Genomic DNA, 144,179 nt, shown 5'->3' on the forward strand with positions numbered 1-144,179 from the left:
TCACCTCTGTGGTTCTGGCCCCCCAGGCTGACATCATGATTGGGCTGGGGAAGTGGAAGAGACTGCTCCTGCTCTTTCTTGCTATGCTACAGATATATTAGGCAACCTTTGAAGAGTCTGTGTGATCACAAGTGGGTAGCAGCTAATATTAGCCACCTAACTGGGTTCTGAGGGTAGGCAGTGCGTCTCCCTATACCCTACAGAGTGAGTCAGTCCTGCTCTGCCCCTCAGTGTCACTCTCCTCACTCTCCTCTCAGGCCACAGACCATATCTGGTGTTGGGTTTCAAGGTTGCAAAGGGGCAGTCAGCACACTTCAGTGATGCAGTCAAATGGTAGCCCACAGAACCAGCATTATCCTGGCCTGGGGAAATGGCTAACCTCCCCCAGTATCTACATGGACACTACATCCAGTGTGAAGAAGAGGGCAGGAATCTGAATCCAGATGGAGATAAATGCACTGGGTTGCTTCTTTCAGTGGCAGTCTGCAGTAGATAAGGCTAGAGTGATGTGTGACAGCAAGTGCCCTCATTTTGGCTAGAAAAGACAGACTTTGGTCTTGTACATGACTAAAAAATGTCAGCCAGGAGCCGTAACACCCGGCTCAGTAGGCAGAGTCATCTTGTTTTGCTTTATATTCCAGTGAATGATGCCAATGCTTCGTTGTTTATTTGGATTGTTTTTATCTTATCCAATGTATTTTGCTTTGGGCAAAGATACAGGCATTAAGTCAACAGAAGGACCTAGGTGTTGCAACAGCGAGTGTTGGAGCCCTTAACTGTTAGGCACTGTGCCATGTAGTGGAATCCCAAGCCCAGTATGAAATACCAGGCTCCCTAAACAAAGCGTGGGGTTTAATACAATGATTTATCTCTAAGCATCACATGGGAATGTGTCTCTGCCACTCAACCATTTATTGTTTCCCAGCCAGGAAAGTTAGAGAGGAGGAAACAGTGTCTCATGTGACTTTGGAGAACCTTACACCCACTGAATAACAAGCAGCAAAGGGGGAAGGGGTGGAAGGAAGTGGAGCAGTTTGGAAACAGCCTAAAGGCACAAATTTGACACAGAAACTCTTTGGCATAAATTCCTCAAGAACAGTGAGGCTGATAGAGGAGAAGAGGGGTCCCTAAATGATTTGTGAGCAGCACACAGGGTGCTAAGCTATTCACGTAATTTATTCATAACAGTTTACTCAGCCAGTTCTACCAAGGACATGGGTATTGGACACTTTAAACGTTCCCTGAGGGAGGAGTGAATCTGACTTTTGGAGCTGAGTCAAAGGCTACCGATGTCTCTGGTGGCCTCTCTGTGTTCCGTCTCTGGTATTCCTCTGTGAGTTGTGGATCGAGCACTGGGGCTGATGCTGCTTGGTCCCATGCACTGGATATGAGTGCTCCCACATCCAAGCCAGTGCGGAATTTCTTAATCTTCTTTCATTTTTGTATTCACCCTCCATATTGGTGGTTAGTACCCCAAGCTCTCAGATAGGGCATGCTGTAGGAATACCCCATCAGCAAGTATCAATTATGAAATATCCTCAAATGGCTTTGACTGCCTGAGCCTATTCAGAGCAGTACTGTTCTGCATGCTCATGGAAAAGATAAAAATGCCCCACACAGCAAGTGAATCCCACACTGTGCTGGGAATAGGAAGGTCCCTCACAGCCCTGCCGCTATCTCCCACTTCTCTCTTTGCTATGCAAAGCCAGATGGAAATGAATTAGATGCTTGTACTGAGCATTTCAATGGGACAGAAATGCAGTAGTATTACCTGTCAGTGCTTCTCTGGGAAGCAAAAAAGGTCTCTGCCAAGTTCTCCTGGATCTTGAGCAATCTGTGCGCAGTGTCGGCATGGCAACCCACAGATACAAATTCCATGCATCATTTGTCTGGGGACTAGCCTCTCTCCAACCTTCAGCCTGGAGCTCGACACTGGCCAAGTGTCTAGTTAATCTGAGTCATTGAATTGCTGGAAGGGATTATAGGGTTAAACTGGGATAACCTAAATAGGCTGATAAAAGGCTATTCAGTAAGAGATGCAAGTGCCCAGCATCTCCAAGGTTTTAGCCCACATGCTCTCGAGTCCTGAGTTGAACTTAATCTAAAAGAATAAAGGGTAGGCACTGGAAATTCCCCAAAAAACTTGGAAAGACACCCAGTGTGATCTTAGTCTCTGTGAGAGCTGGAAAGATTTATTTTAGAAAGAGGTTTGGATGGTTAAATATTATTTGGAACTGTGGTTTCATTTTGTATGTACAGTGGTTTTACTCTTAGTTCCTTTCCTGTTCTATAATCTCCTCTGTTTCTTCAGTGTAATTAGCCTGTTGTTTTCAAAAGGCTTCTGATTGTGTGTGAATTGAACTCATTATGCACCGACTTCGCTCTCTGGGCTCAGTGTGTGTGTTATGTATGCTGCCTGTGCACTGCGATCCCTGACCTGCACCAGAAGCAGCTTTGCAGGCTGAGATATTTGCATGTGGCAATGGACTAAGGAAGAGGGTAACTCTGCAGGCTCTTGGCTTAGCAGCTTCAAGCCCGGGAGCCCCAGCTGATGGCTCTGGAGTCACAGCCTCCTCTCCTGGAAGTGTAAGAGCCTGCACTCCCTAAACAGGAACCGATTTAATCATAGGGGTCTTTTAGGGATGTATTTTGGGTACTGTCTGATGTCCAAGTGCTCAGCAGATGTACCCCAGTGTCTCTTGCAAGATCATCTAAAAGATAAACTCTTGCAGAGTGTTTCCAGGTTCTGCTCTGCACCAAGGCCTTACCATATAAACACTGGAAAAAAGTTTCTGGTGACAGTATGGCATAATTATCCTGGAGTAATGGTCTCTAAGAACCTGTTTAAGGGTTTTTGGGTTGTAGGTTCTGCTTGTGTGGATGGTTTGTGGGAACAAGCTAGAACTGGGCTTTTGAGAGTTTTTACAACTCCACAAGTCTTTAGAAAGCCTGGCATGATTGGTTGCCTCAGAGCCATAGGTTTTACAGTTGTGAGTTCCCAGACCTGGCATTGTTTGTCTGATGGAGCTCTGCCTTCTGGACATACTGGCTCCCAGGTGACCTCAGGTCTATCTTTGATCTTCTGAAACTTAGATCGTTTTGTTTCAGAAAATGGCTATGCCCCCAAACTTCTGACTAGCAGTAATGCAGTGTTCAAGGAAAATAAAAGTTTCCCACTTGGCTTCTCAGTATGCTTTGAGCTAAGTTCTGGTGGAGCTGCCTTAACAAAGTGGAATCTCCTTGTCCTTTCCAGTCCACACTGTGTGTGGCCTGCTACACCCTCGCAGCTCCCACTAACTCTGAAGTGCTGTCAACTCACATCTCCAACAGCATTAATTCACAAAAGTGTGTAGAAGATGCCATTCCTTCAAGTATCTTTCATATCATTAAGTTCTTGAAATGCAAAAGACTAGCAAGTATGGATACTGTATCCATATGTACAATATGAAAGTGTTGTAAAATACTTCCAAAAAGCTCACTAATTTCCCTTCTGTGAAGTGATCACCAGTGCAGTAATTTACAGTGACTAAACAAGTCTGAATCCAGATTATGGTCAGGAGAAGGAAGGAAAGCAATGAAAATTGCATCCCCTTTGTCTTCTACATACTCACAGAAATTCTGTTTACTGGGTGTCTGCTTAAGGTAATGTGAATTTTGTCCTTAAAGAATAGGTAGTCATTCATTTGGTGGAGAAAGTCAAAGTCAATGTTAATGAGATTGCTCCCCCCATGCAGGGAGGTGCTGTAGCTGAAATGAATGTTATCAAGCATAAATATCATCTATGCATGCCAGGCTCCTATTCCGTGTTGGCCTGACAACTTTCAAAGTGATACTTGTTTTAGCGGCTAAGCAATCAGCCAAAGTGACAATTTCTTTCTGAAGACGGCTTGACAATCTACCAACCTCTATTGCGGTGTTACTACTAAAATGCACAGTATGAATCATCACAGTCACTTTATATTTTCATAAGTGATAGTGATAAAGTATATCGCTATGTAAATACATGGTATAAATTCTTCTCAGTCCTGCAGTACTAAGAGGAGTAAAGTGATGGACAGCCACAAAGGGAAAATGTTCGTATCATAACTGTGCCTGTTTTTCTTTTATGGAGCTCATTCATAATGCCTACAGAAATTAACAGCATGGCAAGGGAAAGAGGTATGTGGACAGCAACTGCCATTCCTACTACTCTGTTGCCACATCAACCTTCAGTGTGGTAATTAAATAATCAGTGCCTATAAATCTGAATCACCCCTTTTTGAAGGGAAGGGCTCTCAGGTTCTTGCTGGACAAGAATGCAGTGTGATCTCTTGGCTAAGTGTTGACCTATGCTTGGCTTGCTACTAAAAGCCATATTTGAAAGCAAATATTTTTCTATGAGTAGGAAAAAGTAGTCAAAAGATTTAGATTTAGAATGACATTTTTCCTGGTAAATTCACCCTTAATCTCAGATTCTCAGTGTTTAAGAATTTGCTCAGTAGAGTCTGAGCCGATGAGAACTTAGTGCAATAGGTGAGATCAGGCCTATCTGTTACACCAGAGACTCACTCACTCTGCCTGACATCGTTCACACACTCACCACAATGCCATGTTCTCCCTCCTGAGCTGTGACATGGGTTGGTCTGATCTGCTGACCTCTTTCTTGGGTGGGAAGTCCCAAGGAAGAGAAGAAATATGACATTGCAATGACCACTAGGATAAAACTTGCAAGGTCCTTGCAGGGAAGGCACCATCTTCCAACATGGCCACTCCCTCATCTTATGAGTGCATGCATGTGAGGGCATGCCCGTGAATGCATATGAAGAAATGTTTCCATCACATGATCTGTTGTTCGTTCCCAGTCTCATGGTCCAATGTGAATCATCCAGAAAGCTAAGAGGCTTGGGAGGTGGCATAATCAACCTTTTGGAGAAGTCTGATCCAACCAAAAGAGCATCATTCTGGGACTTGGAATGACTGGCTACACATTTTTCTTTCTTGGCCATGATCACTGTAGGGTGATTCAGCTCCTTAAATGTAATGGCATTTGAAAGACTCCAGGGTACCCAAGCTACGCATGTGAAGCTGTCGTGTTTGAGTCCCATTGCAGACCCACAGCCTTCTTTCTGAACGTCCAGTGAATCTTTAGAAAAAATGCTGGGATTTGACACCTATGTATATTAACTGAATTGCATCCTTAATCAGGTCCCAATTTTTTCTGGAATGTAGATATTGCTCCCTACAGTAACAAAAAGACTGGAAATCTTAGTAGTTTAGGAATTCTAGAGTCCTTGGAATGTGTTCATAGCATTAGACACTGGTGAGTGGAGGGATGTAAGGCATACCATTACCAGTAACAGCCTTACAAATTTAGCTGTTCCACTTATGAGAGCACATCTAGTTTAGCTAGTTCTGCAGGGCCCTGCCTTGTGCTGCCAATGCTCAGAAAAGCTTGGCCTGGGTGGACACTGGCACAGTCTGCTCCTGCTGTGGAAAGCACAGGCCACAGCTGTTTGACCTGCACCAGCCCAAATAGTTTGGGGTCGAGATGCTGAGGTTAAATAATGAAGTCTGTAGGAGATTGGAAGAGTGTCAGCTTATGCCCAACATCTAGATAGAATGCTTGGACTATCTCTGGACTGATTAATTAGTCAACCTGATTAACTATACCATGTAGGCTTACATTGGGTACGTCTACTTGCTCCAGGGAAGCCTGGGCTTCCCAAAGTTCAGACATCTGTAGGCTTTTAAGGACCAGGCACATAACTCCATCTGGTTCGACAGTGAGACTTAGACAAAGTCAGGTAGGTCATGCAAAAACAATATGAGAAGCAATGTTTCATATATTTTGAAAATGCTGCGGCCTACACAGTCGTAGGAAAGTGTCATAAACGCAGTTGTTCTGCTGCCACTATGCTACCTTAGTTACGGTAATGAAAATGTTACAGCATAACCTAACGCCCAGGGAAATGTCCAATGGCTCTGGAAAGCCTGTTTCTAGATATTAAACCTGTAGAGAAACAGCCCTAGTTACCTGTCCTAGCCAGTTTAATACAATCACAAATCAAACACCTTGTTCATTTGGCTGTGTGGAACTCCCTGGTTTGTCTGAGCTTTTGTGTGATGGTGCAAATGAGGTATAAAAGTAGTTCTGTTATTCAGAGATATGAAACAAGAATATGAAAGGCCCTGACTTACTGAGAAACTGGAGTAATGAAGTTTGAAATTGAAACATAGGCTGAATACATGTGTCATGTTCAAAAGCTCACATCAGGACTTGAGATCATTTTCAGAAATGATTATGTTATATTCTTCCTGATGGGAGTTATATTATGCAGGACAGTGCTGTTATAGTTGTCTTTCAAATAGGAAAGAAAAGGATACAGTTTACTGTCGTGGTTTAACTCCAGCTGGCAATTAAGCACCATGCAGCCGCTCACTCACTCCTCCTCGGAGCGATGGAGAGAAAATTGAAAGGGTAAAAGTGAGAAAACTCATGTGTAGAGGTAAAGACAGTTTAATAGATAAAGCAAACAGCATGCACACAAGCAAAGCAAATCAGGAATTCATTCCACTCTTCCCGTGGGCAGACGGGTGTTCAGGCATCCCCAGGAAAGCAGGGATCCATCACGTTTAATGGTGAATTGAGAAGACAAACATCATCACTCTGAGTATCCCTCCCCTTCCTTCTTCCCTGAGCTTTATATGCTGAGCATGATGCCATATGTTATGCAATATCCCTTGGGTCAGCTGGAGTCAGCCGTCCTGGCTCTGTCCCCTCCCAATTGCTTCTGCACCCTCAGCCTCCTCGCTGGTGGGCTGAGGTGAGAGGCAACAAAGGCTGTGACTTGCGAGAACTGCTCAGTAATACTGAAAACATCTCTATATTATCAACATGATTTCCAGCACAAATCCAAAACACAACCCCATACCAACTACTGTGAAGAAAATCTACTCTACCCTAACCAAAACCAGCACAATTACAAATGGAGGCTTCTGAAGGTAACCCTCTAATGTGAGGAAGACCATGGAAATCTGGCCACCAGCAGAGGTCTCTCAGAACTGAGCATGCCAGGATTCCTCTTTTCAAAGAGTGTTGAGGATGTTTTGCATAAACTCGGAAACCTTTGTGAGATGAAGATCATCTCCCAGTGGGACTGGAGGAATTGGAATCTTCCTAACGAAGAAAATATTCAGTCAAATGAACATAAATCTTGGGCCTGAAATGATTCAGATTATAATCTGTGGAAGCTTGAAGGCTGGGACTATTATCAAAGAGAAGAACAAGGGATGAAAGACAGGATCTCTGTTGTGATGCAGCAAGCAAATACTTGCTCTGTCTTGTTAGCAATGACGTTCAGAAACTTAGCTAATAGTAGCCCAGCCTTGATACCAGAGAAATCAATCCTTATGGACTGAACTATCACCAGATCTGATTTATGTACATGATGTTCAGAACTGCAAGGAAAAATGTCATGAGGCAAATTAAATGTAAAATGTGACAAACTGTTGCACCTCTCTTTTCCTATTATCACACCCTGGTAAAGGAAAGGCAACAGTAAGCATCTGTTTCAGCCACTTAAGTACTGTCTCACATACACTTACTTGAAAAGATATTCCACCAGTGCAAAAAATCTTGAGTCAGAGAGCTAATAGTTGTTACAATATGATGTTATGTTGCTTAACACAGATGATGACAAGAGTTTTTGCTGAACTATCTGGCTCATACCTACATATGAGTAATCAGTTGTGGAAATGTCAGAGAGGATAGAGGAATGCAGTAAGGAAGAAAAAGTTGAGTATCAATCACATTCAAAAGTCTGAGCCAAAACAAGTGAACAAACTAACCAAAAACCCACAAGTGAGCTTTGAACATGTGCTGAAACAAGAACATGACTAACAATGCCATTCAAGTGATATCTTCTGTACAGTGAATCTAAATTCTCTTCAGAGAATGATCAGGAATGTTGGGGGAAACATAAACAGAAGAGGACTAGCTCCTTTGTGAACCTTCATGGGCACACTGGCAAAATTTTGGGAGTCTAATTCTGAAACGGTAAGTCTGGAAACACTGTTGCTTGACACTGAAGGGCTGAAGCACTAGGATTGCCTTGATTTTCAACTTTATAGCTCCCCAGATGGTAAGAACTGCTCTAATCTTGACAGAGCTGAGCAGCTTGGCACTGTGCTTGCATTAATCGTGCTCAATGTGATCATCAAACAGTCATTGGATAAAATAGAGGCAGAGACTGCAGAGTGGTGACCAGCGTTATGGTCCCCTGCTCTCCACACCACCACAGCTCTGTCCAGCTTGCTGTTTACCTCTCCTCACTCACTCACAAACTTCTACCTTTCAGTTTTGACCCCCATGTAACCTCTATACCAGTGCATATGGCAAGGAGATAAAGGGCTTAAATCACTTCATCAGGCAAGAAGCTGAACACACCTGGCCATTGCATTGGGCTCTGTCTCCAGTTCTTGCATGCTTGAAAGGGGTACAGTGATTTGGCTGCCCGTGCTTAGTATGATGGACTGGTGTCAGCTGGCAAGCGAGGATCAGAGACCATGGATTCTTTGCTCCTTACAGATGTTTGTCTCAGTTTCAGTTGCACACCTGAATTAGAGAGAAAAGTGACATTTCAATTAGCATCTTGTGTTGGGACTGCCTGGCAAGGTTTTGGCAGTAGGGGAGCTACAGAGGTTTCACTGAGAAGCAACTAGAAGCTTCCTCCATGCCTGACAGAGACAATGCCAGCTGGCTTCAAGACAGATCCGACAATGGCCAAGGCCAAGGCCAACCCATCAACCACAGTGATAGCCTCTGGGATAAGGTGTTTGAGAAGGGGAAAACTGCTGTGCAGGAGCAACTGCAGTGAAAGAAAGAAGTGAGAATATATGAGAGAAACAGCCCTGCAGACACCAAGGTCAGTGAGGAAGGAGTGGTAGGAAGTGCTTCAGGTGCTGGAGCAGAGATTCCCCTGCAGTCTGTGGTGCAGCCCATGGTGAGGCAGCTGCACCCCTGCAGCCCTTGGAGGTCCATGGTAGAGCAGAGGTCTATCTGTAGCCCCTGGAGGACCCTATGCTCAAGTAGGTGGACACCCAGAGGAGGCTGTGATTCCATGGGAAACCTGTGCTAGAGCAGGCTTCTGTCAGGACCTGTGACCCTGTAGACAGAGGAACCCACACTGGAACTGCTTTGATGGTAGGACTTGTGACCCTGTGGGGGACCCACTCTGGAGTAGCCTGCTCCTGAAGGAGTGTGCCCTGTGCAAAAGACCCACACTGGAGCAGTTCATGAAAAACTACAGCCCATGAGAAGACTTATGTTCGAGAAGTTCATGGAGAACTGTCTCTTGTCAGAGGCACCCCACACTGGAGCAGGGGAGGAGTGTGAGGAGTCCTCCACCTGAGGATGAAGGAGCAGAAGAGACAAAGTGTGATGAGCTGACCACAGTTGCTATTCTCTGCCCTGTTGATAGAGAAATTGGGAAGGAACTTGAGCCTGGGAAGAAGAGAGGGGTGAGGAGAATGTGTTTTAAGATTTAGTTTTTATTTCTTATTACCCCACTCTGATTTGTTTGTCATTAAATTAATTTTCCCAAGTCGGATGTGTTTTGCCCATAATGGTAACTGGTGAGTGATCTCTTCCCTTATCTCAGCCTATGAGCCTTTCATTATATTCTATTACAGAACAGGCATCTCTAAGAGTGACCCTTCCCATCATCCTAAATATGCTGCATTCAAAAGGAGTTATTAAGAAATTAAATTCCCAGGAGCCCAGACACCAAGCTCAGGCTGTGAGCTTCCTGGTACATTTTCCCATTTATTTCTTTGTTTGTTTGTTTCTTAAATAAACAAATAAAACCCCCAAACCAACACACAGACTTATTTTGATGTCATTCATTAGGGAAACTCTTCTGAGCTTGTTCTAAACTTGAAAACACTCTGACCTCAGTCTCCTACTACAGATTTGTCTAGACTAGAATTTGCTCTCCTGTTGTAACTTGTGTTTATTAGTTGTTTGCCAATCAGCTAGTAGAGTTGGTGAAGACATTTGCAATTGTAAAAGCTAATCTAAACATTCCAAGAAGATGTGTTGCAGCAGTCAGACATTTGTGGTTCACCTTCACTTGTGCACTAAGATAACTCACAACTGTTTGCCTCATGGAATGAGCATTCATAGAGAACTCTCATTTATAAGTATGCTAACCAACTTGAAGTAACTGACAATCATTTAAGTTGGGTCACACATCAAAACCCCTGTAATACCTGCATATTCTGTTTTTAAATTGAATTAAAAACATTGGTTAGCACAGGCTTGGCTAAGGGGTCACAGTGCTGAAGAATGTGAGATACATGAAACACTTTGCCCAGAAAAATATGTTTGAGGAATCCGTGGGCAGAGGTAGAACAGCCTGGATGACCTCTCAGACACCAAGTGGGAAGCCGACTGCTCACTGGAAAACTGAGGAGAGGAATAGGATGCAATTCTTCCCACAATGGGTAATAAATGCCTCCTATAACAAAGTGGTTTGAAGAAGTGGATTCAAAAATTGAATCATTTTTTCACAGAAAGAAAGTAACTGGCCCCAGCAGTCTGGAAAAAGTCAGAAAAGTAACTGATGTCTTAAAGTAAAGGGGTCCATAAAAATCACTTATTTTTTTCTTTCGACAAAGAGTGTTGTAAACCATGAGGTTGGATATTGGATTGGATATTGCGGGTAGTTTGTGATGGTAGTGCATGATCAACATATCTTGGGAGAGTACAGCTTGATTACAAAATGAGATCTACTTTACCTCACTGACATCAAGCAAATATTTCAGAGTAAAACTAACAGCCAAACATAGCTGGTACTGATAGTATTGAAATAAAATGGATCATCATGTACATACTACTTACATAAATGCTTATATTACAACAAATTGAACATCCTCAGCCATTTGTTTTCATTCTATAGAGAACGATTAGAGGATAAGATATTAAGAAGGATATACAAGGCAATAAATGGCTTTCACAGATGCTTAAACACCAAAGGGAAGTGAAAATATTTGGTAACTACAGCTATAATTTATGGAATCAAACAGTCCCATCCACTGTAGGCACTCTCATTATTATATAACAAATCACAGGGTCACTTATAAGATTAAAAAAGAGGGAAAAAAGATTAAAAAGAGATGAAAAAAACGTTTTGTTTTTCTTTCTTTTTTTCTTTTTTACCCAATGAAATATTGCAAGTTCCATGCCAAAGCCAGCTCAAAGACAAAACTGAATTTTGTGCCTCAGGAACATAAATTCCGGGAGACCAAATGAGTGTTGTGGGAGATGAAGCATTCAGTGGACTCCTGAGGAAATGAGAAAGGCCAGTGGGATTAGGGGTGATGTTAAATTATGAAATGCAAATTAGGGTAATCTCTTCCCACACTGATGACCTGACCTCCCTGTACCCAAAGTAATGTGGTTCTGTTTGCAGAGGTAGAGACTGTAACATGTCCCATAGGGTCTTGTGCCTTACAGCAGTGGGGTGATGGCTCCAACCCAATGGAAGATTATGGCCAAAGAGGAAACCTGGATTGCAGGTGCCTTCTCCTAGCTTTGCTTTGACCCTGGCTTGTCCACTGCCCCATGAGCTACAACTTCTCCCTTTTATTTTCACTCTGATAGCAGCTGGAGGAAACAAAGCGATTTTTATGTCTTGGGAAAGTGAGGAACATCACCATCTGGGAGGAGATGAAGAGGGAAGCAGCCAGCCTTTCTTCTCTCTCTGCAGGACGGAGACTATGCAGGTAGCACCAAGGGGTAGTTTGACAGAGGGGCACAGCCACTGGGCCAGCAGCGGCCCTAGGCATCTGCCTCCTCAGCTGTTTGCATTCTGATCCTGCCCTATATCCCTGCTTTCTCAGAAATAGTTACCTAAGGACAGAACTAAAATCAATTAGTTGATCAAGGGAGTGACCTGTGTGGAAACTCAGTGATGTATCTGAACTTAGACTATGTCAATAAAAGCTTCAGTCATAGCGCAAGTTGAGCCAAGAGTGAGCTACATTTTCCCATAACTTCATGCATAGCCAATTCCTTAAAATTGAACAACCATCTTCAGCCCACTTTAGGGCGTAGTCTTTTCCACCCTGACTACATATTTCTATGGTAACTGCTCTTACCAGACATATCTGTGTATATATGTGTATATGTAAATAAATAATAGATAAGGTACCAGTAAATGGTGCTAAAACTGTGTCAGTTCCTCCGTTCTGTTGCAGACGTCTCCCGTTGTGTGCTGCCAGCCCTGTTCTCCATGCAGGTCTGTACAGTCTGCATTTAGCAAAGACTCAGAGCAAAGGGTTGGGTTTTTTACTTGAAACCTGTGTTGTGGTTTACCAGTAACAGAGCGTTGCTGCACCAGACTGGCAGGGAGCAATCTGCTCTCTGTTGCGATACCAACAGGGAAAAGTGGAGCTTCTCTGATGCCTAATGCACAAACCAGGCAGCGGCTGCAGTTTTGGACAGAGAAAGTAAGTCAGTCAACGTGGTCACTCTGTGTAATGCAATAAGGAAGAACCACTTCCTAATTTGTCAGCTTTTTGGACCTAATACATGAATTAAGGCAGCTTTTCCATCTCTAACAATTAAAAAAAATCATCAGGAAAAAATTACATTTTCTCCTGTATTTCCATATCACTTGATTCCATGAATCCCCCTTCTCCTGACGAGGTGGGAGCTGAGTGGTGTAGCCAGGACATGTTTGACTGTATGGAATTTTTTCATTTCTTGAATTTTTTTTTTTACTTTCTTTGCTTTTCTTGCTTCACACTTTCCAAAGCATAATGATCTGAGAAGTAACAGGCTCTGTCATGCCTTTAAGATGCTAGAAACTTTCCACTCGCCTCAGAAGTCTGTATCTTAAGGAACAGGCCTTAGACAACAAGATCCAAAAAGCACAGAGTTTTATAATGTTAAATCAGGAAGAGTTTGGTATTGATGTAGGGGCTTACACCTCACTGTGTTTGCAATCCCATCCATGGCAGCCTACCTAACCTCTTCACCTTTCTGAGAAACAGAAAACACTTTAAGTTGCAGCAGAAAACTTCTTTAGCTTCCTTAATTTCTGTTGCAGTTTTTTCCCGGAGGTTCCTTCCTCTTGGCTGAGCTAAACACGCAGGTAACTGCTTTCCTGCCTGGGGCCATTTATAATTCATAAAGTAGGTGCTCCTCTGCCACACTTCCTGAGGGGCATCCTATGAGCTGTGCTTCAAGACCAAGCTGCTCTGCAGAATTCAGGAAAAAGGCATTGCAGTTTTGGTCACTTTAATAAAAACACTCCAAACTGCTGATAAAGAGTAGAAGCAGTTCTCTGATATGTATATGGTTACAGTAAGAAAGGAGAGAAGATGTGGAATATCTGAGTTGGGTTTTTATTTCTTTTTTGTGACACACTTCTCTGGAACTAAGAGCACAGGCAGTGTTAGAGACAGAGATGTGAAAGTCTCCCCTTTTCAGCTGATTAACTCTGCCAATATGCAGCAGGATTAGTCTCTCTTCTCGCTTTCTCCCAGACCCATGTCTGAAACGTGAAGTTTCTGGTGGACCCAGGCTACTGCAGGAACCCCCTCTCCATCTCCTCCCTAACTTGGCTGCTCCTGGGTCTGGGATGTTGGGATGTGAGCCAGGCTTCCCTCCAGTCAGGCAGGAACCACCACCACAGTCCCACTGTGACGGGACTGTCACACAGCAGGTGGATCCCAGCACCATGAGGTATGGCAGTGAGGCCGCGGCAGCAGGGACTGAGCTTTGGCTGGAGGTGGCCATAGAATGTCACCAGCAGCCAAAGGACACCCAGGCTGTGACTGCCCATGGCTTTCAGGCAGCTCAGCCAAGGCGACACTGCCTCTGGATACACGGTAACAGAGGTTAGAGATTTAAAGCAAATCTTCAATGCCTACAGCCTCTCAGGTGCCTAAACAAGTCAGGTGAAGTTTTTTTTGGCTCTCTGTCCTATATGTAGGCATCTAAATTCTGCATGAGTTGCACTTTAGGTGCCTTGCTGTTTTCTTTGGATTTTGCCCTCAGCTGTGAGCAGGAGCACAGATTTGCTCTGGCACGTGCAGCAGTAGGACAATGTCACCCATTGACTACATCCCAGAAATCCACTCCCTGTTGCCTCCTTTTCCCTCCCAGCTCTTAAACCTTGTGACAGTGATTACATAGCTTTACCTACTATTCTGTTACTGCTCCCTTGCAACCAAGCCTGTGAGCTCAACTTCCCAGTTGTGTGATCCAGTTTAAATCCTTATCTGCCAAAATCATTCTCTCACTGGTAAAAACTCCACTTTCTGCTCAGCTTTTCCACCCTTCCCATATATATACATTCTTCAGTCTGGATTATTTGTTTACTTTAATAATAAACCAGATAAAAGTGCTGCTCTTCTCTTTGAGGTGTCACCATCCACCCCAGGCTGCTACAGAGCTGAGGAGTATCCAGGATAGACAGCTGAAGGGATCTCTGTGCTTCAGGATGTGGGTCTGGCATGACACAAGCTACAAAACCTGGGCTTGTATGATAACAGTCTGCACTTGTTTAATGATGTCTCCTTCTCCCTACAGTGGAGGATCTCTGAAAGCTTTATTTTACCCTAGTTAATTTTCATTCCTCTCTGCTTTCATGGTTGACCTTTTCCATCCAGTCTTACAGAACAGATGAATTGTCTGTGAAACTGAGGTTGTTCAGCTGTTATCCCCTATAGCTGTGCTCCTTTCCTCTCCTCCAGGGAAGCAAACCCATTGAAGCAAGCTGTTTAAGATATTTGCAAGGCAAACTGTGAAGTATTTGGCCTTGTTTTTCAAATTAAATACTCTGCTGCACAACATAGGCCAATTAAAACCCCATTTTTGTGGATATTTTATATTCAACCCTTGTATAGATGTACATACAATGTAAGTCACTGCTTGTTTTATATATAAGTGCTATACTATAATAAACACTTATCATTGCTAGTCAAAAATAATTGTAAGCAGACTCAGACTTTGCTGTGAGAAAGATTACTTATGGAGGGAAGAGTGAATAGAGGGGTCTGCCACTTGAAAATTGGCAAATCGAGGTATTCAATTCAAGTAGAAGTTGTTTTTATTGTTATTGTTATTTCTGCACAAGTCTTAGAATTTATGCGATTAATTGGAAATAATAGAAGGTCAAGAGGATTTTTAATGGACTTAAAATGAAGACAACTATTGACTGCCATTGACACATAACTGCAGCAAAATGATACAGCAGTGCTCACCCTGGAAACAATATTTGGCGTGGGAACCTTCAGCAGGGATGCTAAAGAGTCAGAGAAGTTGTGGAAGAAATGACTACAGAAAATGGCAGAACTGTCACAGAGTGGTACAGAAAGCACTGGAGACTCAGCCCCCAACCGTCCTCACCTCTGGGTGTGCTGTTTACTTACGAATTTATTTTATTCCTAAGTGTCCTTCTCTGGGACTAGCTTTTAAAATTTGGTAGAACCAAAGCATGGAAGCCTTTGAGTGGTTTTTTTTGCAGTTTATATTGCCCTTGTGCCTTGCTGGTAAATACAGTAATTGCTTGTTATGATTTCTGTTTGTTCTTTGGGAATATAATGACATGTTTTTACAGATTGCTACAGATTTATATATAGTCTAAATGACTTAATTAAGAAAAGTAACTTCCTCTGCCTCAAATATCTCAGTACTGAAAGATTTATTCATGGAGGCAAAATAAAATCATATTAGTAGACCATACCTGAGAGATTCAAAATTATATGTGTATTTTTTTCATTGTGAAGAATGATTGGAGATGTGAAATTATATACAGGTATGACTCCATCATCATTAGGGGGAAACCAGCCTCATTTAACAGTGGGCAGGAGGGGATGAACATTTTATTCAGCCAAAAGAAGATGGTAGATAAATTACTTCTCCCTGAATTTGATCAGGACAAGGAGCATGTTTCATCTTGTGAAAGGCTGTGTAATATCTTTAATAACCACAGCAATGAAGGCTTTGCTCATATATTTCATTCAAAGCTTCACCTCCATCAGGGAAGGAGCATTCAAAACCAGCCCAGAGGGAAGAGGAATATCCTGATTAGTGTCGCTGCTGCGTTTCCCTCCGAGGCCATGGCTATGTGAGCAGCACCGGGATGCAAAACCAACAAAGAACTCAGTGTCTCTCGGCAAAATCTCTATCATTATAGAAAAATTACTCCTTTCAGGAGAAATAAGGTTTGCCAATAAAAGTGCTATTTTGTCGGGGCTGCTGCTGGCACGTAGTGCCAGACAGGGATCCCGGCTCTTCACACCCACAACCAGCGCCGCCGCAGTGCTGGCACGGGGCTACAGTGCCGCTCTGGCCTCAGATGCTGAACAAGACCAAGAATAGCACTGGGTGGTTCGTTGTGTGCAAGGCTGGAAAAAAAAAAGTCATATTTAAATCCTAGTGTTTTCCAAAAGTAGCTAAACCCAGGAGGTTATAAATTATTAACCTGTAAAGCAGAAGGTTTAGGAGACTGCCACTTGTGTGTTCTGGAATAGTTTCTGCTGCCTTTTTGGGATGGAGCAGAACCTTTCATTTAGTTATTGCTTTCCAGCTGAATTTTCAGCAGCTGCAGTTTATCTAATCCTTGCAGCACATTTTCCCTGTAGAAAAAAACCCAAACAACAAACAACAGAAAACAGCTGGGTTTTGCCTCATTATTTAACTTTTTGTTGTGTTACCAAGATTTTCATTACTATTAGGTTGAACCCATTAATTCTCTACCTACTGTGTCCTACCACTCTTTTGCAAGACCCCTTCTCATCAGAGAAGAGGAAGAATATGAGAAAGATGCAACCTGTGGTTAGAAACAGCCAAGACTAAGAAGCAGAGACTGCTAATGATATTATTAGTTCTTCTTTTTCCACTCTGAAATAAATTATGTCCTTTATGCTTAAAAAAATGTGTATTTGCTGGAGAAATGTATCTGTTCACTAAATTTACCTGTTAATGCCTGGTATAAATTTGTTTTGCTTTAAAAATGTAAATTTTTAATTCCACAGTTGATTTGTGTGCTACTAGTTTATGAAGAGGAATAAGCAGAAAAAAAGCACATACTGGTGGTGGGCAAAGCCAGGATGAAATTATGAAAACAAAACCAACTTGCATATATTGAACAAAAACTCATGTTTGCAATGTGGGCAATTTGAGGAGTAGAAATTGCAGGACCCTGACAAGGTGAGGTTATAGCTCTGTATCTGTAATGCTGTCCTTAGAAATGTGTGTGTGTGTAGGTATATTTACAAATAGCAACGAATGAAGGAAGGAAATCATGTGTGTAAGCTTTATGACAAGTACCATGTGACTTACTTTTATTTGTGTATATCATGTATTAGAATGATCAGATTAGAAAAAATAGATGATGTCAATGACTTTTGGAACTGCACAACTGAAATTGTGGCAGCTACAGAAGAACAAAAAATGAGAAATTTATTGCATTAAATGTGGAATGAAGTAGTGCAGTCAAATATTCTGTTTTCAGTTTAGTATTTCTATTTACTTATATTTGCCTTTGCTTTCTAAGTTTTTAATGGCTAATTTTTAAATTCAGGATGAACTAAACCCCTGATGTTTCAAACTATTTTCTGAAGCTTAGAAGAGAAAGCATAAAATGTAAGAAATATTGCTACAGAGAATATTTGAGGAAATACAGATTGAGGTCCAATTATTGGTATACACAGGTATATCAGCCCTTATCAACATATCCTGTTTGGGCTATCTTCCCACAAACAGCTTAGGTGTTAGTCTCACAGAAGCAGTGTATCATTCCCTTCCTCTGTTTATTTTTGGCAACTACAAATACCATAGAGGATATTTGTTTTTGCAGCACTGTAATTATGAAATAGATTTACTGGCTGCAGTCACAAGAATGTTAAGCAGATATTCAGTTGTTTAATCTCTGCAGCTTTGTTGAAAAATTTATAACTGTCTCGGACAAATTGTTAGAAAAAAGTGGGATATTTGGGCTTATGGTTATGGGATATTTTTATAGCACTCAGAAAGGTGTGGGAGATAGTGTGGGTACTCACAGTTACAGAACAACCAGTAGAGAAAAAGATACTAGTGCCACAGGCTTCTTGGCACAAACAGGGAACCCACAGCATTGTGCCCTCAGGGGCAGTAGGACAGGCTGGTGTCACACTCTGGGAGATATTTGCCATCTAGGTCTTCAGTGGGGATGTACACGTGTTAGACAAGGTACCTACCAGCCAGAAGAAAGACATTATAGAGCAGTTTTTTACTTTTCCTCACCTAAGATGCAACTATTAGCCCAGATCTGGGGGTATATGATGCCTTTCTTCTGTCAGGATGTTTTTTTTGGTGTTTCCTTCCATAATGGAAAGAAACATCTTTGATGTGGCAAAAACAAAGAAAAGCCACAGTTCCAGATCACCACTGATAACCAATATTTCTTCAACTTTGAGCCCAGACTCACCTTATGAAACTTTAGGTACTTCAGGAAAGTGATTTCAGTTCTGTACAGAAAGTAAATACCCTTTTGTAGAGAGACCTACAGCAACAGGGCTTCTCATCTGAACTCCTTAAGTAAAGCTCTTAAGTGGAGGGGGCTGAAAGTGGGTTGGTGTCAAAAGGTAGCCCTGAGTAGCAGGTCAGACCTGCAGTGCTTCTGAGAGGTCTGCTTTATTCCTGCCTCCCTGAGCAGAGCAGGATGCAATCAACCCAAAGCTGAAGACGGGGAGAAATACAAGAAAAGAACAGTATGCTCCTCCATCTGCTTTGCTTGCAGTGCTACCACACTTTTTTTTTTTTCACTTCTTGGAGTCTAACAAGCCCGAGAGCTACTGGGTACTGCTCAAACTCAGACAAGCTGTTTTGATCGGTCACCTTCTGCTTGTCTGCAGCTCCAGTGCTAAGTTTCTACTACTGCTTTGCCTGTAGTAGTTAGAGAAACCAGCTCCTGCTTCTGCAAACGAGTTGTCAACATCATCCACCTTGTTTTCCTCCAAAGAAACAAAACCAAGGTAAACAAGACAACTCTACAAATAAAGCCTGGCATAAAAGATAGGACTTATCTGCCTTTTTTATTTCATCACTACTGTTTTTATCCCAGTCTCCATACCATGTGATATTTCTGGCATCATATTACAGAGGACCCTGTTGTACCTGTGATACCTATGGATTTAGACCACATTGAATAAGAAATTTTTTGTTTGTTGATTTCCACTCCTTCACTGAACATTTTCATTGCTGTTTTTTATTTTCTTTAACCTTGCTACTATACACAGTATTGGTGAAGGAGAAACAGGCAAACATCTCCAGCTGCTCTAGCCATGAAATAAGCTTAATTTTCCAATTTATTAACTCTGACCTGAAGGGCACTTGTTGCAGTTACCTCTTTGAAGGTAATATGCTATCTGTAGAAAGTATTTATACTTCACCGTTTCTTTCTGATTCTTCCCTTAAATACTCTTTGAGAATCTATTAGAACTCTGCTAACAGAGATCCTTTTTGCATTGATATATGAAAAATCACCTTACCAACACACTAATATTTTGCAGGAATTCAGGATTTCTGATAAAATGTCTTTGCTTCAGATTGGTGACTTGGATCTGCAATCATGCTGCTATTGCCTGTCCCAACATGTATGTCTCATCCTTTTTTTAGGTGATTAGTGTCAAAGAGCCTTGGCTTCATCTCACCAGGAAACTGGAAAAATTTCTGCAAAGTCAGCTAGAAGAGGAAATTCTTTTCTTCCTCTAAATTTATATTCATAAAATAAGTGTCGATGGGAACTGAGGAGTACATACTTCAGACCAATGCAACAGAGAATATTTTCAAGAACTTTTATAAATTACACCTACAAACCCACAGGAACATCATTATTTAGTTAGGGAGAAATGGTAGAGAGCTTTCACTGAAAAGAAAGACTTCACTGCTTTAAGCATTATGCAGAGAAATAATAAAGATGGTTTCTGTTCATAGGGCTTGTGAAGTACATGGCATTTGAGACATGATGGGCAGTTAGAAGCAAGTGGGAATAAAACTGAAACAGTACTACTCAGCAGTTGACATATAGTAGATTTGAAAAGCAGAATGATAATTTTTATCATCAAATTTGATATATAGTATAATACAGGCCTTATTTTTTCCCCCAGGTCACTTGTACACATACATTTAGTTGCTACTGGGTAGTACTTGGCATACACAAATCTCTGTTTATTTGGGGAAAATAGGATCTCAGTCATCTCAGAAGTTAGAGAAGTTTTTTTTAAATTCTATATTTGAATAATTTAGGGTTTATTTATTATTTTTTTATAGTTTATGTTAACGTCATTCAGCAGATATTATATATGTTATCGTCTGTGATCTCTGAGTGACAGCCTTAAAAGATCAGGTTGACATTAACAAGGGATCCCATCTTGCAATCATGGAAACACATATTTATCCTTATGTCCTTCAGTGGACAAAACACATGGAACAGCAGTTGCCCAGCAAAATTTATATGTTGCTCTAGTATTGTAATCTATTTCAATTTTATTAGTGTTTACTTTCAATATGAAGTTTGCTGGCATTGAAATAGTTGAAACCGGGATTTTAAACACGAGTATAGATTATATCTGCTCCAACTTTATCTCAACAATAAATATATACAAATTTACAAATTCATCACTCTGTAATTTTCAGCTGGTGCTTAAAGTAATTACACATTCTGTGGTGATAACACATTCAAGGTTTGTTTTTTTTTATGATACCACAAGCTGGCGAGACACCTAGATCAGGCATGTTAATGCTAATTGGCAGATAAAGCATAAATCTGAGGGAGTCTGGATTCCTGCCTTTTTGCCAGTTTTTTGTTGATTGGAAACTGAATTCTTTTTATCCTAGCTTTTGCTATTCAAAAATGCCAGGCAATTTGCTGTTGTCTTTCCTCTGTGCATTTTAATCCATCAGTTCTGTTATTCCTTTAATGCCTTGTTGTTTGTTTTTAATCCAGTAGACTAAAACAGTTTTCTTTTTAATTACCTCTTAAAATCAATCATACAGGACTCCCTAATGCAAAAACCAATTGGTTCTGGTGACATAGCTATAACACTGATGAGGTTTTTGTTTCTTGTTTATTTATATAGGTGCATGACCTAGTGATAATAGCAGTGATAAACTTCATTTGAAATATAATAGTTTACCTGCTTGTCAGGTGGATACATTTGGTCATTACCTCTACAGTTTGTATACCAAATATTTCAAGCTTTCTGTAATTCATTTCCCTTCAAGGGTGTGCATCTTATTGCAAGACCTGCTCCCTGAATAGCCTGTGGTCTGATTGTATTCACCCTGTATTCTTTATTATCTTTATTTTTATTAGACAAGTAAATATAATTTTAAAATTGATGAAGGAATCCAGAGCATGGTTGTGCATGGCATGGATCTTCTTGAAAATAGTTTGGTAATTTATTAATTAAAAGGAAAAGTTTCGAAACTTCTTTTAATAATAATTTTTTTTGTGAACTTAGCCCTGATTCTCATAACTGTCTGTAACTGAAGGACTGTGGGATCCCCCTGGATGTGGGTGTATGTGTGAAGACAAGGTTATGAAGTAACAGCAGATGGACATAAAAGACAAAATGATGCAAAGGTTACAGATAATTGTAAGCAATCAAAACAGAGTGCCTAAAATAATTGCTGCAGAAGGAAGTGGGCAAGCATTTGTGGCTGCTGAAAATAATGGTACAGATCCAAAGCATACCTCAGGAAGCCCCCTATTGGGTAGTTCTCAGAAACCAATAGAACACACTGGGAAAACTATTCTATATTTGTTTTATTTCTTATATTTTCAAATGAAACATCTACTGATGGCTACAGCTAGACACATGGAAGTGAGTGAGGTGGATTCCTGAGATGGTCAGTGTGGCTGTTCCTCTGCTTATGACCACTTGTCAGTGGAGGGGCAGTAACTGACTTTACCATTAAAATGAGAAAAAAAAATCACTAACTTTTGTTTGAACAAACTGATTGTTGCCCAAACTGATGTAGCTCATAAAAACCATTATCTTCCCTCCTTTCAAAGCAGCAGCTGCCATGAGTATCTTTGTTCTCTTTTTCTGAGATAGTATCTCAAAATAGTAGAGTTAGCATAAAATAGGTGTCTTTGGCTACTGAAAGTTTGCCTCAGACAATACACATTTTGATAAAAACAAAATAGAATAAAGGAGTTTAAAGTTGCTAACAGACCTAGTGTGTGCCATTTGTATAGTATGCAAGATTGCAGAAGGTTGGCAAAAGCTGCATTATTTTTATCCCTACATTTGTATTGTTAAGTCATCATGTATTATTTTCATCGGGTTTTAAGACACTCTGTAATCCATAGGTGGTAACATCAGACAGATCTACCAAATTATTTAAATCTTAACTTGCAGATCTGTGGCTGCAGCAGACAAATGTTCTATTCATTGTTCGTGGAAATCAAACCTTCAGGAGGTGTGAAAACACCTACCAGAATTACAGACTTTGGGTGGTGGCAAGGGACCCTTCTCCTTGCAGTACAGACCAAGCTTTACCCACCTTTGATACTTAATTCTTCTATGTGTTTGTACTGTAGACCTATTGTTGTTCAATGAATTGAAGACTATATATCAATTATAGATAAATGTACCTACCCACCGTGTCTATCCAAAACAAATTCTCAAAATGTCTTCTTCTAGTAGGGCATCATATGGTCTTGGTTATGCTTTCTGTGGTCTTTAAGCAGCTCCTCTGAGCATGGGATTTTGGCTTGCAGAACTTTGCCATAACTCAAATGTCCTTTATTTTGGTCCATGGCCTTATATGCAAAATAAAGACCATGACTTTGTGCTACCTGGCTTCTTCTGGGGACATCAGGAAGAGGAATGGCACAGACAATATGCTATAACCTTGAGTCCTCACTCTTGCAATCCCTGCACAGATCTCCTGCTGGTAACTCCTTCGTGCTGTGGATTTTTACTTCACTTGTAGACAGGATGGATGTTTTACAAAGAGGATTTGGACCAGAATTAAATGTGGCTTCCTGGTTTCTGAAGACAAATCAGATTTTGAAGGGCTTACTGTATTTGATATTTCAAGGCAGGTCTAACTTGAATTTGAGGAAATGGCCTTGAGGTGCACGAGGGGAGGTTTAGACTAGACATTGGGAAAAATTTCTTCATGAAAGGGTTATAAAGCATTGGAACAGGCTGCCTAGGAAAGTAGTGGAGTCACCATCGGTGGAATGTTCAAAAAATGTGGGGATATGGCACCTGAGGACATGGTTTAATAGTGAACATGGTGGTGGTGCTAGGCTGACAATTGAACTTGATGATCTTAGAAGTCTTTTCCAACCTTAATGATTCTATGACTCCTTTTGCATGCCCCTGTTTAAATTCCATCCTTGGCCTCTTGCTTACCAACAATTAAGTCTTTACTTACTGTAAGTATCACAGAGTTCAACTATATAAGATTATATATATAGGTCATATGTGTATAATATCATAATTGTGCAAGTTCTCCCATTCCTCTAAGCAAGACTGTCACCTCAGTGCCTAAGAAATCTTAGACAGTGACATTGGAGCTGTTGTCTAGAAAAGTTGCTGTTGTAAACAGCGAGCCCAGCCTAGGCCCAAGAATCACAGATTTATATCGATTATTTAAGTAGCAAATGAAATTGCACCAGAATTTTCTTATTACATCAATATCTAATAGCTTTCTATTTTAAAGGAGGAGGAAAGGGCTGAATTCATGACCTTACTGTCTCCAGTAGTGTCTGAAACTGAAGTTACAGCCTTCAGATTTGTACACAGATAATACGTGCAGTATAGTATTCATGGTGGTGCGATTTTTCTTGACGTTCAATTGAATGTAGCAAGTAAATTGTGACAGTGATAAATGCTGTGTACAATATACCTTCATACTAGTGCAAGCCCTAGTGAAATTAATTCCCCATTTTGCTCTGTCTCATTGAATCACTCCCAATGAGCGGTCCCTCTGTGACCAGTGACGTTGATGCAAGTGGTGCTCAGAACTGCTGCTCCTGAAACCCATCTGAATCTGAGGAAGAGTGCAGAACCTGAGCCTCTGTCTTCTGCCTTAATTTGGGTTCAGAGGATTTGTAGGGTTTCTTTTATGCCTTTATTTGGCATACGAGGTACAAAGGAATAGAAAAGAATGATTCTGAAACTATGGCCTGGAGACTCAGAGAAAATGGTCCTTCATGGTCCAACAAGCCATGTTAGGGACTAAGTCTTGCAAGAGTATCTGTGCCTGGATGTTTCACTGCTTATTAATGGAAAAAGTTTGTGTGAAGTGGCTCAGTAACCCCAAAATATGTGAATCCTTTAAGTGGTAAAAATCCCTTAGCCTTGCAGCAGAATCTGGCAAATGGGGATGGAGGGCAGGTGCACAGAACATGTGGAAGAAAGTGAGACAACAAACAATGAATGACGTCTGAAGGCTCAAACCATCACCGGTTACATCTGAAATAAGTTCTGTTAGATCATTGCATCAGTTTACCTCATACATTATTTTCCTTTTTTCTTGGCTTTATTATGCAGCCCTTGGCTATGGTGCTAATTCTACCTGCATAGAAGGAAAAGTAAATGGTCCATCTGACACTGACTGAGGTATATTTTCTACTGTAAAGTCAAGTAAATCAAAGCCAAGATTCAGAGGCAGTTTCTGTCCTAAAGAGCTGAGTGTTTTATTTTACACTGTGCACAGGACTATGTTCATTGCGTTCCTCTGTCACTAACTGAAAAGGAAAAGCAGTGTTTTGTAACCATGACATACTGTGTTATCTTCCCCAAGTGATGAGCTCATCCAGATTACTCCAAGGGGATACTTACGTTTTATCAGTGGCGCCTTGTTGCACAATTTCCAGTTTCTTTCTTGAAGATACAATAAAAGATTTATGTCTGAAGGACTATGATGTGGTTTTCATCTAAGAGCAAAACAATTCCTTGTAAAAAAATACCGTAGCCCCAAATGATTTCATAATTGCAAACAGTGTTGACGAGCTCTGTGGCTTAGATGAGTTTATAACATATTTGCTGTGTTTTCTAGTGAATATTTTTGGATGTGCTTAGTAAGGAAAATAATTAAAATCCCTCTGCCTTTTCAAATTGACATAAAATAAATGTGATCCATTAGTTGATGTCTACTGTAACAAGTAATTTTTCTCATTAAATTCCAAATTTTTTTCAGTGATTTCTCTCTCATTCTCTCTCGTCTGTGTGTGTGTGTTAAATAGTTTCAGATCTGAAAGTCAACCATGTTTCTCATTATCAGACATCAGAAAGGCTTTTTTCTCTTTGTGTTTTCATGCCACTTAAGGATAAGCAATTCTCAGAATACTGCATGGTTTTGATGTATGGGTAAAATTCACATCTTCTGTTCTCAGTGCTGAAAGCTTATCTGCACTGCAGATCTCAATTGGATATTCTGTTCTCATCCCCTGTACTGGGCTCAGGTTGTTATCACCATGATTTCTACATGCAGAATATTCACGATTCCTGCAGAGTGGACAGGAGAATTGTCCTGTATCAGTAATGTCACCATGCAGAAAAATATTTTATAATCCATCTAGGATGAGAAAAAATTCTGAATCCAAGCTGCTATGAGAGAAGAAATGTGAGAAATGAATTTAAAACTCCAGAGAGATGATTTTAAGCAACACTGTCTAGTTGGTTACAATTAGTTTATCAAATTGAATTATGGACATGGTCTTACTACTTTTGTTATTCTATTTCTTTTTACATCAGTAGCATTTGATGTTAGAAACATGTTATATTTTAGCCTGTCTGTGATAAAGTCTGTTGATTTTACTTGAAAGATTTTCTGAGTGCTGTTTGGAAATAATTTACAGTGTATCATCTCTGATTTGAGTTACACTGTTCCCTTAGTGTTACACACAGTAGAAAAGAATGTCTTTTTTTTTTTCTTTTTCTTTTTTTTCTTTTTTCCAGATACATCTCAGCCGTTTTGAAACAAATCTGTATTCCCCTTTATTGTTAGATGATTCATCTATCATCTAAGAGTGGGTATTCTGAGGGCTAAAGGCAAATCTTGTAAGTTGATGTTCTCAGGATTGCCTTGTAGTGGGAAATTCTACAGCCTAGTAAGAAAGAGCAATTTAGTTGCAAAGGTTATGTCATGACATTAATATTCTCAGGATTAGTTTCAACCTTTGTATTCCCATGTTTTACTCGAGACACAAGTCATTCTGGATTTGGATCAGGGTCTAAGTTTTGCAGAAGTTTCTGTAGCTTTGCTTTCATTATTTTTCATCAAGGACTTCCTCAGGCCCCTTTTATTTCTCTATTGTTTAATTTACGCTGGCATTAAGCCCTAGATATTAAACTAGAATATCACCATTAACTGCTGACAAAAATGGGTAAAAAGGGATAGTTTTAATTTCAGAAGGGAGGAATTTTGCAAATAAGGCATGGATCCACCGTCCTTTCTAGTACTTACCTGAGAGCAGTTAGTGCAGCACCTTGTGGAACCCAGCCTTGGCAAGGTCCTGTTATTTGGGGAAATGACTTCTCTGAGACACACCATTTTCAGGTGAGATGGCTGAAGTCAGTTGTGCGATGTGTTTACATGGTAACATCTCTCTCACAGCTCAGATCTGGAGGCTGCTCTATGGCTTACACAAAGACCAAGGAAAGCTGTGCCCAAGATAGAGTGGGAAAAGAATAGTGAATCAGACTATAGGCTTTGGAAAAAACATCAAAGCATTTCAGCTTCTTATAACTCCCAGAATACTGCATGCCTTTGCATTCAGATTCCTCATTCATGTAACCAGGATTGCAGTGGGAATGGAAACAACAGAACATGAATCCACGGAAACAAAGGCGTTTGTATTATTCTGTGTGGCCCTCAGAAGCTGCAGTTTGGATATAATTATGACTCAAATGAAAGGACATTAACAAAGCAAATGAAATATTTTGTCTCTAGTTTGTTCCAAAAAAAGCTTTTATGATTGCAAAGTTCATAGATAGCTTTGGCCACTGGTTTTCAGGACACTATTTAAAAGAGGTTATTTACTCTTATGAACAGATCTATCTTTGCTGGCATCTGAAAAATTTGATTGAAGATGTCTATTAAAGAGACAATCTGTCAAATTCATGTAGAAGAAAAATGAATTAACATTAGTGTCATTAAGGATAAAGCTGTGGTACATGGAAAATTTGGAAAATGTGTCATGAGGAGTTGCACGGTGGGTTTTCTTTGCTCTTGCAAGGATTTTTGAGGAACATATGACAGAAAGACATACAGCCAAGACTCTTAAAGGAATCTCTTCTTCTAGGAGTTCACAGAAGGGTCTTTGATTCATTCAACCTAATACTTAATTACCTACTTACTTACTGCCTCCTTACTTAACTACTTACTGTGAGTGTAATTGCCATCGTGTCTCATGGTAATACATGGAGAGACCCAGGAACCTGAACAGAGTAATTCAGAGCTGAGGCTGTCATGAAATGAATGTTTTAAGGTCATTTAAAAAATCACCAGCAAAGACAATAGCGAAAGCAAGTTCAACATAAAAGCAACGGTGCAACAGAGTTCTTGGCAAGGTTCACACTACTACTTACTAGATAGTTAAAATGTACTGAGAAAAAGCTCTCAGATATCTAAAATCAGTATCAGCCTGAGCTGAAATAAATGCAAGACCATCCATGTGGAGCTTGGGGGGGGGGGTGGCGGGGAGGGGGAAGAGAAAGACAAAAGGACAGTAAAGGTAAGGGCAACGAGGGATAAGGCCTAAAGGTCTGGCAATGCTTAACTTAAACAGTTTAACTTAACTGATGAGTCAACTTAAACAATTTAACCAAGGGTCCATGTATAATTTACTATACTATAACAGTAACTTACTTATGAATCTGAAGTACTTAAGAGTTTAGGAAAACACATCTGATATAACATATGCACAATGCACACAAACATAAAGAGTCTGTATCAGGTACCTGTGAAAAATTTCTCTTTGGTTCCGCAAAATACTCACTTGGAATGTTTTTGCATTCTTCTCAACAGGCCAATGATTGCGTCTCAAGGAGTGAGATGCCAGCCCAGGATCCGTCGGTCGGCGATTCTCCAAGAAACAGCAAATGTGAGAGCTACTGACTCTGAGAATCGTCCTAGCTCAGAAGGAGGTTGCTGGTCGCAGCCCCCTACAGCCCAGGAGAGCTCAACAGGTCTCTTTTGGACCACTGTTCATAGGGTCACAAGAGAGTGAGCTTTAATCATAATAACCTTTCATGTTGGCTGCACTTTTTGTTCTCACACTTTGAAAGTGTGAGAACAAAAATATTATTCCAGTTGGATTCTTATTCAGGAAAAAATAGAAGTTTCCAACTCTGCTCATTAGAAAAGCAAGGAACTTGTTAGAAACCACTAATTCCTGGGAACAGACAGTGTTTCTGATAAGCTCAGAGGAGCTTAGCTCAGGTGTTGTCAAGGTCAAGGCCTAATGAGCATTTCTCAGATCATGGTGCAGCCTGGGGCAGGGGAAGGGGATGCACCACTCCAGAGGCAACCGTGTGGTCAAAAAACTTATTCTAGATTAAATGGTCTTAAGAAAGGAATACACTTTACTGATTTATTTTTTATGTCTTGTGTAGTTTAGCTGGCATGGAGGCAAATGCAGAGTAGCATCTGCAATTTTGAGACTCCTCTCTTTGCTACAGAGAACCTATAATGTGAGGATTGGGTGCTGAGGGCTAGTTCCTGTCCAGAAGAACCTGTAATTCATCATCTGAATTGGGTGTTAAAATAGACATCTAGAAAGAAAAACTGACTTAAAAACTTAAAACTTAATTTTAAAGTATTTAAAGTACTTTGTCTATATGGCAGTAAATAGATGGGCAATAGAAGAAAAAATCTTCCAGGGTTGTAGTGCTCAGTCCTAGTTCTAGCACGCATATGCTAAAACACTTTTTATACACTGTCTGGCATGGTTACTACCTGGTCACAGTGTGCTTCCTCAGGTAAAGCCTCTATTTGAGTAACATTTTCAGCTCCAGTTTTGTCCCCAAGAATATTGAATTCTGAAGTGTCCTTGCTAAACCTTCATTTGGATCGACAGATGTGCAGTGCCGAGCAAGGGGTGTAGCTGCTCCATCCTTTGGAGACACACCTGTGCCCATCTCCCTTCCCACACAGTCAGATGAATGTCAGCCATTGCCTGCATGTAAGGCAAGAACTTGCAGGAAATTCTGCAGAGAAATAGCCCCAAACTCACAAAGCTTTGAAGTCACTGGAGCAGCACTTTCTTGCAACCGGTTGGCTTGAGGCAGACATAGGTCTGACTGCAAAAAGTTGTGCAGATGTACCCTGCAGTCAGGCTGAGTTCAAAACTTGCTTCAGTTACAGCTCGGTGCTAGTTCGGAGGGCAGCACTCTGGAAACTTGTTACTCGAGCACTACAGTAATTTGCTGCATATAGCAATAGGTTGTGTATAGAGACACTTAGGGTCTCTTGTCATCTTAGCTCTGATTTTCTGAGGGAATGCAAACAAGGTGCTTTACTTCCTTGTGCTGCAGTTTCCTATCTTACCACAATGATGGCAGGTAGCTGTCTCTAATAAAACACCTTGAGGGCAGCCAGTGGGAAGGATCTCATAGGTGGACGATGGAAAGTTTAATTGTGTTTTACCTATAAAGTGTTTTGACATCCTGTGATAAAGGATGTTGACTTCAAATTATTATTAAAATATTATTAATTTATATTTACAATTAAATGCATTAAATGTTAATATTATCTCTAATTAAAATTATAATTTTTTAATATTTAACACAAAGTGTTATTCTCTTTTCCAGTAGTGTTACCAACCAAGCTCTGAAAGGTGGAAGTTTTCCTCTCCAGAAGCTGCTGCAGTGTTACTGGGTGGAGAAGTGGAGGCTCCATGCCATGCCAGATTACATAAAGCGGTGTCAGAGTTGGACTGCTGTCATCCATGCTGATTTCAAACACAGAGCTGCCACTGGCACATTCACAGTTTCTGCCAGAAGACCAGTCTGAGTTAGTAATCACTATTTTTCTTGTGCTTCAGACTGGATGTCCAAATGCTTCAGTCCATACATCATCTGGGTGACATAGTGTTTGAGGTGACTGGCCAGAGGACCTTGCTGACTTATAGAACAACAATTGTGAGAATTAGACGCCCAAATCTTTATCTTACACAGTTCAGTGTGAGTAGCTCTTCCAGGAGCCTTTGTCCAGTGGGACTCCAGACACTGACATTCAGCAGTGTAGAGTGCTGTCTGCTGGATAACAGCCACCTCTGGATGAGTCTTCAGAAGGAAAAGCTGCAGGAATGCCATTTCTCATCAGCTGGTGTCACTGCTTGGAGCCAGATGTTCACAGCTGGGTGTGGTAGTACAAAATGGTCTAGGAAAGAAAGAAGAAAATGTTTAATAGGAAACATTAACATTCTGGCTAAGCTATGGGCAAATGCAGCAATCCCTTATTTACAACAATAACTACTGGAAGCTGCAGAAATAGATCTCTGACATTTTAAAGTAGTATGTTGACTCTGTTTGATCAGACAGGAGATAATGTCATGTGCTTATTTTACCATAAACACTCCTAATAAAGACTCAGCATTTCAGCTATTGGCAAGAAATAGAAGAACATGAAGTATCTTTTGAATATTCAAACACCGGGGTGTTTGGAAATATGCAGTTGCCTGTAATTGTACTTTGTATTTCTTGAACGTTCTTCACAGTAAATGTCTTGATTTATGAATGTGTGATAAACTGATTACTGGAAATCTCAGAAGTAAGACAATTTGCCTTTTCTATTTCTTTCTAAAATAATCCAGCCTCTGGGAATGGGGAATGTTTATGGTGAACAACGAGGACTATATTAAAATATAAAAATGTAAATAAGGAAGTGCTTAATGGCCTTTGGAAACACAGCACACAATGCACACACAGTTCTCCTGTGTTGTAGGAGGATAGGCTTTCCCTTCTTCTGTGAATATCTGGGCTTCTCACTTTGGCTAGTGAGTCACCCGACATGAAGCAGGGTAAGTCTGGTAGGACCAGTCTGGAGAATGAGAAAGGAGTCACTGAGAGTTAAACACCTAAATATGCACCAGACCAGGAGATGAAAGCAACCACAGAAGTTGTGAGCACTGCTGTGTTCACTGCTGCTGCACCAAGATCCCCTGCACCTGCTTATTAAGTGAACATACAGCTCCCAACTCAAAACCCAAACTGGTTATATAAATAAAAGAGAGTTGGGGCTTCAGAGTGGGATCCCAAATGCAACAGATCCATTTTGCTGACAAAAAAGGCTGAGGCTAGCTGAATGTCATGAGTCCTGGGTTTGGGCTAGAAGTGTTCAAAGTCCTACACAGTCTTTGGATTTCTGGAGTGAGGAGCCTAAGAACAGATATACTTTGAAAAACAGAGCAGAGATCTTTCTCCCTTTTAGGAGAGAGCTGCTGTGGGACAGTGCTCCTTTTCATTATTATTTATTATTCAGCTCAGTGGTTAGTACACTCATTCAGGATGTGGGTGACCCAAGTTCAGTTCCTTCCTCTGCCTGAGGCGTCTCGTACTTCCTTGGAGAGTGCCATAACCACCAGCCTATGGACTATTCTTAGGGTGGGGGACATTCAGTCCATCCTCTTGAAGTAGTTCCTCTTTGCATCCTATCCTTTTTCTTTGTATCAAGGAACAGTTAAATATGCCATGTGAAAAGGAGCAGCTTCAGTAGGAAGGTTTCACAGAGCCCTTCTCTGGTTTATTCAAATTTAGCCAGCAACCTGGAGTTGAGATCAGTTTCCTGAAAAGTGGGAGGTTTGAGTTTGATTACTCTGGGGCTGAAAGGTAAAATATAATTTCCATGTCATGTGTAAGTGCTATGATCCCTTAGCCATAAGGGATAAGACTAAAGATGTGCAGAGGACAACCCTTTTGGGGGATCGATCTCTAAATGACTTTCCAGTTTAGGGGAATTTGTGGTCAAAGCCCCAGTGGAGAAGCTGTCCAAGTGTAGAGGTACAAATGTATTTCAAGAAGCAATTTACCATCTGTAAAGAGCAATTTACCATCTGTAAAGGCACCCATTTTAGTCTTGCTATTTAGGAAAATATTACTTTAAGACCAGCATTTTATAAATTAAAAATCACCATACTGGCTTAAACCACAAATACACGTTATATTCTGTCTATTGCTCTGCTATATAGATCTGTAGATAGGAAGTGCTGTATGACAGCTTTTTCAAAATCTTCCCTATGTGACATTCATCCTACACTACTAAGGAAAGAGCATTTCTAAGTGCCAATTATGAAGCAGAGGAGGGGCAGACTCTGATTCCAGGTACAGTTAAGGTAGCCTAGATAAGAGAATTTCAATGTGGATATCCTGGGTTAGTCAAGGTACATGAGACAGCAGAATGAATGCCTATTCCAAGAAACAAAAATCATAATGATTTTAAGAAAAAGTACTTGCTGTCTGGGATAAGTCCAGGGTCCACGCTGGTGTTGACTCAGCTTTAGTACTGACTTGAGGAAGCGAAAACTCAACACTTCCCAGATCTGTGGTCATGCTGCCGCTCCTCAGGGACCAGAGCACAGCCCAGCACAGGCAAGTGGGGGCAGCAACCAAGAGCCCCAGTCTCTTTGCTGCTGTATAGAAGCCAGGGAGACTTTGCACATGGGAATTTGCAGCACCAGGAAACAGCTCCTTGGGGTCTTAATTGCAGCTCGCTGGATCTCGGTCCAGAGTTTAGGAAATGGAAGACACTAATCTGCACTTTATCTGCTGACTCCACTCAGCATGAATGAATCCCCATTTCCAAGGAGCACTGTCCTGCCAACTGCATGAAAGCGTCACTGTGTCTGGGAAGCCATGCGTGGATCAGACACAGCCCACTTGAAAGTCAGATAACTTTTCTTACAACCCTGAACAATTACATTAAATTGCTCTATCTCAAGCGTACCTGCTGCTCTTAAACTACCCAGTTACAAGACTTAGAGGAGATGGATTTTTTTATCATGTAAACAAATGGAGCAGACAGCATTATGTGTCAGAGAAACTGGGCTGCTTCATTGTTTTTAAATACTGTCTCCTCAGACGGCTTGCAGAGTTATCTGCAGACTGTCCCTAAAATGAGTGACACATAGTTGACAGCTTATGCCCAGTGTAATTAATACTGGTTGAAGTGATGTTCTAATGAACCAGGGTGCAGCTGATAAGCTACTGGGCAACTTCCCTACCTTGTTAAAACAGCAATAAATAGTGTATCACTTGTTGAAGCCAAATGAGGCTGACTTCTTAGGGTAGTTGAGTCAAAGCCGAACGCAATCTAATCCAAGCCCTGATCTATATCTTATTTGAAAGTTTGAAGGTCTCTGACTATTATAGTTTGATAAGGGTCCACATACTGTGAATTTATAGGCCTGTTGTTCCCACCATATTTATAACCTCATCAAGGTAGGGTTATTTTTTTTTTTCTTTTTCTTGCTTCACAAAGAAATCTCTGGGGGATCATTTCCAAGCAATTGAATTTAGTTACTTCATACAATGGCAGGTGAAATTAGTGCAAAGTAACAGGAGCTAGATTAATGTGATTTCAGGAAATAATCCATAAAAATCTTATGAGGCCTTTAGCAGGTTGTAAATTGGATTTTAGGCACAGGGAGAGAGAAAGAAAACTAAAAATCCTGAGCAAAATAATCAGTCAGTAATAAGAAGTGCTAACATTTTAACACTTTATGCTGAAATAAAATGCCAGAGAAAAAAACATAAAATTGACTAAGAGTTACTTTTTTAATGAGATGAATGATTAAAAATGTGATTATAGATGTAAATAAATGTCTTCTGCTTTTCTCACCAAACAATTAATCCATGTATCATCAAAGGACTGCAAATCAATAATAAAAAAAAAAGAGATGGAAAGAAAAGAAAAATATGTCTCAAACAGTTAACTCTGCAATTGGGAACTGTGTTTTTCATAGTCTAGTAATGAATTGTTGCCATTTATTGATAAAGATTTGTGAGTGGGGAGCAACAGGTTTGGTGCCTTGAGTTTGAGAACTGACCAGGTTGTCCTCTTGAAAAGGACTTATTTTCAAGTATTTTCCACATTTTCTGTTACCCATTAAGTCCTTCTCTCACTGGAAATGAGAAATAAAGTTTTAAAAAATCAATCCTATTTTAACTGCTTTATGGCTCAGTCAGTAAAGAATAAGAGAGTCTGGATTAGCTTGGGATTTTGATCAAAGCACATCCTTTCAGATATACTCCAGATATAATTCCTTATCTGGAAAAAGTCCTCAATATCTTACTGAAGGTGTCCCACCAGAGAAGAAAGAGAATGGATGGCTGAATTTCTCCCTCTCAGCACAGCCATTTAGGAAAAGTCCTGCTTTAAAATGTGGGTTGCTTCTGCAAACAAGGACAGGGCAGATCCCTATCCCACAGTCACAGCATGTACAGAACACAAAGAGAGAAGGAGCTCTTCAGCTATGCTTCCATTAGCAGATTAGACAGACCATGGGCTGCTGGCCAATTTTTGTGTCATGCATGCATTCATATTCCCAAATCATGTTTCTTCTTCTTCTTCTTCCTAAAAAGCCTGGCTTTACTTTTTAGGGTTGATCCTTGACCTGTGCTATCTAACAGGTGCTGACAGCAGATTGTCTAGTGATAATTGGTACAGGTCAAAACTATGCCAGATACACATGAACAGTGGTGGTGATCTTGAACCAGAGTTCTGGGAGCTCTTATTTTGCTGCCATATATGACTGACATAACTACTCTGTCCTGATTGTAGATGTCCAAAGTGAGCTGTCTAAGGCTTAGCACTTCATTGTAGAGTCTTTTATACAAAATTACTTATTTGCACATGGTGATGGATCTTTTCCATAGATGGGTAACAGAAGAAAATGAGAAGAGCTACCCTGTCTCTCCTTTGACCATACAGAAAGTCAATATGCCTAACTCAGTTTGAGACACCCAACATTAGATGTTTCCCATTGCAGGAGATGAACCCCACTATACCTGTCCTGAATATTCTGAATGAGGAATAGATTCTTGAGGATTTGGAGGATCAAGGGCAGAGAAAACACCACTGGGCCATAGTTGAGCCACCAAGTCAGCATCTTCTTGACAAAATCTGTATCCCTACCAGTCAGGCAGAGCATTGCACTGGGGTCCATCTGCACCCAGGAGGATTCCTGCTGATTGCCAGGGCCTGTGGAAGACCAAAAGGGGATTTGGATGCATGCAAGAAAGGAAAGAGACATGAACAAATTGAAATCTGATAAACTGAGCCTAGGAAGGAGACACAAGTGAAATATGTTAAATCAGCTGACTGGTGCAAGAAGATAACAAGATATCATCCCAAAAGATTAAGGAAGGAAAGATATGGCAAACTCAACTGACGAGGTGGGTAGCCGTATTTTTATGGGTCATGAGGATCTGAGACACAAAGCTGAAAACAAGAAGATCAGCACCATACCCTCAGCTGAGTCTTCCATTCTCATTTCAGAACTGCTAGCTGTTCATGTGACTTATTTTCTTATGAGTTAGGAGTTTAGGTTTCAGAAAAGCTGTTTAACTGCAAAATGTAAGGGAACAATAATTGAATTTTCCAGTTTAAATTTGATCTAATTATATGAATTGGTTATAATGTGAAATGGAAGAAATTTCCAGAAGACAAAAAGAAGCTTTCATGCTAACTTAAAATTTTAAAAAAAGCAAACCCTGAAGACTTTAGGGTGCATTTTTCTTTTAAGGAAAGAATAAAAAAGAATCCACACAGGAGTGTTTTGGTTTTTTTTTAATAAAACAGGTAGAGAATGTAATTTGCAAATAAAAGAAACTATGCAAGAACACTGGAGCCATAAGTCCATGAGTTATTGTATCTGGCATATTTTGTGCTGCCCTTGTTTTCCAAGGGGAGAAAGAGTAACACAGCTCTTTCTTTCATTTGTACCACTCCAGTGAGGAACCTTAAGCTGTGGCCTTTTTCAGAATAACACACATTTGCTACTGGGTAGACAGATTACATGGGCAGAGCACTTCTGTCCATGTAGTTTATATGAGACTGGAATTTATTAGCACAGTGTTTTTAAAGTGCAATAAAATGCAGCACTCAGATCTCTCTGGGGATCTGTATTATGTAGAGTGTTGCGACTTAAAAAGAAGTGCTGTCATATTGTACTGTACCACCCAACTTGCAAGAGCGACCACATTTAGGTACTTAAAGGAAGTACTTTGGTATCTGGAGGACAGTCTCTGTTCCCCAGCAGACCAAACCTGCAGCAGGGCTGAAAGAGAGCTCTTTCTCAGAAGAGAATAGGAGAGCAATCCACCTGCCTGCAAAACTTGACTTTTCCCAGCCAAGTGGTCAATGCCCTCTTCTCAAAAAGTACAGGAAAGGAGGAAATAACACAGGTAACTCCTCTCTGCTGGCAGCGCTTCAGCAACCCAAAATTAGATGTATGCAATGCCTGTTTGAATGAGAACTGTTCTGAACTTTCCTTCTCACCTTGAGGGTTTATCATCCGAGTGGCTTGCCCTAGTCCACTGCTAGGTGTGCTGCTGGAAGCTGGATCACACTGCTGGTTTCTCAGTCATCCCTGGGGTTCTGTGAGAAACTGGTGGTACGTTCTTCCATTTCTCTGCATCAGAAATAAAATCTTCTTGGATAAACTGCCCTTGTGCAAAAATGCAGTTGAGGTTTAAGAACCACTTTAGATTGCAGTGGTATTGTGTCTGCTGGAATGACATGCATGCATTGGAGAATTTTTTAGGATGTGCACAATTTATCTGCCTTGGAAGAATCAGTACTGTAGTCAGGGCTGGTCTTCCAAAGTGTTGTGGTTACTCTGCCTTCAGTTCTACCTTTCTGGTTTTAGCTTTACCTGAATAGAAGTAAACTATTATTAAGAAACGGAAAGTTGTGTTTGGAGAATACTAGTCTAAAGAATTTCAGTGAGTATAAAAAATAGGGATGCTATTTGGAGAAAATCTATTTTTGAGCTAGTTCTTGCACTGTAATTGCCTTGACATAGGTAGAACTTACTACTGTTGCAGATTCTGTTTGAAGATCAAAAATTGGTTTTGGTGGAAAGCAGAACAGTTTTTTCCTTTTTCCTTTATAAGTATGGATGTGCTTAGTTGAACTGTTCCTCTTTATGAAGATGGAATAGTTACATTTTTACATTCTACTATAAATACAGATATACATGTGAGTGTATATATATATATATATATATATATATACACATACATATGTATGTATTAGTGGCTGAGCTTGCTGAAATGAAGCTGTAGCCAAGAGGTTATTCAGGTTCAGCTTTGGTTCAGCTGTGTCTACCTTGGTAGTTTTTACTTTACTTTTTGATGAAGATGCTAAAGAAATAGAGATAATGGCTTATTTTCTTATTAAAGTCGTAGTGGAAGAAATGAACTTTCTTCTCATTTACCTCCTCCCTGAGAAACTGAATATTTTTATATAAACTTCTCAGCAGGAAAGTGTTTAGAAAACTCTGTCCTGGACCCTAGTTTTTATTTGTTAAAGAACCCTGGAGATTTCACTTAACTTTAGCTCTGTCTCACTTGCTACCCTTCCTCTCCCTCACCTATTTTACTGAGTTCTCCAAGCAGAGAATATCTGCCAGCATGAAGTGAATATTCAGCATATATTGCAGTCCTAATTAGAAGGTTCTTGCATTTTCCTTTTGCAAATATCTGTCAGAAAAAAAGGCATAGGTTTTCTTTCATTGGTGACTATATGACTGTTTTTGTGTCATACGGGCTGTGATTCATGATCCTTGTCAAATTTAGCTGTGGCACCTGCAGCATAAATACCTACACAAGTTTGTACTCTGAAACTTTTGAGCCCTAATAGCTGAAATCACTGGAGATCAAGGAATCCAATCCTTTTAGTGATGGCCTAAGTTGGTGTGGATCCACTGTAGCAGAATTCCAGAAATCCTTCTTTTGGAAGTATTGGTATTAGGATACTAGTTTTATTGCATGCAGTGATGAATAAGCCAGTAGTTTTTCTGTGCTTACATCCCTGTGTGTCTTGGAGAGAACAGAACATCGAAGAAAACGAAGTGTTTTATATGAATTTTTTTCCTGTCTCTGTCAGCTTCAGAAGACAAGCAACATAAGAGGATATTTTGCCCACTACATTGCAAGCCCAATCTTCAACCTCCTGTGCATTGTCAAGTGCTGGCCCTCATAAGATACTGTATGAAGGGCAATGGCTATACAAATTTTATCTTCTTGAATTCCTCTTAGTTATCCCTATTGGGATAGATTGGCCAAGTAAAATGAATAATGTGATAAAGTGACAGCACCCCAATAATTTTGTGCTCAGTTGAAACTGGTTAGACATTTTAATTGTCATCAGTGTGTGAACATGGCATATAATAACACCTGTTCAAGGATGAATGAGTAGGTCTGAATATTTTCAATGTCCTACTAATATATTTGGGAATTAATTCTATATACAGAGCATAAACACACAGAATAACCATACAGATTACACAATTAAAATGTAAGCATGTCAGGAAGCAAAAATAAAGATAACAATTCAGTTGTGGTGCAAACATATCCATAGGGAAGCAAAATCTTAATATGTGAGGCATCAGGTAACCTTAATAGTATGTGGCTTTACCAGCTGTTCCTTTAATTACAACATGGAATTTAGCGTACATTAATGGTAAGGTTTTAATCATCTAACCAGAGAAATAGAAAACACTATGGACGTGACTATATTTATACAGAATCAAAAATGAAATTGTCTCAAACTTATTTAACCTTCCCTTCTCTGCCAAGAGCAACAATAACAGAAAATCATCTGTGTCCTGAGGTTAAATACTCAGTCTTTCAGCCTGAAATGTGAATGTTTTGGCAGTGCTGAAAGTCTATTAAAGGAGAAGTTTTGTTTGAGATTGTTTTGGAACCAGAGCTATTTGGAGCTCTATTAGGCCCCATTATAATGGAGGAGTGTGTGGGCAGATGTTCAAAAGCAACAAGGTTGCCACATCTTACCAGGGTATTGCTCATCAGCTTCGCAATGGTAACTGTCTAGTTGCACAAACTTACGCTCTCTGGTTGTAAAGTAAAACCTATTAGCTTAAATAATGAGTCATTAAACCAAAGTAACTCATTGCTTTTACTTGTATGCTCATAATCACAGACTGCACTGGAACTGAAGTCCTAGTGCCAGGTTCTGTGGGTAAGTTTTGAAGTGATTTTGGAGTGATTTAGCACTCAGTCACGTTTTCAATGGTGGTAGGGGGGTTTCACTAGCTCGGAGGTTTTGCTTCCCCATGTCTGTGTCCCACACCATGTTTGCAGAGAAGATCTTGTCTTTCTCAAGAGGGAACTCAAGTCACTCAGACCAGGAGGAAAGTGATGAGAAAAAGCCCTGAGGTTGCTTGCAGGGAAGGGAAGAAGTGGAGGAAATGATGCAGAGGATCCTGACCAACTTGTGTGGTTGGTGAACTTTGTGGAAAGACCTGGGGAGTCTCCAGTTTCTCATTCAAGGGAGAAATTCACCCAACATTTCCCTTGCTTTGTTATAACACAGCTTTGGTTTCTAAATCATTCAGACACTTTGGAAAATGCTGTCCTAAATGTCCACTCCTACTCATTAAAATCAGTGGGTATCAAAGATTTTTGGTGGGAATGGCAGAGATGGTCCTTACGAAGCTGCACTCCCCTTGCTTATGACATGAACAGAGCCTGTTGTGTGACTGTGGTGTTGTGTTCATTCCAGGACCATCTATTATTCTCTGGGTAACAGAAAATGCCATTTATTTCCATTTATGCAGACCATAAATCAACATGATATTAGCAGCATGTGATCTAATGCTGCTCAGTGTGCATCAGCATGAGAAGAACAAATCTGTTCAAAGTTTTGGAACACTTAAATGTCCCTTTTTCACTCCCTTTTTCTCCTTCCCATTGTTTAAAAATCATTTAAATAAGACCTTCCACAATCATTACAGGGTGGGCTTTTTCTCTCTGGGGAAGAAGCAGCATTGCTGGAAATTGCTCTCTTCTAGTTTGCAGGGGAGGAAACTTTTTAACATCTTTCTGGCTTTCTATTATCAGGAGAACAAGCATGTTGCAAATCAACCTCCCAGATGTGGCAAAAAACGATGACATTTAATAACAAACCACTGCATCCAGATTGGGAGGTTTTCACTTATATCCTTATTTTAATACTGTGAATCCATCTCTTACAAAACAGGAGATAATAATGTCTCGTCATTGGAGTTATTCATTGATTACTGGCTGCTGTTGCCAAAGAAGCACCTATTTGTATGCCTATGAGACAAAGCAGCTAAAGTGAACACCCTGGTGCTTGTAAGGTGACACAGTACCTGCTTCAGGTTGTCCATATTTGATGGCTCTGGTGACCTCCAGTGAGAATTCTACTGCCATCCCAAAATTAGCAGGCTTGGTGGAGGTGCAGGATGATTTAAAAGGCCACTATCTAAATCCAAATTGGTGTGACCTCAGACAGCACGTACTAGCGGGGCTAAGACTAGGCCTATGTTCAGGACCGAGCTTCTCCTTCCCATACTGTCACAGAAGCCAAACATGCCTGCCTGGCTTGACGTCTTTCTATCTGGGTTTAGAGGGATAAACAAAATCATGAATGCTCTAACAAATGCTCTCTCTTGATAGCTCTGAAGCAAAGGTGTGATCTTGACTTAATGCAGGAAATAGCACCAAGTTTTGAAGGAAAACTACTTAAAACATTGACTGAAGAATAAGAAGGTGCATAGTGCATGCCCAGAGGGGCAATGGGGAGGAAAGAACAACACCATCTTGTAGGTATCTGCATTGGCACAGTAGCATAGTGTAAGTAATTCTCTTTCCATGGCATGGTGAGCCAGAACAGTGCTACCAACAATTTGCAAACTGCCCTACACAATGAAGATTATGTGATAGACAAGGGCTGAGAAAGACTTGCAGAAGGACTGAACCAGTTCCTCAGTTCTCTTAGGGCAGCCTAATCACTTGATCGTTCTTCATTTCCAGAGGACATTGGTAATGCTGTATACTTTTCTTGCAGCATCCCTGTACCTTACAACACCGTTCTGTCAGGTGAGCTTAAAAAAATGTTTTTTAGACTGCTTTCAAGTGGATGATGATATCAAAGAGATACGGGCCAAAGAGGTAGTAGAGTCTCTCTCACTGGGGATGTTAAAAACAAATCTGAACACTGTCGTGGTTCAGGAAAGACTAAAGTCTTTCCACTGAAACTCCTCCAACCCATCTAGCTCTTGATCAAGCCCTCCTTTGCCTCCTGATCCCCTGCTATGGGATGCAGAGGAGAATTGGGGCATAAAAGGTAAAGATCACAGGTTGAAATAAGAATAATTTACTGGTAAAACCAGTGAGATGGGTAAAACAAACAGTAACAGCAACAACACTAATGACAGAGGGTACAAGAGAAGAAACATTATTGCTGGTAGCAGAACCCCCCAACAACAGACAATACCTGACTGCTGCCCCTGCCATGCTACCCTCACCACTCCCTCCATCTTGGAACTGGGGCCACCTCACTGCTTCAGAAGAAACCCCCTCTCCTGGGATGAGACTGCCTTCCCCCCACTCCCTGTAAACACATGACTTGTTATAGAACAACCTCCAGGTCCTGGCCATGTCCCCTCCTGGCTACTGCGAAGATTAACCTTGTCCTGGCCGGAACAAGGACAAATGCAAACCTGTGCAATGTGGTTTAGGATGACCCTGCTTGAGGGAGGTTGGGCCAGATGACCCACTGTGGTCCCTTAGACATTCTGTGATTCTGTGATATTTAAGTATTTCATAGTAGATAAGATTGGTGTTTATTATGGACCTTGACGGGAGCTTGAGAGTACCCATGAGGAAAAAGTCCTGATGTGCCAGGAGCTGTACACATGATGAGGAGACTTACAAAATACACAGGTGCATACATTTATTGCAGTCCCTAAATAGGCTTCCTTAATCTCACTGAAATGCAGTTTATCAGGACAACCTAAAAGAGTTCTACTGTCCTTTAATTCTAGGTAATAAAATCCATTTAATTTCTCTGGTAGTGCACTCTATTTCATTCCACAGCATTCTTTAATATTCACAGCAGAGTGAGGGGTTCATATCGTTGTTTCAGCTAATTGGTACTGCAATAAAAGAGTAAAAGACATAAAAGGATCCTAGAGGAGAATGTTATAAAAGGAGCATCAGAGCAAAGTCTCTAAATGGGCATGCCTGGTACAGAACACCTGTAGCCCTTAATTTAGAGCCTCTCTGGCTCCTCTGAGGTGCTTCTAGGGAAGATTTAAAACATCCTCGTCGCACTTGGCTGTGTGTGAGTTCTCGTCCATGTACTAGGTGCACACCAAAGTATGCAAAGTATGCAGGTCAACTGCAGCTAAATAGATGTTCTCTGATTTTATGGGACACATGGTCCTGTGTCCTGATCCCACAGGAAAAAAACAATTAAAATCTTGTCATTAACTTATTTTTGAATCTGGTTGCTGTGTGTTTCATGCAGGCATAGAAGAGGCTCCAATAGGAAGAAGGCTGACAAAACCCAGTCAGTTCTTCATGATTCTTCTGTCCTTACTGATGTTGGGATTTCAAATAGCCATAAGTCTTTTCCTGATATTTCCAAGCAGAGAAATCTTGTCAGGCAAGAGCCTGAGAATTCTGGAAATTTATCTGTCATTTTCTTGGGTATTTTTTGTCCATGCAAGTCATGCACAGTGGATCTGACACCACTTATCTCAAACATGTGGTCACATACTTTTTCCTAGAAGTCTTGTACTTAACAAGGCTGGGGAGAGCAGCAAATCCATGAGTGTTTTATCTTTCTTCTAGTGCTCTTCCCACAGTGACCTGAAGCACACTGGAGGCTAAATTAACCACGGTAGGCCTCTTTGAGCTGCAGTGTCTGGATGGTATAGCTGACTTTAGAAAATAAAACAGAGCTTTAATCCAGACAGTCATGAACTGTCAGGAAACATCTAATCTAGATGTCCTTATTATTCTTATAAACTGCAAAAATATTGAACATGTAGAGAGAAGAGTAGTATCACCTTTCCTGTGTTGGAAAATTAAAATCTTGTCTCTCAATTCTATGTTGGCTTTTTTTTTTTTTTTTTTGAGTAATTTGATCTAATAGTACATCTTACTTGTAGTTTTTGAGAATTTCTAAATGCAGGTGATACCCAGCAATCTTAGTTACAGGTGGTACAACTGTCTTTGCCTATTCATCTACGTCATTAGTTGTCCCCAGTTTAGTTAAAGGCACATAAATTTTGCCTACACTGACAGGGAGAATAGAAGTCTGGATTCCTGAAATCTGCTTGCAGTTAGCACTTTGAAGAATATCCAGTCTGAAACAAGCACCAGTTTGCTGATAGGTTCTGTTATGGTTTGGATATGAATATATCATAAATGACAGAATATGCTGAGCTGGAAGGGATCACAAGGATCATCGAGTCCAACTCCTGGCCCTGCACAGGACCATCCCTAAGAGTCACATCATACACCTGAGAGTATCATCCAAATGCTTCTTGAACTCTGTCTGCCTTGGTGCTGTTACCGCTTCCCTGGGAAGCCTGTTCCAGTGCCCAAGCACCCTTTTCCTAATATCCAACCTAAACCTCCCCTGACACAAGTTCAGGCTGTTCTCCTACATTCAGTCACTGATCACCATAGAGAAGAGATCAGTGCCTGCCCCTCCTCTTCCCCTCGTGAGGAAGTCGTAACTGCAATGAGGTCTCCCCTCAGTCTTGTCTCCTCCAGGCTGAACAGATCAAGTGCCCTCAGCTGCTCCTCAAGGCTTCCCCTCAAGGCACTTCACCACTCTCATTGCACTCCTTTGGACACCCTCTAATACCTTAATATCTTTCTCATGGTGCCCCAAACTGCACATAATATTCAAGGTGAGACCACCCCTGTGCAGAGCAGAGCAGAGCAGGACAATCCCCTCCCTCGACTGGCTGGTGATGCTTTGCCTGATGCCTCCCAGCACACAGTTGGCTCTCCTGGCTGCCAGGGCACTGCTGACTCACACTCAACTTGCTCTCAACCAGGACCCCCAGGTCCCTTTCCACAGCACTGATTTCCAGCATCCCATTCCCCAGTCTGTATGTACATCCAGGGTTGCCCCATTCCAGGTGCAGAATCCGGCACTTCCCCTTGTTGAACTTCCTGTGGTTGGTGATTGCCCAGTCCTCTCATTTGTGGAGGTCTCTCTGCAGGGCCTCTCTGCCTTCAGGGGAGTCAACAGCTCTTCCCAGTTTTGTGTCACCTGCAAACTTGCTTAGTATCCCTTCCAGTCCTGTGTCCAAGTCATTTATGAAGGCATTGAAGAGCACAGGGCCTTAGATAGAGCCCTATGGAACCCCACTAGTGGCTGGTCACCACTCTGATGTTCCCCCATTCACTACTACCCTCTGTGCTTGACCTGTGAGCCTGTCACCCATGGCATGATGTGTTTATCCAGCTGTGGGCTGGATATTTTGTCCAGTAAGATACTGCGAGAGACAGTATGGAAAACTTTACTGAAATCCAAAAAGATTACATCAGCTGGTTTTCCTTGATCACCTAGGTGGGTCACCTTGTCATACAAGGAAATCAGGTTGGATAAACAGGACTTTCCTCTCATGAAACCCTGCTGGCTGTGACCAATGACTACGCTGTCTTTCAGATGTTTTTCTGTACCTCCCAGAATAATCTTCTCCATGATTTTACCAGACACTGAAGTGAGACTGACAGGCCTGTAGATCTATGGAGTCCTCCTTTGTGCCCTTCTTGAAAACTGGGACAATGTTTGCCAGCTTCCAGTCAGCTGGGACCTCTCTGGATTCCCAAGACTGCTCGAAAACCTTTCAGAGGGGTTTTTGTGATGTCATCAGCCAGCTCTTTGAGAATTCTGTGATGAAACCCATCAAGCCCCATAGAATTGTAGGAAATTTGGATTATAATATTTGAAGCATATATTGTACTGTTGCAAGGTATTTTGATTTGCCTTTGTAATGAGAGAAATGTGAATAGCTTATGGCAGCTGAGTAATCACCTCAGAGTCTTGAGATGACTCACTCTGCTGTCTCTGTGCAGCTCTTGATGCTCTCCCCAGAGAATAGGAATGAATCAGCTCTGGAAGGATGTGCACCATCTTTTCTGTGACAAAGCCTGTATTCCCCATTGTGTTACCAAACTGATGCAAAATGACATCTCAAAAGCTGCTTCAAATGTATTCTTGCTCCTGACAGATGCAAGCATGGCAATAGAACCTTTTTAGGAAATGGTGAGAGAAATAAGGTTGTTTGAATTGGTGGTAACCAAGGACAAGTAGCAATACTTTTTACACATGCAGAGCTGCACTATGAGACTTTCTTCTTCAGGATATTTCTTAGACCAAAGGTTTAGCAATCTCAGGAAAGACTGGACATTTATGTGGATAAGAAGGTCATCCCAAGCTGCAGTAGAACCGGCATGAAAAGAACATAGATAAACCGATTTATAATGCAATTAAGGTTTTAAACTTTGTGGGAATTGAGCTTTCTGTGTATGCCAGGGATTTTCTCACATCTTGCAAGACAGAGCACAGACTGCTGTTTTGCATCATTGCACTAGTTTGAGAGTTGCTTCTATGCTTTCATACTTTTAAGCTTTGGGTGATGAATAAAGTAGTTTTACAGACATCCAAAGGAGCTTAGATACTAAACAACTCTTGTGTAGACATGGCAAACATATGACTTAAATTGTGCACTTGGAATTTACAAGAGGCATCAGATATCTGTTGTGATCTGACACACGGCTGGGGGGGAAAGTGGTCAGAAGGAGGTGTGGAGCAACAGTTGTGGAACAAAGATGTTCCTCCTGAGAGCACTTTAACAGCTTTTCTGCTAGAGAAAATTGCTGGTGTGAAAATCAAATGGTAAATCTTGCAAAATGGTAATAACTACGTCACTCTGTCGACCATAAAATATATATACATTGCTCCTATTAGGGACTTATCCTTTGTGTTCTTGAAATCAGGGACAAGCAGGGTATAGAAATATTAGTAAAAACTCCCATAATTTCTGATATAAGTAGCATGAAAATAGCTACATCTTTTCTTAAAATAAGCAGGATGTAGGAATGAACATGGCAGTTGGGACAAAACTCTGATTTGTTACAAACAGTGAAAGAAAGACACCGCTTGAATGATGCATTTGTGCTCTGTGAAGGGATACCTCTCAACATTTAGGAATTCATTTGCTAAATATTTTACTATTCATTTATGCTCAACAGACTTTAAACAGGCAAAAAAACAGATAGAGTATAGAACCTGAAAGTACTACAATGAGTGCGGTGGAGTGCTGGGAGGAGAAGGGAATGGAAATGGAGTGTTGATGCTCCTTGGCTTCAACAGAGGGAGGAAGGGGAGGGTGAAGCAACCCTTAGGCTGGAAGTGTGACTCCGATGTATGTTTGTTCCTAGAGACAGAGAAGGAAGGAAGACTCGGCCCTGAAGAGTTGAAGGCTTAGACTTTGAGCAAATACAATCTTCCTAAAGAAAATTTTAAGAAACTATCAGGAGAAGTAATATCCATGGCAATGAGTTAGGTAGTACTTGGAGGTCTTTCAGCATGTAGAAGAGACCCATATCTTAACCTCTCTTTAGGGCGTCCAAATACCAAATGTGACGAGCAGCACATGCTTCACTCTGTTTGTTGCTAGAGTATCTCCAGACTCTTTGAAGTTAATTTGTAATCCTAAACATCACACAATCTTCAAAACCGCAGCTTTCTGTACCTGTCACACAGATTGGGCTGTGTGTATCTTGACCTCTATGTTTTACCTTGCTGCAGTGGACCTGGCATGAAGCAGCTGTACATGGCTCTTACCCGCCATGTGTTTGCCAGTCACAGAGCTTCTCTGGAAGCTCAAGGTTCTCATTTGTTTCCCAATAATCAATAACTGCTGGGGAGCAAGCAGAAAGCCTGCTTGGGGTGGGTTGCTGCCATTAAAGCACCTGTGAACTGCATTGGAACCATTAAAGATCTTTTGTCCAGAATTCCTGAAGATATTTCCAGAGATGAAGAAGTACAAATGTGTTTTAAAACCTCCTTTGTATTCTGTGATAAAAGCTTCCCTGGATGCAAGCAAGAATCCATTTCTTTGTATATAACCTAACAAAAGGTGCTTTTAAAAGGCAAGGAAATACAATAATGCAGGAAACACCACAAGCTGTGATCATAATCTAGTTTCATTTTGCCTTTACACACAACTATTTTTCCTCCAGCTTCAAACTTTGGCATTTCCTAGTCTCGGACTTTAGAGCCAAACTTTGCTAGTGTGAACCTATCTCTAGTTCAAGATATTTATGGTGATGTTGAAAAATTTCTGTACTAGTGAATGAACGGTAGCGTATTTTGCAGGAATAATGAAATCTCAGCAACATGAGACCTCAATAAAGCACATTGTTGCTAAATCTTTGCTGACTGCTGTTTTTACGTGTGAATTATAAGGTGTGTGGATAAGCAAAGTGCGAATTAATGAGGTTTTGCTGTGCTGAAATGAAACTGTGGTGGGACATGAGCTAAGAAATATGGTGTTACTTAGTATTTTGTAGTCAAGAAATTATATTTTTTGAGCAACTGCCAGTCAGAGCATGGGTGGCTACACTGAGGACATCTTTGAAACTGTATTTTTTATGAATATTCCTGGTGGAGATTTGAAACCATCAGTTTTATTCTCATTAACCAAAGAGAAGCTGAACAAATTAAATCTGTGTTAAAGCCTAGGAGGAATAGACCCCTTAGCAGGAAACTTTCAAGGAGCCTTTATCTGCTTGGCATGCTCAACTAATGAGACAGTAAGGAAGATCCACTCCCTTTTCCACTTCTCTTTTGTGGTTTGTCAGGGAGGGTCACCTGTGTTCCTCTCGTGGGATAGGCATGAATACCTTGTGTGAGGCAATCTGATCTGCAATTTGCTCAGCACCTCCTTAGCTGTCACTGGGATATACTGCATTAATTGGGCTCAAAGGTGTTGGAAAAGCTCATGATCACAAGTATACTGAGCTTCTGTGTGTGTGAGAGGCTGTGTGCAGGGCTTAGCCTCTGGATGGAGAAGCTCCTTCCAGGTGAATGTAGTGGTTTAGTAAGAAGTAATGGGTACTGCTGCACCCTTGTACAGTTTAGAGGTGGATTTCCAGGAGACCTGTCCCTCTGCCTTCTCCTCCAGGCTCTTTGTATTGCCACTGCTGATGGAGGAGTCTGAAAGCTTCTGTAGCCACAGCCACAGCCATTATTGCAACAGCTTGCTCTTGTGGGCAGAGAATTCAGAGGAAATTCAGTGCCAGGTCATGAGCAGCTTTTGCACCCTACCTTTCTCCACCTTCTATTCACTGCTCAGCCTCGCCTGCCCTCTCTTTACCAGTGGCAAAGCTAGTCATCATGTTAGTCTGCCAATCCTCTGTTGCTATCCCTACCACTTCATCACCTGGAGACATCTGTCTGAGCTGGTGTTGAAGCTTGTAGATTCATTTGGCACAGAAAGCTCTGCATCCTATGAGCAATCTGTGGCTCCTTTCTTCCAGACTTTGTGTGTGGAATGAAACAGAGCCAGGAGCAGAGTAGCTGAAGTGCATCAGTGCTTGCTTAAATATGCTGGCTTGACTTCTATTTACTTATTTGTTTCTTCACAGTGGGACAATGTACCACAGTTGGAATTTTAGGTGAAGTGGGGCATGAAGCATATTATAGGAGATGACATGAATGCTTCTGTAGAAGAACACGGGCTAGAGGAACATTCCCTCCCCAGCAGATCCTGTGGAGGAACTACTTAGGAGTGAATAGTTTTCCCTCCTCACATTTTGCATCATTGCTCACAGTATAGTAGCCTTTGTGCAGAACTGTGATCTTTTTGACTAACTGGATCTTTTCTCTTTGTGCTCATAAACAATTTTTCACTATGTAGATGTACAAGTAAAGCTTTAAAATAGTCATATGACATTTTACTTATGTATTTCTTTGGTTTGGGACATGAGTTGAGGGACTGTGTGGCAAAGGGCTGAGGAAGTGCTGACAGCTCTTGCATCCTGTACAAGCATCCCTGAGATGATGAGTGATCACCAGTCATGTAATTACCTTTCTGTGCTCTTGTCCCCTTTCCACAAAGTGCACACATATGCGTGTGCACAGACACACTCTGCCATGATACGTCCTCCAAACTTCATTTGGAAAGTAATTTCTTGAGTATTTCTATCTGAAGGTTGTGGCTTTCTATGGAAGTAAAAGGTTGGAGGAAACTTGGCTCTGGAGGGGGAATGGGACACTGTGAATGCCCTGGGGTCTGCGTTGGTGTCAGTGAGTAGCTGAACAGTTCACCTAGCATATATCTTTGACTGCTGGAATAAGCTTGCAAGCAGATGAGCTTTTGCATAAGTTTTCACTGGAATAAATGCTTTTTTTTTTTTTTTTTTTTTTTTTTTTTTTTTGCATTTGCTTGTTTATATGATCTTCTGTTTTGCTTCCTCCTCTGGCTGTGGAGAATCAGTTCTGGGTTTCCTACCTGGTTTTCTGTTTTCCTGTATAGACATGATATTACCTTCTGGGCGAGGCTATCTGGCTTTAAGATAAACATAAAAGACTAGATGTTTTTAGGAATTAATTAGGTTAGGCATAACACAGTTTTTTGGTTGTGTTTGTCACAAGTTTTGAAGTTAGCTGATTCTGGGCTACATCCAAAACAACTCTTTGCTTGCATCTATTTGTCTCAAACAGTGTGTGACCTTTTCTCAGTGGTTGAGTCTTTTGATACACTAGTGAGTATCACTTTCTCTGGATTTGGACTTTGGGTGAAGTAGTGTTTTTTGAAAGCAACTTCATAGTGAGTGTGACTGGGTCAAAGTGAGGGCTCTGCTGAAAGGCAATTTTCCTCCCCTACTCCCACACCACACTCCCATTCCATCCCATCTTGTCTCAGGATGTGAGCATTCTTTTTTTTCAAGTTTCTTCTGTGCACTAGATAGCTGACAGAGCATTTCACACATGCTTCAGCTACCATCAGTCTGCACATTCATAAAACTGGCCAGATGCTGTAGCAGATTGAGCACAGGACCATTTCTATGCATTTCCAATCTGAACATCAGCCAGTGCTTGAAGTACCAGAAACTTCTCAGGAAAGATTATTACTCTTTTCCTCCTAAAATTTCCTGCCCCAAACTATGAATGAGTTGGTACACAGCCCATTGCCCTTTCTGCCATCCTGTATCAGGTCTTTGTCCTCATGACACCGTGCTTGTGTCACAGAGTCCTCTCATCAGTGGTACACTCCCTGCAGCAGGTAACACCTATACAGGTAAAGATACTTTTGACAGAGGTTGCAGGATGAAATACTTGGTCTCGTGACATCCCAAAACAATGAAACAGCTGCAAAGGCTGCCAGCCTGACAACACTAAATTACTTCTAATTAATTTTAGAGAACTGCAGCAGTTACAATGAACTCCTTATACACTTCTCAAAGACTTCAGCTGACAAGCCGTAGACAATGCTAATCAGGCATCAAAAGGCACAAGCCAAAGCTGTAGAACTTTACCAGGACCAGCGCTTTCAAACAAGCATGACTCACTTGTCAAGCATGGCTCTCAGCCTGTGGAAAATCCTTCAGAGGGAAGCAGAAGAAACACCACTTTGGAGACATTTAAAGAGGTCCCCGGAGACATTTATAACTAGACTGGACAAAGCAGTAAAAAGTGTACTGCAGGGAACAATCCTCCATTGGCATGGGTTTTTGGTCTCAGTGACTTAATAGGTATTTTCTGCCTCTTAATTCTATGATTTTATGACTGGAAATAGCTTCTAACATCAGAGGATTTACATGGCAGGCATGGGCATGCATTATTTACAACTGAACCTAAAGTAAGTGCTATATTATGGAGTGTGTGAGCAGCAGTGGTGGGTGAGGACTGAGCAGGTAAATGTCAAGAGGAAAACACAGGATTAGGCAGCAGTGGTAGAGCTGGGGTAATGAAAACCGTTTTATTTGCAGAAGGGGTACTTCTGATTAGACAAGATGTGTAAGAGTTCTAGCCACCACAGGTATCTTTTTCATATATTTTACAGTAATTTGCTAACTTGTTGACTTTTTCAGACAGTTTTTTTCAGACAGTAGTTATTGGCAGTAGTTATTTTGAAGACATATAAAGAACATGTTTAATTTACTTTGTTTGAGAGAATGTTGCAGGGTTTCCTCTCATAGAGGCCAAGTTCCCACGGCTTTTAAGCTCATTTTGCATATTTAGGAGGGACTTCTAGTAAAATAGAAACCCTTGTGACAAATTGTGACCTACTGATCATACTGTGGACAAACCAGCTTGTAAGTACTCTCAGAGAATGGTTTTCTCCTCTGTGCTTGCCTGCTCACTTGTTATCAACCATTCTTGACATTTGCAAGTAATTTTCTTCCTGGTGCACTCACGGAGCAAGGTTATTTACGAACCCTTCTCTCCTTTGTGTACAGGAGTTCAGGAAAGGGAGACTGGCACAATGAAGGAAATCTGCATGTGGCGCAGATGCACGCATGGTCTGAGCTGAGGGATGTGCCCTGATTTTGTGATTATGTAGTCATAACAATTACATAGCTTATTTAATCAAGTAGCATCCACTCTGGTGTCTTCATTTTCTTCATCAAAAAAAAAAAAAAGAAAAAAGACATCACTAATTATCAGCTAGACATGTGGAGTTAATTACTGTGACTTTGAGGTTCTGTTTTCTGCTTCCTGACTTTTATGTTATCCCTTTAAATGTTTCTGCTCAAAATGCACTTTTTATATATGTGTGGAACTGGGAAACTTTGTAATAGCTAAACTGAAAAGGGAAGTATATTTGATTTCCTGCCTGTTTGGGTTCACATCCACTGAGACACTAGCATAAGGATTCTGAAAATGTAGCAGCATTAACTTAATCTTCTTCACTTTCCCTCCTTTAATTTTCAAGGGGATGGAATGTGGGATCAGGATTTCATGGATGAGATTGGAACTCCAGGGACATAGAGTCTAGCCCTTACTCTACTGTCATCTTTGGTAAGTCATTTGATATCTATCTGCCTTAGTTTTTCTTTCTGGAAAAAAAATTGCAATATCTTCGTCAGGCGACTGATGTGACTCCTAATTGGGTGCATAGAAGTGCTTATAAGTCCTTAAATTAAGAGTGGAACAGAAGAATAAGTAACCATTAATAACAGTCTCACCAGAATAGGTGTGTTAGCTTACTCCTAGAATTCACTGAAATGCTGGATTTTCCATATGTTACAGTTTGATTGAACAACTAACCCTCCTCTCTTTTCCTTTAGCTTCATTAACCTGTTCTGAAAGAGGAGAACAAAGAATCAATTGAAATATGCAAGACTGGAAAGTTTAACGTACTACAGCACTTAAATACAGCCTGCAGAATATTTAAAGTGTGGTTCCACTCTGAAGTTGGCAAGCTGAAGCAAAACCTATCTGGAGCATTAAAGCCATTGGATGCTGCATTTTATTTTGTAGAAATAGAATTTGCAACACTTTATATTTATTGTCCCTCTGTGATTTTTGTATGAGATTTGCTCAGCTGACAAATAAAAGGGGCTAGGTGCCCAAATGTCAGTTATGTCAGCTTGTCCTGAGACCCCAGGCATGAGCTGAGTCTGTTCTCTGCAATGATAGCAGAAGTAGACATTCTGATATTTGTGTAAATTCCTTTCCCACAGCTTTTCTACTTACCTGTCCTCAAATGCATTTCTTCTAACTGTCTTCACTGAGTCTGCACAAGGGTAAATGAACATAGCATAGTGAGCACTTGTGTGGATGAGACATAAGTGGAAGTTGTGTTAAAAATGCCCATTTCTGGTCAGGCTAAACAGAAACAATAGGATCCTGCCTTTCCTTTTACAAGAGAAATATGTCATTTTTATTGTTAAGTGCTTCACCCTGCAAGTTTAATGAAAGTGTCATGCTTCTGCTTTTTTCTTCTCATTTCAGTTTTATCTGACTTTCTTCCCATTCAGCTGTGGGGCTGCTGCCTTTGTGTTTTCACTGCTTGTAATTCATAATCCCTCCTGGAGAGTTTACCCAGGACACACCTGCACTGGGGAAATACTGAGTTTCAGTCAGTCTTCCAGTGTGTTTTCGTAGTTCAGCTACTGTTAGCTATAGGCAACAACACTGGAGGGGGCACATTCATAAAAGCTATTAGAATAATTTTCTTATTACCTTTTCTTTCTTTTCTTCTTAGTTTGTACAGTTTGGAAATCATTATAAGCTACTCTAAATGTTTATATACCTACACATTCACTTTTTTATTAGATACATAAAACCTTTCTCCCCTATGTGCATGAATCCATAAAAGCAGCATAAGGAGTGGAAAACATGACAGGTCTGGAGAATTTATGCATGTAAGAATGCTGCAGCCTGGGAGAAGGAAAGAATATACAAATGCTTCTTTCTCAGTACATTCCACCTCTTCAGCAATCTTGACTATAGCACACACAAGAATTGTGTGACAGTTCCTTGTCCGCTGTCGTTCTCCAAATAGTCAACCTCATCTTCTGCCACATGGTGTGTTTATCTTGGCCACCTACCCATCTTTTCAATATTACTAGCTCTGTGATAATTTATACTACAAAATTAAAACACTTCAATCAAAAGAAGGATCCAGTGCTATTGAAACACATTTTGACATCCATAACCAGAGTAGCCCAAAACATATACTTCCTTTTTTCTTTGAAAATTATCTGGAACTCTTTTTTTTTTTTTTTTTTTGCTGTTCTGATTGACAATAACTTACAAGACACAGCTGTCAATTGCTCAATAGCATTTTATTTCACAGATCACGAAAGTTTTTAAATAAGAACTTCTGTCTTGCTCCTGATTGTTTGAACCTTAATGCAGGCAGTTATGTTTCTATGGGTTATAATGATTGAGAGAGGTACTGTTTAGTATTGAAGAATTTCAAAATTCCATAGTGTAGGAGTCACAATTCCACTCAGGTATTTCTTTACAGTGGTGTAAAAAATTTTGTTTATAATCTCAGAAGAAAAGGGAGATATGTCGTGAAGTTAGTTGTCCATCATTTCAGAATCCAGCTCCTGACACTGAGGAATTCTCTGGTAGGGAATATTGGATGAATCACTTGGCCTGTCCACTGGGCTGGCTCATATCTCTTCAACAGAGTAGAAAAATGATCTCAAAAAAGAGGCAAAGGTTAATTTTTCAGAGCGTGACACTAGCCTAAAACCAGGTTTGGATATTTTACAGTTTCCCCCTGTGGTCTTATTCAGTATCCTTTAGCCTGTAGTTTAAAAAAATTAGCGAGTCAGCCTTACTGTTCTGAATTCTTTTTCCACTGACAAAGCAAGAACAGCAACTATTGCCTATATGTCTTTGAAATGCTTCTGCAGTCTTCTCAAGGAGATAGTCACATTCAACATTTCATTATTGCTGCTGCAAATTCTGTGCAAATATGCCTGAGTGTTCAAAAATAAACATCTTTGATAGATTTAAGTTTGGTTATCTTAATTGACAAACTGAAACTAGATCCACATCGATATGAAAATGCTGTGACTATGCTATAGGGTCCCATGGAGCAAATCCCTTCCTTAAAATGCTAATTGTTCTTCTGGTATGGGACTACACAAAGAACAATAGCATATCTTCTGATGGAAAAAACAGCATTTATATCAAATGACCTCCCAGAAGCTGAATACAGAACCCAGAACAAGCCCTTTGGCGAGAGCTCACATATTCTTATATTCTTCCTTAAGGAAGTTAGGTCTTCTGGTTTCAATACTTTCTCTTTCCAAATTTTCAGACTCAATACATTTATGGTTCTGAATATTCCAGATCATCTGGAATGGGTTTAAAGAACAGATTGGGGAATGGAGTGGATTAAGACAAGAAATCTCTTATCCCACAGAACAACCTCTCAGCATCCTCTGTTTCTAAAGCCATTCAACACACAAAGAATTGCATCAGTTTAACTGCTTTCAACCTAACACAGCTATAATGCTATGAAGCCCTTGGTAGGTAGATTTTAAAACTCCTAAGAATTGTTCCTATCATCATAAAAAATCTGATTTGTTTTGCTTACCTAGTAAGAAAAAAGGAAATTAGGGACACAATGTGTGTGCTGTGTGTGTATTTTGAAATTAATAATGCTTTTGCTAAATTATCTAAAATAAAATGACATAGTGGTTTTAGCTTTTGCAAAAGTAAGTTCAAATTTTTAGGTAAGCAAGTTTTAAAACCTTTTAGCTTTCTCCATGCTGCTTTTCCATGTTTCTGCTTTTTACAGTATCTTAAATGTGAAAGGTACATTTTTTTTTCAGCAAACTTTACTGAATAAAGACATTATCTCCTTGGAAGACTTTAATTGAAAGACTGGTTAATCATAAGTTTTTCAAATGATTCATTCAAGCTTTGGTCTATTGTCAGGTGTGGTTTGGAAAATTCCCACCTTTTCTTATGATGTATTTCTGAACCAAAGGCAACAAACCAAACAGCACAGGAAATTCAAATTAACTACAATGTTAATTTCATGCTTCTGAGAGACTGCTGGAGATTGGAAAGAAGAAAATATGCTTTTAGTGTTGCATCTGTTATTGTCCTTTCAGGTATTTTGGTGCCAAAGGGAGGAATGGAAGGATGAACCCATGTTTTTTGCATTTGACTCTGTAATATTTGCTCTCCCATCCATTACATACCAGTGAAGCTGGAATTAAAGAAATAAGTATAAACCTTATGCTGTAGGTATCTGATGCAGATTTACTGTGAGAACTGCTGAGTAGTCATTCCTTTCCTGGCATAGACCAAAGTGGTACTTGCTGCAGGACTATGGAATGTGGTTTTAGCCATGTAAATCCCATATCTCTCTTCCTACTCTATTTCTGAGCTTCTCATTTTGCCTGGGATGGGTCTGCCTCAGCTCATCACTCACTGTGGGAGGAGCTGCCTTGCATCACAGATCCCCACTCTGTATCTGGACTTTCATTGCGGGAGAGAACAGAGATCTAAAAAAACATGTGTATGTTCAGCCCGCATTGATTGATTGTTCCCTAGCTATGAAACAATTTTCTGTACCAATTATGTCTTTGCAGATGACAGAAGCCATTTAGTCTAATAACCATAATAATTAATTTTCATCATAAATCAGATTAGTTAATGATGCTGAAGTCTACATTCTTCACAGAACTAAAGCACAGTAACTTATGTGAGCTCTCAGAACGCATAATTTGCTGTATAAGGTACCACTTAGAGATTTTTACCTCAATAAGAATAGCATTGACTGTCTTTGACCTCCAGGGTTCAGTGGGAAGAGCTACTCTCCCAGTGTCAGGTCCTTGCTAATAGCTTTTTATTTGCAGCCAAAGGCACAAGGAACCTAAGGCTGTAGGTTCACTGACTTTATTGCATGACAGTGGGCAAAATGGCTTAAACCGTTATTTTTTTCTCCTTCACTGTAAAATATTATGACAGAGCAAACAGTATTCTGGGGACAAGGCAGCACTTTTTTGTTTTATTTTCAGAATAATATTCTTGCTGAATTTTTCTAAATTTTTGGTCCTGTGGTCACTTTAATACACATAAAGACCTTTTGTAAAACCTCTAAATGGGTAGTGAGCAAAAAATCTAAGCTTAGTATAAGTTGTATTTGTACCATTTTGCGTTTTGCAGAAGACAAACTATGATCTTTCTTCAGAAGAGTCACAGTCTTCCTGAATTAAGAAAAGTGAGAGTCTTTCTCTACAACAATTTTGCAGAAAACCTGTATTTATTATTTCAGGCAAGAAAACTACTAAAACTAATCAAATACGTCACTAATCTATTTAATTTTCTCCATCCTTAAGGTCTGTGCATTAAGCTGAATGCACTACTTTTATTAATAGTAAATATCCAATGAAACGTGGATAATCAGTGTGCAGCTTGTGGCTTTTGATTATTTTAATTTAAGATATTAAACTATCCACTAGTTTTAGTGTTGAATGGGCCACCACATCAGGTGTTGCTGTTCTCTAACTAAATGCTTGTAGTCAAAGCACAGATCAACAAACTATGATTAGTGACAAATATATAGTGAATCATCTGCTTCGCACATAAGTGGAGGGAGAGCAAAGCCTTGTAAATACAGCCAAAGCCACTGCACCTACCCTTGCCTTTCTGATGGTCTCAATCACACTTGGAGATTCTGTTCTGTTTTCTTGTTTCACTGAAGGAACTGTATTGGGTCAAAATATGTCTAAAGAGCAAAAGAGTTAGAAAGGAGAGACAGGAAAACAGAAAGTGAAGATCTGTTAGAAAGTTAGTAACACTTCATGGATAGAGTGACATTTTGAATTAATGTTCCCAGAAAGGTAAAAAAAGAGAGAGAGAGTGATAAGTAGACACCCAAACTGGAAACCTAGACATGGAAGAAAAAAAAGAGCAGAGAGGGGATTGCATTAACTATATGGAGAGGAGTTAAGAATTATTTTTACTGGAGGAGATGCAGCTATTCAGGGTAGAGAGGTGACCTGGCAATTCTGCGCCCAACCAAGGAAAGTTGGAAAGTATTATTTCAGTAAATTGGGCCTCATTTCTATTCTTGTCATTAGCTCATGACTGATTAAAATAATGTTATATGAGCTGGCACAGCCTTGTCAGTTCCTCTTTGTACAATACTGTTAAATGTAGTGCTCTTCTCCAGCAATAATCTAGTCACATCCAGCTCCTAGGTTAATTTATAGACTTAATTTTTAATCCATGTATTCCATTAAAATTGAATTTGTTAAAAGACCATCACTGTGAGGATTACGGCATATTTCCTGTGTAACAGCACTTCACTTGGACTCTAAACATATTGGACTATTTAAGCATCCTGGTTTCTCAGATATCTTAAAAAAGGCAGAAGAGTTAAAACAATACCACACTGCAGATCTGTAAAGGTTGGTGGTGCTTTGTCATGACAGAGCTGGGGGGAATGTACACATACACATCTTCCAGCTTGGGCACAGTGTGACAGCAGCACTGCTGGCTTGGCTGTAGGAGAGCCTCTCCTGGGGCACAAGGAGCAGCACTTGCTGCAGCAGGAAGGCTCTGCTCCCGCAGGTGCAACCAGCCCTGGGGACTGTGCCGGTATGTGTCTGCTCTGGCAATCTGGAAAACCTCTTCTTACATTTCAACTAAATGCAATTTTTATATACATTAAAAAAATGGTTTCAAGTTGTTAATTTTAGCCTCCAAATATTTTGCTGGCCTGCAGTTGGGAAGTGGTTTCTTAATTAAAATTAAAAAAAATAAAGTGAGGCATGTAAGAGCATAAAGTGAACTTGATTGATTTTACCAGTGTTTAATTTCTAATACAGAAAAGGCCCTGCCATAACTGCAAAAGAAGACACAGCTTTTGAGATATCTACTTTTAAATTTGTGTCTGAAGGAACTTCATATTTATTCTATCATACCTGTCTATGTTCTAAATGAAGGGCTTCTGGAGGGAGTGGGATGAAATAACTGAATCCAGAGTGCAAGTTTTCACTGTAGGGGAAAAGTAAAAACAGTAGAGCCCACTTTTATTTCTTTCACTTCAAAACCTCTGAGTCTTGTTTCTGTGTCTATTTTCTTCAAATGCAAACTAAGGAGTTTTCAGAGCTTCCTTTCCCCTTCTTCAGTAAGAAGTCAAATACATTTTTTGGTTTTGAAGAAAAAAATGCAGTTGCTCATAAAGAAAGCTTACACAGTGTTTGCAAATAGGAAGAAGGGCCTCAATTCTGATCACTGTAAAATCAAAGGGAGGTCAAATCATGTCAGTGCATTTGGTATTTTGGGTTTATTCCAGCTGTGGCCACTGAAGGGGTGAAATATTGCCTCTTCCCCCAGGATTTCCCCGCTCCGTTGCTCACATTCAGGAATGCGGTAGCCACTCAAGCATTCTTTGCAGTGCTTTGGAAATGAAGCATACAGAAAAAGGATGTTTTAACTGAGAAAGTAGGTTCAAATTCTACAGGAACAAGTGACAGCTTGGTCTGTCTGTAACTTAGTTATCTCATCTGTAAAGTACTCTTTTATATTAACTTTTATACCACAGCCATTGGTACCAGACCTGAATGTCTGCCAGCTGTACTTTAAGCTGTATGACTGCATCATTCAAACGGTTTGGTTCTTTCACCCTTCTCTTATAGAAGAACATGTGCACACAGTTTGGGGGTTTGAGGTTGCCATTTGCCAGAGTTTCCAGCTGACCTGCCTAATTTTGGTCTTGTGCTTGCTATCAACACTGCTAGACCTGCTCAGATGGGTCTGCAACATGAAGTGCTCAACGCATGTTTGAAGATAGTACCATCGCCTGAGTTTAGTCAGATTTTTTAAGATGTGAGTTTTTTCAGAGAGACATCTCTTTCTATATACGTTAGAGAAGACAGGGCAAAGAACTGAGGCTCATGTTTGAAACAGGAACTGGTTAGATTTGTCATAGTGGAATTATTTTTTAAAAATTTAATTAACAAAATTTTTATTATTATTTTTTTTTTTAGATGGCGGACACCATTTCTGTCCCCAGAAAGTCTCTGCCTGCAGAAAGTGTCATCTTGCCCTTTAGGGAAAGAACTACATTGCTCCAGGGAGTGAAGGTCTTGACCATGTTTTACGTCTTTGAGGTTTGGACATGGATGGGCCCAGCCCATTGCATGACCAGACCCACCTCTGGGTGATGCTGCACTGATGACATCCACTAGTGTCTGTAGGAAGTTCAGACACTGAAAAAATAATATCTAAGATGAAAAGACATATTTTTTACTTGGAGGGAGTCTCCAAATACAAGCAACCTGTGATCTAACCATGAAGCACAAGTTTGATGAAGTACCAGGAGACAGAGGTGAATTATGAGTGAGGTGACAGCCAGAATAGCTTTGCTTTTACTCATATGTGTTTCAACATTAATGTTATTTTAACACACACACACATGCAGATGGACACACACACACACACACACACACTCTGACTGGCTCCTCCTGAATAAAAAACTCCAGGCATTGCTCCAAACTGTTACACCACAGTCTACTCTGGGCAAAATTGCCGATTTTTGCAATGGGTGCTTTTATGGAACTGAATTTTAAAACTGAACTGTTATACACTATCTCCTTTTTGTTTTTTCTTCTCTTAAGGAACATCCTTATTTGCCTATCTGGCATAGCTATTGTGAGCTATATTTACTGACTGGAAACTTGGCAAGTCTGATATTTATTCTTGGTAACAAGATACTACCCACAGTTTTTACTTACCGGGCTCTGTAGCAACCAGGTGGAACATACATCATTAGTTTACTGAATAAGAAATATACTTTAAATCCTGATTCAAAAAATGCTCAGTTACTGCATATTAAATTAGTTTTTAAAAAATAAAATAATATAAAACTGGTTTTCCATAGTAGAATTAACAAAATCAAAATAGGTTTTTTATCACTTTATTGAAACTAATTCAACTTTCCAAGAACTAAAAATTGGTTTCCTGTCTTGACTGTTTTGGAATTACTTACTGTCATCTGTTTCAGACGTTAAAGGATATGATTTAATATCAGCAATAAGGCCTCTGTTCCTACTTTGACAGGTGTTAATTATTTAAACACTGCTATTTAAATTTGTTTCCAATTACTCTTTGGAGTGATTTGCTTTACATGTTTCTTCACATATATTTTCTGTATGCACAAATAAAACTGGGGGGGGATAGTGCCCCAGTCAGTAGCTCTGTTTCTTCCCTTTTTAGGCTATCTTTAGATACACAGGTAGAGACAGAAGGATATTTCATGGGTTATGGTTTTCAGTGGTGGAATATAATATATAATACATCATTTTTATCTCCCTTGTAATAATAAAAAGTTGTTCTCTTAGGCAGAGTGCTGTGGTTTCTGCATGCTAATGGCTATACTCTATGTAAATGAATTGTGAAATGGGTCACAGTTCCTGAAGCATTCATGGAGGCAGGGACAAAATAGATGGACTTCTTTGGTGGAAAAATGGGGATAAAAATCTCTAATATAACTACAGTACTTTCTCCACACATATGACCCCACCAGTTGGTTTACTCACAGTGACAAAAACACAGTTGTAAGAGTATCATTTGGTTCTATGCAGCTACTTATTCATAACGATGAAAAAGGACTCCCTTGCTGTATATTCTGGAATTTTCATCTACTGTCATCCTACCTGGTTTTTTTTTATTTAACCTTTGCCTTGCTTTACAGCACTGCACCAGAGAAACAGGAACTCCTTCCTCTGTACAACAGACCTGTGTCTAGTGTGAAGTGAAATTTTCATTCTGCGACAGATAACTTGTAATTTAATACACAGTTCTTGTTAGCAGAATAACATAAGAGAAAGCTAGACCAGAGACAAAGCCAGCCATAAGAGAGGGAATTTTATGCGCCACTGGGAAATGAGAAGCTGACAACTATAGGTATTTGAGTTCTACAAGGCAAGTCAGTTCATCCTGGTAATAAATGGAAAAGGTGGGTGTTTGTTTAGATTTAGGCCACTTGGTAATGATTTTAACACTCAGCTGAGCCTCCTGCCAAGACAAGCACTCCAAGGCCAAAATCTGTAATGAACTCTCATCTTCTCAATTATAGATTCAGCCCTGACCAAAATGATATCCAATATTCTCCTGCCTGCTCCGTGAGTGCAGAGACGTGCTGATGGACGTGCGAGCAGCCAGGCTCTGCATGGCTCCTGTCGCTCCCCAAGACCTCACAGCCCACCCAGTTGCCACTCTGGGGCACCAGCGCCCACTACCTCCCCTTGTCCCTTCTCCTTGCCCCCCCCATCTCTGTTTCATGGAAAGAGTGAAAGCACGGAGGGAGAAATAGTGCCAGTGGTGCCAGGGAGGAACAGAAGGGAAGGAGACAATGAAGGAACCATCCTCCCTCTGCCTCTGGGATCCTCTCAGTCCTTTCCAGTGAGTGGGAGACTGAAGAGTGGAGCCAGTCTGAGGTTTACTTGGCAGGTCTGTGCCAGCAGGCTGAGTGTGGCCATGGCTTCCAAAGCACTACGATGGCAGGCAAGGGATGCATGGTTCTGCAGCACGCTGCTCTTAGTCCATCTCCTTCTTGCTGCTACTTCAAGTGATCTTAAGTATCTCCTCCTCACTTGCACTTCTCACCAAACTTGCTCTTTCTGATGCTTGTTCAGCAAAACACATAGAAGGTAACTTTCTTTTCAAGACTTATATTTCATAATTCATCCTCCTGGTCTCATTCCCTAACTTGTTTTCTTCTGCCTTTTCCCATTGCTTTTGCTTGTTTCTTCCATGAATATTTTCATACTGCATTGCAGTCATATATTTGTCATTTTATCCATATTGAAATGAAGGCATCCTGACCCCACCTGCCTGCTGGCTGGTTCAGCTCCATCTTTGTTCTCTCTCATAACTCCAAAAACAATCACCTGTCTCATGCCAACTCCAGTTAGCCCTACACTCACCAAAGACCTCATAAAACCATGGTACAGGTTTAAAAACTGGAGACAATAATATTCCAAAGGATTTTTTAAATGGGGAAGTGTATATGTATCTATATTGGGGATAAAAATGTACCCATAGCTGTGGCGTTTAAGGAGTAGAAGAAACCAGGATGTTCTGCTTTGTGCAAAGAGGCACAGTCAGGGGCTCTGAGCTGCTGCTGTGGATACTTTTTACAGCAACTTGTTGTGGTCTGTTGCCGAGCTAAATTGTCTACCTTCTTGACAGAAGGTGAGGTGTAAAGAGAAAGTTTACAAGATATGGAAGAAAGTGCAAATTATTTGCCATGGAAAGGGAGCAGAAGAATGTCTTTCTACCGTGGAGGCAGAGATTATGGTTAATTCAGAAAACAACTGTGGAAAATAAATAAATAAATAAGGAAATCAAAGCCAAAAAAACGCAACCTCAGACTAGGTCTGTGTTATTTAGAAGTTCTGATTTTTGCTCAGAACAATGAGTTTGTTTCAGCAAGAAAGCCTTCCTCAATCCTTTGTGCTTCCTTAAATAGTAAAAGCTCCCTTTATATGGTTTTGTGTTCTTCATTTATACTGTTATAATTTTTTTGCTCCATTTAACAGTTGGCAGTGGGTGACAGAATTCTAGAGTTTAAGCGCTGTACACAGTGCATAATCCAGTCAGTCTAGTCTTCTAGTTGCCAGTCATGGGTACTCAGGCCTTTTATCTCTACTCACGAGTTCAGTGGGACTCCTGAGTAACTAAGAATCAGAAGTGTTGGTCTCCTGTTCATTAAAAAAATGTAAAATATGTTTGGCAAAAGCCCATATGAAAAATTTAAAAAATTATTGTTCAAACTCATTCATATTCTTGGTGTAAATCTGGTTTTAGTTTTTTTCTTCTTTTAGTTACTTGCTTGTGTACAGCAATCTTGGCAGAAAGCATTAAATCATATGTAGGTTAATTACTTAATGTTTCTGAATTGCTTTGAACATGAAGTGTGTGCCAAGTATTACTAATACTATGTGAGACAACATTATAATAAGCTAAGGGTTTCATCTTCAGTTTCTTTTATCACACATTAATACTTAAGCTTTGTTTGGTGCTATATATAGACTATACATATAATTATTTGAATTCACTGCAGATTAAATTCCTTTCCCTCCCTCACTGTAAATGGAGAGAGACATAATGTATCAAGAAACAATATTCAGAGAGGATAATATTCTTACCATGACCCATGACTGAAAGGGATGTACTTTCCTAAACCAGGAAAGTGTAGTGCAGTGATCTAAACATAAAATAAATTAATCTGTCTTTAGAATGATAATTTATAATTATAATCAATTTTAATATGTATTAATTTTTTAGAAATATCAAGTTCTCCTCCTAACAAGCTGATAAAAAATTTGATTATTGTCATTGCTTAGAAGTTGCACTTTTGTTTTGTATAAACTCAAGTTCTATATGTCGTGTTTTCACAAATGAAGTTAAATTTACCTTGTTACTTCCCTTGTCTAAATAATTCCTTATATTAATTAACTAACACTTTGAAGACTCTTAGATGTGAATCTCTAAGGTCTGCATTTTGGAAAAAAATTAATTTTCTGGGCAATCCAGTATCCTCAGCAATACAGACAGTAATTTTCCCGACCAAAACAATACATGACACTGATATGCTTTACAGCTTAATTACAGATGGAAACTGTTGAAAGTATTTACCTTTTTAGCATAAATTGTAGATTTATCAACAACAGCTAGCCTAATAATTTTCAACTTTTAATGTCTTGGGTGAATTTAGGAATTTCTGTGGCTCTTTGGAGATGTGTAAGATGTTTTTGTTGTGGGAGTGGTCAGACTGCTATAAGGATATGGCCCATTTATTTAGTAGTAGGAAATTGAAGTGGTCCTTCTAATTCTTTTGAAGCTGTTTTGAGGCTTGGATTGTTCCTATTTCAGTAGTGAATACTTTATAATCTAAATAAGTATTATTTCTCTTTTTACTCCCAGGCCTTACACCTTTCATGTGACAAACCTGTCCACGTATCTGCAGACTACAGAGTAAGGGAATTTCCTGGTAGGCTGGTATTCAGGGTACACATACTCTCTGCAAAGGTATGGGTTGCAAATTCTGATGGCCTGTGTCATGAAATAAAATTAGTTTATTTTTTTTTCCAAGCAAATATTTTTTTTTTTAAATCAGTCATGTCTCCTGTCCATGAAAACACTGATCTTTTTGTCAGAATTAAGGAAAATAACTGTCTAAAAAACTTTTTGAAAAACTATTAATTTTTCAAAATATTTTCATGGTCAGAGTCCTTGCTTTTTGATCAATATTAATATGAAGATTAATGTCTAGTTTTAGGAGACCAAAAGCTGGAGCATGTGTCTATCAGACTAATAGTGTCTGAGCAAATACAATCGTTTCCCTGCCCAGACTCTGAAAATCAAGGCCTATATGTTTTCTGCATCTCACACAAGGAGTAACTTAAGGGTTTAAAAAGAAAAAAAATTAAACAGCAGATTGACTAAGAGTATTGAAACAAACATACAAATGTGAAAACCCAACATATCATAAATAAAATGAAATGTATCAAAAAATAATTAAAATACAAATAATGAATAATAAAAAAAAAGAAAGCCAAGCAAAAAACAACCCCCTCACATTTGTCTTGTTAACTTGAAAACCTTACTTGGTCAAAGCAGTTTCTTTTCCTTTGGTTTCCATGAATGTAATACTTTATGAGTACTGATATCAAATTACTACATATTATCTGAAAGTGCAACATAAGATCTGTCTGGGCAGTCAGTAAGATTCATTATTGTTTCACCTTGGGGACTGGATATTCAATAAGAAAAAATAAACACCCAATGTGGGCTCCATCCATGTGACAGGACCTTCTGTTACCGCTTCCCTTCTGATATATAGTTACTACCTGAGACCACATAAAGGAAACCCTATCAGATTCACCTAAGTTGTAACTTACTCCTAAAATACTCAAAATATTTAACTCCCTAGAGCTGCTCATAAGAAAATAAAAAAAAAATATGTTTTCCTGTGAAGTATTGATATGTGAAGTGCTGCTTCTGTTTTGAAAGCTCAGTAAAGGTTTAATGTCAGTTTTGTCTGATCTTGTGTGTTTATAAATTTTGTTCTGTCGAGTAATTTCCTCTGGCAGCACTGCAAAGTTTTGCTACCAACAAGATGAAAGAGGTCAAATTTTAATTCCTTGGCAATTTCCCTTCTTGCCTATCACTTTCACAAACTTTATACAATGTCACAAAACTCACATATTTTAACTGACTTCTTGCTTATGTATGAAGAGATTCAGGCACCTCTCAAAGCTTTACTGATTGGCTCATATTAGGAAGGTGTTTCCAGAATAGCAGCTACAGTGGAACAGGTCACATCACCTTTCTTCTTCCCCCTGCTGTTGTAGAGCTGTTAGTCCAGACCAAAAGAAATCTCTTTTCTCCCTTGCTCATTTGAGGGTGATGCATGTTGGCTCCTCTGCACTGCAGACTGCAGGAGAAGAGAAAATACTTAGCTAAGGGAAACAAAGACATACACCAGGGCTTTACTTTCAGCCTTATAAAAAAAAGTAAGTCTGGTCCACCAAAAAGTAATGGAGATGCAGCTGAGATGGCTGCACCCCTGTCATTCCCTGTGCTGGCAATGACAGATCAGGCTTATCTCTTGCCTGCATGGAACTCCTGTCCTGAAACCAAACAACAAAAAATACTGCAGATATCTTGCCCAGAAAATCCTATCTTGCATATACAGTCTTTTAGCCTAAATATGCCCTTAATATTTATGAAGCATTATACTTCCAACAAAGTGCCTTTAGTTTGAAGTTGGACTCGCACCCACAGAAGTATTTAGGTGTTTATTGGTAGGTGTTTTGCTTGTCTGGTCACATCAATCCTCCCTCCCATGCTGTTCTTCTCCACTCAGGCACCACCAACATGGATAAAAACTACACTCAGGAAAGAGACTTCATAAAGGGAAACTCATGACAGACAGGAAAAGGTTAAAAATCCAGAGTTGTTTGAGGCAAATAGAAAAGAAAAACTTAAACCAGTGAGATAGCCTAAGCATTAATAGAATTTAAATAGACTCTTCAGAGAATCTAATTGAATTGCATAAACTGCAAATGGCAGTAGCCTTAAAAAAGATGGAAACATTTTTAATTTTTAATTTCAGAAATATGAACACACCAAATTGCTGAGTCAAATAAAGTGAGTGATCTAAAAATAAGGTAGAAGTGTTTATTATTTCCACAATCAGATATTGCCTCAAACTATCCAGGTAATGAGGGTTAGAAGTCCTAACAGAGAGTCTGTTATCAGCATATTTGGGGGTGCAAAATATGATAATAAAATAAACTGCATATTTTAGACTGTTTTTGCTTTACAGCTAGTACAAAATCCAGAGATTTTGCACAAGATTTTTTTAAATTAAGCAGAGAAAGTCCTCAAAAACAGACCTGTATTTTAGATTTTGCACTACTAAACAAGGTGGGAATCACTAGGTTTGTACACAAGACCCAATGTGATTTGTAGTGCAAGTAAGAAACTCCACATAAAAATGTCTTGTATTAAAATCCCTAGTAAATTAGCTATTAATTTAATGCAGCAAATTAAATGCCACTATAAGCAGGTAGAAAATCACAATGGCACTGCATCTCTGCACATTTTATATCATCCTAATACACTATCTGAAAATTTTAGAGAGACTGAGTTAGTAACAACAAATTTAAAAAAGATTTTGAAGCAGTTGCAGCCAGTTGCCTGACACCAGGAAAAGAGAGACACTGGAGTGGAAGGGTTTCTGGAATATAATGGCAGCAAGAGGCTAATAAAGTGATTGTAAATGGTCTGGTTAGTGAGGTGAGCAGGACCAGGAACTGAGTGATAGAATGAAAGGTGCATCTTGTTCTTGTTTTTTTTTAGTTCTTGTGATTGAAAAAGACATAAACATATCTATCAAAATAAGTGGAGACAGTTCCTCAAGATAAATTAACAGAAAGTTCAAAATACAGCCTTGATATTTTTCATTGAAATATGCTAAATATGATCAAATACATCATATTTGATCTTGGACTTATATTTCAAGTGAGGGTAGCATGAGTATGAGTTTAAACTAACATCTTCTCCTGACATGCTCTGACAGAGGGCTTACCTCCCTTCCAACCAGCCTTTTGAAGGGTAGCCTTCTGCAAACAGGGTAAAAAAGTGCTGCAGAAGAATAACACTGCAAATGTAATTTATCTTATTTACATATACACAGTAGTTCTGGGAGATGAGAGACTACTCTGTAAGGGGGCAAATGCCTCTTCCAGAGCTACCTGTTGGTGTGAGCACAAGACGTTTTAAGAGCCAAATCTTTGAGAGACTATCCCACACTGCTTTCATTGTCATCCCTAAAAATACCACCAAGGACTGAATTTTAAATAGTAAAGCATAACTATAATACAGAAAGATCATGCCACTAGTGTTCCTGAAAGATCATACCACTTGGTGATATTATTGATAAATAGTTTCATGTAGCACTTCAGTTTGCAACATTCCTCTGAATTTCCAGGAAATGTTTTCACCAGCATATTAATGAAAAAATGAAGAAAACAGGGACATAAACACCTTGTGTAAAGTTTTTGCATTCTTTTTTCCAGTTTAGATTTCAGGTGCCTTATGGGAGAAAAAAAGCAGCAAAGAAATGCTTCAGTTTATGGGTGAAAAGAAGCTACAGTGTATTGGAAGGAAGGATGTGGTTGAAGCAAATGCCTAGAAGGCAGTAGATAACAGTTCTGTTCCCAGACCTGGCACAAATGCTCTTTTTGACCTTGCACCAAAGTATTTCCTTGTTTTGGAACCAGTTTCTCTGTAAAACGTGGGTGATAACAGTGCTTAACTACTCTTCCTGACAGAGAAACTGGGAAGTTTTTACTTATGCTTGTTACAAGATTTCAGAACCTGAGAATGATTAAAACTGGATCAGTTTAGACCTGCAGATTTAAGTCTTTCCTTCAAATAAAACGTTAAATTTATCATATTAGGTTTATTTTATGCTAAATATGTGTACTATATAAAAAGCCACCCCATAATCTGATGAGGATTTGCCCAGTCCTGCAAGTAATTAGCTAACAACATTAGTTGGAAATTTTATTTTCTGTTCCTACAGTCAACCAAAAAAGAAAAAAAAAAAAAAAAGGAAAGGGAAAAAAAAAGGTAATTATTCATGTGTATGACCAAGAAGTTTAATTTCTGATAGAAGATTTTAACACTAATAGTGTGATCCTGATGGGCTGCTAGAGAAAATTAGAGGAAAACAGAAATGCTTTTTGCACCTTCTAAAATAACTTTTAGGAATGCTTTGATTGTTTTTTAGAATTAAACACACACAAAAACTGGCATTTCCCTATTTCTTTTCCAGTGAGTTCTGGAGCTGAGAAATCCCCCAGGCAATACTTTCAACTTGCTTGCCTGCTATTGCGGAGCAGAGAAGTGTTGCTCAGGCCTGCAGAGTCTTTCAGCTTGTTTGAAGAAGGAGGAGACTATTATATGCTGTGATTCAGCACCCATTGGACAAACTATCTCACCTCTCTCTGGTTTTTTAGTATGTGGGGTTTTAGCCCTTGTCCTTGAAACTGTGTACCAAACAGGTCAGTGGGGCTTAGGAGTCTGGCCCAGCAATATGGTCCCTTAACTGAAGTAATGTTTACACATAATACTGTTTAAATTATGAAATGCCAATTGTGAAAACAATAGACATATTCAATCACCATATCCCAGAACAAATGAGAGAAATATTCCAGAGCTCCTATCAGAGCTTAATAGGTATAATTTAGCTCACGATATGGTAATACACAGCAGCTTTCCCTGGACGGCTGTGTAAAACAAAGAAGTGGTTGTCAGCCTTTCAGAATCAGATGTTAATGATATTTCATGTCTTTGTTGAGTCTGTAGAAAGCAGCTACTGCACCTAAAAGGGAAATGACTTCCATACCAACCTCCCCCAGCCAAAGTTGTTCAGATTGGGAAAACTGGATGAGATCCATATTTATACTTCAGAAAGAGGTGTAAAAGAAGATTTCAAGACAGCATTGACTGAGCTGTCTCCCAGTCTCTTTACCCGAAATTATATCTTATCACTGTGGTGAAAGTTTTAAGTTCAATGTATTACAGTCTCTTCCCAAACCTCCCCACCCCCCACACCACCCCCTCCCTGTGCTTCTCTCTTTCTCTTTTTTTTCAAATATATGCTAGGAAAGAATGTAATGTAAGCAAAACTCCAATGTGTTTCTGGCAAATGAGGAGTGTTTTCTACATCTCGTATATTTTTGGAAGCGTTTGAATCCAGAAGAAATACGTCTTCCAAATCGGGAAGAAGGCTTTTTATTAGACTGATGCCTGCACACAGCAGAGAAGGGCTGTCTGCCCCAGTATTGCAGAAAGCAGGGACTGCTGCTCTGTCTGAGCTAGTCCGGAAGATTGGAGACAGTCGAGAGAAGGGTTTTGTAGCTTTATTGCTGCAACTTCATTTTCCTGTACTACCGTATGTCTTCACTTCTGCAAACTTTCTTCCGTTTGTTTTAAGAAGAAGTCTTAATTCCAATGCAAAATCCATCCAGAAAGGAGGGCCCCTCAGCACTGTATTCCAGCTGGTGGGGATTAGCTCAGTCCTTTTACCGGATACGTATCATTTTAATCTTAAGCCTTTAGACACTGTACAACATACTATTAAATCTGTTACCAAATAAAACACTAAAAGGCTGATTCATTAAGGGTTACACACCCTTTGCAGGGAAAAAGCTAACATTTACAAAGGGATAACTGCCAAAAATCACTTAAATTTCATGTCTTTCCTATTTATTAAATTCTGCATACACCATGTGTACAGTAACTTCCTTCAGATCTGCCCCTGGAGAAGTGCAAGTAAAAATAAAGGGGAAGTTGCCCCCCTAAAACGTGTCCCTAGTTCTAAATAGTGACTTATATTAGTTCACATCAGAAAACCTGAAAAATTAAAGTTATGTTGTCCAAGAATAAAATGAAACCTTCCAGAAAATGTACTCAACTTCTATGATAACGAGTAAGATATTTCCTAGAGGAGTTAGTGGTTAGGGTATGAAACCAGGGCATTAGGAGACTAAGGGAGTCATTTGCTAATGATCTTGTGCCAGGGGCTTTGCAGTTTGTGACCGAGTGCTTAAAATGCAGCAATATTGCAGCACTTGGTTATTTGGGGGGCAAAATCATTGGACCTTGAACCACTCACTTTTGTTGTTAACAGAAAATGCAGATGCCTGACTTCACTCCCTGTGGAGCTTCTTAAATGATGTTTTATCTGTCTGTCTGGGGTGAGACACAAAAAAAATCTGATACTTATAGCATACTTTAGATAAAGGGAGCAATCTAAATGCAAACTGTGACAGCCAGTGTTTATTAGCTAGCCTGTTGTTCTGACACAGGCTCAGAAGTATCTCACCACATTATTTCAGCCAATCATTTGAAGTTAATCACTATAGCTCATCATACTAAATTAATGCCTATGCTTATGGGACCATCTCAAGGCACAAAGATCATCTCAGGAGGTCATTAGGTGTGGCTCAGGACGGTGAATGAAACTTCACTGATAGTCCATGTCCCACTGTTTGGGTAATACAAATGATTTAAGTTTTCTTCCAGGGGATTGGTGGTTATTGTTGTTTTCAGGAAGAAATAACTCATCTGTTTTGGAAAACATTATTTAATGTATAATGGAATATTCCACTGACAGGCAGAGCTGTGCCATGCCAGCCGTACAGTAACTGCAAATCAGGGTGCAGGCACCCCACTGAGGCTGGGTTCTGTGCCCCCTGAATGTTATTTTCTAGAGAAAAAAACCTGTTTTAAGGCATGTTGGTTAGGAAAATTAAAAACCTGAATTAAAAACCTATGACTGTGTTTTTTGTTAGAGGACAAACCAGTATAGAATAATAGTATATAGAATTTACAAAGTCTTTTTGTATTCAAGATATTTGAGTAAGATAAATAGTAAAATCACCATATTCATTAAGCCCTGGGATAAAGTACTATTAATCCTGCTGTGCAAATGCAGAAGTTTGAGGCAAAGTAGAGGCAAAGATTTTTGTCTGGGAACTGAGGTAAAGATTTTTGTCTCAGACAGGTTTATAATTCAAAGTTTTTATTCAGTAGCACTGTGCTCAGACCATGCAGCTATCCCTAGCTCCATTTTATTGCTAAGATCTTGATGTCTTCATTAAAGACATAGTCTGAAGAATCATGTGATTTTTGTTAAAATGTCAGTATTCATATATCAAAGAAAAATGTTTCAAGGCCATATATTGTGGGAAAAGTCTGGAAGTAAAAAGTATCACTCATACATAGCCTGAAGACTCTGAAGACCACCAGACAATGTAAAAACCCATCAAAACCAAAATGTGTTTGTTTATGTAACAGTCATGATTTTAAAGAGAATTTTGTGATTTTTAAGAGATCCAACTCATGATTTTTTGGTACTTGTTCTTGGTGATACTGTTAGCCTGCAGTGGAGGATTTGCATCTGATGACCAAGTTCCCCTGTTGCTTCACATATAGTCAGTTTATTCATCACACACAAAATCTGTTACAGGTTAACAACACTGACAAGCTCAAAGATTTAAAAATCATGAGCTAGTTTATTCTACATGGCAAAGCGATTAGTGAGAGAAAATGCAACAACAAGAAGAGCCCAACAAATGCTCTTAATATTTATTTCGTTGTCTCCTCTCTATGAGGCCTTCGTCAGTGCCATGGTTCAGTATTACCACCAGAACCAACTTATTTATCTTCAGGGATGAGAGGGATTTCTGAAGTTTAACGGCAAAAATATAGGCCTTTCTCTGTAGTATCCATAAGATGTTTTCAGGGGTGGATGCAGTGGGAGGCATTTACAGACCTACCCAATCTGAACTGTCTCCATTTCTGCAGAAACTGGAGAAGCAGCACCTGGGAACCCCCATCAATACATGGATGCATTTACAGAATACCATCAGGGGGAGCTCTGTCACAGACTTAGTGTCGTTGTTTTACAGCTGCCTCACCTGGAAAACCACCTCCACTTCTTCATATGATCAGTAAACACATGGCGCTGCCTACATTAGTCTTTGTGGTACTTTCCACCATCTTCATCAACACCACCAGAGACTGGGGACAGTATGGAGGTGAAAGGTGCCATAAAGACCAATGAAGAACAGAATGACCAGTGTCAGAGTAAATGGGGTAAACCACATGGATTCTCAGATAGAAGTTACTGTGATTACTTGTGTGATTCTACCACTTTCTTTGATAGCCCCATTCAATTGTGGAGTATTGCTGTTAAGTATTTGTGACCCCTAAATGAGCTATCATCTTGAAGAAACCTTTCTTTTATCACCAAAATCTGTTACTGTAGAGGTCCTGCTGTGACTTTCTCTAGAAGCCATCTATTCAGCCAAAGTCCCTCTGCTCTGAAATGTCCTCTATTGAATCCTTTTATGTGAAAGAAAGTGGGCTGAGGAGTTACACCTAATACATATGTGACACGTTGTGTAATCTAGGAGGCAATATGGTATGTCAGTCACAGAGACAGCAGTCACTCTTTTTTTTTTTTTCTTATAAAAAAAGGCTGGTTCTTATTTTTAGAAAGTTAGAATGGGGATTTTGGCTTTCTGTGAAGTACAGAATTTAGAGATTGTGGTTTAAGCTCTATATGACCTGAAAAGCTGCAGTCAAGACTGAAGACCCATAGCATCTTTCCTAAGCAAGATGCAAAGATGGATAACAATAAAATAGAGGGATAGGATGATCTCCATTTCATCTATATGCAGGACTAAATCCCACATAGCTTTGCAAGATGCTGAAAGGAACCAGTATTTCAGCACATCATGAGTAGTTCAGGGTAATGGAAAATGTTCAGTTTTTCTACAGGATAACCAGGGAATAATTAGTTAAGAAAAAGAAAACTATAACCTAAAATCCAATAAACAGTTTAGCAGAGTAAACCGTAGTTAATTGCTAAGATTAATTCTGTTTAAACTAAAAACTGCTTTCAGTTTTAATTTGGCCTATTGTTCTTACAGTTCAGAATACTTTCAGTACTTTTAAAAATTTGCAGAATACTTCCTCCATCGCTCAAAATATGATGTGAGTGAACTCTGATGAATTCATTCCCAAAGAAATAGATTCAAATCATTGCTGTACTATTGCCAGGTAAAAACTGTAAAACTCCCTGGCAAAAAGCATTCAAACAGTTCATGAAATATTGCTCTGGTCCTTTCTAAACAATGCCCACATTTAAAGTCATAACTTTATTCTCCTTTGTAGCAGGACAAATCAGAGGGAATAAGATTACAATCGTGAATATTACCAGAACACCTTCTGTGAAGCACATTCTTACCACGGTGAGGCTCTGAGGGTTTGGATGGCCTTCACTCTATTGATTCCAGGACATTGAGGTCCTGAGTAAAAAATGTGTTTCCACAAAACTCTACAAGAAGACAGTTACCAGAACATTTACTTTCTGTTATTTCCAAAATGCAAAAAGCAGCATAAGCTGTTCTACCTGGCCTTTTTGTTGAACTTGTTCACAGTGTATAGCTTCTTCATTTTGTTGATGTTTCTTCTGCTTTTTCTCAAGCCCATCACTACCTTCAGAATGCTGTTTGAAAGCTAGATCATGAGGTCCTTGTGCCAGGGAATCTCCTTTCTCCATTTGTATTTTAGCTGCTAAGAGAGCCCATGGATGCCGCACACAAAAGTGGTGATGATTATTACAAGACTATTAAAGTACTTTTTGCATTGTGAAGGGAGTGACATTTGCTTGCAACTAGTAAATCTTGGACCATTTACGGCAGAGTTAAATATGTTGTATTCCCCCTACAGGAGAACTGCTGCAGGAAGCAGAAATCCTGGTATTTCTCTCTTGAACTTTCTTTTTCCCCTATGAAGATGATAGCATACAACAAAACTGTAGCAAAACTGTGAAATTGCAATAAACCAACCCAAATTACCAGAGCAAACAGGCTTTTATTCCAGTGATGCCAGGACTTTCTGCAGGAGGGACTGTCCTTCAAGGATAGGACTGACTGCATTGAATGGTGTAGGAGCTGTATTCTGACTGCAGCTCTCACACATACAGTGCTGTTCTTACTTTAAGCATGCTGAAAGCAGCCACTTCTTGGCACTTTCAAGGCTACACCAAAGTCTAATGACTATTTCTTCTGGACTAGAATGCTAGGTGTGTTTGTCAACACAGAAATCCTCAAGACTAAGATATCTGAAATATTTGCCAAATTATTTGTAAGATTTCAAGGTAGGGGTCTAGGAGTATGCTTAAAATATAGCAGAAAGCAGAGCCTTGATGCTTCTTACCCATGTGGAGGAGTGTGTCTATTTGGCCAGAAAAGTTTCAGTATGCAATTATTTGGTTTTGTGCAATGCAGATAAACCTGAAGAGGCAACATCCAGCTTGTTATGCGTATCCTAGCATGTTCAAGACCTTACTTGCCTACTTTACTTTGAGGTTAAGGTAAGCATCAGAATAGACCAGAAGATGTTCTTTTTTTGAGTTCAAAAGTATATGGGACCTGAAACTGAGCCAGTCATGATTCTTCTTGAAAGGTATGAAGACCTCTGTGAAAACCATGGGAGTTTGAGTTGAAGGCTCATCTGGAATGGTCTGGGAGTTCACTCCTCACCACAAATGAAATAATGAGAAAGAACAGCAAAACAAATGAAGGCATCGAACAGTTTTCTTTCCTATGGCTGGAACCATGAACCATCAGAGAAGAAAGACAGAGGGAGTGATGGAGAGAGATAACTGATGCAGAGAGCAAGAGCAAGTCTTGGGACATGAGCTGCATATGTCACCAACACCAACCACTGAGGAGAAGCACACCAAAAAGTATTAAACAGGCTTGCTGACCAGAAACAAGAAGATATGAGAGAAGAGCGTGATGATGGAAACTTCAGGGTCTGTGGTTAATGGGTGGAAGTGACTCAAGCTGAATTAGGATGTGCAGTAAGAGTTGAATACACTAACCTCTTGAGATCTCTGTCATTGATTGCTACCAGTAAGGAATTTGTGGCCAGCAGAACTGGTAGAGCATTTCAGAAGGTGCACGATGCTCCTGTAAGATCTGGTCCCTTACAACCCAGACCTTAGGGAGCTTCTACCTTAAATCTTGCAAGGTAGGCATGACCATCTGTGAAAAGGTCTGTCATAAAATTCAATAACTATTAGTTACAACAAAAAAGCTAAATAACTTTCATGCCTTCTGCCTCTGTTCAAAATACAGTTGGGAGTTTTGAATAACTTTTTCTATTCCAGTTCCAGATTCTTTTAGGAAGACCTCTGAACTCCTCGATTATAATTGATCAGTTCCTTATACACTTTGTGGTGAAGGGTTTCATGACTAAATGATCTCAAAGTTAATAGAAATCCCTGTTTCTCCAAGTGTTTCCTGTTGGTCTCTGTTGCCAATCAAAATTCTTGAATCCATGTTGATTTGGCTCCAACTGTAAGAAAGAAATGGAATGTTTTGGAGCTATTTTTTAAAAAAAAATTATCTGGTACCTTAAGATGTAGCAAGTGGAATCTCAGAATATTCCTATTTTGATCACCAACATAACTTTGGCAAACAGAATTTTAGAAAAAGACAGAAGAGGGATTCAGGCTAGAATTTAGCCTAGCTGCTAGTACAGGCCAATGAAAGCAAAAAAGAGACAAGGCTGCAACATTAGAAAATTATTATGACAAACTTTCTTCTCTGGGGAATGAGAGATGAGCAAACACTGCACAGGTGTGATCAAGGTTGACCAAGAAGTGAGATACTCACTTTAAGGGAAAAAAAAATACTTCAGCAATATGCTTATAGAACCCTTTAGAAGAAACTAAAATTGCTGTGATGTCAACACCACTCTCCTTCCCCTGGGAGATTTTCACTGCACGGAATGAGCTGGAAGGTCCTTTTTTATGTGCCCTTATACTATGTACAGTGAATCTGGTTTCTGTTGTATAAAGACCACAACATTTGTTCCAAAAATAAAACAGCCTTTGAGGTAGTTATGGGACCAATTCTGCACAACTGTTTCAGAGGAGATATACTGATTCTCTTAGAAGGATAGGTTTGAAAGTGTGGTCAGTGTTTCTGTGAACATAAGCAATTAATTCATTTGAAAGCAGTGGCTAGATGTCTTTATTTTTGTGGAATGTGACATGGGATTTTTTGTGGGATTCATAGTTGGTCTAAATCTCATGTTCCATACTGCATGCAAATGGGTTTCTTTTGCATATGATTTGCAAATGGCATAACTGTTATGTGTAGACATGCTTAAAAATTCACCAGCAATAACATTCCTTCTAGACAGTAAAAATCCCAAACAATTCCAACCACACTTGTCTCATCAGTGTTAGTTTAAAATTCAGTACTTTAAACAGACAGTAGAAAAACCGTTTCTAGGAATATTTATGCAGACATGAATTTATAAACTTCTCTAATGAACCATTTAAATACCTTCTTGAATTTAACTTTTTTTTAAATGTTCATCAAATAATGTGAAACAATGTTGGTGAAAATTTGAAAACTTTCAATGTAATCCATGAGTAACATTTATTTTAATCTTTCCTATTGAATTACAATTAGAATTTTCAGAACATGAAGCTTTGAATGTGTCTTGGAGTGATTAATCCAACGGGTAAAGTTACTAATTTTATTTAAGAAAGTAGAAATGCAGAATTTTCTCATATTTCTACAGGACTGCTTCTTCTAATTTCTAAAATCTCACTGTTCACTGATAGGCTTTTAAAGACAATTACAGTTGTAACAAATGTAATGAAACTTCCCCACAACCTTCTGTTATATCAGTAAAAATACATGTTTTTTTAACCAAGCCACCAGTCCCATTCATTTTTAACTTCAAATGTCAAATTAAGACTGTATTGTGAGATGTAAAGGATATGTTTTCCATGTAAAGATTATTTTTATACCACAATGTTTTCTACTTGAATAAAATCATGCAAAGGCATTTCACAAAATGGAATTTCAAAGTTTTGTCTCCTCCATTCATTGCATGTGAAGCAAAAAGCCTTTATGCCTGCTTTCCCATTCTACTGTGCCCTCAGTAGGGGTAAATAAATCAAGAAAACTTTGAATGTCAGCAAAACTTTAGAGGAGATAGCTGTTGTATTCAAATTTTTGGTAGATGTAGGCAGTGGGATTCTAACTTCTAGAATTGTTTCACATATGATTTGTATGTGGCTGTCCTCTGTCTTTCAGAGAGGAAAATTCTGAATAACTTGTCAGGGGAGAGAGATGTTAAATATGTTCTGCATCATTATCAGAAAGGTTTGATGTGTTACTGATTGTATTTATATGGGATTTGCTGGCAAGTCAGCTATCTACCAGGCTTTTCACCTGCCAAAGGCACAGGACCAGATGGCTCTCAGGTCATGTAAGGCATGGTTGGCTGAAAATAACTTTTGTTCATTCTTGGACTTTTGCAGGCATATTTCTAAGTTCTGGCAAAAAAAAGTCCAGGGCCATGCAGTACCAAGGACCTTGCTCATACTCCAAACTTTCACAGAAAAATACTCATAAAATGCACTGGCATGAAATCTCTTTCTAAGACAAAAGTCTGGAGGTTCATGGATAGAGGTATTGACAAAGGCAGACTGCAAGAAGCCAGGTCTGGAGTGATTTCAACATTGGTTTAATTTCCTGAATAGTCTCTCCCTTTTCTTTCTCTTCTTCTATTGTCCATAATATCTCATGTACATGAATTTTACATCAATGTAATTGGCTTTGGTGGCCTAAGATCCCTGGTGTCTGTAAATTTTGTTCAAGATTTATGAGGTTGCAACTAAGATTAGAAACTGGATTTGAGAATAGCTTATATCATGCAGAGATATGAATGGATTAATTTCTCAAGAAAATTAGATGGCTGAATTGAAAATTATTTCTTCTTTGCTACAGAACAGAGAAAGGGGGTTGGTAGGCTCATTCAAAATTATGGCCTCTGAATCAAATCTTTAATATATTTTTCAATACATGATAATTTTATCTGTCATCACTATCAAATAGCTTTAATGTTATTCACTTAACATCATTCAAGAAACAACTTAACTAACGTCTCTGACAGAGAATTCATCTTCTGTTATTTCTCCAGCTGTATTTTCCTTCTTACAAACCCCAAAATGACTCTAACACTGTCTCCTCCTCCTAAATTACAATATCCAAACAATTTAAATTAGTATGTCATGAGATTGGAGTCGTTTTGTGTTTGACCTAATTATTAAAATTACTTTCTGAGAACTAATGGCATAATTACTCTTATAATTAGTAAAATAAAGAACCTGTAACTGCTCAGACTGGGAGCAGCTGATATGATCAAGCTTTAAATTGAAAAAATCCAAAATTTTCTTGCCTGTCGTCTGTAACTCAGTACATTTCAAAGGGAAGGCTGATACATGCCTGCAATGACTATGTTTAAACAACTAAATCTTGTCTCCACCTTAGCATTTGATTCATTACTCACTGATGAACCTTTGTCCCTACTTGCCTGTTACTGGGAAAACATACAGCAGCGTCTACTACAGATACCAAAACATACTTTGCTGAGGCACTGGTGATACTGCCCTGTGATAAACAGGTATGGTAGGCTCAGTGAAACTGAGAAAAAGGACTCAGGTTAGAGGCTGACCTTCCCAGGACGTAGTTCTGAGCAGGCAGCTTGGAACTGCTGCCTACAAAGCTCACTGCCCAGCAGAGCCCTGGGGCACCCACATCAGGCGTTGCTTCCTGGCAATTCCTACCATCAAAACGGCAATCTGCTATGTGTCTGTGCTGGGAGCAGAGGGTGTAAAGCTGGGACTAGGGAAATTAGGAATTTCTACTGGTTTTTTTCTCTCTCCTTTTTCTTCTCACTTCCTCTGCCATCAGAGGGCTTCCCACATCGCTGATACACACTGGGATGTTCTTGTATGAACAGACCCTGGCATACACGGTTTGGAATATGATCTATATATACAGAGTGCATATTATGCCCTTTTGTACAATTTCCCTCTTGAGAAAATATATCCCTGGTGTAATTTTTTGGCTGATGTGACTATGGATGACATAAGCATGTTTGTCTCTCAGATTAGATAGACCACCTGGGGAAAAGTACATATCCATCTTACTTACTGTGTATGACACCCATTCTTGAAGATCTTTCATGTTTATTTCTAGTATAATACAATACACAGACTTTTTTATTATTGGATGAATGGTGGAACATCCTTCTGGCTGGATTGCATTTCTAATCCATTTATTTTGTTATACAATCAGCCAGTGAGATGTTTATACATCTCATTTTGATGCTAAAGATCCGGAGAGCTTTAAGTGGATGGCATTGTGTTTTACAGTAATTTCCTCTGGATTTGCAGCCCTGAAATGCCAGAAAATGTATTTTGAATGCTTAGTTATATTTCAGCAGGAAAGAAGAATATCAAACCATAGCACCAGTGTTCAATTAGAGTAAACAGAATAACTGCTCATAAACATTTTACTGTGCTAATATTTTGGCCTCATTACTCACTTATCATGAAAGCTCTATGTGTCTTTGCTTTGAACAAGTGACCAGACTGTATCAGGGTGAGTTTGAAAGGATGCTGAGATTGAAAACCAAGACGCCATTGACAACTCAACAATAAACCCAGTATTTATTACAAAGAAGTGTCCAACAAAACCAGAAAACGAGAGACAGGAAAGGAGAGGAGTGAACTAAGCCCTCAGTGAAACCCCCACTCATGCAGGTGTGTTTTACGAGGTTGTCTTACTGACCCCAAGATAATCAGAATTCCCTGCAGCAGAGGCTGCATCCTCAGAGGGTCAGCAGGCTCACAAGATCGTGGGCGTCCCAGTAGAAGGCAACGTTGTCCTTCATGTGAAGCTTGAGAGCCCCGAGCACGAGCCACCTGCATTTTTATCCAGTTAGCCAGTGACATCTACCTGGGCTGGTGTGGCAGCACCGCCCAGCCAGAGGCCCTCGTTCCCTCCCCCTGTTATGTGAGTGCACCCCTTCAGCGCATGAGGGAGAACTTGGGGATTCCCCTCCCACTTGCGCTGTTTCACTCAAGGGGTCTTATCTATTCGGGTCGGGGGGCTTTACTTCATCCTCTCCTCTTCAGTTTCTCCTTCAAATGTCTTCTACAGACAATGAGCCAATCATAGAACACCAATTAAAACAGTTTATACAAGAAACTCTCTTTCCAAGGACAAGGCTCCTGTTTATCAGTGAACTTGGCAGGCCAGGAAGAAAACTTTCACAGGTGGCTGGCCCAAACACAGACGAAGAAATATCAGCATTCCCCGATACACCAGAAAAATCCATAATAAATGATACAGAATTATGCTGTGCCTACAGAAGTATCCCGCACATCTCGATTTGTACATAAATGCAAAATACAAATAGGATATAAATTCATCAAACAAGAGATGGAAAATTCTGTAAATACATGGTCTTTAATGTTAATAACGTAGAAATATTTCCCAAAGGGGTGTATATAACTCAAAATGGGCTTAGATCTTTCTAAATGTATAATAGAGCTTTTTCTCCTGTAGCTGATTTCTGTCAAATATAAAATGTCTCCAGAATGATATGTTTTACCCACATTATCATTTAAAGGAAGAATAAATAACAAATGTACAGGTAAGTTGCTATTTTGCATTTTCTTTTCATACTGATGTCTTGAATAAGACATAAAAAGTAGGTGGTTCTCAAAATTCAAATTATGCAGGAATTGTTACCCTAATTATTAATTAAAATACTTTCCACATCCAAAATATGCAACAGAAGATGTTGAGGCCTGCACTGTCATAAACAGGGATGAAATTCTCTTAGACACAAAAGCAAAGGAAGGCTGAATTCTGAACAAAGTAAAGAGCTTCCAAACTATTTAGAAACATCAGGGTTTCAACAGATCCGATAGGATAGGTGGTTCTCCACCACAGAACAAGGCAGGGACTGGAAGAGTAGCGAGGACAAGGATTGCTTGCCTTCCCAGGGTCTATGTTGCCATCACAAGATCAATCTGTCCTAAAAAACCCTTTATGGTTAGTGCTAATGGGCCATCCTTTGCTGTGGGGACTTGGATCTTGACCACATGTGGCTAGTAAATTTACCCATGATGGTTTTCATTAAGAGAGAAAGCTATGGAAAAAGGTGGAAAAATGTAGTTCCCTGATCCATACTGTGGAATTCCACTAATTTTAGTCTTTACTGTGAAATAGTTAATTTCTGAGATGAGAACAGCCCATTCATACATTAGCCTGAATCTAGCCATTGTAAGGTTGATATGTCTGTTGCATTTTTCTTAATTCACGGGGTGTATGACATCTAAATATTGGAAATGGAAAACATGACTGAAATAAATACTAAATTTCTACATATGGTGGGATCTGTATTTTTTAGGAGCAAATTACCACAAAGACATACCTGGAAAGAAGACCTTTGTCATGTTTGCTGTTGTGCTTAACACCTTTGGCACATTTGGTTTTGCTGCATTAAGCTACATAAAAATACTACATAAATCCATTATCATTTAATGCAGTTGTAAACTTAAAAAGTACCGGTTTTATTTCGTGTTGTCACATACTGTTAAAAATGACCACTGTAATTAGGTGTTGGACTGTAACACATTACAGGGTCCAAGGAGAACACACTTGGGACTTCACTACAGCATTAGCTTATCAGAGACATGCCCAGATGTTTTCACTAAGAAGGCAACCCTTAAAGCCAGGCATGGAAATAGAACTTAATAAGCAAAATAAAACGAAGACTACAGCATTCTCATATTTTAAACAAAATCCAGGTAGCCTTTTCAAGAGGCCATCAAAGCTATAGGTACTCCTTTTTAAACTATCATTGAACTTTAGACTTTTAATTAAGATCAATCTCACTGATTGCAGTAATAAAGTGAAAGGAAGACAAACAGCACTTAAATAATAGTGCTTCCGACTTCCAACTGGAACATATAAACAGCATACTAAAACTGCAGATACTAGACATGCACTAATGTCAGATAATGCTGCAGGACCTACTCTGTCAAGAACTTTCTGAAGAGGTTAGGAAACCTACCACTGTCCATCCTACCCTTCTCCATGCCACTTCCACTCTCTGCTCCAGGCTACACGTGTCCAGGAATATCCTATATGAATAAGATACATCAATACTTTTCCCCAAAAGACTTGTGGGTTTAAGCTTTAAACAGGATTTAAGCAATTGTTATACTGCAGGCATGTAAAAGCCATGTTTTTGAGGTTCAACAGTAATAAGAAGGATTAAGTAAGCTTTTGTAACTAGGGTAATAATGTTTGTTCTACGTGGTCCTTTTACAGCATCTTTCCCTTGACAGTTGAACACTTCCAATGATTTAAAATGGATCTCATGTTTCCTTTCCTTCCTATCCTCTTTCATTTTCAACAAAGAACTCCCTTGTTGTTTCTGTTCCTGTTTCACTCTGCATGTGAGGGAGTATAAATGCTGTGTGCCTCAAACCTGTCAGAGAAGTTCATGTCATCAAAAGGATTTTGACATTTTGATCCCACAGAGACTACATCTCCAGTCATGTCTTGCAGAAAGGAGGCCCATTGTCTGTGACCACCTCCTGCACATCTCCAGCACTTAGGGTATTCCTTCTATTCCTCCAAAACTGAATGTAGAGCAGTTCATCTGGGAAAATGTACTCACAAAAAGGAGAGCTACTCTAGCTGCCCTGAGCCATTCACTGGGAATGTTTCAGTGTCTGCCTCAACAATGCTTCAAGCTTATCATGCATGACTCCATTATGTAAAAGAGATATATTATGGAGCCTGTTAGGAAGGGTATTGTGACCTAAGTGATTGCCAGATACAGAAGCACCACTTGCGTCCAAGGGAGCCAAAAATCTGTATAGAGTTGCTGGTACTAGCAAAGGGTGGTAGGGATAGGTGGGTTGGAGAGAAAAGCTGGACATAATTACTAACAGTTCTCCTTCAGATGTTTTTCATGAGAAATTCGCTGGTGTCTTCAGGTACATCACACTTTGTTTGCACCCAGTGAAATCCCCTAAAAAGTAGTTTACATTTTAAACTCAATACCTTGAATCCTCTTCAGGCTGCAGATTAGAATTTCAGGGCTATCAAAACAAAGTTTACTAGTTGTAAAAATATTCTATTTCATAATCACTAGGGAAGAAAGCATCTGTTACCAAATGGAAAATTCATGCAATTTTCCATTTGGAAAATTATTTCAAAGAGTTTAGAATTATTCAGACAATCAGAAGGAAGTTCTTTCTAATTACTTGAGAAATAATCAGAAGAGATTATTCAGAGCATCAGAAAGACAGCAGACAAGGAGTTAAAAAATGGAAGAGTTGTCCACAAGTGAAAGATAATGAAAAGCAAATATGGGCGGAGAGTAGGGCACAGCACTGATCTCCCTATCCTTGGGACATAAAAGACTGAAGGTAGCAAAGTTTGATGATCCTGCATCTCACTGATCCCCTTTCTCACCCAAATCAGGATAATTCCTTTTGTTCTACTTTTCCTTTCCTTCTCCAGGAGATTTGTCTAAAAGCCACACAAGGCAGAACTTCTATGGGAGCCTGTGGTAATTTACAGCTTCCATGGAGCTTGGAGAAGTCAAAGCTTCCATATATGGCAGAGCACACGGGATGAGTTTAGTATCACTGTGAGTGTTTTCTGAGCATTCTTATCAAACAAAACCTGGCATGTCTCAAAAGCTGCAGCAGCCAGAGCAGCAGAATAGTTATCGTATGGTTCTGAAATGCAGAGAAACAAAGCTCTCTTACTATACCTTTTTCCTTTTGAATTTCATTTTAGTTTTGCATGTAAAAAAATATGTTCAAAAAAAGACAGTATATTTAATTATAGATGTATTCAATCAACACCTAATAGATATTTTTGCATAGACAGGACACTTCCACCTCAATCTTCAAACTATTTTAAATGTGCAGTTTTCTTCCAGTACTTCAAAACCTGCTTACTACTGAGTTTTTAAAGTGTAGTTTTCTCAGTCATACAGATGGAGTTTTGTGTTAGCTACGATGTATTTAAAATTGTACTTTTCCTCCAGTATCAGACAGGCTTCATAGGCAGTTCTGACTACATGAGTTTGCCAGGAACTGAAGGTTTGGACGGTTGAACTTTCCTCCCAATCCACGTGGAAAGCAAATCCCATCTTCCCAATGGAAGGATCAAGCAGAAATTCCATAAGCACAATCTCATGTATACCCTGTGCAGAAATAATCCACAGAGAGGGCTGTTTGGCTCTCACTGCATTCTTAGCTGGTCAATCACAATAGCGCCAAAGATTGCTTGCCAACTCTCACACACTTCTCTGACACAGCTTCTTTCACATTCTTGCTCATTTTCCTCTTATCTTCTATCTAAAAACCTTAAGGAAACTTACAGAGGGGGAAAAAAAAGTCTGTATTTATTTAAATAACATTAAAGTAGGAGGGTAAAATATGAAGTCTGGATTGCAGCTTCAACAAGGCAAGGGACTATTTAAGGCCCCTGAGAAAACCTCAGCAGTTCTTCAGTTCAGTTCCTGGCTCTCTTATGACATCCCTCCCAAACTGACTGTGATTTACCCCTCAGATTCTAGGTCCTCAGAAATCCTCTGTCATAGTACCAGAGGATCAGAGAGAGGTCTATTAAAATGTGTATTTCACACGTATTATCATAGACTTGATATTTCCATTTTAATTATTACTCCAAGTAGCAGCTAAATTACCCTTCACTATTTTCCAGCTTGTGATGACTCCAGCGTTTATTAACTCTATAAGTTTGGCAGAAAAAGGCATCAGTTCGGAAGGTTTCTCCTACTGATTTGAGACTGGACTGCCTATATTTGGTTTCTTATTACATCAGAAAAAGTCCTTTGAAACCTGAGGTTCAAACCTGATTTCACCTGGTATGAGAGCTCTTGGGAGCCACCTCTGATGATCAGAGCTCCTCCTGCCACCCCTTGCAGTTGCCAGTGGTTTGATCTTAGATATTTGTCCACCTCGGCTATCCTGCTCCTCAGCTCAAGTGTGGTGTTTCATGTAGCTGTGGTATGTCCACTGAGGTGCATTCCAGGGCAGTAGAACACTTCCATACAGTGATGATGAGGATAGAAAGGGTGGACCCAGAAGATCAGATCATTGCAGTCTATAAACAATGCACACAAGGCTCTCAACACCCCAACCCATGCATAAACTCTTGCTTCTGGAACAAATGACCCCTTCAGGGAATGCTGCTGTGGAGGTAGGATATGAAGTGTGCAGGGTCTGGGCTGTCTGGGACATGGCTTGTAATGTAGATGCTTTTGCAACATTAATATATGCCTGTTTTCTTGCCAGCTCTGCAGAGTGCCAAAATTTGGCCCTAAACATTTAATGAAACCATTGAGATTTAGAATCAGACAAAGCAGAAAAGAAAATAGGAAAGACAGGAGGGAAGAGGAGGAGAGAAAACTGAACAAAAGGCATCTGATTAAACCAGTGATAATTACTGATATTGTTCCTCTCTGAGCCAGGATCACACTTCAAAATAAGAAGTGGAAGACAATTTTGTTAATAATTTTAATCAGCTTCCTTTTCATGAAGAATCAGAGAACACTAGTAGGCGGTTTTCCAAAAGACAGATGATTTGTAACACCATCAACTCAATAACTGAAACAAGAGACTTATTCTCTCTCCCATTTGTCTGAAGTAAAGGGTTCCTCCATAGGAAGAACAATAGACAGAGATTGAAAAGCTAAATTTGACCTAAATGAAAAGCTTGATTTGACCTAAATGAAAGATATTCTTTGCAGATGCCTTATCATGTAGTTTATTTTTCTCTCTCTCCCCAATGAGCTTTACAAGCATGTTGTCCTGCTTGTTTTCAGTCTTTGTTCCCTCTCCTGATAGCAGGTTGAAGTCTGGCTGGCTTAAGCATTAAGGGTATTCTCTGACAGGAATTTGCTTGAGTTTCCTTGGCAACAGGAGCCACAAGAAGCTCAGTAAGGCACATTACTGAGTGAGGTTTTGTGTTTTCCTTTTAGTCGTTCTCGGTAGGCATCAAGGAGAGAGGAACTGGTTAGGTTCCGATTAATCAGGTAAAGTGCAGTGAAAGGACATGGGTAATGTTTGGCTCATTTCTGAATTTGGCAAACAATGCAAAGCTGCCATCACTGCTAGCGCCCCTGCTGTTTGCCTAGCAAGTATCAAAAATCTTTATACTCAATAAGATTTGAAAAAAGAGTAATTACAATAATTACATGATCTGCATGATTTGATTTAACTTTTATATAGGAACTAATTCCTCCTAGTTTTAAAGGCTACATGCCTTGTATTAGTGGGCCTTTCCATATAATTGCTTCCTGCCACTGTTTTCTGTTATTGAGAAAAGTCATGTAATACCATTGCAGATGTGCTACCAGCTTGGAGTAAACATGGTGCTCTAAATCATGTGTAGTACAATAAATCATATGCCTGCCATTATGTTAATGCTTTGCAAGTCTTTGCATTTGTTTTTCTCTGGAGTTGGAGGAAACACAGTAGGAAGTAATGTTGTGAAATCCTGAAGAATTTAATTGTCAGTAGAGCTGCTTGAGAAATTATGCTCCTCCTCTTTCAGAATAATTCAGCACAAAAGGAAACATTTGTCTAAATTTTAGTTTCTTAAAAAGTTTTAATTGAAAACCTAAGTGTTCAGTTTCCTCATTGAAAGTCACAAAGTGAAAAACATTTTTGTTTTCTTTCACCTCATTTTTCAATGCAAACACCTTGGACAAAAACAACAACAACAACAAAAAAGAACGTACTAAACCCCCAAAATAATCAACCCATGGTAGCTGTTGTTTGTAAGAAAGCTTTCCCCACTCTCTCCCTGCTACTGTCACCCCAGTAGGTATCCGTTTTCTGCTACAGCAAATTTTGGAAAAGAATCTTATTCTAGTTGCTGAATGCAGTGTGGAATATTAGTTGTTATTCTCTTCTTTCAGCCATATGCAAATTTTGCAGATTCCAAAAGATAATACTTTTTTTTGGTTTGGTTTTGTTTTGTTTTGTTTACTTGGGAAGGAGGGGGGGTTTAATTGGAAACTTTATGGAACAAAATCTTTTGTGTAAACTTTCCATCACTGGTGTCAGAAAGAGGCAGTGGTTTTTTTGTTTATATTAAGTGCATGAGCAAAATTTCATCCATCTTTATAGAGGTTCTCCTGGTTTATAAGCAGAACTAAAATAATATAATGAACCATCTCAACTTTTCCTTTAAATTCTCATCAGAACACTGAGGCAAAATGTTGGCTTTGCAGTCTGTGCTTTTCCATCTTGGAATGCAAGGGCTGCGAGACAAAATGCCTATTCCTTCTTAGTTGCACAGTGGAATCTGATTATTTTCACTCAGTTTAAATTCTTTAACAATTAAAGAGTGTTACTAATATTATTATATCATAAAACTGGGATACTGGTGAATGGGTTAACTGACTTGTGCCTTGTGTATCGTCCCACCACTGAGTGTACTTCCCAGAACATGTTGCTTCCTGGTTTCATCATTCCTGTTATGAATGTGGAGAGATGGTCTTCATGATTATTAGCAGAGACTGCACAATGCATTTTGTGAGTGTCTAATAATAGTAGGCAACTGCTGTTATATAATTTTTTTCCTAGCTATCATTTATCCAAATGCAAAAAATTGGCATATTTTGTAGTTGCTAAGACATAACTCAATTGTAGCTCATTCAGCAGTAGAGATGGCTTAGATGATGCCCAGATGTATATATATATATATAGAAAATGTTTTTATTACATTTCAGATCCCTGTCCTAGTAGCTTTGGCTGGGCTTAAAAACTGATCTGCCTCAGGTTCAGAGCCTGATATATCCTATTAAGGACACTCAGCTAAAGAGAATACTTCTCGCTGACACAGAGGCTTAACAGATTAATGAATTAGTGTGTAATACCTTCTCCTTCTAAGGGCTGGTTCAAGTTCTGCTGCTGTTACTTTGATTAGCACTATCTCCTCTGGTATTAAGCCAGGCAATTCTGTATATTGACTGTGCTGGCATTTCTTACTGCTGTGATAGAAGCAGAGAAAAAGTCCTGCCCTATGAAGTTTGCATCGATCCAAGAGTACAATTGTAAATATAACCAAAAGAGCTGCATTCTGAAAAGGAAAACAGTGTTTTTAATGGTGTGGAACAACTGATGTTGTTTCCAGCCCATCCCTCTTCCTTTAAATATATAACATTGCTGGTGTAAGTTGTTGAATATACTTATATCAGTAAGAGTCCTCCAAAATTTGGTTGTTTCATGGCTTCATTGATATTACAAACCACAGTGGTTTATGTTATTAACTGCCCTCTGTTTACCTCAGGTTGTTAATCAGAGAGCCAGCCATTAAGTCCTGGCAACACGTGATTTCTTTAGGATTATTGCTAACATTTCTGCTGCAGTCAGGAGGGGTTTTCTGGCTTAGCTCAGCAATGAGGAATGATGAGTAGATGATCAAATGTACTCTTGCATGCAAGTGTCACTGCAACTGATGAGAATTAATATGAAAGGCAAAATCTAATACAGAAAAACCTACATTAAACCTACTCTTCAATTCAATACTAAATATTGGAAAAGAAAACAGGATTCCAGAGCACACAGCTCTGATTGTGACTGACCTACTCAAAATTATAAATGGCAAGCTGGGTGATATAATATCCCATTCTGCCTCACTTGAATTGTCATCTTTAATTAAAGAAATTCTGTCACGGATGACATTTCTCAGCAAAATGTCTCTCAGAGTGTTGGGGAGGGGAGGGAGAGGAAGACTGGGAACAGTGTTTTGTCTGTCTATTTTCTGTTTTCCCCATACAGATTTAAGTGGTCAGTGTTGCAGCATTTAGAGATTGGCCAAGAAATTCTCTTGAGCATTAGCTGATCTCAGCTCCAAGGCCAGGGCTTTGTGAATGCTTTAAGCAGACTTCCAGTTAGGAGGCAGCCTGTGCCTTGTACTGTCACTCTGAAAATCATTCTAGTCCAGAGAGCGGGATGTTATTGAGAGATTTTGTATTTAGTTGCTCGAAGGTAACTGTTTTCCCCATTTTGGCAGATGGATTTTGGGCCATAATAACCATCATTCAATAAAATATTTGCATGCCTGGAGTTCTGTTAAGCAATATATCAGGAGCCTAAATTTAGAAACATTTTTTAGGAAACCCTGTTTAATGTGTGGAGACATCTCAAACATCTCTGGTGTATAAAGTTTCAGGTAGAAATGCTGTAATGAGTGTAAAACTGTGCTCCTGGTCATGTCCTTACATTTACTGCAGTGATTGATTACCTCCTGTCAGAGGCTTTTTGAAGCTCAGAAAAGAAATATCTTTGTATTCCAGTCCTCTGTGGAGCTTGCAGTGCTGAATATGCTCAGAACAAGCCTGACTTGCTGCATAAGACAATGGTGGTTCCTGCTGTCATATCCATGAATCAGAGACTGGATGAATCACCTGCAACCTCAGCTCCCTGGAGCCTAGTTGGCCTGAGGGGCCCTCCAGACACACCACCCATGACGGTTTCCAATAGCAAGACTACCCTCAGTGCAGGTAAGGTAGAGTCCACCCCTCATCCTGAACATCAGCCACTCTATAGGAACCCATTAGACATAAACATTCACAAAACAAATGATGGAGATGTAATGAACCCTACCCAGATGACCCCTTACCCCTGAATTCTTCTTTTTCTTTACTGTTAATTAAAACAGTAAAAAAAGAAAGCAGAATTTAAAAAGCAAAATAAAAATTGCATCTGCATTAAGCATGGAAGAATCTCTTCCATTTCATCAGTCAATCCATGTCATTAAAACATTCTTAGAGAGATCAGTCAACTCACAGTCTGAAGGAAGATTATGAAAGACGGCAGAACTCAATTGTGGTCTCTGAGTAAAACACTCTACTGGCAAGAACCTTGGTTCACTCCTAGAAGAAATGTGATTAATGACAATGTAAGGTCGTACTCTTTATATGTTTGGAGGAAGAGGTGGCTAGATTTTAAGAGTGTGAAGCCTTGATCTAACTTTGCTCCGGTTTAAGTCAAACCACACTTATATTTTGTGATGCACAAAGCTGAATAAGGGATGGGGAGATCTACCATATAAGGAGAGGCTGAAGGAGCTGAGGCTTTACAACATTGAGAAAGGAAGGCTCAAGAGAACTTACCAATGTGTATAAATATCTAACTTGGATAGGAGGTGAGCTGAAGATGGAGCCAGGCTCTCAGTGGTGCTCAGTGACAGGACAAGAGGTAATTTGGTACAGTTGAAAAAACAAGAAATTAAATGTAAATGGAAAAAACCAAAAATGCTGGGTTGGTGGGTAAACACAGGAACAGATTGTTCAGAGAGATTGTAGAGTTATTCAGAAGCCATATGGAGATGGTTCATGAGCAGCCTTCTTTAGCTGACACTGCTCTGAGCAGGAGTGTTGGACTAAATAATTTCCTAAGGTGTTTACAAGACTCAAAGATTCTATAATTCTATTATCTAAAAATATGATGTTTCCAATTATTTTGCAAGAAATTGTACACTATATCTCAATAATCACATACAGATAGACCTACTGTTTCCTGAAGATGATTCTCAACATTTATATATTCACAGATGCTTTATTTACATTCAAATTTTATTTAAATATACTTATTACATATTTTATACAAGCTGCAATTATTTACAAATATCTGTGTATGAAAACTCAGCATAAAATTAGTCTCAACTAATAAAAAAGTTCCCTAAAAATTTTGTTATCATTCTTTCACCAGTCCTTCTGTCCAAAACCATAATTTCAAATAAACCAAACATTAAGTTCCTCTCCTAAAGAACCATTCTTTTATGTTTCATCTACTTTTCTTCTTGATCATCTTCCTTCTTCACCCTGACCTTCATCTCACTTCCTCCAACAACTCTGACTTCCATAAATTGTATTTTCCTGATTCACCTCTAATTTTTACCTTCTTGGCTGGGCTACTACATTTATCCATTTGTAGACATTACTGAAAAATTTATTTATAGCAGACAATATTGAATCACAACTGGATTAGAGGAAAAGGGTTTTTTTTGATCCCAGAACTAGTGGCAATTAACCAATGTCCTGGCACACATTTTGAGGGGGCAAAAGTGATCAACCTCCACTCCTCTCTATGAAAAGAGAAACTGCACTGCAGAGCCCACCTGGAAAAAGCCCCTGTCTGTGCTTTGCCTTGTGCTGCTACCACAGAGGCTGTGTGGATCTCAGGTGTTTTGGCACTACAGCTTCTCCTTTCCTGAAAGCATGTACAACTCTCTGACAGCCTGTGTGCAAAATGAGGAAGATTTGATGAGGTTGGTTTTTTATCTTGTTGTTTTTTTTCCCTTCCATTTGTAGTCAGGGGCAGTAAAGCCTTGAGTGAACAACTCAGAAATAGGCCCCTAGGGTATTGATGATGAGGTGTGGGGGTTTTTTGTTTGTTTGTTTGTTTGTTTGTTTTTTTTACATATTACTAATCTTACCTGTTTTTAGAATGGGGTTTTAGAATATAAAAGATTTTGCTTCATAGCTGGATTTGTTTCCCATTGTATTACAGCAGTAGTTAAACACTTCCACTCATTCATATTTCTAGTTTCTGTGGTCTAGTTTCTGTTCAGCTCACTCACCTGTTGTGCAGATAGCCATATTTGTTTTACGTCATATAGCAGTCTACTTCCCTTGTGTTGCTTAATATAGTTCTCCAACTTGTCATCATATTTTCTATCTTCTGCCACCAGTATTTGAATGGCCTTTACCTCTTGTCAGTCTCAAGTCCATCAGCTAGAAATGGAAGGTGCCGATAACATTTTCACTTATACTCTTAAAAAATATTAAGGTATTACACAGTCAGAACTTAGCTTTAATTTTCTTTCCACCATTTTTCTGGTTAAGTAATTGTCTTTGTTAATGCAATGAAATAAAATTACAAATAAAATAAATTACTCTGCAGATAAAATCACTGCTATAGATCTCATCTGTTCTCCAAAAGCATTGCTCAGTAAATGGCAATTTTTTAATTTCCTGTTCATTTTAGAAAATAACACTTACTAAAAGTTTCTAAAACACTGTTGAAACAGATGCTCATTCACAATCCAAAATATGAAACAACAGCAGTCTTTATGTTTGGTATTGTGTTGTGCATCTTGCATAAATCTTTGAAAGGCACAGACTGTTAAATATAGACCCTTTGGAAGTTAAGGATATTGTCATTACAATTCTCCTTTTTAAGGACCTATGGTTCCAAGCTCAGTTTTTCTCTCATATTTATCTACTTGTACTACAGTACATTTTTGTTCTGTCCATTCCTGTAATTTCCAAGTTGTGTAAGTTTCAAATCTTTCACTGACCTGATTTCAGAAAACATTTAAGGCCAAGATTAGTCTCCTTAGTCAGAGGTTGTTCAAATGTGTTCAAGAGTTAGGTGTCTCCCTAAGTGCATTTTAAAACAGAATTTTATTCACCAGCAATCTGGTTTTGCTGCCTGATACAGTGTCTTACATGCTTCTCACAGTGCCAGGCCAAGTCTGGCCCATGTATGTTCTTATGCTCTTAGAACCAGTTCACCATGACATTATCTTCTAAAACTTACTTCAGTTGCATCACAGTTCTTACAACTCCTCAACTTCAGACTATGGAGATGTTTTCAGTAAACTGAAAATTAGCATGTTTGGGCAAATTATTTTAACTTTTTTCTTCTCTTTTCCCTCAGTTTAATTATATCTGGTATTAGATAAAAGGCATTCAAAACAGGGTGGTCTTTTTGAATGTTCCTTTACAGTTTCTGTTTCTCAGAAAAGCTGTGATGATTCCTTTCCCTTTTTACCCAGTTGTGTTGCTTTAAAACTGGAGATATGTATTTGCTAATTTTCCATATGAGCTAAAATTATATAAGAGTTCAAATGCTGATCTTCTTGGCATCATGGAGACATGGTGGGATGACTCCTATGTCTGGAATGCTGGAATGGAAGGATACAGGCTCTTTAGGATGGGGAGGCAGGGGAGATGAAAAAGGGTTGTCACCCTCCGTGTCAGTGATCACCTGGAGTTCATGGAGCTCCATCTGGGAATGCATGAGGGGCCAACAGAGAGCTTATGGGTCAGGATTAGAGGAAGAGCAAGGACAGGTAACATCACAGTGGGGTCTACTGCAGGCCATTTGACCAGGCAGACCAAGTAGATGAGGACCCCCATAGACAGACTCCCTCATGTTCACAAGTACTGGTCCTCATGGGGGCTTTCAACCACCCCAGTGTCTGTTGGAGGAGCAGCACAGGGCACAGGCAATTCATGACATTCCTGGAATGTGTAACTTCATTCTCCAAGTGACAGAGAAACCAGAGGAGAAGTGCTATGCTGGACCTTGTTCTCATCAACAATGAAGAGCAGGTGGGGAATGTGAAGCTCAAGGGCAGCCTGGGCTGCGGAGACAAGGAAATGGTGGAGTTCAAGATCCTTAGAGCAATGGCAAGGATGCACAAGCTCAATATCCTGAGCAGATTTGGCCTCTTTGGCGATCTTCTTGGTAGAGCAGCATGGGATGGAGCCCTGGAGTGAAGATGAGTCTTGGAAAGCTGGTTAATATTCAAGGGTTACCTCCTCCAAGCTCAGGAGTGACACAGCCCAACAAGGAGGAAGTCAGGAGGCCTGCATGGATGAACAAGGAGCTTCTGGACAAAGACAAATACAAAAAGGAAGCCCACAGAGAGTGGAAGCAAGGATGTGTAGCTTGGGAGGAATACAGACCTATTGTCAGGGATCAGGTTAGGAAAGTTAAAGCTCTGGGAGAATTATATCTGGCCAGGGACATCGAGGCCAACAATAAAGCTTCTATAGGTACATTGGAGATAAAAGAATGAAACAGGAGAAATGGTTACTTGGGGTAAGGAGAAGGCTGAGGTACTCAGAAAAATTTTTGCCTCGGTCTTCACCTACAAGTGCTCCATCCACACCATCTGAGTTGAAGAAGCAAAGGTAGGGATTGGTAGGATGGAGAACCATTCCCACTGTAGGAGATCAAGTTTGAGACCAGGTAAGGGACCTGCACCTGCACAAGTCCATGAGACAGGGAGTTACCACAACACCCTTGGGCAGCCTGCACCATTGCCCAGCTGTCCTCATGGGGATAAAACTTTTTCTTATATCCATCTTGAACCTCTTTAATTTCAGTTTATACCTTCTCTTTCATCCTCCAGCTGTTCAACCCTGTGAAAAGTCTTGTTTCACCTTCTTGATAATGTCCTGTAGGCACTGAATGATGCTGTTAGGCCCATCCCAAAGCCATACCCTCTCCAGGCTGCAGCAGCTCAGCTCAGTCAGCCTCTCCTCACAGGGTAGGTATTCACATGCTCAAAATCTCGGTGGCCCTTTGTTCAAGTCATTTCAATTTCCCCATGTTTTAATCAAAATTGCTATTTATTTTTTTGTTTGTTCTCTAGTATTGGGTACGTTTATGGTTGCCTGGTTTCTACTTGGGACAGCAGGAAGAGGAATAGCACAGATGAAGGGCAGTAACCTCATGTCCTCCCTCTTGTTATCACTGTGTAGGTCTCTCACTGGTAACTCGTTTGTGCTGTAGCTTTATTAAAGTATAGAACTTCATTTCTTCATGGAAATGCCATGTTCCTCCAGGTTTATTGGTCTGACTGATGTCAGTCACAGCCTTGGATATCAATATATGTCATTCAGTATAGTTTCTTCCAGTGCTTTCCCACACAGATATTTCCATTCATGCTTCATTCGTATCAGTCTGTATTTCCATCACAGAGCTCTGTGTTATAATCTGTGGGATATATATGACCCAAGAAAAAAGTAATGAAAAGGAAAACTTCTTAGATAGTCCACAAAATTTAGGGAAGAGTAGACTTGTGTCTTGTTTATATGTATGAGTTGTTGATTCCCATTTTTTTCTTGATCTTTGTAAAAAGTGTTGAAGCTTCCCTCTTAGAAATAATGCAAGACTGCCACCTAATATGTGACCTGTCCACTGAATGCAGGAGATTGAATTAGACTCATGACATTAATGGGACTGCAGAAAGGATGTGATACAACAAAACACTCATAATTTCATGTGGTTCCACTATAACTTAAGAAAGGACATGACCTTGAGGTCGATTTTTTTAAAGAAAGGGGAAGCTGGGTGTCTTTATAGCAACTCCAAACTCCTCTGCCTACCAGTCTTTTCCATACAGTTTGTAGTATTTGTTAAGTTACTCTCTGAATTCTTAACCATAAGTGAAAAAGTCATTGCCTAAAAATATTAACTTTATACGTCTCTTCATATGGATAGACAGAATAGCTCTAATTTAATTGTAACACTCCAAAATTTCTATTAGATTTCTTTGTCTTTTCTCAGACTTTTTCTTTCTCATATTAAATCAGGTGAAACGAGAAAAACTGAGCTCACAAGGCATTAGTTCTTTTTTTTTTTATTTGAATTTGGATAATTTTCATAAACTTTGACTGTTTATGCAAAGTGAACTTTTAATCCATTTCAGTTCAATTCTGTGTTACTATGTGTCATCTTCCTGATTTTGAGACTCTTTTTGATGTTCACAATAAACTGTATTTGCCTGATGGAAATATTGGGAAATTTTCATTCTGTTTTCAATTAGAGATAAACAGGAATCAAACCTTGGATCTCAGTATTTCTGAATTTTGAGGAAACTTAGATCAGAGACAAAGTTGGAAACTCTTTCTTTTTGGAAACTTTACTGTGTAAATCATACACCCTTGCTTTTCAAAGAGATGATTGTCAGTGTGATTCCTATCAGTAGAAATATGAGAGACAAGTTCTGGTATTTTGCCCTGAAAAATGAGGGTGGATTCTTTTTTTGAAATTATTTTATATTAAAGTTTTGATTATGAAGTCAGCACTCAGAGAGGTTCTAATTAAGCAGTGTAAGTAACATCTGAGTTATTTGCAAGAGTTTCTAGAAGAGCTGAAATGTGTGAAAAGTAGTTAAATTTTTTCATTGTCACCTCTACACTTTCTGCAAAGATATAGATTCCCTTTCATCATACTCAGCAACAGAGAAAGGTTAGAGTAGTGGAAATGATACAGATATCATTTCTGCTTTAGATTAATTATAACTGTATGACAAAAGAGGTGTCAGTTTTGAAGAGATCATTTAGAAACTGAAAATCAAGGTCAGATGCAGAAAACATTTTCCATTTTAGTATGGAAACATGTACACATAATTTCCACAGAATTCCACTGGATCTGACCACCAGCATATACAAGACTGCCTTTCACATTTGTCTATAGACTTTCCCTACTAGGAAAAAAGTGGAAAACCCTGTAAGAGGATTATGTTTCTACAGCACACAAACAGACACCAATACAAAAAAGAAACCATTTTCAGGTTACAGCTATCCTACAAAAATTAGGAATTATGCTGTGTATTTTTGGGTGTTGTCTGCTGGTATGAAAGTTATTGCCTGACTGTTCACATATGAGCTCTATAGCAATCTTGTAACCTTAAAGGGATCTGAAGAAAAGTCTCATATCCTGCATGATTCCTCTCTTTTTGAAATTGTAAGGAAAACTGATGCTTAAAGAAATGGTTATACCTCTTCCATGCCAACCCAAATTCTGTGGGGTTTAAAATTTTATACTTCTTGTGACCTGGTCAGTTTAAAGTTTATGTGAACTAAACCTCACGTCTCCTTTAACAAACCAGAGTAAGAGGTGAAGAATTTTTCTTCTGCCCAAAACTTACTGTTTTTAAACATGTGGAATTTTATTGCAACTGAAGATATTGCCTGTAAAATCTTCAACTTCCTTCTTTTCTCAAGTGTTTCATGTCAAAGGAACAGAAGATAGATGGCATCATAGAAGGAGGTCATTTTGGGGCACGAAGTCATTAACAGTAAAAAGAGTTTTAAACATGTTTCAAAAGCCCACAGGGTAAACTAAAACCCAAACAACAGCAACAACAATTATTGATCTAGTCATTTGGATGGACTCTGAAGATGAGGAGAAATCAGATGCGCTACTGAAGAGACAAGAATGAAAATTAGAGGGCAAACTTCTAATAATGTATGTGCAAGATGCAAGGATTTGGTGGCTTGAAGATTCAAACAATGATGACATAAAGAGTGGCAGATGATGAAACATAACACCAAACTAGAAAGCTGGTTGCAGATGAGCACAGCTTGTATATAAGTCAAGTGAGGGCAAAAAAAGCAATAGCTGCTACTATATACATCATGGAGATTGAATTGTATGGTCATTTAAGAATTTTCCAGCTTCTGGGCTTTGTGTTTGTGTAAACCCACTTGAGCCATGAAGATCTGGCGAAAGAATGAAATTCATATGCTTTGTATATCTAACAATGTGAGTTTGATATTTCTGCTTTTTGGTTTTTGGTTTTTTTTTTTTTTGGTGTTTTTTTTTTGTTGTTGTTGTTGTTGTTGTTGTTGTTGTTGTTTTTGTTTTGTTTTGTTTTTTTTAATTGAGGAAAATTTGTTCAAGTAGTTCTATCAGCCCCATGAGATAAACAACATCTGTTTTGATGTGATCCAGTAGAGGGCAATGACACCTATACACAATAACTGTGTCAGTACACCATGAACAAACCCTCCTAAACTTGTAGTGAGAATAATCTCACCAACCACCCATCTTAACCTTTCAGACAGTAGGTTAATTAGGTAGAACTCCAGTTCATACATATTATCCCAAGACAACATGTTACTCTATATTTTTCCTTTTTGATGTACATACATGATATACAATGATTAGGCCTAGGACCCACCATGAGCCCATACACTCTGGAAAACTAGTTTAGCTTGAATAAGTTAAGCTTGAAAATATTAGAATATAATTTTTTATGATTGAAAATATTATAAATATTGCATATGGCTGGAATTGCTGCCCTATGACTAAGCAGCAGCTTCCAACACCTAATTCTCTCCAGTCAGGATTTATTTTCCTCTGAAGACAGGCTAAGACTTGAGGTTGCTCAGAAAAAAGGAAAAGAGAAGGCTCCAGAGAGACCTTATAGCACCTTGCAGTACCTAAAAGTGGCTACAGTAAAGCTGGAGAGCTTTACTCTCTAAAGCTGGAGACAAAGGATAATGACTTTAAACTAAAAGAGGATAGGTTTAAGTTAGGTATAAGGAAGAAATTCTTTACTGTAAGCATGGTGAGGCACTGGAACAGGTTGCCCAGAGAACCTGTGGATGCCCTGTCTCTGGAAGTGTTAAAGGTTGCTCAAAGAGTAACCTAGTGCAGTGGAAGGTTCCCTGCCCTTGGCAGAAGGGTTGGAACTAGATGACCACTCTATGATTCTATGATTTTATAATGTTTCTTTTTAACATTTATCTACCTTGGCCTGTTTCCTAAGGATTTCACCATGTAAATTAGTCATAGATAGGGAAGTATTAGGTAGAAAATATTTGAAACAAAGCAGACAGTATTTGTCTAGGTAGGTAATAAACTGTATTTTGGAAACATATCCTTTAATATTTATAAAAACACCCACTCATAGCCATCCATATCTAACCTCTACTATTCTCATTGTTGATGATGACTAGGTTTATTCTCTGTATACTACCATTACTTATTATTTTTCATAGAATCATAGAATCATAGAATAGATTGGGTTGGAAAAGACCTCCAAGATCATCAAGTCCAACCCCTGATCCAACTCTAATTACTATATCATGGCACTAAGGGCCATGTCCAATCTCTGTTTAAAAACCTCCAGGGATGGTGAATCCACCACCTCTCTGGGCAGGCCATTCCAATGCCTGATCACCCTCTCTGTAAAGAATTTCTTCCTAACATCTAACCTAAACTTCCCTTGCAGAGCTTGAGCCCATGTCCCCTTGTCCTGTTGTTGGTTGCCTGGGAAAGAGACCAACCCCCACCTGGCTATAACTTCCCTTCAGGTAGTTGAAGAGAGTGATGAGGTCACCTCTAAGCCTTCTCTTCTCTAGACTAAACAACCCCAGCTCCCTCAGTCTCTCCTCATAGGACTTGTGCTCAAGTCCCTTCACCAACCTGGTTGCTCTTCTCTGGACAAATCGTTAAGCAAGATATCTCCCTAACTGAAGGTACATTTTATAATTAAAGTCACTGGTCTCTAATACATCTTCACTTTGTCTTTCCTTGCCATGTTAAAGGCAAGATAAATCTCAAGCTTATCAGAATAGATCCTCATCTCTTGTAAGCTACTTATAGAGCAGCATCCTCTATCATACCTTGAAGTGAGTCATTATGGTAGTTTATGTCTTTTATGTTGCTTGAAACTGTAATTAGGTTATCAAGAGATTTTTTTATAGGAAGCTAAAAGTTCATACAAATTCTCAAAGCTGTAAAGTATGTATTGATATTTACAGTATGATATCTGTTGATTATTGTTTAAGCTTTGTGTTAAGAAGCTTGTACTGCATTCCAGTGCAATGAGCGGACAAATAAGTTCAGGAGGCCTAATTTCAGTGACTATTGATGAGTGTGCTTAACTCTGTACAGAAATGGATAAAAGGACAAGATATTTGTCCTGAAGGTTTTGCAACCCATTGTTAGACAAATATAATGATGGGATGGAACAAGGGATTAGACAGATTATGGTGAAAACTCTAGAGGGCTTGTCAAGAATCTGATCATATAATGACTCACTCTAATCATGTGCATGTGTTGACACTTCTTGGTAAACAAAACATTATTTTTGGGAAGGATCTTCTGATATTTCAGCTGATAGGGGCTTTGGTGGACGACTGAAGAAAATAAAGTCCTGGGAGAATAAAATTAACAGTCCAGGGTGTAGGTGAAAGAGATCTGGGGATGGGCATGAATTGACAAAGTATAAAGGAAAATGGAAAGGTAATACAAAGGAAGACAAAATAAATAGTCCATCGATTTGCTGAAGATTTGTTGTCAGGTTATCATTTCACTAGGACAAACCTACCTTTCCTCCATCCCATAGAATTTGAATAATAACCCTTATCTAAACATTGAATAAAACCAGAGGCATTTAGACAGGGTTTTAACTTAGGTTACCTCAATAAAGAGTGATTTTTTATACTTATAAATAATTCCTTATTATTAGCTGTGTGATAGTTTTAATTCTTTTCAAGTAACTTGGGACTTTGGTGGTATTGGTGCTTTATTTTGCTTGTTTTTCTATTGTGAGTACACTGAGATAATTTCTGATCAGGCTTTAAGAGGTTGAAGATGCCTGTGAAACCCAGTTTCTAGAGTAGTCTGCTTTTGTTTGAAATGGGTAATATATACTTTAGTGTTTAAAATAGAAATGAGTCGAGCAAATCATATGTTTGTTATTTACAGAAACTTTTTTAAAGGTTTGGGTTTTTTTGGGTTTTTTTTTGTTTTTGTTTTTTTTTTTTTTTAGTTCTGTCCAAAGTTATGTTAGAAACAATTTCCACACAACTCAGTAAACCTGAATAAAATCTGTAATGTCTCATCTAAATTTATCATGAGGTTTTAACTATTTCATAGAAATCCTGGTATATTTTTAACAGTGAAAGCTGAGTTATTCCTTGGGATTTATAGTGCTTTAAGAAATTAATAGATTATGTATGAATTCAGGATGGTTTGAGTGTACCTATATGCTATTCAAAACCCAGCCATTTGAAGAAAGTCCATAACGCTCCACAACACGACGTGATTAGCAATTTAGAGGATGATAGATTCTTGACTCTGGAGTGCTCCAATCCTGATGCCAAGAGTCTGGCCTTTGGTCATGCTTAATATAACACACTGGGACAAGTCAGTCCTGGCAAGATATGCAAAATTATGGTAAATGAGATGTGCTCCATCTCCTCTAAATTAGATATTATTCTTTGGATTTCAGCGTAGTGTCCTGCCAATAAACCAGGCCTGGTTGTCTCTGATTTAAGTAGTGACATACTGAAAACCTTGTTGGCTGGTGATAATGACAAAATTTGCTTTTTAGCACACTGGTTTTGCTTTTGTTCTTATTTTAGCATGCATTTTTTATGTCATGACTGTGCATATTCCATTTCAAAGTAGGTGTGGAGCATCTCTTAAGTGTTTAAATGTGGTGAGATACAGAAATGTGTTCCAGAAATGGCATTTTGAGTCATGGTTCTCTCATTTTAAGAATGAAAATGAGTTCTTTGGTGCCTGAAAATGTCTTGATTTTATTTAGACTTGTCAAGTTAGTGATAACATAAATGTTTGCTTCATGTTGGATTTATGTTTTCTTCATAAACATCCTACAGTTACATTGCTCTGTCAATCCAAATACTGCGTGGGACATATTGACAAGATTTATATTTTCTGATCTATCTTTAGACTTTCACAGATTACAGTATGTGATTGATGCCATGGAGCAAAAAGAGTACAGTCTGTCTTAGTTCAGTTTATACCTTTTCATGTTGTTTTCTGGGAAATATCCCCATTGTCTCAAGTGTCATCCTATATGACTTCCAGTTTTGGAAACTCCATTCTCTTTGTTTTGCTGTGCATTAAGGGTTCCAAAGGCATGGCTCAGTTTTCTAAGTCTTGCAAGACAAATATTGAATTCAGATTTTTCTAAGTAAAAAACCCTTAAAATGTATTTATTTTTATGTTTAAATAAACACATATTTTGTTAATCATCTGGGATTTTGTTTTTTTATTTGCAAAATTTGTACAATTGAACCTTCATATAAAATGCCAAAATATGTGACTGGTTTTAAAAATTATTAGTTTTTATAAATCTATAAAACTTTTTGTTATAAACTTTATTAACAAAAGCAGTAGTTAACAGATATAAAAATAAGCAAGTTACATAACCATGGCAGGCTCCTGCAGTCTTTAGCTTTTCCCCACAAATGACATACACAACATTCTTGGCTGGAGCTTTATTCAAAACACATTTCAAAGACACAACTGTAAAACATTAGATCCTTCCAAAGAGCAAATTGACTAATGGGAAGAAACAAGACAGACCTGCTATGCAAGACAAAAGAAGTCTCCACCTAACCAAAATTCTAGTTTCCAAGAAAGCTATCAGCTATAGAAGTGAGAAAGAGACAATTCTTCTTTTAAGTTCACTTACTAACTTGGGATAACCAAAAATGGTTTTATACAGTCCTCAGTCTTCCTGCTGATATCTTTCCTTTATTTTTTTGCATTCATGTCTCTGGTGAGTATTTTCCCAAGATAACATCAGAGAAGATGATAGTCAACCTACAATTTGACTTCTGAATATAGTTGTAGTTATCTTCTAGTCTAAAGATCATGTTCATACCCAAGAATATTGGCAAACTGATGTTCTAGTCCAAGACAGACCACCAGTTTATTGTGTCCCAATGCTTTCAGGTTTAACTTCAGTTCTGAGGTTAAATATTGGTGCACACATATTCATTCAGAGTTGAAACAGCCTGCATAATAATTTCTAATTTTATCCTCTTTTCTGCCTCTTAATGCTCAGGGATAACTTTTTGTCTAGCTTGTTATCTTTTAAAACTTATTTGACAGAGCTAACACAAACACTATTGAAGGAAGGGAGAAGACTTCATGGGTGAATCAGTTGAGTAGAACACCAAACCTTCTCTACTTCTCTAAAATATTTCAGACTTCCACTTGAATTTAATTAGCTTTCTGTATTTTTAATTACATTGAGGCCTTGCTAGAGTTCATAAGCATCATTTGGACTGATCAATTTTGTGTAGGAAGATTTTCAAAGGAGATTTGAGTATTGAAGTGAGATTGGTGTCTTGGTGAATAAAAATAATCTCCTTAAGGAGTACTGAATTTTGCCACTGGAAGGCAATTAAGATTGATGAACTATTGAAGAAAATTCATTTATTTGGTAAATGCTGTAGAATCATTGGGGTGTTCTGTGTCATCACAGAACAATGATCTTTGCCTGCACAGCTGTATTCTTTGTTTTGACCTGTTTAGTCAGTCACCTAGCACTGATACACACTGTGATGTGAATTTTCAACCGATCACAAGGATAAAAGCCACCTTATAATTACCATCTTATTCTAATGATTGTGTCTACTCACATGGAGACAATTAATAACAGTAGGCCATGTGGAACATCATGCTGGGAAGATGCATTAATGGAAAATTTCATAAGCCTCAAGGTTGTTGTTTGCCTACTTTTGGGGTGGGATGGAAGAAGACGGGAAACAAGGGGGTATTTTAAAGACAAAGGGCTTTTTATAAAATCAAATGCCTTCAATATCTTCAAAGCCTATCAGAAAAGTTGTAGGGCTTGTGCTTGTGTAGTAATGATTATGAAGTAAACAGTTTTGGGGTTTACTTCTGTCAAATGAAAATGTTATCTCTTAAAATGTTTTGGTTGTGGTGGTGAGATTGTATAAATGAAATACCTCTCAGATACATACTGCAATTTCTTCTCAAATTTAGTACTGTTTAGATGTGAAGAGCTGGCTTCAGCCTATCTCAATCTAAGTGATTTAATTCCCACAATCAACATTTTTTGACTATATTTATAAATAATAAGCATAATCTGGCTGGTTTCCTTTTTTCCATTGTGTGCTGTTAATTACTGAGGTTAAACAGCAAGATTAAGGTCACCTCAGATCCTCTAGGATCACACTGCAGTGATACCATATTTTTGTTCACTTTTAAAGAGACAAGATCTATTTGCAAAAATATTGAGAGAATAGGAATAAAGTCAGAATAGAAGGGAACAATGCATGTATTTTACTTCAGCTGTTATCAAGTAATTTTACCAGTTTTCCTAGCTGCAGTAGGCACTGAGTTTGTCCACAGCTCCCAATAGCTCTTTCCTGACTGTAGGTGACATTAGATCAGAAAGAACATCTAATGATTTGTGTTTCATTTCTTTTAACTCTTTTATATAAATTGCTTCCTACCATTCTCCAAAACAGAGGATCACTGATTTAAAGAAGTAGTAAAAAGTAGAAATGCATTTGAAAATATTATATCATGTATGTCAAACTTGCTACTGAAGCAAACATAAATAAAATTAATTTCTGTCTTACTGATGTTACCTCATTTAAGAATAAGAATAATTGGTATTCATAGATGTGATCAACACTTTCATCCACCTAGTAATGAGCAAATTAACAAGACAGCTACTGAGTTGTCTTAAGACACCACATGTAAAAAAACCTGTTTATTATTCACTTTGAAATACAAATCTCCATCCATGGTAAGCTCTGTTGCTGGTTTCATGTAGATAAGGGAGGATAATATGGAGCAGGCAGGTGTATGTTTATCAAATATCATGCCTTTCTTGAAGGCTTTGACAGTGAAGAAGGAAAAGTAGCCTCAAGAGTCTCTGCATGTCCCTTCATGTTGGTGAAATTTCAGTTTCCTTGAAGGTTCATTTATACCATACCCATCAACATAGCATCTGATCTTCTTCCAGTAGTGCATTAGGCAATATGACAAATATCTGTCACATTTTAGTTCCCTCTTCCTCTCCCCAGGGGAGAAAGGCTAAATGAATATAGATGCACAGGGATAAATTCAGACCTGCTGTAAGTAATTGTGAGTCCATTGATGTCAGTGGAGTTGCACCCTACTACTTTGAAACTGGAACAGAGAACCACATTGTTCTTTGTAAAACAAAAATAAGCAGTATGTGAAGATGTTTCCAAATATTTCAATAATATTATCTAGGTCAGATTCTGCTCCCTGTTAAAGCTACACAAATCCATTTGATTTAATGACATTACACAACTGTAAATGGAATCAGCCCTTATACATGCATACAGCTTACAAATGTCTGTGATTTTTAGATACTCATTTCTAGATATACAGAGATCAATATGCAAAACTGGAAGTTTGGCCTTCTGACTTATAAGAGATAAGTCAGTTTGGTGAAATGCCTTTGGGTGAATCATCCTTTGCAGTTTTTGTGTACTTTCTGTATTTTCAATTGAAAATAGAAAGTATTTTTTAACATAGTTTTCCAGGTCAGCTGCTTGGGATTTACTGTGGTCTTATGAACCACATATGTGCCACTGAACACTGATTGAGGTTTACCAAGAGAGGATATAACTTTGATTCAGTTCACATCTTAATGTGTTAGACCCTATTTCAGAATGAATGAGCAATACCATGTAATTGCCAAAAACACAGGTGCTTCTTTCTAATTTATCCAAGGAAATGTCAGATTGAAAATATAGATAATCTTTAACAATAGTTCTTTGAATTTCGAATACGTATGAAAGTAAAACACGTAAGTTACTGTAAAGTAAGTCTGTGGGATTTCACTGTTGTATGACTGGAGGCTTACCAATAAGGATGGGTATGATGATGGCTTACTTTGCCAAGAAGATGAAAAGTGATGGTATTTTTCATCACGCTTGTGTGAGGTTTGACTGAACTGACTAATGTACTGCATTAATATACTGTATTTTACAAATAAAGATTTTTTCTTCATGTGTAGTGTAGTCAAGTAGCACTTCAAGAAATATTCATCATGTAGTCACCAATGAGAAGAGCCACACACTTATACTTGGTTTTGTCTTTACTTTTTAAAAAGTGCATAAATTCTGATTTTGTTTAATTTCCTTGGAGAAAAGAGTAGGTAGTTTCTTTACTCTGTTTCTCCTCTTTCCCTCAGATTCATACACATACCCTTCATCAAACCCTATTCCTTTTTGTCATGACCACTTGCAGCTGGCAGGCCTGAACACTCCTTGCTGGCCTTGCAGCCAGCCAGAGCTGCTGGCACATGAAGCATCTCTCTGCCATGGAACTTGCTACCTTGAGCAATCCCTCCCTCCAGCAGAGAATGAAACTTCCCAGCACTTCTGCGTCTGAGGGAGAATTCTTGGTATAGTCCTGGTTGTTGATGAGAGCTCTGATTGTGTTTGGGCTAAAATACACTCAAAACATGCTATTAGCACATTGCATTATGGAGTCAAGACCTTTTGACCAGAGTTTTCCAGCTCCTAAATGCAAACATGTGTTGTTGTTATGTTCCATCTCTGTGTTATGGTAAGGGCTAACTATTTTATGCTCTTTCTATTGCCTCTCAAGGCTTCAGAAACTCAGGAGTGTGGTCTGGGGAGAGGTGCAGGTTTGGAATGATATGGGTTTATTGTGGGTAGATCTAGCCACAGCACAAAGTTCTAATTCAATTTTCACTGCAGTAAGCGAAAATTTCTGTAATTTTAAAGGTCTTTGGTTTATGAACGGCACTAATTTAACTAGATACAACTGAAACACTGAAAAGTCTATTCATAACAGTTTTGACATGAAGAATTCATAAGCTCCAAGCTCCATTACTGAGGATGACTTCCCATGGAGTTTCAATGGAGGTCTTTTGCAAGAGAAGAACAATTTTTTTTTCAGATAAATACTACATGGAGAAATTATAAATGGTTTTATGTTGGAGAAGAACAAGACAAATGCTATCAGTATGATTACTGCCTTTTTCATCTTGACTCTGGGTGATTTGTAAGTTACAAGTTCCTGACAAATGTCTTGATGTTATCTTTTCATGATTAATGATACCATGTTTTCTAGAGACAGAAATTTGTCACACTCTTCCCTCACTTTTAGTCTTAAATGTATGAAGATTTTTTTTTGTCTAATATGTTTTTAGTTACCTACCATGGAGGAATTCTTTGAATCTGATGTTGAACTATTATTGATCATAAGGGGTGGTCCTTTCTCCAGATTTTGGCTCTAGTCCTCTTAGCTGGGAGCAAGGCTTAATAAAACTCAAACAATAAATATCTTATATCTACATAACACTTGAATCCAAAAACAGTTTAAAAAGCAAGGATGAATTCATTTACCACTGAAATGCCAGCCACCTCTGGGGTGGAACACATGGTTCTTATTTTCACAGAGCTAAGCAGCTGTTTAACAGTACAAAACAACAGTACATTATAGTTTAAGTCATGAAATGAAGAATAATCCTGTATCCAATTGAAATGTAAGATTAAACTTAGATGAGGGGAAAATAATTACCCAAATTGGTAAAACAATCAGAACAAAAAGACTAATCTCGATATTTTGTCACAGTGACCACCAAAACACTAAGGACTGGGTGTGGTAAGGTACACAATTTTTTGTTACATGGAAGATGTGTTATCTTCAGTCAGACTGAGTTTTCTGCAGCAAAATGATTTCATGTTTGAAAATGTCGGTCCATTAATACTCAGCCTTTCTGTGTAAAGTTTTGACAGGAAAGGTTTTTTGTAGTCTACTGTGGAATTTCTGATCAAAAAGATATGGAGCCAGTACCACTAGTAACCTGATTGCTATGCACATCTCCCAGGATGTGGAAGAATGAAATTCAAGTTCCTGTTTAGATTACTTCACAGCATAGACTTGGACTTGGGTTTCCTACATCCCAGAGCAAAGTCCCTAGTTACTGGACTTGCAGCTATTCCGATCATGTTTTCTTCTTATTTTCCCATGGAAAAATTACAAAAAAAATTAAATTGAAAGGTCTTGGGTTTGGCTCAGTGTAGAATGTGAATTTTGCAATTTCAAAAACTTTCCTGGAACAGGAAAGTTATTTTCCACCCAGTTTACCTCCCGCTGCAATGTATTCCTTTGCAATATGATGAAAAGTTACTGAAGTTACTGCAGTATCATCTTAGAGGGAAGACAATTGCTCTGTAATATTCATATGGGTCTATATTATACTGTAAGGTTTCTATATAATCCACTATGTAGTCTATACATCAGGCTAGATCATCAGAAAATTTAATTTGGAAGTAAGAAAGTTTCTAGCAATTGCAGCAATTAACTTTTAAAATATACTCTCAATAATGATAACATAAACAACATACCTGCCTGCTCTTAAGGTGGAGTTAATAATCCTCTCAAGGACCTATTTATGATAGCCACTAGGACACTACAGGATAGGAGGTTTTGCCCTCATTCCTTCAAGGATTAGTGGCCATGCCTGGCAGAGACACCTTTTCACATTCTTCTCTGCTGGGCAGGTTAGGTAGTCAGAAGATATTTTTGTAGTTAAGGAGGTGCTATCACTTGTTTTTGCTTTTGGCAACCACTTCCAGTCATGTTTATGTACTTTCACCTGTATGAGGAGATGCCACTCCTCATACTGGTAAAATCCAATATCTTTTGTCTATCAGGAAACCAAAAAATAGATTTAAGACCAGATATGGGAAAATTCTACCACCAATGAACAATGTTGGATTTGATTCCATGATGATTCTTCCATTCTATATCAATGCACTGAACCTTCAGATCTAATGAGGTCTACGGATTCCTGCAGATTTCTAATATTTATTAATCTATCAAATTCATTAGTTTCTGTTACGTTACTGAAAGAGGTGGTACACAATTTTAAGAAAGTGTCTACTACTTTCAGTAATGTAATTTCTGCCGGTTTATGGTATATGGACACTAAAGGTGTTGAGCTCAGGAGCTGAAAAGTCAATGAACACATGTCACTAAGATTTGGATGAGCTCAAAATATTTGTGCAGTCCCATTGGCAAGGAAGTCTAGTATTGAAGAAACTTGAGTCTAAAGATTCCTCAAGTCTCTTGTTCTCTTAAGGCCAACTTTTATGAAAGTCAATGGGAGGCTAGTTTCCAACAAAATTAATCACTGCATATTAATGGTTATTCAGAAAATTGAATTGTTTGGTCTTTGAGGAAGACACTAACCCTTTCTATTGTATTTGGACCACAGGAAGAGCACTAATGTTTTTAAACAAGGTAGGAATAATAGTCTGGAGGGTGGGGGGAAGAAGACAAGCTCCAGTAACAAGAAAAAAAAATTATCATAAATATTAGTCAAAGAATAACAAAAAAGAAATAATAACACACAGAGCTTCTCAACATAAGTCTTATTCCCAGTGTGATGGGCTAGATATTGAGGCCTTTATGGTTAAATCAAATTAAATTGCAGTTGTCATGTATATACTCAGACGTACACATAAATGTAACATGTATAAAAAGTCAATACCAACATAAAAATATATTAGATGTTCTTGTTGAGAGTAAACAAACATTGCCTTGTTTGGCAGAATTTTCAAATGCATATTGCTTCCTTTATTTATTTTTTTTATTACAATAAAAATGTGTTTTGTATTAAATCTATTGTTATAAAGAAATTAAGCCCTGAAATCTGCCAGCGTGGCTTTTTTTTCCATAAAGTGGGGAAAAAAAGCCCTCCTGTTTTAGATACTTGAAAACATTAGAAATCTGAAAATGAAAAGACCAGCCTTTGCGTAGCAAATTACTCCATAAAAATAAAAAGAATTCTTCTGTGTGAACTTAAATGGTTTAAAAGCAGAACACAGCAGAAGAGAATAGCGTGCATGGTCATAAAGGAAAACAGAGGGTTTAAGTCAATCTTTACAGATGCATCAGAACCATTCAGGAAGAAAAATAATAAAAAGTATATAAATCTGAGGCTATTTCACAGAGATTTGGGTCTGATTCCTCCTCTGCTGGGGCAAAGATTGTTTTCCTGAGCCTGCATTTGTAAAGAAAATTCCAAGAAAATCCTTACAAAAAAATCTTTTCCTTGATCTGTTCCTTAACTTTGAGCAATATGGACAAAATTTTATAGCCTTTCATCTGTATTAAAGGCTATGACTTGTAAGGCCCAAGCTTCCAAACTTTACTGCTCAGAGCACTTACTTTCTCCTTTCATCCTCTGCATGATTTAAGCTACACTTCATACTCCACCTTACTATTCCCTTGTGTCCATCTACATTTTTTTACTATCATTAATTCTGTATAGCAGGTTATGTATACCTCAGTGATATCCAGTTTTTGCTTGGTTTGTTCTTCAAAGTACTTTACAAATTCCTAATACAAGACAATCCTTTCTCCAGAGGCCAAAATGTTAAAAGCGGTAGATGACTGAATGGAAGCTGGCAATCCTACAAGTTCTCTTGTCCAAAATACCAGGGTCAGCCAGTGGCAAAATGAGAAATAGCATCTTATCTATGAGTCCCTGAACATGACTTGCTGTCTCTTATTGCCTAATTTCTCCTTTCTCCCTCAGGAACATTCTTGGAGTCTTCTGTATCTGCATCTGAACATTCAGTAGGGGTAGAACATCCAGATATAATGAACCAGGTCACTTCTCAAAATAGAGAAGGTCTGAGTGTTCAGAGAGTAAAGAGTTATAGAGTATTGAGTGTAATAAATGTACATGTATTTTTAATTTTCTTTTTCTTTCTGATAACAGAAGGGGACAGTTTTGAACATGATTTGTTTGTTCCTAACAAAACATTTGATGAAATGCTGGTCAGGGAGCTGGTGAGTAAAGTCATCCATGATGGCATCAGTATCATATGGGAGAAAAGACTCAATAATTAGGTGTGTGCCAACACAAAGATAGTATAAATCTAACTGAAGGAGAGACTTCTGGCAGGAATCAAAAAATGAAGGGTGTTTATGACTTGATATTGGGACCATTTCTGTTCAAGATTTATGTATAGGCTTAGTGCTTGCATGCATTTCCTGGCTGTGAGCTGAATTACTGCAGTGTCCTGCTTTATCATGATGCAGCTACACTCAAGTTTAAGCAAAACTGCCAACCTTCCAATGGATATTAGGAAGAAAATTTAAAAAAGGAAAAAATAATATGGGCATCCACCATATTTAAGGTAGAATTATTGAAAATTTTAGATGACTGATTCCTGGTATCGTCTGCATTCATTTTCCTGTGGCTTTACTTTTACACCAGACACTATTTTTGACACTCTTGTAGCTGATTGTGGTAGCTCTCGGCTGTCACGTGATTTTTTTGTGTATGCTCTGGTGTTTTGAAATGGCTAGAGGTACCACTCAGGAGAGGGGTTAAACATTTTTTTGTATTTCAAAAGGTCCTGGTCAGGACCCCACCAAAATCTGGGTATTCCTGGCTGCTATAATGAAGCTATAGATATCTGAGTAAAATTATAAGAGACTTGTGGTTGCTTCAGACTGCCCAACCCAAGCTCTGCTTTTAGTCTAAGATATTTGGTAAGGCACCATAGCTACCACCCATGTAATGTAGCAGACAGCACATTGTGAAGTGATATTGGCAGTCATTATATATTATTCTGCTTTCTTAGTTTGGAAGTCTGTCTGCTTTCAGCTGGTTGTCATCTCATAGCTGAAAGCAGTCTTTGATGTGAGTCTGAAATGATGCTTGTGTACACAGCCCTTCATCTTCTGTAAAATATTTTATCTGTGTCCACGCTGCAACTGTGTAAAAGTTGACCTGGAGTTTCTACTGTCAAACTGGACCTTGCTATAAAAGGAACATCCGCAGGTCCTTATGCCTGAAGAAACATAGAGATACAGACAAGGACCTATTAAAGATTGTCTTCCCACATAAGATAATAGTAGGGACTTTAAGAGTCCTTTGACCAGGCTGGTGGAAGGTGAAGACATCACTGAGCTGAGTTTAGATGAATGGCTTTCAAAGAGGGAAGTTCCCGTGGCAGGGAGCACAGCTTATGGGATGCAGATTTAGCCAAATCAGATGAAGGCACCTCCAGCATATCCTTGCAGATTTGATTATGGGGTAGCACGAAGATGGCATAGAACCAAAATTCCTTTACTTATAGGCAGAGTTTGAGATTGTCCTAGAAGTGAGGAAAGCATTCCTGAAGAGGATTAGCCTGACTCTGTTCTTGAACAGTTTTGTCCCAACCGATTTTTAGGATGCTCTTTTTTTCATCTCACATGAGATGTCCACATGTATTATCCTTTGCAAGACAGAAGAAACAGAACTAAATGAAATCCAGTCTCAAACACAATGGGGATGTTCTAGCGAGTGTGGTGGCCCACCCAGATTTTGGAACTCTCTAGTTTGCAGCCTGAAGAGCATGCACTGGTATGGGAAATGTAAATTTTGATTTTGAACTAAGACCAAAGCCTTGCTGCTATTAAAGCTGGTGTAAGGGGCCTGGTAAATCCTTGGTATCATTTTCATGCACAAATTACAGAGCCAAAGGTTCAATCTGGCTTAATGTCTCTCAAAACAGATGACAAACATCAAAGAGAACATAATCTGTTGATTGGGTTAGTTGTGTTGGACTCTGGAAATGGATCGTATTGAGCTTCTTACACATCCAATTACTTGATTTTCAACCTGTTGCAAGTCACCTAAGGTGTAAGTCACCTTTAGATCATTTATGTGTATGCATTCATTATAGATGTCAAAATGTCTTAAAGACACATTTTTCTTCCTGGTAAGGTAATTCCTAATACTTGCTTGCATTCATTGAACAGAATTCAGGGGGAAAATGGTTAGTTTGCTATAGGATTTTAGTGTGAAGCAACAGAGTTATAGAGTAATTTGGGATGAAAGACAACATAGTAAAAAGGTGTTGCTATAGCGAAGGACACCACTTCCCCATTGAGGAATAAGCAACAGGAAGATACACGGCTTACTGAAATATAAGACTGGGAACTCACACTGAAGAATTTCAGGTTGTCAATCCTTCTCTGTTGGGACAGGATCCAGAGAGCAAAGGTAATATTGTCTTTTGTCTGAAGATTTCAAAATTTCTTTTAAAAAGTCTTCCAAAACAGCAATTTCACAAATTGTCTAAGAAATGCCACAGACAAACAGAATTATTGTCTGTTAGGAACATGATACTTATTCACTAGGAAAAAAACAAAGTGAGAGTACTAGCAATTCTAGTTGAATATTTCTGTTGTATGCTGCCACCTTCATCAAAACCATAGAAAGTGCTTTGTGGGAAAGAAAAGAAGGAGAAGAAACAGCAGAACAAAAAGTTTAGATGTTAATGTACCATTTTCTGTTGGTGTTTTTTTTTTTTTTTCCCAAGAGACTCAATATGATTAAGATTAGCAGACATTCCTTGGACAGAAGGTGAACTTTTATAACCAGGTAGGACCCTGACATTCTGAAAGAAGACAATACTTTTGAAAAAGAAGCTTTGAGACTGCATATAACATAATAAATGGCATTCAGCCATCCATTGTGACTTTTTAAAAACTGTGACAGGTCAGCATATTTTGAGTTTGGAAAAATCATGTAGCCATATAAATACACACACAAATACACTCAAACACCTGAACATTTTGGTTTGTGGTACTGTTTGTCCTAGTTTCATTAAGTCCTCTATTTACATGCTTTGCTTTGTGCCAAACTTACTAAGAATTCTTTGCCCACGGTATTGAGAATAATTGAAAAAATCTATCTAGGTGCCTTGAATAAGCACGACTTATGCATGTTCTTTTGTAAGAATGCAGGTATTGTAAATACTACTTTGAAAGGGGGCTGATCATGTCCCAGAATGTGCAAAATTATCTGTCTTTGCTCATACCACAGTTTCAATGCACTATTCACAACTGGAGTAAATGTCTTCCACCGAAACTGGTAAAACTGCTTCACTCTGTTCTCAGATGAATATTTTATCTTTATAGACTCCATTGGCAGCTACTAACATAACTAAAAGTGTTTACATCCAGGTTAAAAGTCTCATTTCCCCAGTCTTTCTGTAGTCAATCGAGAGACAGTTTAATCTTGTGGATGTTGCAGACCATTTTAGTTTACTAGTGACTATCAAGAAGTTTAGTGAAACTAATGGCCTTATTTAAGGACAACAGTTATATATGTCTGCAATTGGGCTATGTGAATTCTCCCCAGTGTTTGATATTTCACTACGACATATATTTCTTCTTATTTTCCCCCTTTCTTTATTTCATGCTGAAATATAATTCCTTAGTGGTTAGACAAATATAATAGGACCTCATTATGTCCAATTTTCAAGGATACAGTATCCAAGAAAAGGATGTATCTGGAGTATATAAGAGAGTGTCAAGTTATATTTTCGGAAAGTTACTCCTCAGAAAGTACCAAAGGAGAAAGATTTGAGAGAAGCAATCAAATAAAACTCTTACATAGCTTCCATAGTAACTGGTTATATATTTCTTTTATTTTTTGCCTGCAAGACATCAGCAGGCTCACCATCTATCCACAGTGTTTTTGAGAAGCCATTGAAGGCCATCAGACAACTAACCACATTATTCGGATTAGCTGCCTAAAAGAGAAAAAACTGTAATTGAACTATAGAGTTGAAAGTAACTAGCAAGGATACTGAAAGTATCTAAATAGCAAATTAAACCAACACAATTAATTGGGAACATTGTAAAAAATGAACTTGAAATAAAATATTTTTCTTAGCTGAATGCAAATAAATAGTGTTTTAACCAATTCTAGTGAAATAAATTGTTATGTAATATGTGTTAGAAATAATTTGCTAATTATGTTAGGCTTAAGAGTGACAAGCAGATATGATAATACGACTTTTTTCCTTCCTAACATTAAAAGTTTGCTATGAAGGGTTTAATTGTAAATGAAGGACAATAACCAAAATATTATGTATAAGGTCAGTTATTTTCAGCTTTTCCCAACAAGATGGTCTGATTTTCAGGTTTATATTGGCTGTGGGTAGGATTCATGCAAACCCTGAAGGTCTGAAAATCAGACTCCAAAAACATACTGAGATATTGAGACAGCCAAAAATTGTCAATAAGAATTATAAAGATGTGCAGGAACACTTGTAGTGCTTTATGGACCCAGTCATTCAGTGAAAGCCAGACCCCTGACTATTTTTTTGCCCAGAAACTGCTTTTGGAGAAGCAAACAAGTGATGTGGGTACATCAGCACTCTGCTGTGTCTGCACTGTGGCCAAGAGTCAGTGCAGCTCTATCAGCTGTGTTGAGACCCTTGGAGAGCAAGAGACCCTCGAGACCCTTGAGATGGAGGCACTTGCTGTGGCCTGGATGGGTCTGTTTCCAATTGGAAAGGATAACCTGAAAACCTGTCTTGGAGTGAAGTCACTCTCCCAGTTTTTCTTTCCTCCTTTCTTCCTACATAATGACTTGGTCATCAGAGCATCAGCCTGAGGTGTAGAAGATCAAGGTTAAATCCCTTCTTTTGTCTGTACCTGCCAGTTTCACATTCTATACAGCTGCTAAAACCAGGAAGCAAGAGTGGGCAAGACAAATGGCTCCTCTCCATTCCTCTTCTTAAAATTGTAATGACTAAAACATTATAGACAAGAGTGTGAGCACCAAGCCACACCATATTGGTTAAGATGCATGAGCATTAGACACTAATCCAATGACTTTGATTCAATTAAATCTTAATTTAGAATACTTGAATATAAGTCAAAACAAGGACTAAAATACAAAGCTCTGCCTTGTTATTTGATTTTCCCCAAGCATACACTGGTCTAATAGAGCAATAATCACACACTCCTCTACTCTGTCCCATTGCATATTTAATTATTCCATGCAAGTTTAAAGACTTTGAGCAGAAGAAAACTGAGAATGTCTTGTCACAGACTATTCTATATCTTAGTCATTTTCATATTCACGGAAGGGAGGAAATGGAGTTTGAAGTCTTCCTAGGCATGTGAAGTCACTGAACTCACATCTTTCACACCTTAAGGAGGATCATTGCCAGTAATCTACTCTATAACTTAACACTAAACCCCAGACATTACTTTTTGTCAAGTCTAGATAGCATGTATTCTTTGGGAATATCTTGGCTGTGGACCTAGAAGGTGAAATACTATGTTGATCTCTGCTGGATTTTTGTGTGTAGCTGCCCAGGACTTGTACAATTCTAGGTCTATGCAGGTATTTTAAATACTGCACTAAGATACCCATAGAGTTGCAATGTGTCATAGGTCAAATGTCTGTGGAGAGAGTATTAAAACTGAATGTGTTTTGTGTTGGGTAAACATAGATACCAAAGTCTTTTGGTGGTGTGAGTCCTTCAGCTGGTGTCAGCTCACTAAGATGTATATTTTACATCAGAGAGTAAAGTTGCACTGCATACCAGTCCTCTGAATACTGGCAGAGTATCAATTTGAAAGTAAAAAAAGTTTGTTTCAAATACTGGTCCAATATGATTTATTAAATATACCAGATGAATGTAGAAAATTAATATTACCAGGATAACAAAGGCTGTTTATCAAATACTGAGTAATGAGAATACAACACATTCACAAATTAATCTGATCATAAAAGAAAAGCTCAGCACACATACTAATTGCTGATAATAAACTGTGATGACCTGTGGTCCCACTTAATCCAGAAGGTGTTTTTAGTATAAGAGGAAATAAATTGGGTCTGTGTTTTCATTTACATGTGTGCAAAGCAGGAGACATTCCATTAAAAATGATGAAGCAAAGTGAGCAGTGGTTTGAGATCAGAACATAATCCCTGAAGTATTTTATCTAAATCAGCCTTTATAAGAGAAAGGTGTTAAACTGATCTCTCTTGAATAATATTATCCTTCATTTCTTGTTCTGCATTAGTGTTACTTCAGATGCTATCGAGGCAAAAGGGGGGTAAATAAAAATGCAACTTCAGGCCTATACCTGCAGGATTTATTGCATAAATATAGAACATGAACCTTAAAAAGGCTCAAAGTATAACAGAAGGAAAATGATATTCTAAAAAAAAATATATCTCTTTCTCTCCCTCTCTGTACCCCTCTCTCTCTCTATATATATATATTTATTATATATTTATTTAGGGACAGGAAGACTAAAATAATACTAGAATAAAAATATAGACCTATCTTTGTTTAATAGAATAAAAATAGTTTAAATCTTAAAGACAGATTATTCTACCTCTGTATTATGAAGTGAGGATAGTAATCATCTTTGGCTTCACCAGAAACTTCAGCCTGAATGAAGTATGACAAATGCCCCTAGGTGAGAACTTGCCTTTTTAAAGGTTCACCATTGGAGCATGGGAGTTGCTTTGGCTTCAGACAAAGCTGCTCCTGGCACAGGTACAAGTCTGTCCTCTTCTCTTAAGGAAAGATTTTCAGATGACAGTTGATTTCTTTGGCAGTACCACACAGACAGGATAATGTATCTGACACATGCCTTTTAAATATCAAGTAAAATGCACATATTTTTTTCTAGCATATAAAAAAAGTTGTCTGAGAAACAGGTGGGTGATCAGACATATCACTAAAATCTGAAATATCTTCATAATTTTGGGCTTACTTTGGTTCCAAAACTGGCAAGAATCTCTGACTCACAAGAATATACAATGTTTTGAGGACAATTAATCTTGTCAAATCTGTCATTCTTTTTAGCTGAAATGTTATTAAAAATTCTATCTTTAAACTTACTGTATTCTATGGTAAGTTTTTATTGAGGGAGATGCACCTTAAACTGTATGTAAAAGAGTTTCTTGACAGACAATAAACTCTTCTCCACATAACCTAAAGAGCATCAAAAACCTCCAAACTAGTGAGGAAATTGTGTCACTTTATTAGCAACAAATAATGAAACACATTGTACAGCATATACACAAGAAAGCAACATATCTCTTCCTCAACTCCTTTTGACTTGTAAATTGTGAATGAAAAGAAGATTGATACTTTCCTTATTGTTAAGTTTCAACATTAAACATAGACATTGATTATGAAATCATTTAAATGATAAACCCCGGTTAGAATATTATGTTATGTCTTATTAAAATGTATTTGGCACTGTTCAAAGGTAGTTTGCCAAGTAATCAGCACAAATATCAATGTCTGATGTACTATGGACTCTGTAGTGGCTTTGCTTGGAAGAAGGTACAACAAACTTTCCAGGCTTTGATTACGTCTTAACCAGTGGCTTGTAGAACAGATACCGATGGAGGTGATGAGAGCTTCTTAAATACAGATGTTTCCAAATACGTAAAAATGATCCAATAGTCTGGAGATCTCCTGTAACTCTAGAAATATTTTGAAAAGCACAATGAGACATTTGCCAAAGATTTAGACATTGACAAATAGTCTCCTCTGAGTGTGTGAGTTCACTGCTATTCAGCCATTCAGCCAAGCCACTGGGAAATGGGTACTGTTCGTAAGCACTGGGGGCAATGGAACTGTCAGACTCATTTGGTCACGTTCAGAATGAGATCATAGGGCTTGATCTCATTCAAAATACGATTATTTTTGGTTTGGGTGTGACTTGAGGTTTGAATGTCAGGAAATACGGGAAAAAAAAAGAGGGTGGAGGAACAGAAACTAGGAATTTGGAAGTAGAATCAGAGAAAGGCAAAACAATCAGCACAGATGGCTGCATGATGGTCTCTACTTGCTGAGTCAAAAGTAAGTCTGAAAGAATCGCAAGTAAGTCAGAAAGAATCAAAAGAAATAATGATTTTGATTAAAGGCATTCCTTATACACAGAAAAGCTTGCTTGCATCTCAGGAGAATTTGGCTCCCTGCTGAGAACATGCCATTATCTAGGCCTTGTCAATGTCACCTCAAAGCCACAATTGTCTTTGTAGCTACTGTTGTGTTTACAGCATAGATACTGCATAGACCAACACCTGGAGCTTCTCTGGTTTCTGCAGTTGCATCCCATCTTTCAAAAACAGAGACTGATCTCTTCTCTGTGGTGACCAGTGACTGGACCCGAGGGAATGGCTTAAAGTTGTGTCAGGGTAGGTTTAGGTTGGATATTAAAAAAAGGTTTTTCTCCCAGAAGGTGGTTGGGCACCAGAACAGACTCCCCAGGGAAGTAGTGACAGCACCAAGCCTGGCAGAGTTCATCAAGCATTTGGACAATATTCTCAGACATATGGTGTGACTCTTGGGGATGGTCCTGTGCAGGTCTAAGGGTTGGACCCGTTGATCCTTGTGTGTTGCTTCCAACTTGGCATATTCTGTGACTCTCTGAACATAAAATGAGGTCTTAAAAGTTCTCACCTACCCACAGAACTACACCTATGCCAAAATTCAGAGGCAGTATAACATCCACTTAATTTTTAAGAGGTTACACTGGTCTTGCAGTGGGAAGGCTTATTTTATTGTGTGGTCTAAGAGTGGAGTCTTCTAGCTCGGAAGGTCAAATCCTTGGGTAATATTAAGCAAGTGCTTGGAGATGTGCTGCCAAAGTAGAGATTGGTCTTTGTGCAATTGAGGGAAACTCCATGAGCCAGGCACTCTATGTGAGATCCAATCAACCAGAATGAGTCATTAGTTTTTTTGTGATGATAGGTAAGCACATAAAAGAAGGAAAAAAACCAAGAGAAGAAAATAAAATAAGAGCCCAAGGATGATTAAGTTGTTTAAGTGCTTTGATAGTTGTCTTTAAAATCAGATTATTAAGAAATCTTATAATTTGAGAGAGATTTGGTCTGATTTGAAATTTCTTTCCACAAACAAATGTCTTTACTTTTTGGCCAGGTGTTTGGCAGCACATCCACTGAGTGAAAAGTCAGAGCTGGCTGATTCATGTTCTGTGGTGTTACATGTTATTTTGACAGTCCAAGGAGGTGTTCTGGTTCATTGTGTTTTCTGTTCTTCACCTATTGCTGACAATCTGTGGTGGAAGGACGGGCGCAAATCCATTGCCCCACAGAGGGCAGCTGACGCAGTGGTCCCTCACACTGAGAGGCGCTGACGCTCCTATGAACCACTGTTCATCAGATAACATCGTGCCTCCCTCTTGCCAGCCCTTCTCCGTCACTCAGCAGCTAACTGTAGCTGAATAGCAACAGGTAGGAAAAAGCAAATGGTCACCAGCAGCATTGAGTATCCTTGATAGGCATATCCCTAGTTCTTGTTGCATATTGGCAGACAGTCCCCTCCACCCCTGCATGGTTACGTGCTGGAAGAATGTGCTTCTCCAGTGCTCCACTGCAGAGCCACAATTTGACCTGCACCACGACCTGCTTGGGTGGGAACAGAAATGAGAAATGAAATGTCAAATAAAATGTGCATTTAGGGCTTGAACACAACAAAAGCCTGCAGGCCTATGGATAACAGAGAAGCAGAAGAGATTGACCTGAGTTACACCAAGGGTTGTTCAGTTTGGACATCAGGAAGAATTTCTTCATAGAAACAGTTATCAAACACTGGAATGGGCTGGTGGAGTCACCATCCCTGAAGGTGTTCAAGAAATGACTAAATGTGGCACTCAGTGCTCTGGTCTGTTTGACAGGGTGGTGATGGGTCACAGGTAGGACTCGATGATCTTAGAGGTCTTTTCCAGCCTGATTGATTCTGTGATTCCGTGATTCTGAGAGTGTTTTTGCTCTTCTAGTGGTTCTTGTGACTGACTGCTGTAGCTCTGGGGGGATGAAGAGGTAAGTGGGTACAGGATCCACCGCACCAGTCCATCCTGCTCCCCATGGTGAGTTAGGCACAGCTCTTAGGATTTTGCCATCACCTACTACAGACTGCTGTAGTTTTAGTGAAATCATATAATCCCATAATGTACTGACAGTAATGCAGATCAATTAATAGAGATAACTTTGCATCCGTTGGTAAACTGTCAATTAAGCAGAGTGTTGGAGTGGAGAGATGGAGAGATTTCCATTGACATGCTTTTTGAAGCTGCTTAGTCCGTTTTCCAAAGAAGTTACAACTTGTCATTGACAAATGATGTTCTGTACATCCCAGAATTAATTATTTAAATTCCATTAACTTAATAATAGTGTGCAATAAGTCTGCCTGCACACCCTTTTGGCTTTTTTTCTTTTTATTAAATTGGTGCTTTGATTAATTTGAGTTATTTTAACACAGAGTAAAAGTGGGTCTTAGGCCAGGAGCCTTCAAAAACCTTATCACCCTTTATAAGCTCAGGATAATATTTTGTATTGAGGGTGAATATTCATAACAACCTACTACTGAAAAGAAGGGATCTCACTTGCTCTTCCCTCCCCTTCCAAACAATCCTCCTTCTTCCCCTGGTCTACGCTCACTTCTTTACTTTGATCCCAACAATCTTCACATCTTTGAAATGCCTGTTTTGTTCGTGGAATAAACTCATAAACTGTCCTCCTTTTTACTTTTTTTTCTGATGGCTTTTTTATGAGTTTTATATGAGTGTAGAAACATATAAGATAAGAGAATAATGTGTATATCTCAAAAAACCAACAGTTGAATGGTTGTGGAGCCAACCAAGGATTGTTGGCAATAACCAAGAATTATTGGTAATAACACACTGTGGAAAAGAACAAGCTGTGACTAGAGAAGGGGGCCATGCAGAGGTAGGGCAGCACTTTTATGGGACAAATGTCTTTGTTCTAGTTCCTAGACATAAGCACAACACAGTCCAGTGCAAGCACAGGAATGAGATCAAGAAGTGGACATTGACTGGAGGGGGGTAACAAGACCATCCAAAATGCCTGAAGCCCTCCAACCCATTTCCAGAAAGGTATAGAAGAACAGGCTGTGCATGAGAACTATTTTACATAAAAAGCAAGAAGCTTATATCCAGGGCAAGGAAAATTTATCTATAAAAAGATATTTACATGAAGTACCTTTCTTTCTTTTCTTTCTATCTTTGTTTTCTTGCTCTTTCTTTCTTTGCTCTTTCTTTCACTCTTTTGTTCTTTCTTTTGCTTTCTTTTTCTCTTTCTTTACTCTTTCACTCTTTTTTTCTTTTGCTCTTTTTTTCTTTCTTTCACTCTTTCTCCAATTCTCTCTTTCTTTCTCTTCTTTCTTTTCACCTTACCCCTTTATCCAAAGCTCACCGCTGTATGCTTATATAGTAGGTCAGGGTCCAACATACTTATTTCCATACCAAGGGTGTAATTCACTAAAAAACTTTGTAAGCTTCTGTGGACCCTCTGACTTTTGTCATTTCCTTCAGCCATGAGCATCTATGAATCTTGGGTGCTCCCTTATGCTTAAGGGTGGGATCTCACAACAAGGTTAGGTTAGTGAGATGAGGTTAGTGAGCTGAACGTATTTACAAAGGGTCTGCCAACAGACTGAGATGATCTGCATAGACAACTGGAAGGTGCAGTTAAGGAGTATGGAGGATGAGTAAACAGGACTGACCTGGATGTCTCTCACTGGGCTGTGCCAAACTGTTTGCACGTGTTGGTCACAGTGTGTATGGCCTCATAATTAGTTCCCAGAGTTGATTCCCATGAATAGCAGCAAGACTCAAGTCAGCCTGACAATGGGATCTGAATATTTTCAGGGTGTAGATAATCACTGCTCAGTGTAATCTTAGAAAATTCTTTGCTAGCTATTATAATCAGCAAATGCTTGAGAAAGCAAGCTAAATGGACACTGACGGTGGCAGAAACAGTCATCTGGGCTTAAGTACAGGGCTGAATCAAAACCCAAGCAGGAAACAGACATGTTCTGGTCCAAAATGGGGACTTTAATCAAGGGAAATCATACTGGTTTTGATGTCTGGGTGAAAAGTCTGGCGTAGATAATAAGGTAAGCAGTTTACTTACAAAATTCTGCATTCCTATAGATTCCCTATCCTGATTTTTTTTTAATCTAGAATTGATGTCATGTATTTAATATTGTTGGGTATTATATTTAGAGGACTCAATACGCAACAGTGCTGAAATGTCCATTCTCTAAGTTAGAAACAGAAAACATTTCTCTCTCCTTTCATTGTTATAATCTCCCATGAGTTTATCTTTACCTATTCCTGAGCAAATAGTACATTTCTTCCCACAAAATAATAACTAAATCATATTTGCTTGGTACTTTGGAAGTTTCGAAGCCACCATATCAGGTTTAATACCAGTTTAAGATTAAATGCATACTGAAAATATCTGTGCTATGAAGTGCTTGAAGTTGAAAAAAGGCTTATCCAAAGGCTGGAATCTGTCCTGTTTGACTGTTATTAATACAGCTATTAACACAGTTGACCACAGGATTCCTTCATTGTCTTCTCCCTGGTTTTTCTCATGAGCTTATCTTGTCTTTTTGTTCCTACTGCCATAACGGCATTTCCTATGGTGGGTTTACTCCTCAGCTTTTTCTGATAGACTGTTTTCCATTTCCATTCTTAAAAAAATAGCAACAAGAGTAAAAAAAGTCCTAGGTGACTTCATTTGTTCAATTCAACTGTATTCAGCACAATATACTGAGCTCTGTGCAGAATTTATCAAAACTGATCCTGCACGGGTTAATGTCCCAAGTGGGGAACTCAGATGAAAAGTGGATCTGACTACCAGCTGGTTCAGGTGTTGTTTTGGGAGCATGAGCCTGTACATCTGTTTGAGGTCCCATACAGTACAGCTTGTTTCGATACAGGTTGTCTATCTCTATAGACTTCTCTTCAATTGTAAATATACAACCAGGGACACATACCTGAACTTGAGCAGCTTTAAAAAAAAAAAACTGGCAAAAAGCCCACAGACACAGAAACCAGAATTGTCCCCAGCCTTAGGATCTGAAACTAAGCAAATGAGATGAAAAATATCAGCATCCACTGTAATAGACCACATTCAAAAGGCATTGCAGGAAAGTTGTTATACAGCCATAGTTTGATAACCCTATTTCACTTTCCTTCTACTTGTATAACATCTAATTAAAGTACAAAGATAAATGAGAGTGTTTTAATTTTTTAATTAAAAACTCCCTACAAATATTATAATCTTTTTTCAGCTATGACCAAAAAAGGGAAAACATTTTGCATTTTACTTTTCATAGCCTTGCTGGAGTAATTAATTTTGAAAATAAGTCTATTAGGGGAAGGGTATGCACTGCTCTATTGCTTGTCTTGTAATATAAACAGAGAGTTTATTTGTTACTGTCAAGAAATGGTTCTTTTCGGAGACATTTTCAGCTAGATGAATTATTTATTTGCTTCTGTCAGCAGTTTTAAATTATGGTCCAAATCTTTTCAAAAACACACATTTAATTTGTGCTATCCCTGCTGCAGTTCTAAAGTTGATGATGTAAAGAATGCATTGTTTTCATGTATTCAGTTAGCTTTAGCCTGGCCAGGAGTTTTGCAGCAGCAATGTCAAGGTTTAGTCTAAATGCATTACCTTTTATTGTGTCCCACATCTCATCCCCCTTCCAGGTTTCCTTGGTTCCTGGCTGGAGGTAACATGGGGGGTTGGAGGTCGGTGATCTTGGCCTGAAGAATCGTAAAAGTTTTGGTGGGGGCTCATGTGACTGTTGTGGGCAGATGAGTCCAGGGCATTTGAGGGGTGGTATGGAGCCAGACAAGCTGTGGAGGAGCTGAGGAGAGACTGCGACCCCTGAGGCACAATCCCTCATGCAGATCTCCAGCACACAGGTTTGGGCACGTAGGCTGCACCATCCCGCTGGTGCATCCAGCCAGTTCTGCAGGCTGGTGCAAGGGTAAGTGGATTAATGGTCTGGCTCTTTTTCAGTCCTCTGGGGTAACTTGGGAAGCCAGGAAAGAGAAAATCTGCTCTCATGACAGAACTTGCTCATTATCTTTGTTGCACGAAGTAGCCACAGCCCACTCATTGGGCTCCCTCCGCACAGACACAGCCCCCTGCTCACTGAGGCTGGAGGCAGTGGTCATGGGTAGGGCCAATTCTGTTACAGGTCGTGGTTTCCTGAGGCTCACAGTTCCAGGGCTGATCTTGGAGCCTCAAACAGTCAAACAGCATGCTGTGGGCGGCCAGCTTGCCTGTCTTGGGGCCCAGTCTGCCTCAAACTGGCTCTCCTTTGAGCAGTGGAGACATGTTATTTTTTAGGCATAGACAATTTATTTTTCAGAGGCAACCTTTGCTCTCTGTCTCATATATAGGAAAGATGTACTAGGAAGACAAGGCCTGCAAACTTCTCTCCTTTCTCCACAGACTTCTATATGAACAAGACATACTATGGACTGTCAATGTTTTGTGAATTTCTCTGTTATTTGCTATTCAGGTGGTTGATCCAACATCTTACCTAACAAAGCGCCATGCATAAAATATAAATCTTCACAATGTCTTTCCTGCATCTAATAAACCTCCAAATGATTGAAGTTTTAAATAAACTAAGAAAGCTAAATTCATTTCTTTAATTTTCACTTCCAAAGGAACAACTGCCTTTGGGTCCTTGGCAGATAGAACATTATACTGTTTTCTTTTCTTTTTTCTTCCCCTCCCCTCCCGCTCCAAGTATGAAGATGATTTAATTTTTTTTTTCAGGTTTAGAAAAGTAAGCTCCTACAACTAGAGGTAAGCAGTTCACAGGAAAGTGAATCCAGGCTCTGTTCTGTGGCCCTGAAACCTGCAGGCCCCATAAATAGCAGATGACCATGTAGTTAACTATGCAAATGTACAGCAACAAGCTAAATATTAAATGATATTTAAATTAGAGCATAAATATAGCTATGCATAATTCAACAGGAGGATGCTTTTGCAGTCAGAGCAGAGAGAAGGTCAATGACCCTTGATGATAACTCCTTCAAGTATTAATATTAAGTCTATATAATGAAGCAAGTCCTTGCACAAGGTTTATGCTCACCCTGTATGGGGAAATAGGACCATCATCCATTATGAGCACATGTGCAGAGTGTGTGGTTTGAATCTCCCCTATGTTTAATTTGATGACTAACCTTCCCAGCTTTCCACATTTTTATTCAGAGTTTGCTAATGTTATGCCTTTCATTAGAAAGGCTATGATGAAAGTATACCATGCCTTGCTCCAGCTAACCAGGAAGAACCATCTTTTATCTTGAATGTATCTAACATACGTTTCTTAAAACAGTACCGAGGAACTTCATCAGTTTTTCAATTTCGGTGTCAATCCCACAAGCATATCTTTAAGTACTGCTTTTGCTCTGTTATGAATACTTGGCCCTGAAGTTAGACATATTGACATTATCTGGTCTGCAGTGCACACTAAAGGTCTGTATTTTTTATGGCTCAACAGTCAAACAGCTGAGAAGCAGTTAAAACATACTACATTTTACAGTAATTCATTTTCAGCCCTTGACAGATTGATTTCCATGGGGTTACTTGCTTCTTTCTGCACCCTACCTCATAACAATGCTTACTAAAATGATTTATTAACTCAATGCCAAATTCTTTGATACCTTAATAGTTAAATTCACTTCAGGACATGAGGCTAAGTTATTTTTTACCAGGTGTTTGGGTTGATGCTTTGCAGTAATGAATGAATAGGGTCATGAACCAGTAGCACTTTGGTGCTTGTGTGTGCCAAAAATGTGCTTTCTCTAGGAGCATTCAAAGCAGACATAAACAAGCTGGATAATAAGTCCTATTCAAAATAATCTCATTTTTTATGTGTACCAATGAACACTGAAGCAGGGCATCCAGTTTACAGATCTTCCCTATAACACTGATTTTTCGCTTCCTCATAATATTCCTTCAGAACAATATGAAGTCTCCACAAACCCAAAGTGTCCATGAAATCAGAATAGGTTAAATAGAACTGTGTGAATTTTGCAGTGTGTGTCTTTGCAGTTAACTGCTGAAATAGAAAAAGAAAAGATTGCCTTATGTAGACCTGATTTTTTGTATTTTTTATCGACATGAGAAACAGTTTGCTTTGGTCAAGCAAAACTTTTCATTTGCAATCCCTTGGTATATTCTCCTTAGTTAAAGAAGTACATTAATTTCTTAATGAAATGTCAAAGACAACAATTAAAAAATTGATTTGGGACACAGGAAAACAAAGCATTTACATTTTTTTAAATCTTTGAAATAAAAAAAAAATTGTGGCACATTCAGAAGACTCACAAATTGTTGAAGTTTACTCAAGTGAATTTCTGGTAAATAAAGTATGCAAGCAGGAAAAAAAATACTCAGTGGTCAGGCTAGAGGTCTCTACTCTACAAGCAGAGAAGAAAATTACATATGTTATCATTTTGCATCTATATCAGGCTAATAAGTTTTCTCTCTCAGTCTCACAGAAGTACCTATTTAGTGATGTTGACATGTCACTTCAATGTCCAGATAACTGAGTGCAAACTCAAGTAGCATACCACTGCCTAATCCAAGGCTTTAGCACATGGATACTGGGTGTTTACTAAGAAAACTGCTCAGTAGTTGATGCTGCACTGTAATTTTGAACCACCCACACCTTCCCTGTATGCTCTAAAGGTCATTTCGCACCATCAGCAATGCATAGTGTAACAAGATGAACTGAAGAGTATTGAGAAAAAAAATCTTAGCTGAGACCATTAGGTTTATCAAGCCCAATAAAATTTAGTGTAGTGGTAGATACTGGTTCGTGGGCCACATTCAAGTTATAGTGCTATTGAGAAAACAAGAGTTACCAGGTAAGTAACATGACCATAAAATATGTGAAGAGAAGCAAAACCTCTCACAGTAGAGTGGAAGTACTCAGTTAGAATCATGGGACCACAGATTATGGAAGGGACCAGATGATCAAACCAGATCCACTAACAGGTCTCCAGTAAATGTCCCCCACACTTCAGTAATGTCTCCAGGGATGAAATTCACTCAAAGGTACAAAGAAGGAGGACATGTGATATGTTTATCATATACAAAAAAATTATAATATCTTTTATAACTTTTAAAACTCTATGCTAACAATAGTCATCCTGTGTCTTTGTTCACTTCAGCTGCCCTTAGCCCTCTCATATCTTTCCCTTAGACTTTGCAAACGTTTATGTTTACCAAACTGTTTTCATTTTTAAAAATGTTAGTCAGGCAATTATCTCCTCTTTCTGCTTTAATTATGAAATCTGGCCACTTAATCATGCCAACCCAAAATAGCATCTCAAACCAGGACTGGTGTCTGTGTGTAAAACCACAGTTCTGTCGTGAAAGGGTTTCAGTTCTCAACTTTCATTTTTACTTGGGGTCAGTAAAATTTTTTATGCTACAGAAGGCTGATTTCTCTTTCAGCCCTGGAGGGTCTTATGTTCAAAACCCCTCCACCTAAAAAGATATGTTGTACCTACAAATGGGCCATGGGACCCTGCATCAGCCTTCAAAAGTTCAATGATAATTGTGGCCATTTAACATTTGTAAAAATAAAATTGTGGAAATAGAAACATCTGGGTATCCAGTGCAGAGACATACTGTAAATACAATTTTTCAGGAAGAAAAACAATGTCTAAGTAGGCATGTTGTGGTAGATACTTGGAAATGTATAACATACCTTGTGAACAGATGTCTGAATAGAATACTATATGTATTTTAATACCATTCCTTTGAAAATGGTTGATGTAGTACAGTATTATTTGTATTGTCGATATATAAATATGGACCAAATTTTTAGGTAAGAAAACCAAAGAATCATCTAGTCTGGGAGGGTCCTCTCTAGTTTATCTGGCTAAACTCAGCATATGGCAAACTGACAACAGGTTGATGCTTTCTTTACTAATTTTTTTGTCTTTAAGGAGAAATATAAAACTAACTTGAGACAAACTGATGCAGTGCTTGAAAAGCAAGGTGGACCAACAGCCTTCTGCTCACAGCCATGAGATCAGTTTACTGGGTCGTGTTATGGTGACATTTGATGAGGCTGTGGTGTTGCAGGATGAGCATGGAAAATGAGCTGGGCCAGTTACTTTCCCTGTTTGCCACTTGTACACACACACACTCCCATGTAATCAGTGATTCATGACTACTCTGTTCCTGAAGGACTACTCAGCTCTTGATTCTTTACTAACACCTCATGCCATGATCTATCTTCCTTTTAGCAGGTTGGGGGTACGGTATAAACTTGCTTTCTTATGCAAATGACTTGGAGGAATACTGATTTATAACCTGCTCTGATCTTTCCTGTTTAGCTGAGTCTTCTCAAAGCCTAAAATGCTACCAGGATGGATTGTTCTTTTACCTTTTTAGCCATTCTTTTAGTATTAAAGGAGGAGAGATTAGATTATCCCAAGGAGTGGTCATTTGCAAGACCTTGGTTTCCAGAGTTCATTTCTCTCCCTGTAATCTAAAAGGCGTTTACTGTTTACCTACCCACTTGTACTCCTGAGCTAAGTCACCCTCTCATTCAAAATAAAGTAAGAGCAAAAGCTTGGATTTATTTAGGGAGGAGTGAGAGAGTGTTGCCAATGTATTCTTGTCTTCGACTGACCCACTTATTTTCTGTTCAAACATGACACTGAAAATCAATCCCTGTACTGCAGACAGGTATATCCAATAGACTAACACACAATTAATAGACTTCCCACTAAGTATACTGCATGGTCAGGATATTGGTATTATAATGTTCTGATTTCTTTTCAGTAGGGAGGCAATCATATTGACTAGCTGAAAAAATAAGTTCCTAAACTACATTTTTTTCCTCAGACATTTGTCTGACTTCATACTCTATACTGTTCTGCTCATATTTCTACTCAGCATAGACACTTGAATTTCTTGAAGATTCCTGACTGAATGCAGAAAGAACGTGACATAGCCTAAAGATATTTATTTCAGAAATAGGGTTTCTGTTTTCAGATATCTGATTTTTGACACTTTGTCTTGTTTTTCAAAGATAAAAATGATCCCATGATACTTCTGAATTCAAGTGGCTTTTTTGGTGATTTCCTGCTCTGTTTCTGGTCTGGCAATAAAGCCATAGCTGGTAACCACTTCTAATAGAAAAAACCTGGCTGGAGTAGCTGTCACTGGAGATGGCAGATACTCATTCAGGAGTAAGTTTACATGCAAGCAAACCAACTGCCCTCATTTTGTAGGTTAGAGACAAATACACTAATTGACTCTATTGTGTTGCATCTTATTAAACCCAGTTGACTCCCATGCACAGAACAGCTACAGAATCAAATGCTGTGTGCATTTAATTAATTAAATGTGATTATTTTGATTCATAGAAAAAAAATGCCCATCCATTGTTCTGAGTGCTTTCACGTTAAACAATAAAGCATTCTAAGGCTATTTTGCTCACCCTTTTTAACGGAGCTGTTAGCCATTAATGGGCATCCCAGACTGACTCACTCATGAGGGAGCATTTTGTTAATGTAAAGTACAATCCTGTTCGAAAGTTCTGGTTTGTGGTTTTTATTTAATTATAAAAACTATATATTATAGTTCCAGGAGGAACTAAAGAAGTGAAAAAAAGGGTGTGGATTTGGGTGTTGGTATGCTTTTAAAGCAGGTTCAAGCAGCCTGGGTAACTTTGATTTTTCTTTTCAGAATTTTAATTTACATTAGTTACTTATAAAAGCTTTTGATTAAATGAACCACTGCTGTATTCTTATGCTCATCAGTCAAGTTTGTCTTGCTGTGCTGCATTTATGTTGTGACTCAGGCCAAACTGTCCTTTTCAATGTAGAAAGAATGAAAAGAAATATGGCACTGCCATAAAAGGCTGAGCTAGCTTGTGCTTTGGTAATTTGGTTTGTGCAATGGGCTTGACCATGGACTGAGACAGTCTGTGGGTGATTTTCCTCTGCCTTCTTGCCTAGCTGAGACACTCCACAGCAGCTGATGGTCTCATATCAAAGACATTCTTTGAAAGCTTGTATGTAATATCGGCATTGATTTCTGCATATTGGGCTCTTCTTATCCCCAAACTGAGCAGCTATGGGAGAGTCCAGAAGGTATGTGGCACCTGAGAGAAGAGTAAGGCAGCCCCATCCCCACCAGCACAGTCTTCCACAGGCAAAAATTGGGTTGCAATTACTATGACAAAGATTTCTACAGACCTTCCAATCACAGTCCTGACGAGTCAAATTGCCTAACAGCAATGGCTGGTTTCATGTTAGTGGCCTAGCAGTGGGGAAGAAAATTGTATAAAGCTATATAGTCACCAGGCAAACATACAGACACCCTGTTAGTAATCCCAATAGCTAGTAAGAGTTCATAAATATTACTTTATGAACCTGAGAATGTAATAATTTATGTACTAAGGAGGAAAAAAAGCCTCTGTTCTTTTGTGTTTAGCTCTGAGCTGTTCTGAATGCCACAGGGAGAAAAGGGAGCCCAATGCTTAATCATACTTATATTAACTTGGTTGTACAGCTCAAGATTGTGTGTGTTGCAGCATTTTACCCAGAGTCATTAAGTGAGTATTTTATTAATAACTGCCCTACGTGTCACCAAGGTCTTATCATTAGGTATGTAGTTATTACACTGAGCAAAGAAACAGGATTTGGCTTACTCATCAGGATTTTCAAATTAGGAGTGTCCACCTCTCTTAAAAGGACATAAATGTCATATTTTAAGTGATTCCTCTAAAAGTTTCTAATGGTGTTCTTTGACAAGACAACATGATTTCTCAGAATTAATTTCAGTAAATAGTCTTAATGTAATAATATAATATAATAATATTTTAACATCAACTTGTTAGAAACAGTTTTTATCTACTACCCTACACTGACCAGAATTTCTACCTGGATTAGGGGCACTGTTCACGCAAGTGCTGCTGTAGCCTCACCTCAAACAGATGGGGATTTTTTTCATGATGCAATAGTGAGACTGGTACACAGGAGGGATAGGAAGACTATGATATGTGTTGTTCAGTCTTGAAAAACAAGACTAGCATGGCTGATTGCCAGTGTCTCTTAGGCCATAAGACTGGGGCAGGCTCTGAGAAGTATTTTGAGGTTGAAACAAATACCTGGAGCATTTCACTTGTGTGAATGTTCAGTGAAAAATCAGTTACACCTAAAGAACACCTGGAATCAAGCTCACCAGTGGATCTTTAGTACATTCCATAGAGAAGCAAAACTATGGGCTGGTGACTCTGTACCAGCCTTTATTTCAGATTCAAAATATGTATTACCACTCCTCCAGCCAAAAAAAAAAAAAAACAAAACTTTCATGGAAACTTCCCTCTTCAGTAGTTTAGTAAGTTTCTGTACCAGCTGACAGGGGAAAGAAGGAGGCAGAAAGACACAAAGTGATTAAACAATAATTGGAGTTCCAGAAACTGTGGCTTAAGATTATGCAAGACCACTGGCAAAAGATGGTTAACTGTATTTCTCTCCAAAAGAAAAACTGTTTCAAAAAGTGACTCTGCAGAATTGTATTGTTGATTATTTCATATTTATCTGGTTTTGGAAAAGTTTTCTTCTGGCAGAGGAAATTTTAAATATTCAGAGCCAGAGAGCTTCTCCTGGAGGAGTCACATAGGTGAACTTTCCCTCAGAAAAACACACTGAGTAAAAGACATCAAGTTCCAGCAAAACTCTGCCTAGCATTGACAACAAAATTATCTATCCTCTACCAGGTTATTTTCAACAAGTAAGTCAATTTTAGAAATTAAAAGTAAAGTAAAATACGTCAATTCTGCCTTAATCCATTGAGCCCTTGGCAGATGAGTTTTCACTGCAGGAGCCACCTCACCTCAAAGTCAACTGGGCACTTGTTCCAGTTATTCATGTTTCTAGATACATGGATGGGATACAGAGTTTTTTTGTTTGTGCAGAACAAACTTTAATGCTTTCTTATATTTTTTGTTTAGTACAGACTTCTTTTAATGGGAGGCTTCCAGTACTTTTTTGATTCTTACTGAGCTGTAAATACAACAAAAAATACACTCTACTGTGGTATCCCCAATTCCCGGGGAGGCTAGGAAACAAAGATCTGTTGCAAAATGCTTCCTATAGTGAAATTGGGATATTTCCTTGGCAAGTTAGTCCTGGCTTTTTTATTAAGGGCTTTTGGGTCTCAGAAGTCATACTTGCCTACATATGTGAGGTGTTATATAAACCAAGAACTCGTCTTACTCCCCCTTTTCAATGCTGCTGTATACATTTTTTTTTTCCTTTGGCTGTGCTGGATGCTATCTTTAAGTTGTAATGGCCACCCAGTAGTTGTAAGCAATGGATGTAAATTCTCTGTATTCAAAAAATATCTTTGTGTCCAAAACCTTTCTTTTTCCCCCAGTTAAATCAACTGGTCTCACTACCTTCTTTTCTATGCAAACTTTGCTTGAGAAGATATTTGTAACAAGTGGCAACAATTTGCAGCTTTGCAATTGAGATTTGGTTAGGCTTCTAAAGACTGTCTGTTTCATTTTTTTGGACTTGGAAAACTTAAAAAAAAAAAAATTATTTCAATCATGGTCAGCTGGCATTGTAGTAGTTTCAGTTTCATAAAAGATCCTCAACACAGCAATATGTTTGGATCTTTTTTTCTCTTTTCCTGCTGAAGTCGAAAAGAGTATTTTTTAGCAAATTAGAAAATGTTTCAAGGGTTGAATTCAATGGGATTACTTCAGGAAAACTGAGAATAGGTGTTTCTAAACTGAAGACTTAGATTTTACTTAAAACTAGAATTCCTTCAAAATATTTAGGCAGAAATGTGATTTTCAAGTTTACTGTAAACCTTTGCTGTTCACATAAGGTATAGGTAAATGACGATATTAGTCTATTGAATAAATATCTTAAGACCCAGGTGCAAAGACTGTGATCCAAATTTTTGGCCCACTGTTTCAACTAATTTAATTCTTAATTATTTACTTTACAGGTAATGGCAGGTAAAAAAAATTATGCTACATTTTGCTTTGCTCTTAGGGAGGTGTATGTATTCTTGCTTTAACAGACATAAATTCAGAAACAACAATGTACCGGCATGAATCTTCATGTCATGTAAGGAAACACTCATGTATCCTTTTCAAAATGATTGTGTATCCCACAAACCCAGTACAGCAGGGAAACAGAATGGGGACCTTTGCAGGATAACTGGTCATTACTCTTCCTGGACTGTTACAGTCAATGTAGGTGTTAATAATGTTTGCAAGTTGGATTTTTGTTAGGATGAGCTTCTTTAAGTGAAAATAGTTGGGAAGGATCTCAGGAAGAATGTGTACAGAAATAGACACAGGAGCTTTGGAGTGAAAATGGCATTGGTTTTATTTACAATAAAAATCTGTTTCTGTATTAGAAGAAATTACTCTCATAGGAATTTTTTTCTTTTTTTTTTGACAATCTTGATTTAGATCATCTTATTTATATAAGATACAGTTAAAAAAAATGCATGTGACAGTATTGATATGCTTGGACATCCTTCTCCTTCTGTAGATAATGAACAGTAGTCATGTGAAAGTGATGGTGTCTGGTAGGTAGGCACACTCACCCAAATAATCTGCCTGTGGATCAGATTCAACAGGCAAAGCTTAAATATCTTGTTCTGAAGCCAAATTTACACTCCAAGGCTTTGTTGTCACTGGCCAAGTAGGGTAATTTAAACTGACTTTTTACTCAGTATCCAGCTTTAAATTGTAGTTTTGCAAGTCTACTGTTTGATGATATCACAGGACAGAAATATATAACCTCTCTAGGAGATCTTTTCTTTGCAGATTGGAAACAAAATTTCAGAGATACAGTGTTTTCTAAAAAAAGGTCGAAGGCCAAAACATCATAGTGAGATAGGACCAAGCATCCTCTGTCATAAATTCCAGGAAATAGGTAGGAAGTGTAAAGGCATGATTACTCTGTACAATAGAAACTACAGAAGTAAGCCAGTGCCATGTTTCCTCTGATTCTGCTCTTTTTTGAAAGAGGCAGTGGAACAGGTATCATGGGAGAGAAAGGGATGCCCCCAGTCTGCTCGTTCAAGCCCAGTATCTTCATGAGAGCATATGAACACCAAAAGATGTACCTTTGTTAGAGTTGTGAGATATTGTGGCTTTTCATGAAATGGTCATTGATTCCTTCATATTATTTAATAGTAGTTCAAGAATTTTCTTCATGAATATGTTAAGCACAAGATCTTAAAAATTCATAAAAGTTTCAGCTGAATATGCAGAAAAATATTTAGTTGCTGATGCTGGAGGGAACTTAGTCTTGAGAGTTGGGAGATAACAGTGTGAGCAAAGCTAGTGATAGTGAGACAGGTATGCTGTGACTGCTTTATTACATCTTGCAGAAGTCTGCATTTTGCTCAGCATGATAAAATGTTGTGCAGTTAATTCCTTATTCCTTTTTTTTTTTTTTTTTTTTTTGTGCAATAGAAACATATTTATGGATCACTTGGTCTACTGGTTCTATTGTCTATTGGGTATTTTTCATTGCTCCCCAGTGAAGAAAAGTTTAATATTTTTCCCACACAGTATATTTTTATCCGCTTTCAGTTCAGTCTCAGTCCAGCCAATGGCTGGGGAATGACTTCAGGCAAAGCTGTCACAGCCCTGCGATGGCAGCTGGGCTGGCTACAGACTGAGGTACAGGAGGTTAACAGTGCTGAAACAGTCCCTCATCCCTCCCTCCATGGGACTTTCCCTCTTTTCTTGTACCTGTTTCTGTATATATTGGCAATCTCCTGGAATAATGACTCTCCTAACGGGTATGTAAATCCTTAAAGAAAGTCACTGTTTTTGCTGTAGCTCTGAATCTTGACCAGGGGTGCTGGAAATTAAACTTGCAATTTCTGAAAGTGTAGCAAGATCTAGGAGCCTGGCAACTGACTTTTCAAATAGATTTACCAGGTTTGTATGGTGTTTAATAGCTTGTGCCTTGAAAACCATTAAATTCACATTATACTTTATCACATTACAAATAGTCATGGTTAAAACTTACTGTTTTGCAAGAACCCACTAGCTTGCATTTGGATACAATTTGTCATCTTCTTCTTCTACTTTTCATTAAATATAATTTTTGGTATCCTGCTGCTGGGATGGAAATGTAACTCAAAATTATCTTCTTCTGGAAAAGTTATCTAAAAAGCTGCAGAATGCTTTATTTGTAATAAGTTCTTTTTGTATTAGTTTGTTCAGTGTACCCCATCTCATTTTCTGCAGCCCTTGGAAGCTTATTGAAGCAGCAATATGAGATTAGACCCTTAAACAATGTCACGAAGAACATTGCATTTCTGGCAGTGCAGCCCAATGTGCAAAAGCGTGAGTACGAAAATGATTCATGCCATCTATTAAAGGCTAATTTAAATACTGGAATACTGGTTTACTATTCAGATGCTATGAATTATTGCATCTACTGCAGTTTGAGACTAAGTTGAGCCAGCTTTTCTAACCTACCAGGAAACTCCAACCTCTAAGGATTTTTTAAAATATTGTAATCATCACAATAGACAGATCTTTCTTTATTTTACTTATATGGATAATAATCTTTCATACATCTTAATATAATCCTAATGAAATCTAAAAAATAAATTTCATAGTTCATTGCTGTTTTACTGTAGAGACTGTAGAGCAGTATATTAAAAATGTATTTCTTTTTCACTGTTACTCTTTTCATATTATCAGTCAAGTAAATCAAACTTAGAATTCTAACTTATTAGCATAAAATCTCCCCCAGACACAATCTGCTTGATGAACAGACTTTTAACTTTTTTGTTAAGGAGACATAAATTTTATTGATGTTATCAAGGAAAAAGAATGCTAATACTTGACTCAGTATTTTTGAGAAAAATCTGTATCAGTTTATGACTGTTCAAGAAACATAATGTTTTGTTTGAACTGCACAGATCTAAACTCATTAGTTTATTAGTTTTATAATACCTGTTACTCATGGTTCTTGCTTAAATATGCACCAATATAAACCAATTTATCATTCCCCTGTGCATGCAAACACGTATACACACACACACACACACGGGTACATATATCTTTCATGCTACAGAAGTCTGCCAGCTATGCATTTACAGAGGATATTTAGTTCGCCTGCACAGAATATTCCACTTGATATAACTTAGAAAATCATTCTTTGGTCCCAATCCTGTATTTCTTGAACACCCATAGATTTCTGCAAGTAACATGAATTAAAAGGGGGTTGGTTGCCTTGTTCACTTGTACCCTGGCATCTTTATATTTTTTATGTTTGTAGGGATCCTGTTAGATTCTGAAAAAAATAAAGCAAGGTTTGGAGATGAGCCTCATTAGAGTTGTGATTAGAGAGGCATTAAGTACCTGCTGAGCATGTGCCTTAGCAAATCTCCATCGATTACCTGCCAGGCTCATCACTGAGGATCTTTACACAGTGGGGCTGCCAGATCAGTCTTTGGGTGGAATTTTTAACATTTCACCTATACGTCCCATCAACTTATTAAATAAGTAGATACCGCTGCCTGACAGCCATACAGAAACTGTTCCATTTACTGGGAATCTTATCTTTCCTTTGTTTTAGTTCCTTACCTTCCCTCCCTGCTTCCTCATTCCCTCCCTCCTCCCCCTCCCACCTTGTTGTCTTGGAATTAAGATATGAATATATAAGTATATTTATATAATATATATAATATGTATACAAATATATATCAAATATAATATATATTTTTATATATATAAATAATTATAGAAATATGAATGTATTTGCAAAGATATCTTTCTTTTCTCCACAGTAAACCATTTCTCTGTGTACACTTGGAATTATTTCTCCCACCAGAAAAGTGTTTTTCAATCCATTCTTGAGTTTCATATGCATTTTACTTTTGGAAGAATCCAGTATCCAGAATTCAGCACCTTTCCAGTGCAGGAGGTGGCAGCCTGCCTGATGGCCTGCATGAGGTGTCTCACTGCAAGCTGATGGAGCCCACAGATCCAGCCCCTACAAGAAGATGCTGAACACTTGTGCATCAGGCCCTTGATGTGCCCAAACCTGTGACCATCTCCTCTATATTCCAGCACTGCTGATGGCGTGGATATGGGAATGCCACCAACAGCCTTACAGAGACAGTGTGAGTCTTGAACTCTTTGATCTTGTATCTTTTAGGAGGATCCCTTTGCCTTTCATATGAAAAGCTGCTATGCCCTTAGGAGGATCACAGACTCAGACTTTACGTGTTAACCTTTATTAAGTGTACGAGAGATACCCGTGTAACCTTCCCTTGCTGTCCATGCTGAGGTGCAGCACTCTCTGAGAAGGTACAGTACCCTGAAATGGGACATCAAAGCAGAAAAGGCTCTGCTGGCTGCCAATACTTCACAAGGAAGTTTCTGTTCCTCCCGCTGTATGGGGGACTGACTTATGGCCTATCTCAGATTGCTGTCAGATTGTCAGTGACCGTGATAAGGCTTTCACTTATCCCAGCTGGGGAGGTTTAGAAGAAAATAGGAACTGCAGTGGGAACCAGCTGCTCACATGTCTGTGATGAGCAGACTCACAGGAAGAGTTTTACTCAATTTCTGTGCCTTGCATTATTTAACTTACCACCTGATGTTCCTGTCACGCAGTAAATCCAGAAAATTATTATTTGTCAAGATTTTCACTGTGTCTTGTGTGTTTGTGTAGATGCATAAGAGAGTCTCCCAAGTTTCTGGAGAATTTAAGATTACAGGAAGGAATCTAAGCACAACATTTTAGCTGGTTTCTATTCTGTGATGTGGTGCTCCAGCAGTGCCTAGAGCTTTCAACTCAGCTGCTGCAGTCTGCAAGGATCTACTGGGTATTATCCCAGTCTCTGCACAGACATGTCCTGCAGGCTGATAATAATCAGGTACACACACAGAACAATGATACATGATAAAAATCAGTGTAGCAAAAACAATTTGACTGATGATCACAAATGTTATTAATTGATTAGCACGGCACCTTTATGTTGTGTTTTAAGACAAAGACAGGTCTTTATTTAAAAGTACAGCTCGGACAAAAAGAGGAAATGCCAAACTATGAATCAAATATAACTGTGAGCTAACTGTACTAAATAGCATATTTCTATGCATTGTAGTCACTCCCAGAGTATGAGATAAAAACCAATTTTAAAGTAAAAATTTGAGGATTTTGTTAAGCAGTTCCATATTGTTCAAAGAAGATTAATATTCATCAATGCAAGTGTTTAGCAGAGGTTCAAAAAACCTCTTGAATTCCATTTTGATCCAGGCTCTAACGTTGGTAGAGTTGTGTCACTGAGCTGGGCAGCGACACTTTTATGCAGAACGGATGGTATCTTTTTCTACATTCAAGCTGCTACTTCTGCAGTTGTTCAAATGTGGTACCACTGAGAACACATAGTTCTTAGTGTGAATGGGGTTATGAAAAACATTTCCCACCCTATAAAACAGGCAAAGCAACAGCTTCTTACTTCAGACGATGTTCTGAAGATCAGTTATTTTCACCAGTTCCCACCCATAAGACTATCTTTAGCCATTAGCATGTGGAATTATATGTATTGCAGACTGGGGGGGAGGGAGGGGAGTGTTTTGGTTGGTTGCTTGGATTGGTTTATTTAAATAGCTTTTTGAAAAACAAATAATAGTTCTGAGTAAAGGGTGGTGATGGTAGTAAAGAAGTTACTACCTCTCTTTTAAACTGGCAGTATTTCTTAGGATTAAATTTCAAATCAAGTGTTTTGATGACACATTTTCAAAGCCTCTCATTTCTGATATCTTGTTTTATTTACTATCAATAAAATAATTTCTGACCAGTAGATAAGTGCAGCTTTCTCACATTCAGATTACATATGAATCCCCTAGGGAATTTCTAACATCTTGGAGGCCAGCTGCACAATCTGGTTCTGCGAGGGATCGATCATCAGAGGCTTAGAAAGTGTTATCTATCCTCTTAAAGGCAAGGGCTGGTAATTCAACCTTTCACTCTTCTGTGAATCATCAAGAAAATAGTCCAGCAGATGGATCTGAGGTTTCTTCAGACTTGTAAGTTCCTGACAGTTCTCAATATGCTCATTAACCTTGTGCTTTTGAAGAGAAACCCAGTCTAATGCCTGAAGGCTTTCTATATTGACATTTCTGTTGCCAGTAGAGTTGAAGGAAAATACCATTTGTTTTTCATGGGAAATTTGAGAAAGGAGAAAAAAAAGGGTTGTTTTTAATTTCTTATTTATGATGACATTTCTCATAAATGAAAACAGGAAAATAGTCAGTTTTCAAATATTGACTATATTTTTCAAAATGGGATTTTCAATAGTAAAACCAAACATTTTCCAGGATTCAGTTTTCAGCAAAGAGAATCCAATTTCTTTGAAAAGTTCTTGTGGGGGGACAGATGACAAGTGTTTTCATTTGCAGTGAGGGGGCATTCTGCATGTGAATATCAGTTCAAACAACTACTTAAACATAGTTATTTTCACAAATGTTTGAACATTCATGTTTTTTTAAACTTCATGTTTCTTTCTTTCTTATCCAGCCATGCAAAGTTTATTTTTTAATAGAGAGCACCAGTGGACATCCGAAAGCTGATGCTGAACCTGCCTCCTCTTTGCACACAACTGACACAGATAGTACAGATAGTACCTTGCAGAATGTGGGCATTACAGGGAAGTCATGCTCCCAGTTTCCTTCCCTAGTTCATGAGGGGGCCTTAAGACTAAGTCCAGCTGCCTGGATCAGGTATTTGGCAACTCAACACTTATTGCAAAGAGACATAATACTGACTCTAACATTACCAAGCCCTTAACTTCAGAATATGAAACACCTCTGATCAGTTGTGTCAAGAACACATGGTCTGCCTCAAAACTGTGCAAACGGAAAAATAAGGAAGCTCTGCATATGGACCTCTACATTAAATATAAATTATGATATCAACAGAGGAAAATGGAAAAAAAGGAGAAAAACAAATGGCATGAACGTTGCTGTGGGAGTGCCTGTTGGTACTTGGGTCATCAAAAGCAGTGAATCACATCCTGCAAGAGCCTGTTCTCCTCCACCAGCCATGGCTGAAACACTGATGCCAAATGCAGATGCTTTTGATGGCTGACATTGGACCCTACAGGTCTGCACAGAGAGGCTGCCCCATCTCTGAGTCTCTGCCCAGTCTTGCTGAACTGGTGCCCATAGAGGCTGAGGGTTTGCTGAGGCTTGTTATGTCCCCTCATCCTTTTTGCCTGGGCTTGTTGCAACTGCAGTTTTCTAGTCTGTTCTTCCATACAAAGTGCCGAAATTAAGACAAACATCTATGGCCCCAGGAGGAACTGTAGCCATCAACGTGGCCAATTTTCAATTCTGCTTTTCAAGACTAGAGCTGTTGACAATTTCTAGCTATGTTAACATCTAAAATGCATTGGTTAGTAAAGATAGGGACTAGTGCTGCAAAAATGGACAAAGTCTACAAGTGATGTAGAATAACAGTGGGTCAAAAAGCTAAAAATAACAGTAAAAGCTATTTATTCTTTCCAAGGGAACAAAATAGAAAATGAGAAATATCTTAGTATAGCCTACCAGAACACTGAGCTGTATAACATTAATTTGTCGATGGTACTGAACGAAGTGTAATGCCTAACAAGCAGAATAAAATGTTGTTAACCCCTTACTATATCATTTCAGAACTGCCACAAACTCTTTGCTTGGGCTACTATTTCTGAGAGCTCCTATCCTACAAAGCAAATGTACTTTTTTTTGTTTCACTTTTTTTGCACAGAGGTACTTGTCACATTTTTTCTCTTATAAATGTAAGAGAGCTGGCTCTTTAGCAAACTGATAAAAACTAGCAGCATTCAATGAAACTGATCTTCACTGTACATTAATCATGCAGCTTCTATGTCTGTACCCATTCCCACCTGCAGCCTGGAGACTCAAGTACCTGTAGCATAAGAGAATGTTAGGAAGGGAAAAATGAAGCTGGAATCAAGAGAGAGCAGCTCAAAGTATCTTTTGGTATTAACATTACCATTCTGATTTCTGAATTGGATGCAAATTGTTCAGGCTTTATTCTATTGTTTTATGGAAGCATAAGTAAACATCAGCAGAATACAACTCTGCTATGCATCTGCCTTTTCCATTCATCACCTTTACCTTGTCACAAGTCATCTTACATAGTGACAATATAAACAATAAAACACAACTATGACTCTCTCAGTCTTTCCTAAACTCATGGTTATAAGCCCACAATTCTCACCCTGTCAGCTATACATTTTTCCCATTTGTTTTTTCTCTTTTTTTAACTGTAGTGTATTTCTTACTTTCCCTTTTCATGCACAGAAATTTCATATGATAGTAAACACAGTTTATGTATTACCTGATAATGGGAAATGAATCAAGCTGTGTACTTCTCTCTGCGCCTTGTGGAGTATCATCATTACACGATAATAGTGGAGATAGATCAGAATGGCAGAACATATGTTTGATTAGTATCTCCCAACAAGGGCCCAAATTTTATTGGTATTTAATATCAGTAGGCATCAGAACTGAAATTATCAGTTGAGTGAGAACCTATGCTAGGCTTAGTGTGATTATCACTACTCATAGCCTTGGGTATTGGGTATTATTATGGCAGTAGTAATGTAGGGTTTTAATGTCATGCAAGTGGCTTGCTATCTATCTTTTCTGAATTTCATTTTGCTTTGTATATTTTAAATATATGTAATATGGAAAACAAAAGATACTTAAGTGCCCAACAGGATAATGATCACAAAATATGCTCTAAGGATGATATTCACTGCACATTTTCAAACAGCTGCAGTTTTCACATCAAAATTCTGGATGTCTGCATGTTTTAGTTCAACAATTTGACAATATATAACAGTAATACTCTCGTTTAGGTAGGTTACAGAACTCAGCTCAGTTGAAGACTTATTGTAGAAAACTCTCACAAGAATGGCAAAAGTAATCACAAAACATAAATTTCCACTAATTTGAATTTTCATTATGTTTCATAAAACAGAAATTGAGCAAAAAGTTGCATCTAAATGATTTTTTTCACTGTGGCATCTCACTATTTCATCAGAAATTTAATAACACTTATCCTTTGACCACAGTCTCACTCCCCATGTGTGGTAGTCTTGAAGAATTTTTGCTATTATTATTATTACTGTTAGTAGTACTTCCAGAGAATATATGTCTAACCATTCTACCCCTGGGCAAGATCTCCCTTTGCATCCAGTGTTATATTAACTCAGAACAAAGAGGTATCCCAGCCAAAAACTTAGAAATCAAAGCACAAGACTACTTTGGTAGGCAAGCCAGGTAAAAGAATGAGCAACAGTCTGGCTCATCATCACATTTTGTGAAGAAACCACTGAGAAATTGTTATCTATGGTTTAAAATGGTTAAAATACCACATGGGCATTACACATTAAAGAGGAGGGAAGTAACAATATATCAGGTGGGCAGTGCTGGCCCTCACCCTCACTGAGGAGTCACTGGCAGATGCAAACCAGTGGGACATGGGTTTCTCTTGCTGCAAGGTTGCTGCATTGAAAGGCCTCCACAGAGGAATCTGCTGGTGCCATCCATACAAAGAAAATAGGAAGTGAGCTCCTTTGCATACACAGAGGCAAAGGAAACAGTTGTGTGTGTCATAGCTACTCCTCATTAAACTGTTTGTAAACAAGTCATTTGTTTAATCTACCCTGGAGTATGTGTTGCAGGATAAAATGTTGCTTGCTGGTGAACTAGCCACCATAATTATACAGGGCCATGAGATGATGCTTTGCAGCATAGAGCTGATCATGGGCAATTTACCACAAGGTGAAATAATGATATTTATTTCTTGCCTAAGTCATCAGGAGGATCTGCTTCAGGGAACTGGAGAGTTTTTAGTAGAGAGCTTGACCAGTCAGAGTAATTAAAAGCAGTTCAAAGTTATCCTGACAGAGGAAAAACAGGCCTGGGAAATAATAACGTGGGGTGTTCCTGAGTTCTTTTGGGTAAACTAACAAAAGAAAATTGCTTGGTAATTTAGCTAGATAGCTTCTCAGAGTGACTTAGAGCCTAGTGAGAAATCTTTATTTGAAAAAAGTACAGAGGACTTCTGTGAGCCTAAGAAAAAGCAGTTGCTCAGAAGGATTTTATGAACCGGAAATGTTATACTTTAGGAACTTCTGTCTTAGGTGAACTGCTTTCAAGGTGATCAGGAATGCCAGAATGTCAAGAACTTTTAATGATTTTAGAAGGGGCAATAAGCTTGCTGTGAACCCCAAAAGTGAATGCCATGGGTGCTCAAAATGCACACGGGCATCTAATTTAATGCTGGATTCATCCAAGAATGAACATAAAAGCAATAAGATAAAAAGGACCTTTAATCTCAGCAAAGGATAAAAGGAAAGAGTTAGTGAGAATGTCAGGTAGATTAATTAAAGGAGTCACAGTGAACAATATTAGGCAGTAAATAACACTAGGGCATAACGTAATTACCATTTCTAAGAGTTATTTATCACCAAGTAACCCTTTTTGGTCTAGGCCAGTCTTTATCCCCCTGGGCTCACGTACTTTTCTGGAGCAGCCACACCTTTAATTATGTAAACCTTTAGCTTTCTTA

This window comes from Myiozetetes cayanensis, unplaced genomic scaffold (genome assembly GCF_022539395.1).
Source record: "Myiozetetes cayanensis isolate MyiCay16 unplaced genomic scaffold, myiCay2020 scf1, whole genome shotgun sequence".
Lineage (NCBI taxonomy): Eukaryota > Metazoa > Chordata > Aves > Passeriformes > Tyrannidae > Myiozetetes > Myiozetetes cayanensis.